Raw genomic sequence first — 144,179 nt, 5'->3', positions numbered from 1 at the left:
GTGAGACATAATCGTATTTTTAATTATCTCAAAGAGATCGGTATTTTAAGCAAAATATGAACGTTTTCTCATCATACATCGTATTAACTCAACATTTCATCGTTTCATCAACATTGTGCATGAGTTTTCTCATGTGTTTTAGCCAAAACTATTTTATCCCATGCAAACCTTTTTTATCAAATAAACGTTTACAATCTGTGCCTTAGTCCTTACTTGCCTTTTCTTACCCTGATCTTTTATCCTGATATTAATGCCTGACTTGTAGTTTGGTCCTAAATGACCTTAGTTGTCGATGGGCCGTAAAACAAACAAACAAACAAACAAATTTATGTCTAATAAATATATGTGTCATACACATTTGCTTTGCCTTTAGTCTTTCTGTCATCGATTGGTATCCTTTTTGGTAAAGCTAACAAATTAAGTCCGGACAGAACCTTGGGCCCCCGAACCTGGGTTGACCTTACACAGGGACGGTGTGTTCGTACACGTGTGGGAAATTCCTCGCGCATGTGACGAAAACTGGTACTTTTACACTACATATTCTACATATTACATATGAAATTTGAGAAAGATCATTTAAGTATTCTTTCTGAGATATTTAACAGTAACAAACTTCAATAATCAAAATCCAAGATGGCTACCTGTCAGCAATTGTATTGCAATATGCACAACAAAGGTCCTAGGGGAACCTACATATAAAATTTGAGAAGTACTTTCTGAGAAATAGCGGTAACAAACATCAATTATCAAAACCCAAGGTGGTAGTCTGTCGGCCATCTTGTTGACCGATCAGTATCAAAATGCTATATCCACAACCAGGGCCCTAGAGAAACCTTCACAGGAAATTTGAGACAGATTTCTTCAGTACTTTCTGAGAAATAACGGTAACAAACTCTTACTATCAAAATCCAAGATGGCTGCCTGTTGCCATCTTGTTGAGCGATCGGTCCCAAAATGCATTATGCACAACTAGGGTCCTATAGGGGAACCTACATGTGGAATTTGAGAGAGATCCCTTCAGTACATTCTGAGAAATAGCGGTAACAAACTTGAATTGTCAAAATCCAAGATGGCGGCCTGTCGGCCATCTTTTTAACCGATCAGTCCCAAAATGCAATATGCACAACTAGGGCCCTAGGGGAACCTACATGTGAAATTTGAGACAGATCCCTTCAGTACTTTCTGAAGTGGTCCTTATTATATATATACGTCACCATTCTAGTGCTCCAATGTAGACAAACATGGCTGCCACCATGATAAACATGGCTGCCCCATTTTAATACTATTTTGTTATTGTTGTGTATTTGTATTTCTATATGTGTCAATATTTGTCTGTTGTTTCCATATAATTAACAGTCTTGTATTACATTTCACATACCAAGGACAGTTCTACCATTTTATTCTGTAGGCCTATCGCTTAATTCTATGTGATAAAGCTAATTCCCCGCTCAGAATTTATTTGTAAATTTACATATCTTAAAGTTCTGTCTTAAATGATTCAGCTAATTATTCCCCATTCTATAACTGTGTAACTTCAATTCTTAACTTAAATTGTAAAGTTTCATACATTTTCTTTGTAAATAATTAATCTCTATTGTAGTTCATTTCTCTGTAAATGGTTCTCATTGTATTCGTAGGATATCTGCTATCCCAATACACTAATATTTAGAGATCTTGTGTTAATGTATATCATGTCATTTAAATTGTACTTGTGAATGTTGTCACTTCTTACCAGGACGCCAAATAAATTACATCAAACTTAGGAGCTGTCTTGCTGTATTTTCAGACCGAAACGCAACATAACAATCTGTCCTAAGTTATGACTAAAAATAACTAAAATTGGTTTTTTTTGTTCAGCACTTTGCTGTTTTCGTTATATACATACACATACAATACTACGGTGGCTGATTGAGGACACACAGATAAATATTTTATCTCGTTATAACGACTTAGTATTTCGTTATAACAACTTAGTATCTCGTTATAACGACTTAGTTATCTTGTTATAACGAATTAATTATCTCGTTATAACGGCTTAGTTATCTCGTTATAACAACTTAGTTATCTCGTTATAACGGCTTAGTTATCTCGTTATAACGACTTAGTTATCTCGTTATAACGACTTAGTATCTCGTTATAACGGCTTAGTTATCTCGTTATAACGACTTAGTATCTCGTTTTAATATACCTCTACTTTATTTACACTATATAAAAGATACTTTGTTAAATTTACTAGCTCCCTGCTTTTTCCAAAAACCTCTCTCAGCTGTGTGTTAGTCATCGAACTAGCACACCCATGGAAGCTAGCACACCCTTGCACTCGGGTATTTCCGTTTAACCAATCACATTTGAGGTGGGCGGGACTTGTTTCCGATCACGCCATCAGTTGCTAGGTGACGTAACAATTGGACGGAGCTAGTTTCCGATCACGCCATCTCCGTTGACGTACTCGGACGACGTTAGTATCGATCGGAAACTGTTACCGATCACGTCGTTATGTTTATCTTGTGAGTGGCTTATGAAAAAATGTAATGGGGTCAGAGGACAATACCTTTTACATGTACGTACAGTTGTTATGTATATATTTAGGCTACCTGTAAGTGGTTAACGTCTCGGAATTGCAACAATATTTATATACAAATTTAGTATTATGCCTACAGTAGTGGTATAAATGTTGAATAGGAGAAATCATAGCGTATGAAAGAAATATATTTTTAGTCTTATCATAGCTTTTGTATGTATCGGTATATTAAAACAGTTAAAGTATGGGATTGAGTGATATATCAAGTTTCCGGTTTCCCTCGAACTTGCCTATTTCCCTCTGTTCCACCTCGGGAAATAGACAAGTCTCGGGAAACCAGAAACTTGCTATATCCCTCAACCACATACTTTAACTGTATAATAACGACTTAGTTATCCCATTATAACGACTTAGTTATCTCGTTATAACGACTTAGTATCTCGTTATAACGGCTTAGTTATCTCGTTATAACGACTTAGTTATCTCGTTATAACAACTTAGTATCTCGTTATAACGACTTAGTATCTCGTTATAACGACTTAGTTATCTCGTAATAACGGCTTAGTTATCTCGTTATAACGGCTTAGTTATCCCGTTATAACGACTTAGTATCTCGTTACAACGACTTAGTATCTCGTTATAACGACTTAGTATCTCGTTATAACGACTTAGTTATCTCGTTATAACGACTTAGTATCTCGTTATAACGACTTAGTTATCTCGTTATAACGACTTAGTATCTCGTTATAACGACTTAGTTATCTCGTTATAACGACTTAGTATCTCGTTATAACGACTTAGTTATCTCGTTATAACGACTTAGTATCTCGTTATAACGACTTAGTTATCTCGTTATAACGGCTTAGTTATCTCGTTATAACGACTTAAAATCTCGTTCACAAGTTGATGTTAACGCACAACTACACACAAAAGACTTGACGATTGGTTAACAAGGTGCAACAAAAGCAATATTCCCTGCGCCCCGCAGTAGCGTATTTTATGTAGAACCTTTAATGATTGCCTATCAAGATCGATTGGTGTTCGGCTGGATCAGATTGGAAATGTTTCTAAAGTAATTATATAAATATAAAAAATGGGGGGTCCCCAATAGTTAAAGGCATAACAAGAACATATCACTTTAGGTCGTCTGACCAACGAAATCATACTTCGTTAGGTACCTATAAACATTATATTGCAGATATCTTATATGAACATTAATAGAGAATGAAAATCACTACTTTATAAGCACGAATACGGTGTAAGCATGTTCGTTATAAACGTATTTTACTGTAGTCATAAATGTTCCACAAACGATTTCTTCTCAATAACCAAGAGGCCTATGTCGTCCTATGGATGGCTGTGTTGGTCGAAATGACGACAAGGAGTAGGGTAGAAGCTTGTTGACGGCTTTTATTCAAAGTGTAGACAAGATTTCTCACTTTCTCTCTCTCATGTGTGTGGTCCTAGAGGAGGCGGTGACGTAGGTGTATGTGAGGCAGAAGTACCCAATCTCAGTCTTATTCCCGTCTGATGTCCGTCTGATGTCAGTCTCATTTCAGTCTAGTTTCCATCTAGTTTCAGTCTGACTGGGGCCTATTGCGGCCCTCTATTTATAATGATTGAGTACGTGACTGGTACACGTGCCGTGGGGACAATGCTTGCCCCAAAGGTTACCCAGCTCATCATAAACTGTCAAAATTTACTAATTTTAATTCAGAATACAGCCTTACCGGCGCCTGATGCAGGCTTAACAAAATATACATGTTTTGATTTTCTGACTGGACTTGGTTGAGGCTGGACAGAACCGCCTGTAATATGCACATTTTTCACAAACTATACTGCGCAGTTAAACAGGTGTGTGGACTACGTGAGGTCCTGTCATTCCTTCCAGAACATTCCACGTAGTCCCTACCATACCCATACCTATTCGGTAACAATTAACTAATAAGTTGGTCACCTAGTTTAACACGTGCATAGACCGTGCGATGTCCTGTCATGCTTTCCAGAACATCCCACGTAGTCGCTACTAAGTAGGTACCGTAACAATTTACTGATATTTCGGTCACCATGCCTTAAAACAACAACCTAACTCTGGCTGCAAACATGAGTAAACAATCCCGCGTTACTGACCTTTAAATATACTACACATCGGTTCTAGGTCTAAGCAACACTATATACACCACAATAATGCACTATGAAATTAAACACAGCCTAATAAATATATACATGGTTGCTATTAAATAACTTATACTTGTACTCTTATAAAATACACTATAATTTAACTCAGCCCCGCGACCCACAATTATACACGGCTAACATAACAACTTCTGTCAAGGTTCAACAGGTACCCCACTTCCTGTTTACCTAGCGGGAATATTCAAATATCATATCTATTATCAAATAGTCACAGAAAACCAGACAATAAACAATTTACCTTTAGATTTTTAATTGGCAAAAATGGTCATGGCTTCACAGACAAATACCCTCATGAGCTCTGGGAACAGAAGCCCATGAATATGGGTAATATTAATAACAAACCAAATTTATTTTGGAAGCTAGGCACTCACGAAAATGATCAAACACTTGTTCATAAATCCGATAAGTCCAAAATCTGTTGGAAGCATTTCCGGTTCATAAAAAATTCCGCAAAGTCCGTAATGCGCAGGGAAGCCATGACGGGTAGTGAATAGACCATTTGCATTTCTCAGTGATGTAAGCGGCATATTTTGTAATGACGTAAGGAACACCTGACAAAAACGGCACTTCCTGTCTATTACCTGACACATTTGTTACCGATGTCAACACGACGAAACGCGTTGTTTTTGGTGTAAATATCGGCGTGACAACTCATGATAAGATAATACGTGCTTGAATAAGGTATTTTTATACTATTTTCTTATTTCTGAAACAGTCACAGATGAAATATAAGGGTAACTCGTCGCTTCAATGCAATGTTATATTTACACACTCTGATCATCCATTTGTCAGCTGCTTGTACGGAACGCAGATTGAAAAATGTTAAAAATCCCTTAAAGTTATACATAATATACATGTCCGGTATATTTAATAACTATTTAACACCAGAAACATTAAGTACATGTTTTGACAACACAGTAAATTTAAATACATTGTATGATGAACATTTCTTTGCAAATAGAAACAGATTGCTAATGCACTAGGTCTACTTTAGTCAGTATAAGTAAAGTGTACTAAGTTTGCTCTGGTGAGTTACACATGAGTTTCACATTAAGGGAATACTGTGTAGAATGAGAGGGAGTATTACTTAAGCAGATATTTAAAGAAATCTACTTGTCTTCCTTTCATTTTATGAAACATTTCCGGTAAATATTTATACATGTACCATGTATATAGAATGTATGTACATGTAAATATACATGAATCTTATTTGGTTTACTTGGGACAATTATGATGACACTTCAAATGTTTTTAAGAAGTGAAATCAGTCTTCTGGTTGTCTATTTGATGATCCATTCAAATGTTTCTTGTGAGCAGCAATGAAACTGAAAACCACAATTATACAAATTGGAGAGGATAAAGCTTTTTCTTGACAGCCATAGGCCAATGTTGGATTTTGATAAGAAAGCAATAGAGTATGATCAAAGCTTTAACATGCTAACATTGAAACAAACAGTCATTCTAGTTACATTCAGGCTTTTCATTTATTTAATATTTTGTGCAATTTCATACTCTCTTTTCAAATATTTTCAGATTTAACAGAGATTAAGAATAAGATGTCAGAACTTGACTTTTGATATCATTGCAGCTGTTTGATAAAATAGTTACCACTAAATCTTAAGATTGCAAAGCAGTCAACCTATAACAAAATTTATTTGTGAATAGCATATTTATTAAATGAGGTAAAAAAGATAGAATTTAACTCTAATATTTAAACAGTGCAATAAAACAAGAATAACTCCAGACTTTTTTTGTATATATACACATGTTACATGTATATACTTTACATTAAATCAGATCTTCACCTGTATAAGGTTTGAATGTCTTGTTACCTGTTCCCATCTGAAGAAACACAAATGCATCATCACTATTCTTTTTATTGTAATAAAATGATTGTATGTTTTTGGATGGTCCAGGTCCAGATCAGTGAACCTTAACTGAGGTGGTAGATGTATTAAGTTCAGCCTCTTACTAGCCATGTATATTTCCCCTTCTACTACAGAACAATGACATATTCATAACATGGGAGACTGCATCCTTGATACTCCAGAGGTTATTTTCACTGTCATTATATCCACTAGAAACTGTTGAACACTTAAAGCTGAATGGAAAATTATGAAAAGAAATTTAAATGATATTTCATTAATCTCAAATTATATTTTTGCATCTAGAGAATATTGAAGAAACTCTTGTGTTTGCAGGTCAGACTGTGAGTGCTTTTTGTACTGCAGTGCTGCACTGTGCAAAATTGAAAACTTTGAGCAAATAAAATTATTAGAATTTCTTATGTGTGTTAAATTTATTTATTAATAATTAATTCTCAAGAAGAGAATAAAGGTAATGGCAGTAATTTTACCATTATAAAAACTGAATAAAAACCCCACTATCAATGGTTGCATGTTCAATATTGCTCTCAAAAGCATGTGTGCCACTTCATAGAAATCTGTTATTAGTTATCTTAAATTATCTTAATATGAAACATATTTTGTAACACCATATTTTAATCTAAGTTTATAAAACTAAATGATCCTGCAGAGGTGTATCCTCAATACTCCAGGGGTTACTATCTACTGACATTATATCCACCCTTAGGCTATGGCATAGCAAAAATGAAGGCAACAGAAGACACAGGTAATTTGATCCTTTGATGATCTTGTACATCAAAATAATCTAATAATGGTACACTGTGGTTGACTGTGGCTTTGAAGTTGGACATCGCTCACTCTCTGAAATCTAAAAGGATTTCTCTGCAGACCTGTGATTGGCCAGTTTTATTCTCATGAACTGCCTCCTGTTTATAATGGGATAGTTCAGGGGTGGATAGGATGTCCGTGTCTTAAACCCTGGAGTATCGAGGGTGGCAGAGTGTAACTTTCAATAGTACCTTTAAAAGATTCATATACATTTGTATAGACTGTCCATATTATTCTTTTGAAAGAAACCCTGAACATTGCATTTCTGTTTAAAGACTGTTCAGTTATTACTGTATACACATCTGATGCAAGGGAACTACATAAGGACAATTATCACTATCAGTGTCAATGGACACTGTTTCCATTTCTTGGGTAGGAAAGGGACAAGGAGCTGGAATCCGGGACATTTCGACTGACTCAAATGAAGGGAATACAGGCTACATGTAGCTCATAAAGTTTGGAATACAAATAAAACAACAAAGTGCTGTCATAACTTGTATTTTTCACTTTAAACACATTTTAATAAAAATACTGGATTACATTTGTAGTGTATCTACAATGCATTTGTATAAAATTTCTCTCTGTCCATAAGTTATGATGTCCATTCTTTTAATCCAGTCCTTTCCTCATATGCATGTATGACCTTTTGATTTAAGAACTGCTATCACATCCATGATTAGCTTCCTGTAATTAAAAATAAGCATGTGATTAATTGTTACACTTTGACTAAGGTAATATGTCATTTATTGACAGAAGATCATTTGTCATTTAATACAAATGATCTTTAGTTCTGTAGTATACATGTAAATATAATATTGTTATTGATAAAAAACTGGACTTGCCAATCTACACAAAATATTTAACTTTAAAAGCTTTAACTTGTCTTATACTCTTGCAGGTGTTTTTATGTTTCATCTGTAACAATATAAAATATTTCTATTACAATTACATGCATATTTTTTAAAAATTTTAAATAATTACTATTGACTACATGTATAATATTGGATACTTCTCATTACTCTAAGAAAAGTTTGGAATTTACACTGGTCAAAGTAATTGTTTGGAGGTGGCAGTATCTTATATTTACCTGGAATTTTTATGATAATTGTTTGAACCTAAATGATAATCAGATGATTTCTAAGAAATAGTTAATGATTTAATAAAATTCTATGCCTAATACAAATTTGACAGTATAGGCTTGCCTACATGCATAATTTACTTCATTTATCATATTTCAAGTCATTTGTGAAACAGCAAACTTTTTCCTATATCTGGTTATAAACGTCTATGCTTGACGCCTTCACCATGTTAGCACTAAATACACAATGTACATGTACACGTATACAGTACAGTAACTTACATGTACATTATATTACGTTTCTTCGTCACTGGTTCTGTATAGCATTCTTCGGATGTGGTCTTACTCAATTCCTTTCAAGTCCTAAAAGCTGAACATGTTGCTGACAAAGGGTTAGTGTAGTTATTCGATGAACCAACAGACAACATGCATGCTGCAGACGTATCAGCTGTACATTGACCTGTTGAACGTGCGATTGTTTACATTGCCAACACTAGTTTTTTCGCCCGTATAAGAGTATCCATGCATAATCTGCATCAATCTTCATATATTTTACACTGAGGAAAATATGTAATATCACGCTTTACATAAAATCCAAATTCTTCAAGCGATTGTCGCTTCGTAAGTTGTCCAAACGACAGTGCTTCGCCATTTTGACAACAGCTGTCAGGCACGCGATTTTGTCAGGTGTTCCTTACGTCATTACAAATTTGCCGCTTATATCATTGAGAAATGCAAATCATCTAAGGAGACTGCCACACTAAAACAGTAAAGAAAAACAACAGCAGTATCTGGATATAAAACACAGGGAGGGAGGGAGGGTATAAAGTTTTATACTCCCTGAATATACTTTCACCTGGTCTGTCCGGCTTAGACTGGTTCCCTTCCCTTAGTTCTCTACTCTCCGCCAGGCTGCGCTCCGCTCACTAGGGACCGGTAGCGGGTAACCATGATGATTTTTTTGATTGGTCAATCTACATATCCGGTTCGCCTGCATCACTTTTTTTAGGCGTGGAAAACCCCTTTACGCACGAAGCGACGGATCTTAAACGTAAAGAATAAATAATTTATTTGAACGATATATAAACAAAAGTAAATAAGATCTTAAGTTTTGAAATCATTTCGTGCTAACAGAGTTTAGAGTGTTCATAGGAACGACGTTAATGACGTTATTTTCTCTTAACGGAAGTAGCCGTCTCCATGATGACATATCATGCGCAGAAATGATGCGCACTACTCTGGAGTTGGAATTCCCACTCAAGATGGCTACCCGCTACCGGTCCTCAGTGAAGCGTACGCAAGGGAGGTAACTGAGGCGGGAACCTAGACTGGTTCCTGCCTCAGTTACCTCCCTTGCGTACGCTTCACTGAGGACCGGTAGCGGGTAGCCATCTTGAGTGGGAATTCCAACTCCAGAGTAGTGCGCATCATTTCTGCGCATGATATGTCATCATGGAGACGGCTACTTCCGTTAAGAGAAAATAACGTCATTAACGTTGTTCCTATGAACACTCTAAACTCTGTTAGCACGAAATGATTTCAAAACTTAAGATATTATTTACTTTTGTTTATATATCGTTCAAATAAATTATTTATTCTTTACGTTAAGATCCGTCGCTTCGTGCGTAAAGGGGTTTCCCACGCCTAAAAAAAGTGATGCAGGCGAACCGGATATGTAGATTGACCAATCAAAAAAATCATCATGGTTACCCGCTACCGGTCCCTAGTGAGCGGAGCGCAGCCTGGCGGAGGGTAGAGAACTAAGGGAAGGGAACCAGTCTAGCGGGAACCAGTCTATGTCCGGCTGAGCAGAGAAAATGGAGAGTTCCATAAAGGGGAACTAACTCTCTTAACCAAAGCTTGGACCTACTAATTAAAGAGCCGGAAAACATTCGGTTTACATTTGATAACCCAATTTAATCTGTAATTCGATTAAATTCATTTAATGATATTCATGGGACTTAAGCAGGGCTACTAGCCTGTCTATCTCTATAGGGTTACAATCATCTATCACCAATAATATCATTGGGGCTTAAGCAAGGCTACCAGCCTGCCTACCTCTATAGGGTTACAATCGCCCCTTTCTTCAAAGAAGACAATATGTAAGGCATTTCTCAGAATGGCTTACATATTTCTTAACGCAAAGTATCAAGTATTATTAATATTTCAATTTACCACCGCCTCCTTTAAAAAAATTCCCTAAATAGTAACTATTGGCCATTTCATTCATTTCTCCTTTCAACCTTCTTTCATTCGCATGCGTCATGCAGTATATTTTTAATTATCGCGAAATTATCCTATTAAACGTTACAACTCTTTACCTTAATGCACAATATGTACATACACATATTGTAATTATCTTGGGCGTTATACTTTAAACATCTTTTGAATATTTTCATGCAATATAAAGTCTTATTACTGTCACAGTTCTATGGTCACAACATCTTAAAATTGGCCAGTAATTATATTTCACAGTTCGTCCATGGTAGTTCAAACATTTTTCACTGTCACTTCCATTGTAGTTCGAACATATTTCACAGTCACACAGTTCCATGGTAACTACGTCGTTGAAAATCAGTAATATTATTTCACAGTCACGTCCATTTTAGTTTGAACCTATTTAACAGTCACACAGTTCCATGGTCACTTCATCGTTAAAAATCATTCGTAATAATATGGCTGCTCATATATAAAAATCCACAGTTTATCTCCACAGTTGCTGCTTATTTAATTATATCCAGAGCTTCTTTATGTTCTTAGGTCCGTCATTCACCACGGTTCTTGAAGAGGTCACATTTTGTCTTATCCGCATTAAGACATTGTGATTTTTTTAATTGATTAACGTTAATATCCAGACAAGAGTTGGTCTTGTTAACACCAAGACGTTTCCGTATTTTCTTGTAATAACCGAGACATTATATGTATATCTTTGTCTCGTAAGTATCTTTAATCATATAGACGTTAAATATCACGGCATAATGTTTAACTGGGTAATTATAATTTCCTTCTTCACATTTAGACATTGTCTTGTTACGACCAAGACGTTACTTTATATCTGTCTATGGAAGACTGAGCTCTTTTCTCAAGTCTGGGTATATTACACTTCCTACTCGGGTTGTAAGGCAGTCTTGTTTACCCGATTCAATTCCTCCACTTCCTGATGGGGCAGTTACATCTGCATCGGCGAGGTGAACGCCTTCAGGGTAATTTCCTGACATCAGTGTAGGTTTTTCTGTGTTTTCTTGTTCCTGGTGGATGAGTTCCTTGATGTATGTTGTCATCAATTCTTCTAAGGCTGTCATGTCTTCTGTGGATTGGTTACTTTTGTGTCTTTGCATGGGTCTTGAGGCTTGCGAGACACTCGACTCTGACTTTCCCCTTTTCACTGACCATTTACCTAACCTACATTTCTGACATTTATCCCTAATTCTCCTACGACATAAATATATCGCTATAACAACACCACACCTACTATCGACAAGTAGGTCGAGAGGGGCAAATCAGATTCCATAGGTTCAAGATCAAATGAATTGTCAAGTTCATTTATCAACTCATCAATGGGGATTTCCTTTATAGGCTTAAGTTTATGGGGTATCTTAATGTTTTTTTTTACATTTGGTAGTCTTTGGGTCATTGGTTTCCAGAGTTCAATAGAGCCTACATAATAATTTGAAATCACCTGTTGAAAATGATCTGTTAGGTTATATTTACTCTCTGAATGATAATATGAGGGCAAGGTCATAAATTCATTTGATGCAGAACAACCTTCCACAAGGGATAAGGTGTCAATAGGGTATCTGGTCACCACAGTACCAGATTGGGTTAGGGCATTTCAGTGTAAAGGTCAAGGATTTATCATGGACAACTATCCATTGGCCATTGGTCAAATACTGGGCCATAGGGGAAGTGTTTGTATTTTGTACTACTGTAGTACAATATTTAACTAAATTACTGGTCCAATTCATAAAAAGATTAACAATACATTTCTTATTTCCCATTATAGTATACATTGGACTACGAAACCTGCAGTAGTTTTTAACGCTATTTACACATTGATTCATCTCCTCAATTGACATTGTAACCAATTGTGTTTTCGCTTCATTGTTTGCAAGAGCTACTGCTTCTAATTTATAAGTCGCCAAAATATTTGTTTGATTCGATCCAAGGTACGGAGAGGAAGGTTATGTGCTCGGTACACAGCAAACTTGCCAATCATGTCTATTAATGGAATGGAAATAACTACAATAAGGCTATCAGAACTAATAAGTGTCGTACACTGTCTTATAAAATTCCCAAAGGTCAGTTTCTGGGTCAAAAGGTACTCTAAGACCTGGGTCAAGTTTGCTTTTTACTTCTATAAGGGGTTCGTAAAAGTATGGGGGTGAAATCCAACTAATTCCTTTGCTTCACTAAGGGCCCTGTCGATCTTAGTGTATGTACTTAAATATTCATCAATATCTTGTATTGCTTCTGTTAAATTTAGAGCTATGCTTCTTAGATTCTCTAAAGTATCAATCACGTCATTTATATTCCTTCTATTATCCGTGATTTGACTTTGTGCAGCATGAATTATTGTTAAGCTTTCCCTTACTGCATGCTGAAGATTGACTTGATTACGTCTTAAGAGGTTTACGTTAGTTTTGATTGTATTAATATCACCTTCATCTAAAGTACCAAACAGGAAATTCAGTGCTTTTCCTATTATAGGAATTAAAGCTCTTTTAGTTCTTGCTTGATGTAGTGTCCTAATGTCGGTATGTTCTGACTGAAGAAAGTCTTGTGTATTTCTTAAATTTTCAACTTCATGGTTCAGTATTATAAGGTTGTTATTAAGACCTAATCTTGTTCTAGATGTTTCGTGGTGTTTTATTGACTCTGCTAGAATGCTTTCGGTAATTTCTGACAGACTATTATTTAACATTCTAAGAACTTCCTCGTAAGGATTTAGATTAAGAACAAAAGCTTATATTTCGTTTTCTGAAACGATAAGAAACGATTCACTAATGAATCTCGTTATTGATCACGAAGAAAATATTTAAGACATTTTTTAAATAGCTCTGAATTGTCCTCAGAGTCTCTTGATATGTCTCTCTTAACTTTCTTTGTCTGATTCTTAGAATCTACATCTTTTCTATTGTGGAGCCTATCATCTTGACATGTTTTATCTACTGCAGTGGAGATTTGGGGCGTAACTTCATTTGCTAATTTATTTATCGCATCAATCTCCTTGTCATCAGCAGTACCACCAGTCTCAGACGCATCTACAAAATCATCATCATCGTCATCTGTCTGAGTGTCAGCGTTATTGTTTTCTTTTAACTTCCTTTTCAATTGTGATAAAGGTATAAGTTCATCATCTGAATCAATAGGACTAGCTTTGTCCAATTCTCTGGTCCGAAGCCTTTGTCTTAGCTCCATTAACGGAATATCATCCCCAGAGTCCGAATCTGACCTTTCTTGTCTTCTATATCTTATGACTCTTTTTAAGGATGTTTCCTCCTCTGACTCCTCTGAACTACTCTCAGGGGGAACTACATATGTCGATTTCCTTAGAGGTCGACCTATATTATCTTTGGGCAACTCCCATTCATCAACATTTGCTATTCGTAAATGCCTCGCGTGTGTCTTCGTGACTTCACCTGTAAGCTGGTTTCTTACCTTAAAACTTACTGGTCCAGTTTGCTCTATAATCCTTTTATACATAACTCAAAACAGGAAAGGATGTTGACTGTTTATTGATGGATTGAATGGTTATCAGAAACCATAAAACAAATCTTTGGCGTAACAGGGGCTACTCACTCACAACTAACAATATACAAAAAACTGCTTGACTCTGTAGGAAAAGAGAAGCAGAACGACATACAAGAACCGCTTGACTCAGTAGGAAAGAGAAGCAGACAAGCCTTAAGAATTTAGTAGCTGGTGGCTAAATTTCGGAGCAAACTTGACTTCTGTAAGTTGCTGAGATGACCCTTGACTCTGAATCGAAGCGAATCATGAGAAGCGACTTGACGCAACATGAAGAAGTTTGACCAGGACAAACTTGACTCCCAAAAGCAGCTAAAGAAAGCCCTTGACTCTGAGTTAAAAAGACGGTCACTCATGAGAAGCGCTTTGACTTGTGCAGGAGAAGTTTAACCTCTTATAAAGCTACATATATATACAAAACAAACTAAAATTTGTTTTTCGGTATAAATCATATAAACAAGTATATATAAGAAAATAAAAATTCTATTGGGGGAAAATTCCGCGAGAATTTAAAGCCTTAAGCCTAGTAATGAGTATACCTAATTAGTAAGTGAGTAGCCCAATTAAACTGAAAAGAAAACAATTATAGCAATTAACACAATATTAAAGCAACATATATACAGATTAAACTAAGACAAACAAAATAATATACTAGTACAAATAAAAACAACAGGTGTAGCTGGGGACGGAGGGTGGGTACGACGATAGATCAGACTGACCACAAGAGCTGGAGGCAAAAATCTGAATGACGTCATCCAATACTCACATCCCCCTCTAGAGCCTAATGCTGATTGGTCAACATAAATACTCTAGACTCATTAGCATATAAATAAATCAAAACAAAAACCTGATCGCTCTTCATACCGAACGTACAAAAACTAATTATAAAAAGAAATACACGTATTGATACATGCACACAAACTTAAAAGATTATATATTGTAGATGACAGAGCTAAACAAACGTTATGTATAAACCAAAATTTAATCTTGCATATTAAATTATCATTTTATACATAACTCAAAACAGGAAAGGATGTTGACTGTTAATTGATGGATTGAATGGTTATCAGAAACCATAAAACAAATCTTTGGCGTAACAGGGGCTACTCACCCACAACTAACAATATACAAAAAACTGCTTGACTCTGTAGGAAAAGAGAAGCAGAACGACATACAAGAACCGCTTGACTCAGTAGGAAAGAGAAGCAGACAAGCCTTAAGAATTTAGTAGCTGGTGGCTAAATTTCGGAGCAAACTTGACTTCTGTAAGTTGCTGAGAAGACCCTTGACTCTGAATCGAAGCGAATCATGAGAAGCGATTTGACTCAACATGAAGAAGTTTGACCAGGACAAACTTGACTCCCAAAAGCAGCTAAAGAAAGCCCTTGACTCTGAGTTAAAATGACAGTCACTCATGAGAAGCGCTTTGACTTGTGCAGGAGAAGTTTAACCTCTTATAAAGCTACATATATATACAAAACAAACTAAAATTTGTTTTTCGGTATAAATCATATAAACAAGTATATATAAAACGGACATGTCTAATTGTGCCGTATGAATGGTTTTAGGATCATTATGTATATATCTAGTAAAACAGTCAGAAGACCATCGACCCAAGGTTTGAATCACATGGTCTTGAACACCAGCAGCCGCTGCTGAAGTCGCTGCTCCAATCCTGAAAGAATGACCATTGTAGTCTAGATTATTCAAACCTATGCGAGACAAGAGGTCTTTAAGAAAACCAATAAAGGTGTGACGCATCAAAGGTTTGTAAGAAACAAAATCATTAACAAATAAGGGGGACATAGAAGTAGCTCCTTGAGAGCGACGCATTTCTAAATATTGAACCATAGTTCTCACAGGGTATAGCAAGTTGTTCGCAAAAATGTTTATATACACACCCTTACCAAATGGATCTGTTTTAGATATACGTAAAAACAACGTAAATTGAGATAAATCTTTGAACACATTAATGTCACACACACGTATAAAATGTGAATCGCTAGTCTGTCTACAGGTGAACTCTCCACATCGCATAAAACCGTAAAAAGCCGTAAGAAAAATAGAACTTAACATTAAATCTAACATGGGAGTAAAGACTCCTAGGGGACTGGTAAGGGTAAAACACATGTGCTGCAGCAGTTTAAAAGTGATAGGTAGTCTCTTAATAGTTACAGTAGCCTGTGTTTTCTTGATCTCTCGCAAAATGTAATGCAATCTAAGCGTATTACCAAGTGGATCACCGAAATTGTTCTTGATATAGTGATACCGAATGCCTGCAAGATAAGCTTTAATAGTGTCAGACTTTAACTGCAAGGCCTGATGACAGTGAGTCACGAATAAGATAAGGAGATCTTCGTTGATAGCAGGTAGGGAATTTGAGGCACACTGAATACCTCGCATCAACACGAATGTTAAAAAACAGTTTAAACCAGACTTATACGTAGCCTGAGTCTTGTCACTAAGAGCAGCCTCCCACAGACAATCCACTGCACCGATTAGTTCATCATCAGGGACGTAGCTGGTAGACATGGAACCGGAAGTATATCTGCCTGAGGAGCCAGCGTCCGGAACCTGGACATCTGGAAGCGAGAGATAGCATCCGCGATATTATTACTTTTACCAGGTATATGAACAGCATGAAGCACAAAGTTATGTAAAGCAGCATGGAAAGTAAGTTTACGAACAAGTCTCATGATGCTACACACTTTAGACCTCCCTTTGGTGATAATTTCTACAGTAGCCTCATTATCACAATGAAAGAGAATGCGCTTTTGACCCCATTGATGACCCCATAACACACATGCCATTACAATAGGGTAAAGTTCGAAAAGGGCCATAGACACGAAATTCTTGTCTGGGTGGAGCTTTAATTCATCCTGCAACGCGTTAATATAGATAGGCGTTGAAACTGAAACTTGTGCTATTTCTTCTTCTTTTGACCTTGGCGACTTTCTAAAGGGCAAATGTATTTTGAGTGGTTCTCCTTACACACTAGACACACGTGACTAAACTGACAGAAGTTGGATGAGCAACCAAAATTCCCGTTGAAATTATTGCATATTTCTTTACCGTCATGCAAAACTCGAGGTCGACCTTTAGAATCGGTTGTAGTGGAAGATTTGGTATTCTTCTGATGACTAGATGGTTGACCATAAGTGCTCTGTTTTCTATCCTAGGCAGATGAGGGGCAGAAATTAGTAGTGTGCAAAGTGCTGCCACACATACCGCAGGCTATTGGCATTTGATTAGCAAATATATTGCAAAATAAAGTATTGTCCCGTACAGACCAGTCAATTTTCTTATTGTTGTATAACAAGTGAGAAGCGGCCCTCAAGGAGAATTGCCGATGATACTCGTAAAAACCAGAGTTGTATTTAGTACCCATGTCAACAATGTCGCGTTCATAAAGGTCCAGCTCGACACGCCTGTGAGGGTGTACAGTACACATCACTTGTTTATAAACACCAAACGCCAGAATAAATTCGTTTAGAGTCAGAGTTCTGCTAAGCCTCGCATCTTGCTTGTCAGGGCTACAATTGTTCATATCGCTCTGGCCATTGTAATAAGGAATAAGTAGAGCTGCGAGATTTACATCCCGACCGATAATGATTTGTTTACGAATGGCTGGAGACACAGTCTCTACCAAAGGCAAGGACTCAGAAACGTAACCGAATCTTGAACGCTTAGCAATCTCACCTGCCGTATTGTTGAGGCTGTCAGCATTCATCTGACGGTATGCTGAATCTAAGCTGTATTCCTCTGCTGATTCTTGACGCGAATGTTCATGCCAATCGCGAGTGACTGTCAAATCAATGCTACCGCTAGGAACAGGTAAGTCCATGTTACGTTCCAAGGAAGCTGGTTGGCTAAAACTAGGTCTGCGATCCATAGTAACATTAGAAAGTTTCTGTTCGATGCGCGTATAAGCATCTTGGAGAGTGGATACACTTTCGGCCAAGGTAGTAGTAGTTTCGAGCATTCTACTCTGTAGTTCATTTCCTGTTTGGCGGCCATCTTGGAGCGAAGCAATGTAGGTTGGCTCCGGGGTATCATGGGATACCGCACCTCTCGGGGCCGCTTGTGTCATTGCAGATTTGATTTTACGTACAAGAGCCATTCGTTTCTCTCCACTTGAGAAAGATATATTGCGTCGCAAAAGCTCTGCCTTCAATCTAGCGATAGTCCAGTTTTCATACAACTCGGGATCATACGGAGTTGGTCTTGATTTTCTCTGTCCACGCTTGGGCGCCATGATGTTCGAAAAACGTAAACACAAAGTCAAAGGTCCTTGAACTAGGAAGTGCGTCAAATCCAGGCATACAAGGCCGATTAGTTTATAGGAGGCAGTTTACGATTCTGAACACAGCACGTTAGTTCGTAAAATCGGAGGATCCAAGCGAACGATCCAGAATAGAATAGGTCTTGAACAAAGTTCGTAGCGAACAAAGGAAATTTACTCCACAGCTAGATGAAGTTCTCTGCCATCGTAATTGTTCATTTAGAACACAATTCAGTCTAAAGAGCAAAGCACATTAAACACAGTTGATAATCACGTAGTAGTTGTAGAAACGATCTTCTATAAATTGAGAGTAATTAATGAGAAATAATACGACGATAGATCAGACTGACCACAAGAGCTGGAGGCAAAAATCTGAATGACGTCATCCAATACTCACATCCCCCTCTAGAGCCTAATGCTGATTGGTCAACATAAATACTCTAGACTCATTAGCATATAAATAAATCAAAACAAAAACCTGATCGCTCTTCATACCGAACGTACAAAAACTAATTATAAAAAGAAATACACGTATTGATACATGCACACAACCTTAAAAGATTATATATTGTAGATGACAGAGCTAAACAAACGTTATGTATAAACCAAAATTTAATCTTACACATTTAATTATCATATAGTAAGGTGTCCATTTATTGTCCAGTTTTGAGGTACGCTTATTGTTTCTTATGTAAACCGGATCTCCTGTCTTAAGATTCTCGTCTTTACAGTTCCCAACAGCGAGTTTCTTCTGTTTCTTCTTCGCTTGCTTCATGTGTCTATGCACTAGAACAAAGGACTTATGTTGCTGCTCTAAGGCGATCTTGTGTAACTCTTCACCGGCATACCGCCGTCTTGGCTTTAAGATTGTGTCCAAGGGGAGTACTACATCGCGGTTATAAAGCAGAAAGAAAGGCGAAGCCTTTGTTACCTCACTGGTATGAAATCTTACTGCGGCCAATACTTGGTTCAAGGAAAGATCCCACGTGTTAACGTTTTCTTTGATCTTCTTGGCCAAAATGTCTACCATCGTTCTATGAAATCTCTCCACCTTTCCATTTGACTGGGGGCAATAATAAGAAGTGGTAACATGGTGGATATTCAATGCTTCTAGTGTCTCCTTTACTGATCTAGCGATATTCTCTGAACCGTTATCTGTAACCAGTTCTAATACGCTACCATATCTTGGGAATAGTTCTTCCAAGATAAGATGTACAATGTTTGCTGCTGATTTGTCAGGTACTGGAAATGCTTCCGGAAAGCCAGAGTAAACATCTATGAACGACACGATGTATTTGTTTCCTGATAATGTCTGGGGATAAGGGCCTGACAAATCCATTGCTACCTTAGCAAATGGATATGTGGCTATCTGGCTGTCTTGAAGAGGAGGATGAGGGTTACTGTGACTTCTTGTCTGACAAGTCACACACTTTTCAATGTGTTGGTGAACCTTCTTGTATAACAAAGGAAAATTATACGTCTTTCTTATCACGTCATATGTTTTGTCAACTGCCATATGACCTAGGAAATCATGATACTGTCTTATCACCATTCCTTCAAGTTCCTTCGGAATGTAAAGTCTCAAGACCGGGTCATCTGATTCCGCGTTCGACAAATAATACACTAAGTTATTTACAACCAAGAAGCGCTCCTCCTCACTCTTGGTTGCTTGTCCATTACAAAGTCTAAGTCTCAGCTATGATATGTCTTCGTCATTGTCTTGAGTTTTTCTCATGTCTATGTCTTTAGGGAGATCCATATGAGGTTTAACAATATCGTCTGGAGTATCAACTGTACTACTGACAAAGTCTCTTGGCTTAAACTTGTTAGAGTTGAGAGCTCCAATCTCTAAGGCTCTGTAATCTACGTCCAAGTACTTCACGTTCATGAATGTCTTTAGTTTCCTGTGTTTCTCCTTGCTTATCCTCAGCTTCTTCTGCTGTATCTGTTGGTAGTCTCGATAGTAAGTCCGCGCAACAATTAAATCTACCTTCAATATATTCTACCATACAATTATAAGACGCTACAGTAAGGGACCATAAGGAGAGTTTCTTATTCAATGTCTTCTTGTCTGAGAATATGTAAGAAAGTGGGCGATGGTCCGTTCTTATTACAAAGGAACTGTTGTGTAAGTAGTTATCAAGCTTCTGAAGAGCATACACCACAGCAAATGCTTCCTTCTCTATTACAGACCACCTACATGTACGCTGTGTTGGGCTAAGTTTATGTGACAAGTAATAAAGTGGCATTTCTTCACCTTCCTTTGTCTTCTGTGTAAGACAAGCTCCTATGCATGTGTCTGATGCATCTGTATAAAGCACATATGGTTGGTTTGGGTCTGGGTATGCTAGTAGAGGTACTACTGTAAGATTTTCTTTAAGATAGTCAAATGACTTCTGACATTCTTCAGTCCATTTGAACCTAGCATACTTCTTGGTTAGTTCTGTAAGATATTCCGCTATTTTTGAGAAGTTGGGGATGTGCTTCCTGTAGTAACCGCACATTCCAATGAATGCTCTTACATCTCTCACGCAAGTAGGGGTTGGTAAGGCCCTAATAGCTTCAACTTTCTTTTGGTCCGGCTTTACACCTTTGTCCGTAATCATAAAGCCAAGATATTCCGTCTCTTTCTTGAAGAAAGTGCATTTCTTAAGCTTTAGTTTGAGTCCATGTTGTCTTAATTTGTTGAAGACTATCTGTAAGTCTTTCAGGTGTTCTTCGGCTGTCTTACTGTAAATTATAACATCATTAAGGTAAGCTGTGGCGAATTGTTCGCATCCTTGTAAGACAATATTCATCAATTCTTGGAAGACAGCAGGGGCGTTACTTAGTCCGAAAGGCATTCTGTTGAACTGGAATAGTCCTTTATGACAGGCAAAAGCTGTCTTTTGTTTACTTTCCTCGTCGAGTTCTACTTGCCAATATCCACTTTTCAAATCTAATGTAGTGAAATGTTTTGAGTGTCCTAGAAGGGTCAAAATGTCATCTATCAAAGGAAGAGGTACTGACATCGGGGTAACAATCTTATTTAAACTCCTAAACTCTACACACATTCTCTTACTTCCATCTTTCTTATCAACTACCACTAAGCCAAAACTCCAGGGACTTCTAGACCTATCTATGACCTTTGCCTTAAAGATCTCGTCAATAGCCTCGTCCACTACTTGACGTTTCTTCAGGGGTGTCCTGTAAGGTCGGTTCTTAATTGGTTTGTGATCTCCTGTTTCTATATGCATCTTAACTGTTTTTGTATGTCCAAGCTGAGAATCTGACATACCGTTGCCGTTTGCGGTCTTAACAATGTCTTGTGGGTGGTCCTTATTATTGAGGCAATATGTATGTTTTCCTCTAATTGAACATAGGTCTTACCTATACGCATACATGCAAGGTCAAAATACATTCTAACGCCATTTTGATTAAGAAAATCTAAACCAAGGATACAGTTTCTGTTCATGCCATCAACAACATCAAATTTATGTCTTAAGGTCAAATGTCTTATTTGAAATGAAATGTCTGCTGAACCTATTACCTTGAGCGGTGTACTGCTGACGGATTGGAGAGTCATGCTTTCTTTTCTTAGTCTTGCTTTATTCGGTAACATCTTAAAAATCCTATTGCTGATTATGGAAACCTCAGCACCTGTGTCTAAGAGAGCTCTTAATTTTTACCTATTTTAATCACAGTTGTACTTGGGTTACCTGATATTTCTATTTTCTTAGACACATGCTTCTTATTTCTTTTCAACCTCACCCCATCGGTTTCCTTATGAAGCGAGGTCTTTAGTTTAACGGCCTACCTTTTCTATTCAATTGGGGACAGTTCTTTCTTATGTGACCTTCTTCATTACATTGAAAACATCTGAATTGTGATCTTTGTTTATTTCGACCTAATGACTGCACTTGTGGGGGGTTCTGAGTTTGCACTCTGTTACCTGTACTATACGACCTATTGTGAGTTTGGTTATGATATCTGCTATTGTCTGAATGCCTATTTCTAGGGGCTTTATTAAGGGGTGTTTGTCTCTGTGTTTCCCTAAAACTATTCCTGTCAGGTATTGGGCGTGGTCTATGTCTTATGATATTGTTTTGTTTACATTTATAACACTGTCTCTGTCTGGTGTGGTCAATGTCCATTGGTACTTCTCGCCTCGTGTTAGTTTCGTTATGTCTAAGGTTAAAGTATGTGTCTTGCGTAGGGGCTACCTGAGGGTCATAAACGTGTTCTTGTCTTGGCCTTAAGACCATGTCATTGTCATTATTCATTTCTTGTCTTAGATTGAACCTTTTCCTAAGGTTGATGTATATATGTACCGCCCTCTCTAATGTGTCTGGGTCCTCGCGCATAACCTTCATCTTAACATAGTCGAAATGTACCCATCACAAAAGGCGTTAACTAATTGTCTTTGAACAATGCCCTTTTCACATTCCTGGCCATCAGGATACGCGTCTTCTGCTACTTGCAGGAGTCGTTCAGCGTATATCTGGACGCTTTCGTCCTGTTTCTGTATCGTTTTACGTAATAAGGCCATAGCTTGATGCGAATCTGTTATGTCAGCGAATCTTTGTTTGAGGAGTTTCTTAAGGTCATCCCAAGACAGATCTCCCTCTAAATCGTCTAAATATCGTTTGATAAAATCCCCTACTGAACCTACACTTGTTTGATACGCTATCTTAGGGATTTCCTTGTCATCTAGCCCTACTAATTTCGCGTATTTTTCTATTTCTTTTATCCAGGTCTTGAATTTAGATGGGTCACCCTCAAATGACCTAACGACCTGGAAAACTCCCTGCGCTGTCATAGCCGCAGAGAAGTTCTTAAAACATTGTGCCATGTTTCTGAACACTACCTCACTATCGTCCTGAGCAATATTCTGATCTGGGGGTATATTTTGATTTTGTTCTGTCTGTGTTAGACCTGCCATACACTCAGTTAATTGGGCCATGTCTACATCTAAATTGAGAGACATATTTTTTTAATATTGCCAAAAATATGTATACTAACAGTACCTGGTTTCTAAGTAACCAAATTATACCACTAAATACCTAAACAACATTAAAAATGGTCAGCTACTAAAGGTACTAATCAAAGTAAAGAAATTTCGCTTACCTTTAGCCGTCTGTTTCTTCGTCTTCAGGTTCTTTGTTTTCTTCTTTATATTGAAGATCCTGGTCACAGCACCAAATAACATAGCCCTTACCCCACCTTGTCGTCCTATGGATGGCTGTGTTGGCCGAAATGACGACAAGGAGTAGGGTAGAAGCTTGTTGACGGCTTTTATTCAAAGTGTAGACAAGATTTCTCACTTTCTCTCTCTCATGTGTGTGGCACTAGAGGAGGCGGTGACGTAGGTATATGTGAGGCAGAAGTACCCAGTCTCAGTCTTATTCCCGTCTGATGTCCGTCTGATGTCAGTCTCATTTCAGTCTAGTTTCCGTCTAGTTTCAGTCTGACTGGGGCCTATTGCGGCCCTCTATTTATAATGATCGAGTACGTGACTGGTACACGTGCCGTGGGGACAATGCTTGCCCCAAAGGTTACCCAGCTCATCATAAACTGTCAAAATTTACTAATTTTAATTCAGAATACAGCCTTACCGGCGCCTGATGCAGGCTTAACAAAATATAAATGTTTTGATTTTCTGACTGGACTTGGTTGAGGCTGGACAGAACCGCCTGTAATATGTACATTTTGCACAAACTATACTGCGCAGTTAAACAGGTGTGTGGACTACGTGAGGTCCTGTCATTCCTTCCAGAACATTCCACGTAGTCCCTACCATACCCATACCTATTCGGTAACAATTAACTAATAAGTTGGTCACCTAGTTTAACACGTGCATAGACCGTGCGATGTCCTGTCATGCTTTCCAGAACATCCCACGTAGTCGCTACTAAGTAGGTACCGTAACAATTTACTGATATTTCGGTCACCTAGTTTGGCCATGCCTTAAAACAACAACCTAACTCTGGCTGCAAACATGAGTAAACAATCCCGCGTTACTGACCTTTAAATATACTACACATCGGTTCTAGGTCTAAGCAACACTATATACACCACAATAATGCACTATGAAATTAAACACAGCCTAATAAATATATACATGGTTGTTATTAAATAACTAATACTTGTACTCTTATAAAATACACTATAATTTAACTCAGCCCCGCGATCCACAATTATACACGGCTAACATAACAACTTCTGTCAAGGTTCAACAGGTACCCCACTTCCTGTTTACCTAGCGGGAATATTCAAATATCATATCTATTAATGATATTCATGGGGACTTAAGCAGGGCTACTAGTCTGTCTATCTCTATAGGGTTACAATCATCTATCACCAATAATATCATTGGGGCTTAAGCAAGGCTACCAGCCTGTCTACCTCTATAGGGTTACACCTAGTACTGGTACCCATATTGGTCATGTAGCATGCTGGGTTGAAGGCCTAACAAGTTTGTTCAAATGAATGAAATTGACCTTCATTCAAGGTTGCAGGGGTCAAATATCCCGTAAGATTAAAATCTTCAAACGACTTCTTGTCAATTATCTTAGGGATAATATACATGATACTGGATCTGTATCATGATACATGTACATGTACATAGAGATGGATCTGTGCCATTATACATGTACATAGAGGTGGATCTGTAGCATGATACATGTACATAGAGGTGGATCTGTAGCATGATACATGTACATAGAGGTGGATCTGTAGCATGATACATGTACATAGAGGTGGATCTGTAGCATGATACATGTACATAGAGGTGGATCTGTAGCATGATACATGTACATAGAGGTGGATCTGTAGCATGATACATGTACATAGAGGTGGATCTGTAGCATGATACATGTACATAGAGGTGGATCTGTAGCATGATACATGTACATAGAGGTGGATCTGTAGTATGATACATGTACATAGAGGTGGATCTGTAGTATGATACATGTACATAGAGGTGGATCTGTAGCATGATACATGTACATAGAGGTGGATCTGTAGCATGATACATGTACATAGAGGTGGATCTGTAATATGATACATGTACATAGAGGTGGATCTGTAGAATGATACATGTACATAGAGGTGGATCTGTAGAATGATACATGTACATAGAGGTGGATCTGTAGCATGATACATGTACATAGAGGTGGATCTGTAGCATGATACATGTACATAGAGGTGGATCTGTAGAATGATACATGTACATAGAGGTAGATCTGTAGCATGATACATGTACATAGAGGTGGATCTGTAGCATGATACATGTACATAGAGGTGGATCTGTAGCATGATACATGTACATAGAGGTGGATCTGTAGCATGATACATGTACATAGAGGTGGATCTGTAGCATGATACATGTACATAGAGGTGGATCTGTAGCATGATACATGTACATAGAGGTGGATCTGTAGCATGATACATGTACATAGAGGTGGATCTGTAGCATGATACATGTACATAGAGGTGGATCTGTAGCATGATACATGTACATAGAGGTGGATCTGTAGCATGATACATGTACATAGAGGTGGATCTGTAGCATGATACATGTACATAGAGGTGGATCTGTAGCATGATACATGTACATAGAGGTGGATCTGTAGCATGATACATGTACATAGAGGTGGATCTGTAGCATGATACATGTACATAGAGGTGGATCTGTAGCATGATACATGTACATAGAGGTGGATCTGTAGCATGATACATGTACATAGAGGTGGATCTGTAGCATGATACATGTACATAGAGGTGGATCTGTAGCATGATACATGTACATAGAGGTAGATCTGTAGAATGATACATGTACATAGAGGTGGATCTGTAGCATGATACATGTACATAGAGGTGGATCTGTAGCATGATACATGTACATAGAGGTGGATCTGTAGCATGATACATGTACATAGAGGTGGATCTGTAGCATGATACATGTACATAGAGGTGGATCTGTAGCATGATACATGTACATAGAGGTGGATCTGTAGCATGATACATGTACATAGAGGTGGATCTGTAGCATGATACATGTACATAGAGGTGGATCTGTAGCATGATACATGTACATAGAGGTGGATCTGTAGCATGATACATGTACATAGAGGTGGATCTGTAGCATGATACATGTACATAGAGGTGGATCTGTAGCATGATACATGTACATAGAGGTGGATCTGTAGCATGATACATGTACATAGAGGTGGATCTGTAACATGATACATGTACATAGAGGTGGATCTGTAACATAATACATGTACATAGAGGTGGATCTGTAGCATGATACATGTACATAGAGGTGGATCTGTAGCATGATACATGTACATAGAGGTGGATCTGTAGCATGATACATGTACATAGAGGTAGATCTGTAGCATGATACATGTACATAGAGGTGGATCTGTAGCATGATACATGTACATAGAGGTGGATCTGTAGCATGATACATGTACATAGAGGTGGATCTGTAGCATGATACATGTACATAGAGGTGGATCTGTAGCATGATACATGTACATAGAGGTGGATCTGTAGCATGATACATGTACATAGAGGTGGATCTGTAGCATGATACATGTACATAGAGGTAGATCTGTAGCATGATACATGTACATAGAGGTAGATCTGTAGCATGATACATGTACATAGAGGTGGATCTGTAGCATGATACATGTACATAGAGGTGGATCTGTAGCATGATACATGTACATAGAGGTGGATCTGTAGCATGATACATGTACATAGAGGTGGATCTGTAGCATGATACATGTACATAGAGGTGGATCTGTAGCATGATACATGTACATAGAGGTGGATCTGTAGCATGATACATGTACATAGAGGTGGATCTGTAGCATGATACATGTACATAGAGGTGGATCTGTAGCATGATACATGTACATAGAGGTGGATCTGTAGCATGATACATGTACATAGAGGTAGATCTGTAGCATGATACATGTACATAGAGGTGGATCTGTAGCATGATACATGTACATAGAGGTGGATCTGTAGCATGATACATGTACATAGAGGTGGATCTGTAGCATGATACATGTACATAGAGGTGGATCTGTAGCATGATACATGTACATAGAGGTGGATCTGTAGCATGATACATGTACATAGAGGTGGATCTGTAACATAATACATGTACATAGAGGTGGATCTGTAGCATGATACATGTACATAGAGGTGGATCTGTAGCATGATACATGTACATAGAGGTGGATCTGTAGCATGATACGTGTACATAGAGGTGGATCTGTAGCATGATACATGTACATAGAGGTGGATCTGTAGCATGATACATGTACATAAGGTGGATCTGTAGCATGATACATGTACATAGAGGTGGATCTGTAGCATGATACATGTACATAGAGGTGGATCTGTAGCATGATACATGTACATAGAGGTGGATCTGTAGCATGATACATGTACATAGAGGTGGATCTGTAGCATGATACATGTACATAGAGGTGGATCTGTAGCATGATACATGTACATAGAGGTGGATCTGTATCATGATACATGTACATGTACATAGAGGTGGATCTGTAGCATGATACGTGTACATAGAGGTGGATCTGTAGTATGATACATGTACATAGAGGTGGATCTGTAGCATGATACGTGTACATAGAGGTGGATCTGTAGCATGATACATGTACATAGAGGTGGATCTGTAGCATGATACATGTACATAGAGGTGGATCTGTAGCATGATACATGTACATAGAGGTGGATCTGTAGCATGATACATGTACATAGAGGTGGATCTGTAGCATGATACATGTACATAGAGGTGGATCTGTAGCATGATACATGTACATAGAGGTGGATCTGTAGCATGATACATGTACATAGAGGTGGATCTGTAGCATGATACATGTACATAGAGGTGGATCTGTAGCATGATACATGTACATAGAGGTGGATCTGTAGCATGATACATGTACATAGAGGTGGATCTGTAGCATGATACATGTACATAGAGGTGGATCTGTAGCATGATACATGTACATAGAGGTGGATCTGTAGCATGATACATGTACATAGAGGTGGATCTGTAGCATGATACATGTACATAGAGGTGGATCTGTAGCATGATACATGTACATAGAGGTGGATCTGTAGCATGATACATGTACATAGAGGTGGATCTGTAGCATGATACATGTACATAGAGGTGGATCTGTAGCATGATACATGTACATAGAGGTGGATCTGTAGCATGATACATGTACATAGAGGTGGATCTGTAGCATGATACATGTACATAGAGGTGGATCTGTAGCATGATACATGTACATAGAGGTGGATCTGTAGCATGATACATGTACATAGAGGTGGATCTGTAGCATGATACATGTACATAGAGGTGGATCTGTAGCATGATACATGTACATAGAGGTGGATCTGTAGCATGATACATGTACATAGAGGTGGATCTGTAGCATGATACATGTACATAGAGGTGGATCTGTAGTATGATACATGTACATAGAGGTGGATCTGTAGCATGATACATGTACATAGAGGTGGATCTGTAGCATGATACATGTACATAGAGGTGGATCTGTAGCATGATACATGTACATAGAGGTGGATCTGTAGCATGATACATGTACATAGAGGTGGATTTGTAGCACGATACATGTAGTAGATCTGTAGCATGATACATGTACATAGAGGTGGATCTGTAGCATGATACATGTACATAGAGGTAGATCTGTAGTATGATACATGTACATAGAGGTGGATCTGTAGCATGATACATGTACATAGAGGTGGATCTGTAGCATGATACATGTACATAGAGGTGGATCTGTAGCATGATACATGTACATAGAGGTGGATCTGTAGCATGATACATGTACATAGAGGTAGATCTGTAGAATGATACATGTACATAGAGGTGGATCTGTAGCATGATACATGTACATAGAGGTGGATCTGTAGCATGATACATGTACATAGAGGTGGATCTGTAGCATGATACATGTACATAGAGGTGGATCTGTAGCATGATACATGTACATAGAGGTGGATCTGTAGCATGATACATGTACATAGAGGTGGATCTGTAGCATGATACATGTACATAGAGGTGGATCTGTAGCATGATACATGTACATAGAGGTGGATCTGTAGCATGATACATGTACATAGAGGTGGATCTGTAGCATGATACATGTACATAGAGGTGGATCTGTAGCATGATACATGTACATAGAGGTGGATCTGTAGCATGATACATGTACATAGAGGTGGATCTGTAGCATGATACATGTACATAGAGGTAGATCTGTAGCATGATACATGTACATGTACATAGAGGTGGATCTGTAGCATGATACATGTACATTGAGGTAGATCTGTAGCATGATACATGTACATAGAGGTGGATCTGTAGCATGATACATGTACATAGAGGTGGATCTGTAGCATGATACATGTACATAGAGGTGGATCTGTAGCATGATACATGTACATAGAGGTGGATCTGTAGCATGATACATGTACATAGAGGTGGATCTGTAGCATGATACATGTACATAGAGGTGGATCTGTAGCATGATACATGTACATAGAGGTAGATCTGTAGCATGATACATGTACATGTACATAGAGGTGGATCTGTAGCATGATACATGTACATAGAGGTGGATCTGTAGCATGATACATGTACATAGAGGTGGATCTGTAGCATGATACATGTACATAGAGGTGGATCTGTAGCATGATACATGTACATAGAGGTGGATCTGTAGCATGATACATGTACATAGAGGTGGATCTGTAGCATGATACATGTACATAGAGGTGGATCTGTAGCATGATACATGTACATAGAGGTGGATCTGTAGCATGATACATGTACATAGAGGTGGATCTGTAGCATGATACATGTACATAGAGGTAGATCTGTAGCATGATACATGTACATAGAGGTGGATCTGTAGCATGATACATGTACATAGAGGTGGATCTGTAGCATGATACATGTACATAGAGGTAGATCTGTAGCATGATACATGTACATAGAGGTGGATCTGTAGCATGATACATGTACATAGAGGTGGATCTGTAGCATGATACATGTACATAGAGGTAGATCTGTAGCATGATACATGTACATAGAGGTAGATCTGTAGCATGATACATGTACATAGAGGTGGATCTGTAGCATGATACATGTACATAGAGGTGGATCTGTAGCATGATACATGTACATAGAGGTGGATCTGTAGCATGATACATGTACATAGAGGTGGATCTGTAGCATGATACATGTACATAGAGGTGGATCTGTAGCATGATACATGTACATAGAGGTGGATCTGTAGCATGATACATGTACATAGAGGTGGATCTGTAGCATGATACATGTACATAGAGGTGGATCTGTAGCATGATACATGTACATAGAGGTAGATCTGTAGAATGATACATGTACATAGAGGTGGATCTGTAGCATGATACATGTACATAGAGGTGGATCTGTAGCATGATACATGTACATAGAGGTGGATCTGTAGCATGATACATGTACATAGAGGTGGATCTGTAGCATGATACATGTACATAGAGGTGGATCTGTAGCATGATACATGTACATAGAGGTGGATCTGTAGCATGATACATGTACATAGAGGTGAATCTGTAGCATGATACATGTACATAGAGGTGAATCTGTAGCATGATACATGTACATAGAGGTGGATCTGTAGCATGATACATGTACATAGAGGTGGATCTGTAGCATGATACATGTACATAGAGGTGGATCTGTAGCATGATACATGTACATAGAGGTGGATCTGTAGCATGATACATGTACATAGAGGTGGATCTGTAGCATGATACATGTACATAGAGGTGGATCTGTAGCATGATACATGTACATAGAGGTGGATCTGTAGCATGATACATGTACATAGAGGTGGATCTGTAGCATGATACATGTACATAGAGGTGGATCTGTAGCATGATACATGTACATAGAGGTGGATCTGTAGCATGATACATGTACATAGAGGTGGATTCTGTAGCATGATACACTGTACATAGAGGTGGATCTGTAGCATGATACATGTACATAGAGGTGGATCTGTAGCATGATACATGTACATAGAGGTGGATCTGTAGCATGATACATGTACATAGAGGTGGATCTGTAGCATGATACATGTACATAGAGGTGGATCTGTAGCATGATACATGTACATAGAGGTGGATCTGTAGCATGATACATGTACATAGAGGTGGATCTGTAGCATGATACATGTACAATAGAGGTGGATCTGTAGCATGATACATGTACATAGAGGTGGATCTGTAGCATGATACATGTACATAGAGGTGGATCTGTAGCATGATACATGTACATAGAGGTGGATCTGTAGCATGATACATGTACATAGAGGTGGATCTGTAGCATGATACATGTACATAGAGGTGGATCTGTAGCATGATACATGTACATAGAGGTGGATCTGTAGCATGATACATGTACATAGAGGTGGATCTGTAGCATGATACATCTACATAGAGGTGGATCTGTAGCATGATACATGTACATAGAGGTGGATCTGTAGCATGATACATGTACATAGAGGTGGATCTGTAGCATGATACATGTACATAGAGGTGGATCTGTAGCATGATACATGTACATAGAGGTGGATCTGTAGCATGATACATGTACATAGAGGTGGATCTGTAGCATGATACATGTACATAGAGGTGGATCTGTAGCATGATACATGTACATAGAGGTGGATCTGTAGCATGATACATGTACATAGAGGTGGATCTGTACATGATACATGTACATAGAGGTGGATCTGTAGCATGATACATGTACATAGAGGTGATCTGTAGCATGATACATGTACATAGAGGTGGATCTGTAGCATGATACATGTACATAGAGGTGGATCTGTAGCATGATACATGTACATAGAGGTGGATCTGTAGCATGATACATGTACATAGAGGTGGATCTGTAGTATGATACATGTGCAAAGAGGTGCATCTGTAGCATGATACATGTACATAGAGGTGGATCTGTAGCATGATACATGTACATTGAGGTAGATCTGTAGCATGATACATGTACATAGAGGTGGATCTGTAGCATGATACATGTACATAGAGGTGGATCTGTAGCATGATACATGTACATTGAGGTAGATCTGTAGCATGATACATGTACATAGAGGTGGATCTGTAGCATGATACATGTACATAGAGGTGGATCTGTAGCATGATACATGTACATAGAGGTGGATCTGTAGCATGATACATGTACATAGAGGTGGATCTGTAGCATGATACATGTACATAGAGGTGGATCTGTAGCATGATACATGTACATAGAGGTGGATCTGTAGCATGATACATGTACATAGAGGTGGATCTGTAGCATGATACATGTACATAGAGGTGGATCTGTAGCATGATACATGTACATAGAGGTGGATCTGTAGTATGATACGTGTACATAGAGGTGGATCTGTAGCATGATACATGTACATAGAGGTGGATCTGTAGCATGATACATGTACATAGAGGTGGATCTGTAGCATGATACATGTACATAGAGGTGGATCTGTAGCATGATACATGTACATAGAGGTGGATCTGTAGCATGATACATGTACATAGAGGTGGATCTGTAGCATGATACATGTACATAGAGGTGGATCTGTAGCATGATACATGTACATAGAGGTGGATCTGTAGCATGATACATGTGTAGAGGAATTCTTCTTGACTCTCCTATGTCTTAAAAATCATAGTCTACACTCTAATTGAAATCTATACTGTCGGTTTGGCCGATATAATATGCATGAGCGAGGCTTCTGCTGCAATCCTATTTGCCGGCTATAAAAAGTCCACAGTTGTATATGTTTTAATAGTAACGGCGAAATCCATATATAAATGCACAACGTGCCGAAAAGATAAGCAAGCTGCAACTTTCATCCTACATCCTCCAGATACAAAGAAGGTCCAGTTTGCTTCAAATTCAAATCAAAGCAAAAAACTTTGTCTTTTCTGTCTTTGAATTAATTTCATGACTTGAACAATTTGATTGATATGTTGTTGGATACCATTGTTATGTTGCATTGGTATTATTGCCGAGGACCCATTATTACACCTGTACTTCTCGACGGACTGGTAATAATAGATAAATATGTGTTTTTTTTGCCATATTTATACAGTAGTTTTAATGCTAGGTTTACACTATGTTCCCGGCGACCACGGTAGCCCCGTTTGCCCGAAACGTGGTACACCGTGGAATTTTGGCTATTTTTGTATCTGTATTCAAGTTGAGCTAGGTCTTGTGAAGTTTTGCCACGGTCTTTTACGGATTACGTGGTGGACCGTGGATAAAGGGGAAAGTGCTGTTCCCGAAGGTTAAAGGAACACTACGACTTTAGCACGGTCTATCAAGGATACCAATACGTTCTCTCCTGACCTGTTACGATCTGATGAGGTCTGTTTTACACGTTTTGATCGAACTCCAATACGTTTTTCACGGTCCGCCAAGGCTTACTAGGATGAAAGTCTGATGCCGGGCTTTTTGGAGCAACTGAAACAATATTTATTGCCGAAAATTTCATTTCAAACACGTTTTAATTGCAAAATTTGTTAAAAGCATATTTGGTATAAATATATAATTATTAAAGCCAAGTGTTTCTACGCAAATATTTTTTTGTGTACTCATTTAATCTGCCTTTTGCAATAATAGCTTTGGTATAATTTGAGGGTTTAAATGTGTTTGATAATGACTATTTCTATTTATTAATACACATAATTCAATGTAGTAGCCAATATGTACCAGGCCAGGCAATGATACTTCATCATATTTTGCTTGAAACGTAAGACCGTAATAAGACGTAACAAGCCGTATCACGTCGGACTTTCAACCGCTACAAGCCTTAAGGTGCCTTGACAGAACGTATCAAAACGGTTTTCATCCACCTTGGCTTGCCGTAAAAACCTTGACAAACCTGGACAAAACGGCCCAAAACGTGCAGCCAATCTGCATCAACCGTGCTAGAACGTGGAAAAACGCAACGGAAAAAACGCAACAGATCTAGAACGTCACAAAACTTGAAATCTCCGTGAGATTCCGCGGAATGTGCTTGCTGCAAGTTCCACCACGGACCGTCTTGGAGTTCTGTTACGGCCTCGTACGCACTATTACGTTTTGTTACGTCAATCCCGTTTTATTACGTCCTGTGGCGTTCACCATCTGTACCGTGACTGTCGTGGCAAATTTTTTGACAGTTTAAAAATCTGGCACGGCATCCACGATAATCACGACCGCTCACGTTTGTCTATCACGTCCTTCTGCGTTGTCTAAAGTTGTCTCGCGGTCACCACGTTTTGTCCACAGTGGCCTGAAACGGGGCTGCCGTGGCCGCCGGGAACATAGTGTAAACCTAGCATTACGCAACACGTTTGTTATACATTCGCAAATTATTCTCAAATCAAATGCAAAACAGACGCAATACAAACGATGAACTCAATATACATTCGCTACAAATTATTTTGATTCGTGATGTCAACGTGATAGGTACGCTATATATTCGTTTTACACACTGTCCCAGTTCGCTATTAAGCCGCAAAACCCTGTCAGTTGCGGATATCAACGAATAACAGCGGATACACAACGCATATAATAAACATGTATTGAGTATATATTGCGAGCGAATAGCGTATCCAATGCGAATGATTCCCGCAATCAAAATTTTGTGCAGTTCAAAAATCCTGGGAACGGAAAAACACGCCATTGCGGATAATTACGGACGCATGCGGATGTTGGGCGACAGATACAAGTACGATTTACGAATATTGCGTATGTTCAGCGAATATCAGCCAATTTTGTGCGCAATGCATTCGCAAATCTCCCTAAACGCCAGTGGGACCGGACCTTAGTTGTACTGTCTGAACAACCGTATATTTTCAATTTCTGTAGTAATATAATGTGATTAACAAGGTCGAAAGCCTTTTTAAAATCAATGTGTAACAGAGATAGTTTCCTTTGACAAACCCAACAGATATCGCCCTAAACGGGATCGAACCCGAAACTGGGTTGCTTCTGACGATTCTTTTTCATTGGAAAGACTGTTGTCCAATCCATTTGTTTATACTTTATTAATTTATTATTTAGGCAAAAAAAAATATACATGATGTATATCTGTTTAGGGTTACCCGACCGACCCTAATTTTCACCCCCGACCCTAACTTTTTTATCACTTTTCTACGAAAAAGTCGGGATTTCGATCTAAGACAATATCAAGACAGTTCAACCTCTTATTTATTTATTTATTTATTTATTTATTTATTATTTATTTATTTATTTACTTATTTATCTATTTATTGTTAAGGCCGTGATTTAAAAAAAGTAAGATAATCCAAACGGCTATCCAATTTCAGTGAGTGTTCATCCAAAGAAATGTGTAACTGAAACCAAGTCCAGGTCCAACAATCAATCAGATTCTCAGCTTTTCTCGTGTGGAAGGAAATGTACAAGATAGAACGGAACCAGGAGCCTTGTGAGGTAGGTCTCAGCAATAACAATACCAGGGGCCTTGTGAGGTAGGTCTCAGCAATAACAATACCAGGGGCCTTGTGAGGTAGGTCTCAGCAATAACAATACCAGGGGCCTTGTGAGGTAGGTCTCAGCAATAACAATACCAGGTCGAGTCATTGCCATCGTGAGTACCACTGAGCTGACAGGATGTGTCTCATTGCTGGAGAGCGACTCACTAGATGTCACTGGTGAGGATAGAAGTGTAACAATCTTAATCGAAATACTGTCTTGTATATCTGCTAGTCTGCTGGACAAGGATCTTAATAAACCAATTTTCCGTTTGGAGCTGTAAATTAGGTTAAATATATTAGTCAATATGACTAAAGTTTCCATCTAACAGATCGATGGACCCTATACATCATTCCGATACATGTACCTCATGGAAATCTCGTCCATATGTAGTCTACGAATCTGGAATATCAACAAGAGGGCCAAGGGCCTTAATGGTCATCTGACTACATTGGCAATAATCATATAGGAAATTAATTATGGTAGCCATATTCGATTTGGGATCAACCATAGATGTAACAACACTCTGTCGTGACCATGTCAGGATCATTTCATGCAGGTTTCAGCCAAAAAGTACTGGTAAAACTTGAAAAGAAGTTCAAGATGTGTTTTCCAGATGGCGGCCATCTTGGATTTTGGATCGACCCGAAAAATAACAACTCTTTGTCGGGACCATGTCAAGATCATTTCATGCAAGTTTCAGCCAAATCGTACCGGTAGAACTTGAAGTTCAAAATGTGTTTTCAAGATGGCGGCTGTGGCGGCCATCTTGGATTTCGGATTGACCTGAAAAATAACAACACTTTGTCGGGACCATGTCAGGAGCATTTCATGCAAGTTTCAGCCAAGTTCGAAAGGTGAAAAGTTATCGCACGGCGGACGACGACGGACGAAACATGACTACCCCTGAAGGGTCAGGATGACCTAAAAATCGCTATCACAATTCATTATTTTAAAATTAAATATAGATTTTATACTAGTTTCTATGTTTATTGAGACCCGCAATGTCACGCCAGTTTGTTAGCTAAAGAATTTGGAGAGCTATGCGCCACATATACAGAGTGGCTTCAAATGAAAATATATGAACACTGGCAGTCAGCCGACCATATGCAATGATACATTACAGTCAAATATGCCATATATGTATATTCTGGCAGCAAGAGGGTTAACAAAATGGAGGAGTGCCTTTTTATGTGAAAACATATATTGTGTGAATGATATGACAGAGATAGCAAAAATGTTATAAATGTATTATGCGTATACTTATTTTCAAGGTCTATGTTATTTTTTTTTATAATAGATGATCTTAATTTGGCATTTAACAACCCGTGATACAAATGTTTTGCCTATAATTTGACAAAATAATTTTTAAATGTAGAAGTTCTCAGCTAGAAAATTTTTGCATGTCTATATCAATTTTCCAGATGAACAAGAGGCCAAAAGGGCCTGTCTCGCTCACCTGGTTTGTAAATGCCAAGTTATGTTCTGAATACATGCAGGTTCATTGTTTCTTTTCTACAGGAATTTAAATATTTACCTCAATTTCCCATATCAAGCCTCATCCCTCCTGTCACCAAGGGGGTCAGAGCCAAAATTTATACAAACTCTATTTCCCTTCCCTAAAGGATGTTTCTGGCCAAATATTGTTATAATCCATGCAAAAATCTATGACTAGTAGCGATCTAAAATGATTTACCTCTATTTCCCCTATTGGGCCCCGCCCCTCGCGCCCGTGGGGGGTCAGAGTCAAAATTTATACAAACTCTGTTCCCATTCCCCAAAGGAAGTTTCTGGCCAAATTTTGTTACGCTCCATGCAGAACTCTATGACTGGTAGCGATTTAAAGGAAATATTGACAGACGGACTACGCCACCTTTGGGGCAGGTGAGCTAAAAATTAATCAACACAAAGAATAAATTCTCAATTTTATTAAACAATCATGACATATTTATAAACAAGAGGCCAAGAAGGCCTGTATCGCTCACCTGATTTGTAATGCAAAGTTATGTTCTGAATACAGATTCATTATTTCTTTTCTAAAGGAATTTAAATAATTACCTCTATTTACCCCACCCTCCCGCCCCAGGGGGTCAGAGCCAAAATTTAAACAAGATCTGTTCCCCTTCCCCAAGGATGTTTCTGGGCAAATTTGGTTACAATCCATGCAGAACTATATCACTAGAAGCGATTTAAAGAATTTACCTCTACTTCCCCCTTTGGGTCCCACCCCTCCTGCCCCCAGGGGGTCAGAGCGAAAATTTATACAAACTCTATTCCCCTTCCCCCAATTTGGTAACAATCCATGTAGACCTCTATTGTAGCAATTTAAAGGATTTACCTCTACTTCCCCTATTGCCCCCCTCCTGCCCCTGCGGGGGTCTGAGGCAAAATTTATACAAACTCTCTTTCTATTCCCCCAATGATGTTTCTGGCCAAATTTGGTTACAATCCATGCAGAACTCTATGACAAGTAGCAATTTAAAGGATTTTCCTCTATTTCCCCTATTGGACCCTACCCCTCCTTCCCCCAGGGAGTCAGAGCCAATATTTATACAAACTCTGTTCTTCTTTCCCCAAGGATGTTTCTGGCCAAATTTGGTTAAAATCCATGCAGAAGCCCATGACAAATAGGGATTTTAAGGATTTACCTATATTTCCCCATTTGGCCACACCCCTCCTGCCCCCGAGGGGTCAGAGCCAAACTTTATACAAATTCCTTTTGCCACAGTATGTTTCTTACCAAATTTAGTTACAATCCATGCAGAACTCTATGACTAGTAGCGATTTATAGGATTAATCTCTATTTCCCCTATTGGACCCCGCCCCACGCGCCACTGGGGGGTCAGAGTCAAAATTTATACAAACTCTGTCACCTTCACCCAAGGATATTTCTGGCCAAATCTGGTTACAATCCATGCAGAACTCTATGACTAGTAGCAATTTAAAGGAAATGTTGATGGATGGACAACGGACGCTATGCCATGACATAAGTTCACTTAGCCTTTGGGCCAAGTGAGCTTATAATGTTAACATAATCAGACATAATAATACTGAACCCACTACAAATCTTTGACAATCTATAATGTATAAAATCACAACAAGATTTTATGATAATTATGACAACTGAGTTAATTATAAGTACAGAGGATAGGGCACACACTAGTAAAAGCTTTTATCATCAAGTATTATAGGTCCAAGGGATAAAGTGATCTTCATTGTTACACTGTGTGTAATACAGATAGTTTTAGTATACTAATGTAATAGGTACAATATAGAAAAGCTTTCCCTGTTATAAATTGACCAAATTATTTATAAGAAGTCTAAGACAAAAGTACGTGTACAATGTCATGTAGTTTTTAAGCAGTAGGTCAAAGTTCAAAATCTGTTATTCTGACATAAAACTGAAAAACTGAAGGAAATGAAGCCTGAAAACAAGCGTAGCACATCTTGGAATTGTGGAAAGAGATCCTATCAGAACACCACTCAGGATCAAAGTTCGCCTGAAACAGTTTACCATTTTATATTCCACTGACACACCATAGTCTTGTAAAACATCTCCGTCGATGATTATTTATAAACACATCATATACTTTCTTCTGCTGCCTGTGACTTAAATACATCACTTTTACCCTTCAGAAGGTTTAGATTCAGATGCTGACTGCTTGGCTTCAGACAAGATCTTCACCATTTCCAGTTTGATTTTGTCTCCATGCGGCGGTGGACCAATCAGATCCCGGACCTGATCATAGGTTAAAGATTCCTTTTCCAGAAGAGTTTTGGCTAGCTGTAACACAAAAAAACCATGAGACAAGACCCCCAAACAGATCGTGGAGCTCACCATGGAAATTGGTGATTATATAAGGGACTACTGGTATATATACTGTGAAATCATTTTTTTTTCGTGGGAGTATAATTTTTGTGGTTTTTGTTTTTTTAACCCAAATCAACAGATTTGTGTCTATTATGAAATTATCAAAGCTGACACAATAATTGTTTCATAGATGAACCTGTAAAACCACTGTTCGAGCACTAACTCTCAGAATAGATTGTGATTGTATCTGTGTTGTATGGTAAAGCTTCATTTCGCTTGACTGATCAAACAAGTACAGGTGACAGTGTCGACTGTGATTTTCAACAGTAATGTATGAGCTAGTCTACTCCAAGACTTTTAAGTGCTAAAGAAATCCATGAAAATTGAGCCCAACAACATTAAATGATTTCATAGTATATATACCAGCATCCTCGATACTCCAGGGGTTCCGATCACTTACAATCTCTACACCCCTGGACTATCTCATAGTGAAATTGAAGGCAGCTCAGCGGAAAACATTTGACCAATCACAGACCAGCAAAGATTTCCTTTGAAGACTACTGAGAGAGCGACGCCCAACTTCAAAGCCACACAGTCAACCACAGTGTACCGTTATACAGCTCTTTTGATGTACATCAAACGACAAAATTACCTGTTCTGTTCTGTTGCCTCCAGGTTTAATATGAGATAGTCCAGGGTTGTAGGGATCGTAAGTGATCGGAACCCCTGGAGTATCGAGGTTGATATACTAGTAAACCAAGATAATAATCATATCAAATTCTGTGAGATATTTTTTATATTTACATTGAAATCAACATAATTGTGGTAAGGAGCTGCAAAGCGTCCCGCAGTTTGCGTTAAAGGTGGTATGAACGCAATGAGATACAGACATATCCAATGTAGTGCATTAACGCTATGCATGTAGAATATGTCTGTATCCCACTGCATTCATACCACCTTTAACGCAATCAAAACGCTGTTCAATCTATATATTTACATAAGTAAGTCTATTCTTACATGTTTGTGATCAAATTTAAAATGATGTTGGTTGCTAAGCTGGGCGTCTACGGTAGTCAGGATGACCATAGATATAATTCCGATTGTTGAATGTTATAGCTGCAGTTTGATTTGAAATATAACAATGGCAGCTTTCAATTATTTTTAAAGTACATTTGTATGTTTTTTCTTCAATTTGATCATAAATCATGAATGTTATAGCTGCAGTTTGATTTGAAATATAACAATGGCAGCTTTCAATTATTTTTAAAGTACATTTGTATGTTTTTTCTTCAATTTGATCATAAATCATGAATGTTATAGCTGCAGTTTGATTTGAAATATAACAATGGCAGCTTTCAATTATTTTTAAAGTACATTTGTATGTTTTTTCTTCAATTTGATCATAAATCAACAATGTCCATTTTGAATAAAAAGTGAGATACCCAAGGCGCAACTTTGCGACTACCGGTATGTATCGTTGTCAGGGTAGTGATGCGGTCCGAAGTGGAGCGAGCCAGCGTATTTTTTATTTTCAACCGAGGAAAGTTATTGTGATATAGCGTTTGATGGTATGACCATTGAGCTGCAGAATATTTGTCATGTATGTAACGGTCTGCAAGCATTTTATAGACTAAATTCTTCATAGTCATGACTTTTATTTTATAGGTAAAGGGTAAAGCTGATGATACTGTTTCGGATAGGCTACCTGTAATGGATTTTTTTTTTCTTCTGGAAATCTGTTCATGACCTGTTTACCAATTGTTTGCTTAGACGCTCCCAGAATTGTTCTCCGACAATCAGATGTTCTTTATATTTAGGTGAGATGAGTGACTGTATATACATACTGACTTAACTATGGAATTTCCCGAACATTCTGAGGAAAGCCCCCCCCCCCCCCCCCCCCCACCCCCCCCCGGTTGCCCCCCCCGGTTGCAGCCCCGACCAGCGATTCATTTTGTTGTTAATAACCGTTACAATGCTTGAACATGTTTTTTGTTTTGACGTCAATACATACATGTATTTAATTGGATCTAAAAAAACCTCTTTATGGTTATTTTGAAATTCATCAACTTATGATGCAAAATCTTATCATAGCGTGAACTTGAGTAGTGTGAACCTGCACTAGGTTTGTATTCATATGTCAATGTGATTCTCCTCCCCTCCCATTGACTATATAGGGGGCATAGTAACCAAAAGAAACTGCAATTTGGTATTTTTTTCACAAAGTTTCCATTATAACAGAAAACAAGAGGCCCAGAGGGCCTGTATCGCTCACCTGGTTTGTAATGCCAAGTAATGTTCTGAATACAGGTTCATTGTTTCTTTTCTGAAGGAATTTTAATATTAACCTCTAAATCCCCTATTGGGCCCCACCCCTCCTGCCCCCAGGGGGTCAGAGCCAAAATTTATACAAGTTCTGTTCCCCTTCCCCCAAGGATGTTTATGGCCAAATTTGGTCACAATCCAAGCAAAACTCTAGGACAAGTAGCGATTTATAGGATTTACCTCTATTTCCCCTATTGGGCCTCACCCGTCCTGCCCCCGGGGGGCAAGAGCCAAAATTTATACAAGTTCTGTTCCCCTTCCAAAAAGGATTTTTGTGGCCAAATTTGGTTACATTCCATGCAGAACTCTATGACTAGTAGCGATTTAAAGGATTTACCTCTATTTCCCCTATTGGGCCCCGCCCCTCCTGCCCCCGGGGGACCAGAGCCAAAATTTATACCAGTTCTGTTCCCCTTCCCCCAAGGATGTTTGTGGCCAAATTTGGTTGCAATTCATGTAGAACTCTATAACTAGTAGCGATTTATAGGATTTACCTCTATTTCCCCTATAGGGGTCCACCTCTCCTGCCCCCGGGGGGTTAGAGCCAAAATTTATACAAGTTCTGTTCCCCTTCCCCCATAGATGTTTGTGGCCAAATTTTCCTCCCCAAGGTTTTGTGGCACATTCCATTCAGAACTCTATGACTAGTAGCGATTTAAAGGATTTACCTCTAATTCCCCTATTGGGCCCCGCCCCTCCTGCCCCCGGGGGACAAGAGCCAAAATTTATACAAGTTCTGTTCCCCTTCCCCCAAGGATGTTTGTGGCCAAATTTGGTTACAATTCATGTACAACTCTATGACTAGTAGCGATTTAAAGGATTTACCTCTATTTCCCTTATTGGGCCCCGCCCCTCCTGCCCCCGGGGAACCAGAGCCAAAATTTATACAAGTTCTGTTCCCCCTCCCCCAAGGATGTTTGTGGCTAATTTTTGTTACAATTCATGCAGAACTCTAGGACAAGTAGTGTTTTAAAGGATTTACCTCTATTTCCCCTATTGGGCCCCGCCCCTCCTGCCCCCGGGGGGTCAGAGCCAAAATTTATACAAGGTCTGTTCCCCCTCCCCCAAGGATGCTTGTGGCCAAATTTGGTTACAATCCATGCAGAACTCTATGACTAGTAGCGATTTAAAGGAAATGTTGACGGACAGACGGACGGACGGACGGACGGACGGACGACGGACGACAGACGCCGCGCCATGACATAAGCTCACCGGCCCTTCGGGCCAGGTGAGCTAAAAACCCACCTACCATGGAAGGTCTATAATAGCAAAAGGCACAACTAGGGCAATTGTCTGATATATTAAGAACATTTCCTGGAGTTGCATTGAATGGTTTTGGAGTTATAGTCCGAATACAAAAGGAAACAATAACTTGGTATTTTTGACTAAGTGTTTCCATGAGAACGGAAAATATTCCAAAAATGGAAGGTCCTCAATAGCAAAAGGCACAAATAGGGCATTTGTCTGATGTATACAGAAAGTGTCAAGGAGCAGCGTTGAACGGTTTTGGAGTTATAATCCGGAAACAAAAGGAAACAGTAATTTGGTATTATTGACTAATTTTCCATGGTAACGGAAAACATTCCCAAAATGGAAGGCCTGAAATAGCAAAAAGCATAACTAAAGCACTTGTCTAATATGTACAGAAAGTTTCAAGGAGCAGCGTTGAACGGTTTTGGAGTTATAATCCGGAAACAAAAGGAAACAGTAATTTGGTATTATTGACTTAGTTTCCATGGTAACGGAAAACATTCCCAAAATGGAAGGCCTGAAATAGCAAAAAGCATAACTAAAGCACTTGTCTAATATGTACAGAAAGTTTCAAGGAGCTGCATTGAACGGTTTTTTAGTTATAGCCCGGAAAAGGATCTCGGGCGGACGGATGGAGTGATTTTATTTTCCAAGAGAAGAGATTGTGTTGCCATGTATGTTTTATCTACCCTGTTCACCAAGTCAAGAATGACCTCAATTTAAAAAAAAATGTTTATGCTTTTGCTACCTTACTCATCAAATCAAGTGTGGCTTTATATTCCAAAAGAGTTTGTGTTGCCATGTATGCTTTGGCTACGCTACTCACCAAGTCAAGAGTGGCTTTATATTCCAAAAGAGTTTGTGTTGCCATGTATGCTTTGGCTACGCTACTCACCAAGTCAAGAGTGGCTTTATATTCCAAAAGAGTTTGTGTTGCCATGTATGCTTTGGCTACGCTACTCACCAAGTCAAGAGTGGCTTTATATTCCAAAAGAGTTTGTGTTGCCATGTATGCTTTGGCTACGCTACTCACCAAGTCAAGAGTGGCTTTATTTTCCAAAAGAAGAGTTTGTGTTGCCATGTATGCTTTGGCTACGCTACTCACCAAGTCAAGAGTGGCTTTATTTTCCAAAAGAAGAGTTTGTGTTGCCATGTATATGCTTTGGCTACGCTACTCACCAAGTCAAGAGTGGCTTTATATTCCAAAAGAGTTTGTGTTGCCATGTATGCTTTGGCTACGCTACTCACCAAGTCAAAAGTGGCTTTATTTTCCAAAAGAAGAGTTTGTGTTGCCATGTATGCTTTGGCTACGCTACTCACCAAGTCAAGAGTGGCTTTATTTTCCAAAAGAAGAGTTTGTGTTGCCATGTATGCTTTGGCTACGCTACTCACCAAGTCAAGAGTGGCTTTATTTTCCAAAAGAAGAGTTTGTGTTGCCATGTATGCTTTAGCTACCAGCTTCTTCACCTCCTGTTTCAAGAAATATGTTTTTCAAATCAAAGCACTGAAATTATGCTTTCAAATAAATATTCATGAACTAGAAAATAAGCATTTAAATTTTTTTTAAATCTATTTTATATATTCATTTGGTCTATTTAAGTATTTATCTACACGAGTTAATAAACATGTACCTATAAGCATTTTCAAAGGTCATTTAAGAAATCATTAAAAAGAGTTAATACATGTATATCTATATAATTTTCAAAGGCAAGAGTGACATATACCTCTAGGTACAAGTATTGTATGAAATTCCGACTTAACTAATAAAGTTTGTGACTAACAACAATACAATCTAATCAGACTCTAATTGAGTCAACAATAATTGCTACTAATATCTCTAAAATGAGTCAGTGCCTTCATTTCAACTATAAATTAAAAGCTGCCAGTTAGGACAGATGAGTTTCTAAGTTGTTTTAAAAGAACCAATTACTTTACCATCACTGAATGCTACAGTATACTGTCGCCCGCTGGGTATTTGATTAGTTGTCGGAGACGGCCTGTGACAAGACGTAACCAAACTAGTCCGCTCTATAAAGTCCATTACCGCGTCCCCCCCCACCACACCCCACACCACTCGCCAAACTCCCCCCCCCCCGCCCCCCCCGCACCGCGTCCTTGCACCGCGCTTCACACCTTTGTTTCACCGGGAATGTCCTGTTCATTGATATCTTGATTAGAATAGTTGACTGCGCTTGTCGTTGGCTAAACTAACAAGGAGGTTGACCGTCACAAAGTGTCGGTGTGTAGGCCGATTTAATTTACGTGTTCTACGACAAGTGTAGCAAATACACACAAATAAAAATTTTTAAAAAATACTTTTGTTTCTCAGACATTAACTACTTTTGGTACATATAACTTGACACTCATTGTTTGATAGTAAGGATCATTTCTATACCTTTCTGCAAGGACTTATATAGTACTAGCTATACAGGTGTATGTGCTACAGGGGGACAGGTACAATATACACTTGTAACACCCGCGGGGCTCGATAAAATTAAAGTGGACTGAAGGATTACAGACAGGTGTGAACTCACACCACAGGACGCCGTACTGCTGGTCATAATAACTGATCACTGGTGCATACATTATAACAACTTATATCCGACTCATCACTGTTAGCATTGGATCACATTTTTTTCTAGTAATACACAGTATTCTAATAATAAAATAACACATTTAATAATATATCACCAATCGCTTAATACAGTATTTAAAACGAATATTTTTTTTACATATTCTATGTAAAATTAAGAACGTACCGAAGTCAATAGATAATAAATCATAATTTACGTTTATATATACATAATCGTCCAACACGAACTGACAGTTGATACATTTAACTGTACATGTGTATTTCTGTATTTACACATATTCGTCATTGATATTGATTGATTGGTATACTGATGTAACAAAACATACGAGGAATAAAATCATCATAGAGCTGGTTTTCTGTAATTACTAGAATAACACAATATTGTTGTTTTTGTTGTATGATTTGGTACATGTACATGTCTATTTAGTCTATTTCTCCTAATGTACGCGGATGACCTGGTAATGTTCTCTGAAACTGTTGAAGGGCTGCAGTGCCTCTTAGATAGTCTTTATAGTTACTCAACTAAGTGGAAATTGTCTGTTAATACTGATAAAACGAAAATAGTCGTATTTAGAAATGGAGGACGTATACTTGAAAAGGAATCGTGGAGATATAATGGCAATGAAGTTGAAATAGTAAACGATTTTTGCTATCTTGGTGTAAAGCTGAAGTATAATAATAAATTTAATCAAATTAAAAACATTTATCTGACCAAGGTCGTAAAGCCATGTTTGCACTTTTTTCTATGTGTTCTAATTTATATTTAAATTTTGAAACCTTGTTACGTTTATTTGACACGTATGTTTCTAGCATCTTGCATTATGCTTGCGAGGTGTGGGGATCATCGAAAGGGTGTGATATAGAAAAAATTCACTTGTCATTTTGTAAGAAGATCCTAAAAGTTAAGAGATCAACGTGTAACGCCATGGTATATTTTGAATTAGGCCGGTATCCATTAGAATGTTTAAGGAAGTACAGAATGATAAAGTATTGGCTTAAATAAATGGTCTCAAATAACTGTATTTTGAATTCCGCTCTTTTATATTTAAGTAATAGCAACACTGGTAATTGTTTCAATTGGATAAACCATGTTAAACATTGTCTTTTTTTCTATTGGTTTTGGTAATGAATGGAATCATCACTATCTGTATAACCATAAACATATATTATGTTTGATAAAGCAACGACTATTTGACCAAAGTCAGCAACATTTGAGAGGCTTATTGGATTCCTCATCAAAATGTATATATTGTGAATCATTTTACTATACAATACTATTTGACCAAATATATACCTCCGAAATACCGAATTGTCTTATCTAAATTTCGTCTATCTGCTCATAATTTGGCCATCGAAACAGGCAGATATACCGATACTTCTAGAGAACAAAGATTGTGCCCTGGTTGCAATTTAGATGTGGAAGACGAATATCATTTTATTTTAATATGTATTAATTATCATGATTTAAGAAAGAAATATGTAAAACCTTTTTATTGGCGTAAACCATCTATGTACAAGTTGATACAATTATTATGTTGCGAAAATATAAGTGATATACGTAAATTAGCAAAATTTATATTTGAGGCCATGAAAATACGATCCCGCCTCCAATAATTTCAGTACAGTTATTTTAATGTTGCATACTTAACCTGTAAGTTATGTAGCCTTTATATAATACACATTTTGATTTCAATGTATAGTACATTTGTAACTCGATTGTATATATATGTATATGTGCGGTTTGCACAATTCCAATAAGTTGTAAACTTAAGGAAAAATAAAGAATTGAATTGAAAACTCATACCACAAATCAGTGCCTGATTATTAACATGTATATCTAGGGGATGTAGCTCAGTGGTAGAGCGTTCGCTTTGCATGTGAAAGGCCCGGGGTTCGATCCCCCGCATCTCCACATTAATTTTATACATTTTATTTTTATTCACTCTTCTATTGCTATTGGTAGGTGTTTGTAAACTGAACATTCTTTGACTGAATGTTATCATTTTCCATTAAATTCCATTTTGTAATTAGTAATTACTTTTTTAATTCTCTTCAGGTAGGTAGTTAGTATTGAAGGTGCTGCCCCATTTCATGATTTTAAAACGCGACTAAATTTGGAGCCATATATTTTCTGTTCTTCCTGAAACGTAAAGTCTCCCTTGACGTTGCATTAATTTTGGCCTTCAATTATTGCCCCGGTGATGAATGTTCTGATAAAGATAATCTTTTGTCTCGGGGAGATTTCCATCTTTTTTACAGTAAATAGTACCATGCAGACCTGAACTTTGTCGTGGACATATTACCTTTGACATATTTCAAATGTCAAATCGAAATGAAGGGGCCCATAGATCCATGAACATTTTACTAATTATAGACATTGAACTCAAGCTATTTCTAAACCTATGTTTGTTCTCAACGCAATCTATACAAATTAGAACGTGATAATCTGTAAATAGTTTTTTTTTTCATTATATGATTTTGCTTTGAAATAAAAACCGAGCGTTGTACCTAAACAAAATGGAACGTTATCACAAGGGGTAAATAATAGTGAGGTTTTTTTTTAAACATGAAAACCTTATTCCACAGAATCAAAGGCTTTTTCAAAATCTAACATAAGTAACATGCCTGGAATATTTTTTTCATCTGCAAACTGCATTATATCATACACTAATCTTGTATTTTCCCCATTGTAACGACCCGAAAGAAATCCTGTTTGATCCTCACAAATTAACTTATCTAACATGTTTTTTAATTACCTGGCCAATTACAATAGCTTCTTCAAATCTTTTAATCCAGTGATAGGTCTCCAATGTTTTAAAAATTGTTTATGCTTATCTCCCTTGGGAATACAGATGATAACACATTGTCTTTGAGCTATAGACAATTTATCATTTTTATAACCATAATTAATAGATCTGACAATAAATTTGCTTCGAAAAACATTTTAAATATTCGGCTGCATAACCATCTATCTCAGGAGTTATTTTTCATTTTTTTATTGTTTTAACTGCCTCTTCTAAAGTGATATTCCCTCTAAATCTATATACTCCGAGTCATTTAATTTTGACATCATATATATATCCAAGTACTCTGTTAGATTAAAATCATGTATGTCATAATAACGTCATGAAGTTTTTCAGAGTAAGAATGAACCTCTTACAGAATAGAATCTTGGTCTGTTAAAATAACATTGTTATTTTTATCAATTCGTGGTATTATCTTTGAATCAAAGTTCCTATTCAAGTTTCATCTTCAGTGCTGAATCTAAATGTACTACAGAGAGCAAATATGTCGGGGATGTAGCTCAGTGGTGTACTTGTAGCGGAGCCCCTAGGTCAAGCTATACTTAAAAATGACATGATTAGCGGTATTTCAATTCCTATGAGTAATACGTCTGCTAAAATTTTCCAGCATGCTGATGATTCTACACTGACTCTGGCTAACAAAACTTCCATTGACCAGGCTTTTAATGTTTTTGAAAAATATGGCCGGGCTTCTGGCGCCAAAATAAATAGGGACAAGTCTGAATTATTGTGTATTGGTTGTGGACAGATGTCAGCTGCAGAATCGGACGCTTTCAATGTCAAATTATTGCAAGAGTCTATTCTAGTACTCGGTGTTTCTTTGGGTCCAAATGGTAACTTATGTGAATCTTTGAATTGGGAACCTAAAGTTGCATCTATACGCAATATTTTAAATATGTGGTCCCAGAGAAAATTAACTATTCAGGGTAGGGCTACTGTAATTTCTTCTCTGTTGCTGTCCAAGTGTTGGTATACATTGACAGTAGCAATTATTCCAGATAGATATCAAATACAACTCAAAACTTTATGTTTTAAATTTTTTATGGAATAATGGAGCTCACTTTGTTGGTTTTAAAACTCTTATAGGGCTCAAGTCTGAAGGTGGACTACAATATCCGGATATAGACCTCAAAATGAAGTCCTTTAGAATTAAATTTGTTTTCAGGCTTTTTTACAATTCTGATTTATCACCATGGAAAGAAACATGCAAGTACTTTCTATCTAAAATAGGTGGTATGAATCTCGGATTGGGAGTTTTTAATTTTGTTCTTAAACTGAAGCAGCTTCAATGTGTTCCGATTTTTTACAGAGATATGCTTTTGGCTTGGTCCGATATCTACTCTTCTTTTATTTTTGAAAACGGAATGTTTATTGTCAACCTATGTTTTGTAATCCACTCATAGTAAATGAAAATGGTAAAACGGTGTTTGAGAAAATATTCATAGACTCAGGTCTGATATATTTGAAGGATCTTACTTACGAAGTTGTAGAGGGTTTTCTTCCTATCCAGGCAGTGGTTGAAATAGTCCAGGAAAAATATCCGGAAATCACAAGGGAGGAAATATCCGTAAAATATCTGAGACTTCTCAGGCAGCTTCCTCTTAATTTTGTAGAAACAGTAATAAACAACTGTTACATGAACACTGGTCTGACACAACCCGTTATATCACTGAAACTGAATGCTTCGGGGTCACGCACTATCCCACGACACACGCGTGACATTTACCGTGTACTCGTCAGCATGCATTTCACGGTACCCGTATCGGTGACGTTCTGGTCAAATAGCTTCCAGGGTCATCAGGTAAATAGTATTTTTCGAGTCATACACGCACCACATTATCCGGTTGAATGCGTTGAAGTTCATTACAAAGTAGCACATAACGCGGTTTTTACTAAAAAGAAACTTCTAAAGTGCGGTATTTCAGATTCAGATGATTGTCCGGTTTGTCAGACACAGTCCGAGGATATTTTTCATATGTTTCTTCATTGTCCGGAATTATCGGACTTCAAGGTTTATTTGGTTGGTTTATTAGAAAATTTATTTTCCAAGGCAAGTCCCGAGAATGTGAACTCGCTGAATTATGACTGTCTTATTATTTTGGGTTTTGGCGAGAAGTGGAAGTATGTAAACGGCTTCTTTGTTAATTTTATACTGAGCGTGGCAAGATTTTGTATTTTTAAGAGGAGGAACATGTTGTTGCTCGGTGAAAGGAATGTACCAATTTTACGTTTTTTCAAATTCACGGTTAAACAATTTATTAAGTATGCATTTCATCAATATAAAGCACAGGATAATGCAAGGCTCTTTATGAAGCATTTTGAAAATGATAATAAAATTGTTTCTGTAGAATTGGATGGAGTGAAAGTAAATTTGTAAATCCGTACGGGTATAGTTTCTACTAGTTTTTCAATGATTTCATTGTTTGTACAATGTCTGTGATATTTAGCTTACTGACATATGATGTCACAACTGTGATATTTTAATATTGATATTTTATCTTGTTGATGCCTGTATTAATTTTATGTTGAATAGATTTAAGTGCTTGCAATGTGAGGAACCCCAGGGGCCCCAACCCCTGCGGCCCTATGTCTGGGAAATTAAAAATCATATTTTTAAGATAAAAAAAGAGCGTTCGCTTTGCATGTGAAAGGCCCGGGGTTCGATCCCTCGCATCTCCACATTAAATTTATACATTTTATTTTAATTCACTCTTCTATTGCTATTGGTAGGTGTTTGTAAACTGAACATTCTTTGACTGAATGTTATCATTTTCCATTAAATTCCATTTTGTAATTAGTAATTACTTTTTTAATTCTCTTCAGGTAGGTGGTTAGTATTGAAGGTGCTGCCCCATTTCATGATTTTAAAAACGCGACTAAATTTGGAGCCATATATTTTCTGTTCTTCCTGAAACGTAAAGTCTCCCTTGACGTTGCATTAATTTTGGCCTTCAATTATTGCCCCGGTGATGAATGTTCTGATAAAGATAATCTTTTGTCTCGGGGAGATTTCCATCTTTTTTACAGTAAATAGTACCATGCAGACCTGAACTTTGTCGTGGACATTTTACCTTTGACATATTTCAAATGTCAAATCGAAATGAAGGGGCCCATAGATCCATGAACATTTTACTAATTATAGACATTGAACTCAAGCTATTTCTAAACCTATGTTTGTTCTCAACGCAATCTATACAAATTAGAACGTGATAATCTGTAAATAGTTTTTTTTTCATTATATGATTTTGCTTTGAAATAAAAACCGAGCGTTGTACCTAAACAAAATGGAACGTTATCACAAGGGGTAAATAATAGTGAGGTTTTTTTTTAAACATGAAAACCTTATTCCACAGAATCAAAGGCTTTTTCAAAATCTAACATAAGTAACATGCCTGGAATATATTTTTCATCTGCAAACTGCATTATATCATACACTAATCTTGTATTTTCCCCATTGTAACGACCCGAAAGAAATCCTGTTTGATCCTCACAAATTAACTTATCTAACACATTGTTAATTACCTGGCCAATTACAATAGCTTCTTCAAATCTTTTAATCCAGTGATAGGTCTCCAATGTTTTAAAAATTGTTTATGCTTATCTCCCTTGGGAATACAGATGATAACACATTGTCTTTGAGCTATAGACAATTTATCATTTTTATAACCATAATTAATAGATCTGACAATAATTTGCTTCGAAAAACATTTTAAATATTCGGCTGCATAACCATCTATCTCAGGAGTTATTTTTCATTTTTTTATTGTTTTAACTGCCTCTTCTAAAGTGATATTCCCTCTAAATCTATATACTCCGAGTCATTTAATTTTGACATCATATATATATCCAAGTACTCTGTTAGATTAAACTTATCTATGTCATAATTAACGTCATGAAGTTTTTCATAGTAAGAATGAACCTCTTTTAGAATAGAATCTTGATCTGTTAAAATAACATCGTTATTTTTATCAATTCGAGGTATTATCTTTGAATCAAAGTTCCGATTCAAGTTTTATCTTCAGTGCTGAATCTAAATGTACTACAGAGAGCAAATATGTCGGGGATGTAGCTCAGTGGTGTACTTGTAGCGGAGCCCCTAGGTCAAGCTATACTTAAAAATGACATGATTAGCGGTATTTCAATTCCTATGAGTAATACGTCTGCTAAAATTTTCCAGCATGCTGATGATTCTACACTGACTCTGGCTAACAAAACTTCCATTGACCAGGCTTTTAATGTTTTTGAAAAAATATGGCCGGGCTTCTGGCGCCAAAATAAATAGGGACAAGTCTGAATTATTGTGTATTGGTTGTGGACAGATGTCAGCTGCAGAATCGGACGCTTTCAATGTCAAATTATTGCAAGAGTCTATTCTAGTACTCGGTGTTTCTTTGGGTCCAAATGGTAACTTATGTGAATCTTTGAATTGGGAACCTAAAGTTGCATCTATACGCAATATTTTAAATATGTGGTCCCAGAGAAAATTAACTATTCAGGGTAGGGCTACTGTAATTTCTTCTCTGTTGCTGTCCAAGTGTTGGTATACATTGACAGTAGCAAATATTCCAGATAGATATCAAATACAACTCAAAACTTTATGTTTAAATTTTTTATGGAATAATGGAGCTCACTTTGTTGGTTTTAAAACTCTTATAGGGCTCAAGTCTGAAGGTGGACTACAATATCCGGATATAGACCTCAAAATGAAGTCCTTTAGAATTAAATTTGTTTTCAGGCTTTTTTACAATTCTGATTTATCACCATGGAAAGAAACATGCAAGTACTTTCTATCTAAAATAGGTGGTATGAATCTCGGATTGGGAGTTTTTAATTTTGTTCTTAAACTGAAGCAGCTTCAATGTGTTCCGATTTTTTACAGAGATATGCTTTTGGCTTGGTCCGATATCTACTCTTCTATTATTTTTGAAAACGGAATGTTTATTGTCAACCTATGTTTTGTAATCCACTCATAGTAAATGAAAATGGTAAAACGGTGTTTGAGAAAAATATTCATAGACTCAGGTCTGATATATTTGAAGGATCTTACTTACGAAGTTGTAGAGGGTTTTCTTCCTATCCAGGCAGTGGTTGAAATAGTCCAGGAAAAATATCCGGAAATCACAAGGGAGGAAATATCCGTAAAATATCTGAGACTTCTCAGGCAGCTTCCTCTTAATTTTGTAGAAACAGTAATAAACAACTGTTACATGAACACTGGTCTGACACAACCCGTTATATCACTGAAACTGAATGCTTCGGGGTCACGCACTATCCCACGACACACGCGCGTGACATTTACCGTGTACTCGTCAGCATGCATTTCACGGTACCCGTATCGGTGACGTTCTGGTCAAATAGCTTCCAGGGTCATCAGGTAAATAGTATTTTTCGAGTCATACACGCACCACATTATCCGGTTGAATGCGTTGAAGTTCATTACAAAGTAGCACATAACGCGGTTTTTACTAAAAAGAAACTTCTAAAGTGCGGTATTTCAGATTCAGATGATTGTCCGGTTTGTCAGACACAGTCCGAGGATATTTTTCATATGTTTCTTCATTGTCCGGAATTATCGGACTTCAAGGTTTATTTGGTTGGTTTATTAGAAAATTTATTTTCCAAGGCAAGTCCCGAGAATGTGAACTCGCTGAATTATGACTGTCTTATTATTTTGGGTTTTGGCGAGAAATGGAAGTATGTAAACGGCTTCTTTGTTAATTTTATACTGAGCGTGGCAAGATTTTGTATTTTTAAGAGGAGGAACATGTTGTTGCTCGGTGAAAAGAATGTACCAATTTTACGTTTTTTCAAATTCACGGTTAAACAATTTATTAAGTATGCATTTCATCAATATAAAGCACAGGATAATGCAAGGCTCTTTATGAAGTATTTTGAAAATGATAATAAAATTGTTTCTGTAGAATTGGATGGAGTGAAAGTAAATTTGTAAAGCCGTACGGGTATAGTTTCTACTAGTTTTTCAATGATTTCATTGTTTGTACAATGTCTGTGATATTTAGCTTACTGACATATGATGTCACAACTGTGATATTTTAATATTGATATTTTATCTTGTTGATGCCTGTATTAATTTTATGTTGAATAGATTTAAGTGCTTGCAATGTGAGGAACCCCAGGGGCCCCAACCCCTGCGGCCCTATGTCTGGGAAATTAAAATCATATTTTTAAGATAAAAAAAAGCGTTCGCTTTGCATGTGAAAGGCCCGGGGTTCGATCCCCCGCATCTCCACATTAATTTTATACATTTTATTTTAATTCACTCTTCTATTGCTATTGGTAGGTGTTTGTAAACTGAACATTCTTTGACTGAATGTTATCATTTTCCATTAAATTCCATTTTGTAATTAGTAATTACTTTTTAATTCTCTTCAGGTAGGTGGTTAGTATTGAAGGTGATGCCTCATTTCATGATTTTAAAACGCGACTAAATTTGGATCCTTATATTTTCTGTTCTTCCTGATACGTAAAATCTCCCTTGACGTTGCATTAATTTTGGCCTTCAATTATTGCCCCGGTGATGAATATATGATTTAGCCGATTTTTTGTCTGGGGGAGATTTCCATCTTTTTTACAGTATATAGTACCATGTAGACCTGAACTTTGTCGTGGACATATTACCTTTGACATATTTCAAATGTCAAATCGAGATGAAGGGGCTCATAGATCCACGAACATTTTACTAATTATAGACATTGATCTAAAGCTATTTATAAACCTATGTTTGTTCTCAACGCAATCTATACAAATTAGAACGTGATAATCTGTAAATAGTTTTTTTTTCATTATATGATTTTGCTTTGAAATAAAAACCGAGCGTTGTACCTAAACAAAATGGAACGTTATCACAAGGGGTAAATAATAGTGAGGTTTTTTTTTAAACATGAAAACCTTATTCCACAGAATCAAAGGCTTTTTTCAAAATCTAACATAAGTAACATGCCTGGAATATTTTTTTCATCTGCAAACTGCATTATATCATACACTAATCTTGTATTTTCCCCATTGTAACGACCCGAAAGAAATCCTGTTTGATCCTCACAAATTAACTTATCTAACACATTGTTAATTACCTGGCCAATTACAATAGCTTCTTCAAATCTTTTAATCCAGTGATAGGTCTCCAATTTTTTAAAAATTGTTTACGCTTATCTCCCTTGGGAATACAGATGATAACACATAGTCTTTGATTTATAGACAATTTATCATTTTTATAACCATAATTAATAGATCTGACAATAATTTGCTTCGAAAAACATTTTAAATATTCGGCTGCATAACCATCTATCTCAGGAGTTATTTTTCATTTTTTTATTGTTTTAACTGCCTCTTCTAAAGTGATATTCCCTCTAAATCTATAGAGTCCGAGTCATTTAATTTTTGACATCATATATATATCCAAGTACTCTGTTAGATTAAACTTATCTATGTCATAATTAACGTCATGAAGTTTTTCAGAGTAAGAATGAACCTCTTACAGAATAGAATCTTGGTCTGTTAAAATAACATTGTTATTTTTATCAATTCGTGGTATTATCTTTGAATCAAAGTTCCTATTCAAGTTTCATCTTCAGTGCTGAATCTAAATGTACTACAGAGAGCAAATATGTCGGGGATGTAGCTCAGTGGTGTACTTGTAGCGGAGCCCCTAGGTCAAGCTATACTTAAAAATGACATGATTAGCGGTATTTCAATTCCTATGAGTAATACGTCTGCTAAAAATTTTCCAGCATGCTGATGATTCTACACTGACTCTGGCTAACAAAACTTCCATTGACCAGGCTTTTAATGTTTTTGAAAAATATGGCCGGGCTTCTGGCGCCAAAATAAATAGGGACAAGTCTGAATTATTGTGTATTGGTTGTGGACAGATGTCAGCTGCAGAATCGGACGCTTTCAATGTCAAATTATTGCAAGAGTCTATTCTAGTACTCGGTGTTTCTTTGGGTCCAAATGGTAACTTATGTGAATCTTTGAATTGGGAACCTAAAGTTGCATCTATACGCAATATTTTAAATATGTGGTCCCAGAGAAAATTAACTATTCAGGGTAGGGCTACTGTAATTTCTTCTCTGTTGCTGTCCAAGTGTTGGTATACATTGACAGTAGCAAGTATTCCAGATAGATATCAAATACAACTCAAAACTTTATGTTTAAATTTTTTATGGAATAATGGAGCTCACTTTGTTGGTTTTAAAACTCTTATAGGGCTCAAGTCTGAAGGTGGACTACAATATCCGGATATAGACCTCAAAATGAAGTCCTTTAGAATTAAATTTGTTTTCAGGCTTTTTTACAATTCTGATTTATCACCATGGAAAGAAACATGCAAGTACTTTCTATCTAAAATAGGTGGTATGAATCTCGGATTGGGATTTTTTAATTTTGTTCTTAAACTGAAGCAGCTTCAATGTGTTCCGATTTTTTACAGAGATATGCTTTTGGCTTGGTCCGATATCTACTCTTCTATTATTTTTGAAAACGGAATGTTTATTGTCAACCTATGTTTTGTAATCCACTCATAGTAAATGAAAATGGTAAAACGGTGTTTGAGAAAATATTCATAGACTCAGGTCTGATATATTTGAAGGATCTTACTTACGAAGTTGTAGAGGGTTTTCTTCCTATCCAGGCAGTGGTTGAAATAGTCCAGGAAAAATATCCGGAAATCACAAGGGAGGAAATATCCGTAAAATATCTGAGACTTCTCAGGCAGCTTCCTCTTAATTTTGTAGAAACAGTAATAAACAACTGTTACATGAACACTGGTCTGACACAACCCGTTATATCACTTGAAACTGAATGCTTCGGGGTCACGCACTATCCCACGACACACGCGTGACATTTACCGTGTACTCGTCAGCATGCATTTCACGGTACCCGTATCGGTGACGTTCTGGTCAAATAGCTTCCAGGGTCATCAGGTAAATAGTATTTTTCGAGTCATACACGCACCACATTATCCGGTTGAATGCGTTGAAGTTCATTACAAAGTAGCACATAACGCGGTTTTTACTAAAAAGAAACTTCTAAAGTGCGGTATTTCAGATTCAGATGATTGTCCGGTTTGTCAGACACAGTCCGAGGATATTTTTCATATGTTTCTTCATTGTCCGGAATTATCGGACTTCAAGGTTTATTTGGTTGGTTTATTAGAAAATTTATTTTCCAAGGCAAGTCCCGAGAATGTGAACTCGCTGAATTATGACTGTCTTATTATTTTGGGTTTTGGCGAGAAGTGGAAGTATGTAAACGGCTTCTTTGTTAATTTTATACTGAGCGTGGCAAGATTTTGTATTTTTAAGAGGGGGAACATGTTGTTGCTCGGTGAAAGGAATGTACCAATTTTACGTTTTTTTCAAATTCACGGTTAAACAATTTATTAAGTATGCATTTCATCAATATAAAGCACAGGATAATGCAAGGCTCTTTATGAAGCATTTTGAAAATGATAATAAAAATTGTTTCTGTAGAATTGGATGGAGTGAAAGTAAATTTGTAAAGCCGTACGGGTATAGTTTCTACTAGTTTTTCAATGATTTCATTGTTTGTACAATGTCTGTGATATTTAGCTTACTGACATATGATGTCACAACTGTGATATTTTAATATTGATATTTTATCTTGTTGATGCCTGTATTAATTTTATGTTGAATAGATTTAAGTGCTTGCAATGTGAGGAACCCCAGGGGCCCCAACCCCTGCGGCCCTATGTCTGGGAAATTAAAATCATATTTTTAAGATAAAAAAAGAGCGTTCGCTTTGCATGTGAAAGGCCCGGGGTTCGATCCCTCGCATCTCCACATTAATTTTATACATTTTATTTTTATTCACTCTTCTATTGCTATTGGTAGGTGTTTGTAAACTGAACATTCTTTGACTGAATGTTATCATTTTCCATTAAATTCCATTTTGTAATTAGTAATTACTTTTTTAATTCTCTTCAGGTAGGTGGTTAGTATTGAAGGTGCTGCCCCATTTCATGATTTTAAAACGCGACTAAATTTGGAGCCATATATTTTCTGTTCTTCCTGAAACGTAAAGTCTCCCTTGACGTTGCATTAATTTTGGCCTTCAATTATTGCCCCGGTGATGAATGTTCTGATAAAGATAATCTTTTGTCTCGGGGAGATTTCCATCTTTTTTACAGTAAATATAGTACCATGTAGACCTGAACTTTGTCGTGGACATATTACCTTTGACATATTTCAAATGTCAAATCGAGATGAAGGGGCCCATAGATCCATGAACATTTTACTAATTATAGACATTGAACTCAAGCTATTTCTAAACCTATGTTTGTTCTCAACGCAATCTATACAAATTAGAACGTGATAATCTGTAAATAGTTTTATCATTTTATGATTTTGCTTTGAAATATAAACTGAACGTATTACCTAAACAAAATGGAACGTTATCACACGGGGTAAATAATAGTGAGGGTTTTTTTTTAAACATGAAAACCTTATTCCACAGAATCAAAGGCTTTTTCAAAATCTAACATAAGTAACATGCCTGGAATATATTTTTCATCTACAAACTGCATTATATCATACACTAATCTTGTATTTTCCCCATTGTAACGCCCCGAAAGAAATCCTGTTTGATCCTCACAAATTAACTTATCTAACACATTTTAATTACCTGGCCAATTACAATAGCTTCTTCAAATCTTTTAATCCAGTGATAGGTCTCCAATTCAAAAAAAAATGTTTATGCTTATCTCCCTTGGGAATACAGATGATAACACATTGTCTTTGAGTTATAGACAATTTATCATTTTTATAACCATAATTAATAGATCTGACAATAATTTGCTTCGAAAAACATTTTAAATATTCGGCTGCATAACCATCTATCTCAGGAGTTATTTTTCATTTTTTTATTGTTTTAACTGCCTCTTCTAAAGTGATATTCCCTCTAAATCTAAAGAGTCCGAGTCATTTAATTTTTGACATCATATATATATCCAAGTACTCTGTTAGATTAAACTTATCTATGTCATAATTAACGTCATGAAGTTTTTCATAGTAAGAATGAACCTCTTTCAGAATAGAATCTTGATCTGTTAAAATAACATCGTTATTTTTATCAATTCGAGGTATTATCTTTGAATCAAAGTTCCTATTCAAGTTTAATCTTCAGTGCTGAATCTAAATGTACTACAGATAGCAAATATGTCGGGGATGTAGCTCAGTGGTGTACTTGTAGCGGAGCCCCTAGGTCAAGCTATACTTAAAAATGACATGATTAGCGGTATTTCAATTCCTATGAGTAATACGTCTGCTAAAATTTTCCAGCATGCTGATGATTCTACACTGACTCTGGCTAACAAAACTTCCATTGACCAGGCTTTTAATGTTTTTGAAAAATATGGCCGGGCTTCTGGCGCCAAAATAAATAGGGACAAGTCTGAATTATTGTGTATTGGTTGTGGACAGATGTCAGCTGCAGAATCGGACGCTTTCAATGTCAAATTATTGCAAGAGTCTATTCTAGTACTCGGTGTTTTCTTTGGGTCCAAATGGTAACTTATGTGAATCTTTGAATTGGGAACCTAAAGTTGCATCTATACGCAATATTTTAAATATGTGGTCCCAGAGAAAATTAACTATTCAGGGTAGGGCTACTGTAATTTCTTCTCTGTTGCTGTCCAAGTGTTGGTATACATTGACAGTAGCAAATATTCCAGATAGATATCAAATACAACTCAAAACTTTATGTTTAAATTTTTTATGGAATAATGGAGCTCACTTTGTTGGTTTTAAAACTCTTATAGGGCTCAAGTCTGAAGGTGGACTACAATATCCGGATATAGACCTCAAAATGAAGTCCTTTAGAATTAAATTTGTTTTCAGGCTTTTTTACAATTCTGATTTATCACCATGGAAAGAAACATGCAAGTACTTTCTATCTAAAATAGGTGGTATGAATCTCGGATTGGGAGTTTTTAATTTTGTTCTTAAACTGAAGCAGCTTCAATGTGTTCCGATTTTTTACAGAGATATGCTTTTGGCTTGGTCCGATATCTACTCTTCTATTATTTTTGAAAACGGAATGTTTATTGTCAACCTATGTTTTGTAATCCACTCATAGTAAATGAAAATGGTAAAACGGTGTTTGAGAAAATATTCATAGACTCAGGTCTGATATATTTGAAGGATCTTACTTACGAAGTTGTAGAGGGTTTTCTTCCTATCCAGGCAGTGGTTGAAATAGTCCAGGAAAAATATCCGGAAATCACAAGGGAGGAAATATCCGTAAAATATCTGAGACTTCTCAGGCAGCTTCCTCTTAATTTTGTAGAAACAGTAATAAACAACTGTTACATGAACACTGGTCTGACACAACCCGTTATATCACTGAAACTGAATGCTTCGGGGTCACGCACTATCCCACGACACACGCGTGACATTTACCGTGTACTCGTCAGCATGCATTTCACGGTACCCGTATCGGTGACGTTCTGGTCAAATAGCTTCCAGGGTCATCAGGTAAATAGTATTTTTCGAGTCATACACGCACCACATTATCCGGTTGAATGCGTTGAAGTTCATTACAAAGTAGCACATAACGCGGTTTTTACTAAAAAGAAACTTCTAAAGTGCGGCATTTCAGATTCAGATGATTGTCCGGTTTGTCAGACACAGTCCGAGGATATTTTTTCATATGTTTCTTCATTGTCCGGAATTATCGGACTTCAAGGTTTATTTGGTTGGTTTATTAGAAAATTTATTTTCCAAGGCAAGTCCCGAGAATGTGAACTCGCTGAATTATGACTGTCTTATTATTTTGGGTTTTGGCGAGAAGTGGAAGTATGTAAACGGCTTCTTTGTTAATTTTATACTGAGCGTGGCAAGATTTTGTATTTTTAAGAGGAGGAACATGTTGTTGCTCGGTGAAAAGAATGTACCAATTTTACGTTTTTTCAAATTCACGGTTAAACAATTTATTAAGTATGCATTTCATCAATATAAAGCACAGGATAATGCAAGGCTCTTTATGAAGTATTTTGAAAATGATAACAAAATTGTTTCTGTAGAATTGGATGGAGTGAAAGTAAATTTGTAAAGCCGTACGGGTATAGTTTCTACTAGTTTTTCAATGATTTCATTGTTTGTACAATGTCTGTGATATTTAGCTTACTGACATATGATGTCACAACTGTGATATTTTAATATTGATATTTTATCTTGTTGATGCCTGTATTAATTTTATGTTGAATAGATTTAAGTGCTTGCAATGTGAGGAACCCCAGGGGCCCCAACCCCTGCGGCCCTATGTCTGGGAAATTAAAATCATATTTTTAAGATAAAAAAAAGCGTTCGCTTTGCATGTGAAAGGCCCGGGGTTCGATCCCCCGCATCTCCACATTAATTTTATACATTTTATTTTAATTCACTCTTCTATTGCTATTGGTAGGTGTTTGTAAACTGAACATTCTTTGACTGAATGTTATCATTTTCCATTAAATTCCATTTTGTAATTAGTAATTACTTTTTTAATTCTCTTCAGGTAGGTGGTTAGTATTGAAGGTGCTGCCCCATTTCATGATTTTAAAACGCGACTAAATTTGGAGCCATATATTTTCTGTTCTTCCTGAAACGTAAAGTCTCCCTTGACGTTGCATTAATTTTGGCCTTCAATTATTGCCCCGGTGATGAATGTTCTGATAAAGATAATCTTTTGTCTCGGGGAGATTTCCATCTTTTTTACAGTAAATAGTACCATGCAGACCTGAACTTTGTCGTGGACATTTTACCTTTGACATATTTCAAATGTCAAATCGAAATGAAGGGGCCCATAGATCCATGAACATTTTACTAATTATAGACATTGAACTCAAGCTATTTCTAAACCTATGTTTGTTCTCAACGCAATCTATACAAATTAGAACGTGATAATCTGTAAATAGTTTTTTTTTTCATTATATGATTTTGCTTTGAAATAAAAACCGAGCGTTGTACCTAAACAAAATGGAACGTTATCACAAGGGGTAAATAATAGTGAGGTTTTTTTTAAACATGAAAACCTTATTCCACAGAATCAAAGGCTTTTTCAAAATCTAACATAAGTAACATGCCTGGAATATTTTTTTCATCTGCAAACTGCATTATATCATACACTAATCTTGTATTTTCCCCATTGTAACGACCCGAAAGAAATCCTGTTTGATCCTCACAAATTAACTTATCTAACATGTTTTTAATTACCTGGCCAATTACAATAGCTTCTTCAAATCTTTTAATCCAGTGATAGGTCTCCAATGTTTTAAAAATTGTTTATGCTTATCTCCCTTGGGAATACAGATGATAACACATTGTCTTTGAGCTATAGACAATTTATCATTTTTATAATCATAATTAATAGATCTGACAATAATTTGCTTCGAAAAACATTTTAAATATTCGGCTGCATAACCATCTATCTCAGGAGTTATTTTTCATTTTTTTATTGTTTTAACTGCCTCTTCTAAAGTGATATTCCCTCTAAATCTATATACTCCGAGTCATTTAATTTTGACATCATATATATATATCCAAGTACTCTGTTAGATTAAAATCATGTATGTCATAATAACGTCATGAAGTTTTTCAGAGTAAGAATGAACCTCTTACAGAATAGAATCTTGGTCTGTTAAAATAACATTGTTATTTTTATCAATTCGTGGTATTATCTTTGAATCAAAGTTCCTATTCAAGTTTCATCTTCAGTGCTGAATCTAAATGTACTACAGAGAGCAAATATGTCGGGGATGTAGCTCAGTGGTGTACTTGTAGCGGAGCCCCTAGGTCAAGCTATACTTAAAAATGACATGATTAGCGGTATTTCAATTCCTATGAGTAATACGTCTGCTAAAATTTTCCAGCATGCTGATGATTCTACACTGACTCTGGCTAACAAAACTTCCATTGACCAGGCTTTTAATGTTTTTGAAAAATATGGCCGGGCTTCTGGCGCCAAAATAAATAGGGACAAGTCTGAATTATTGTGTATTGGTTGTGGACAGATGTCAGCTGCAGAATCGGACGCTTTCAATGTCAAATTATTGCAAGAGTCTATTCTAGTACTCGGTGTTTCTTTGGGTCCAAATGGTAACTTATGTGAATCTTTGAATTGGGAACCTAAAGTTGCATCTATACGCAATATTTTTAAATATGTGGTCCCAGAGAAAATTAACTATTCAGGGTAGGGCTACTGTAATTTCTTCTCTGTTGCTGTCCAAGTGTTGGTATACATTGACAGTAGCAAATATTCCAGATAGATATCAAATACAACTCAAAACTTTATGTTTAAATTTTTTATGGAATAATGGAGCTCACTTTGTTGGTTTTAAAAACTCTTATAGGGCTCAAGTCTGAAGGTGGACTACAATATCCGGATATAGACCTCAAAATGAAGTCCTTTAGAATTAAATTTGTTTTTCAGGCTTTTTTACAATTCTGATTTATCACCATGGAAAGAAACATGCAAGTACTTTCTATCTAAAATAGGTGGTATGAATCTCGGATTGGGAGTTTTTAATTTTGTTCTTAAACAGAAGCAGCTTCAATGTGTTCCGATTTTTTACAGAGATATGCTTTTGGCTTGGTCCGATATCTACTCTTCTATTATTATTTTTGAAAACGGAATGTTTATTGTCAACCTATGTTTTGTAATCCACTCATAGTAAATGAAAATGGTAAAACGGTGTTTGAGAAAATATTCATAGACTCAGGTCTGATATATTTGAAGGATCTTACTTACGAAGTTGTAGAGGGTTTTCTTCCTATCCAGGCAGTGGTTGAAATAGTCCAGGAAAAATATCCGGAAATCACAAGGGAGGAAATATCCGTAAAATATCTGAGACTTCTCAGGCAGCTTCCTCTTAATTTTGTAGAAACAGTAATAAACAACTGTTACATGAACACTGGTCTGACACAACCCGTTATATCACTGAAACTGAATGCTTCGGGGTCACGCACTATCCCACGACACACGCGTGACATTTACCGTGTACTCGTCAGCATGCATTTCACGGTACCCGTATCGGTGACGTTCTGGTCAAATAGCTTCCAGGGTCATCAGGTAAATAGTATTTTTCGAGTCATACACGCACCACATTATCCGGTTGAATGCGTTGAAGTTCATTACAAAGTAGCACATAAAGCGGTTTTTACTAAAAAGAAACTTCTAAAGTGCGGTATTTCAGATTCAGATGATTGTCCGGTTTGTCAGACACAGTCCGAGGATATTTTTCATATGTTTCTTCATTGTCCGGAATTATCGGACTTCAAGGTTTATTTGGTTGGTTTATTAGAAAATTTATTTTCCAAGGCAAGTCCCGAGAATGTGAACTCGCTGAATTATGACTGTCTTATTATTTTGGGTTTTGGCGAGAAGTGGAAGTATGTAAACGGCTTCTTTGTTAATTTTATACTGAGCGTGGCAAGATTTTGTATTTTTAAGAGGAGGAACATGTTGTTTCTCGGTGAAAAGAATGTACCAATTTTACGTTTTTTCAAATTCACGGTTAAACAATTTATTAAGTATGCATTTCATCAATATAAAGCACAGGATAATGCAAGGCTCTTTATGAAGCATTTTGAAAATGATAATAAAATTGTTTCTGTAGAATTGGATGGAGTGAAAGTAAATTTGTAAAGCCGTACGGGTATAGTTTCTACTAGTTTTTCAATGATTTCATTGTTTGTACAATGTCTGTGATATTTAGCTTACTGACATATGATGTCACAACTGTGATATTTTAATATTGATATTTTATCTTGTTGATGCCTGTATTAATTTTATGTTGAATAGATTTAAGTGCTTGCAATGTGAGGAACCCCAGGGGCCCCAACCCCTGCGGCCCTATGTCTGGGAAATTAAAATCATATTTTTAAGATAAAAAAAGAGCGTTCGCTTTGCATGTGAAAGGCCCGGGGTTCGATCCCTCGCATCTCCACATTAATTTTATACATTTTATTTTTATTCACTCTTCTATTGCTATTGGTAGGTGTTTGTAAACTGAACATTCTTTGACTGAATGTTATCATTTTCCATTAAATTCCATTTTGTAATTAGTAATTACTTTTTTAATTCTCTTCAGGTAGGTGGTTAGTATTGAAGGTGCTGCCTCATTTCATGATTTTAAAACGCGACTAAATTTGGAGCCTTATATTTTCTGTTCTTCCTGATACGTAAAGTCTCCCTTGACGTTGCATTAATTTTGGCCTTCAATTATTGCCCCGGTGATGAATGTTCTGAAAAAGATAAACTTACTTAATATACCTGAACTTTGTCGTGGACATATTACCTTTGACATATTTCAAATGTCAAATCGAGATGAAGGGGCCCATAGATCCTCGAACATTTTACTAATTATAGACATTGATCTAAAGCTATTTATAAACCTATGTTTGTTCTCAACGCAATCTATACAAATTAGAACGTGATAATCTGTAAATAGTTTTATCATTTTATGATTTTGCTTTGAAATAAAAACCGAACGTATTACCTAAACAAAATGGAACGTTATCACACGGGGTAAATAATAGTGAGGGTTTTTTTTTAAACATGAAAACCTTATTCCACAGAATCAAAGGCTTTTTCAAAATCTAACATAAGTAACATGCCTGGAATATATTTTTCATCTACAAACTGCATTATATCATACACTAATCTTGTATTTTCCCCATTGTAACGACCCGAAAGAAATCCTGTTTGATCCTCACAAATTAACTTATCTAACATGTTTTTAATTACCTGGCCAATTACAATAGCTTCTTCAAATATTTTAATCCAGTGATAGGTCTCCAATGTTTTAAAAATTGTTTATGCTTATCTCCCTTGGGAATACAGATGATAACACATTGTCTTTGAGCTATAGACAATTTATCATTTTTATAACCATAATTAATAGATCTGACAATAATTTGCTTCGAAAAACATTTTAAATATTCGGCTGCATAACCATCTATCTCAGGAGTTATTTTTCATTTTTTTATTGTTTTAACTGCCTCTTCTAAAGTGATATTCCCCCTAAATCTAAAGAGTCCGAGTCATTTAATTTTTGACATCATATATATATCCAAGTACTCTGTTAGATTAAACTTATCTATGTCATAATAACGTCATGAAGTTTTTCAGAGTAAGAATGAACCTCTTACAGAATAGAATCTTGGTCTGTTAAAATAACATTGTTATTTTTATCAATTCGTGGTATTATCTTTGAATCAAAGTTCCTATTCAAGTTTCATCTTCAGTGCTGAATCTAAATGTACTACAGAGAGCAAATATGTCGGGGATGTAGCTCAGTGGTGTACTTGTAGCGGAGCCCCTAGGTCAAGCTATACTTAAAAATGACATGATTAGCGGTATTTCAATTCCTATGAGTAATACGTCTGCTAAAATTTTCCAGCATGCTGATGATTCTACACTGACTCTGGCTAACAAAACTTCCATTGACCAGGCTTTTAATGTTTTTGAAAAATATGGCCGGGCTTCTGGCGCCAAAATAAATAGGGACAAGTCTGAATTATTGTGTATTGGTTGTGGACAGATGTCAGCTGCAGAATCGGACGCTTTCAATGTCAAATTATTGCAAGAGTCTATTCTAGTACTCGGTGTTTCTTTGGGTCCAAATGGTAACTTATGTGAATCTTTGAATTGGGAACCTAAAGTTGCATCTATACGCAATATTTTAAATATGTGGTCCCAGAGAAAATTAACTATTCAGGGTAGGGCTACTGTAATTTCTTCTCTGTTGCTGTCCAAGTGTTGGTATACATTGACAGTAGCAAATATTCCAGATAGATATCAAATACAACTCAAAACTTTATGTTTAAATTTTTTATGGAATAATGGAGCTCACTTTGTTGGTTTTAAAACTCTTATAGGGCTCAAGTCTGAAGGTGGACTACAATATCCGGATATAGACCTCAAAATGAAGTCCTTTAGAATTAAATTTGTTTTCAGGCTTTTTTACAATTCTGATTTATCACCATGGAAAGAAACATGCAAGTACTTTCTATCTAAAATAGGTGGTATGAATCTCGGATTGGGAGTTTTTAATTTTGTTCTTAAACTGAAGCAGCTTCAATGTGTTCCGATTTTTTACAGAGATATGCTTTTGGCTTGGTCCGATATCTACTCTTCTATTATTTTTGAAAACGGAATGTTTATTGTCAACCTATGTTTTGTAATCCACTCATAGTAAATGAAAATGGTAAAACGGTGTTTGAGAAAATATTCATAGACTCAGGTCTGATATATATTTGAAGGATCTTACTTACGAAGTTGTAGAGGGTTTTCTTCCTATCCAGGCAGTGGTTGAAATAGTCCAGGAAAAATATCCGGAAATCACAAGGGAGGAAATATCCGTAAAATATCTGAGACTTCTCAGGCAGCTTCCTCTTAATTTTGTAGAAACAGTAATAAAACAACTGTTACATGAACACTGGTCTGACACAACCCGTTATATCACTGAAACTGAATGCTTCGGGGTCACGCACTATCCCACGACACACGCGTGACATTTACCGTGTACTCGTCAGCATGCATTTCACGGTACCCGTATCGGTGACGTTCTGGTCAAATAGCTTCCAGGGTCATCAGGTAAATAGTATTTTTCGAGTCATACACGCACCACATTATCCGGTTGAATGCGTTGAAGTTCATTACAAAGTAGCACATAACGCGGTTTTTACTAAAAAGAAACTTCTAAAGTGCGGTATTTCAGATTCAGATGATTGTCCGGTTTGTCAGACACAGTCCGAGGATATTTTTCATATGTTTCTTCATTGTCCGGAATTATCGGACTTCAAGGTTTATTTGGTTGGTTTATTAGAAAATTTATTTTCCAAGGCAAGTCCCGAGAATGTGAACTCGCTGAATTATGACTGTCTTATTATTTTGGGTTTTGGCGAGAAGTGGAAGTATGTAAACGGCTTCTTTGTTAATTTTATACTGAGCGTGGCAAGATTTTGTATTTTTAAGAGGAGGAACATGTTGTTGCTCGGTGAAAAGAATGTACCAATTTTACGTTTTTTCAAATTCACGGTTAAACAATTTATTAAGTATGCATTTCATCAATATAAAGCACAGGATAATGCAAGGCTCTTTATGAAGCATTTTGAAAATGATAATAAAATTGTTTCTGTAGAATTGGATGGAGTGAAAGTAAATTTGTAAAGCCGTACGGGTATAGTTTCTACTAGTTTTTCAATGATTTCATTGTTTGTACAATGTCTGTGATATTTAGCTTACTGACATATGATGTCACAACTGTGATATTTTAATATTGATATTTTATCTTGTTGATGCCTGTATTAATTTTATGTTGAATAGATTTAAGTGCTTGCAATGTGAGGAACCCCAGGGGCCCCAACCCCTGCGGCCCTATGTCTGGGAAATTAAAATCATATTTTTAAGATAAAAAAAGAGCGTTCGCTTTGCATGTGAAAGGCCCGGGGTTCGATCCCTCGCATCTCCACATTAATTTTATACATTTTATTTTAATTCACTCTTCTATTGCTATTGGTAGGTGTTTGTAAACTGAACATTCTTTGACTGAATGTTATCATTTTCCATTAAATTCCATTTTGTAATTAGTAATTACTTTTTTAATTCTCTTCAGGTAGGTGGTTAGTATTGAAGGTGCTGCCCCATTTCATGATTTTAAAACGCGACTAAATTTGGAGCCATATATTTTTCTGTTCTTCCTGAAACGTAAAGTCTCCCTTGACGTTGCATTAATTTTGGCCTTCAATTATTGCCCCGGTGATGAATGTTCTGATAAAGATAATCTTTTGTCTCGGGGAGATTTCCATCTTTTTTACAGTAAATAGTACCATGCAGACCTGAACTTTGTCGTGGACATTTTACCTTTGACATATTTCAAATGTCAAATCGAAATGAAGGGGCCCATAGATCCATGAACATTTTACTAATTATAGACATTGAACTCAAGCTATTTCTAAACCTATGTTTGTTCTCAACGCAATCTATACAAATTAGAACGTGATAATCTGTAAATAGTTTTTTTTTTTCATTATATGATTTTGCTTTGAAATAAAAACCGAGCGTTGTACCTAAACAAAATGGAACGTTATCACAAGGGGTAAATAATAGTGAGGTTTTTTTTAAACATGAAAACCTTATTCCACAGAATCAAAGGCTTTTTCAAAATCTAACATAAGTAACATGCCTGGAATATTTTTTTCATCTGCAAACTGCATTATATCATACACTAATCTTGTATTTTCCCCATTGTAACGACCCGAAAGAAATCCTGTTTGATCCTCACAAATTAACTTATCTAACATGTTTTTAATTACCTGGCCAATTACAATAGCTTCTTCAAATCTTTTAATCCAGTGATAGGTCTCCAATGTTTTAAAAATTGTTTATGCTTATCTCCCTTGGGAATACAGATGATAACACATTGTCTTTGAGCTATAGACAATTTATCATTTTTATAACCATAATTAATAGATCTGACAATAATTTGCTTCGAAAAACATTTTAAATATTCGGCTGCATAACCATCTATCTCAGGAGTTATTTTTCATTTTTTTATTGTTTTAAACTGCCTCTTCTAAAGTGATATTCCCTCTAAATCTATATACTCCGAGTCATTTAATTTTGACATCATATATATATCCAAGTACTCTGTTAGATTAAAATCATGTATGTCATAATAACGTCATGAAGTTTTTCAGAGTAAGAATGAACCTCTTACAGAATAGAATCTTGGTCTGTTAAAATAACATTGTTATTTTTATCAATTCGTGGTATTATCTTTGAATCAAAGTTCCTATTCAAGTTTCATCTTCAGTGCTGAATCTAAATGTACTACAGAGAGCAAATATGTCGGGGATGTAGCTCAGTGGTGTACTTGTAGCGGAGCCCCTAGGTCAAGCTATACTTAAAAATGACATGATTAGCGGTATTTCAATTCCTATGAGAGTAATACGTCTGCTAAAATTTTCCAGCATGCTGATGATTCTACACTGACTCTGGCTAACAAAACTTCCATTGACCAGGCTTTTAATGTTTTTGAAAAATATGGCCGGGCTTCTGGCGCCAAAATAAATAGGGACAAGTCTGAATTATTGTGTATTGGTTGTGGACAGATGTCAGCTGCAGAATCGGACGCTTTCAATGTCAAATTATTGCAAGAGTCTATTCTAGTACTCGGTGTTTCTTTGGGTCCAAATGGTAACTTATGTGAATCTTTGAATTGGGAACCTAAAGTTGCATCTATACGCAATATTTTAAATATGTGGTCCCAGAGAAAATTAACTATTCAGGGTAGGGCTACTGTAATTTCTTCTCTGTTGCTGTCCAAGTGTTGGTATACATTGACAGTAGCAAATATTCCAGATAGATATCAAATACAACTCAAAACTTTATGTTTAAATTTTTTATGGAATAATGGAGCTCACTTTGTTGGTTTTAAAACTCTTATAGGGCTCAAGTCTGAAGGTGGACTACAATATCCGGATATAGACCTCAAAATGAAGTCCTTTAGAATTAAATTTGTTTTCAGGCTTTTTTACAATTCTGATTTATCACCATGGAAAGAAACATGCAAGTACTTTCTATCTAAAATAGGTGGTATGAATCTCGGATTGGGAGTTTTTAATTTTGTTCTTAAACTGAAGCAGCTTCAATGTGTTCCGATTTTTTACAGAGATATGCTTTTGGCTTGGTCCGATATCTACTCTTCTATTATTTTTGAAAACGGAATGTTTATTGTCAACCTATGTTTTGTAATCCACTCATAGTAAATGAAAATGGTAAAACGGTGTTTGAGAAAATATTCATAGACTCAGGTCTGATATATTTGAAGGATCTTACTTACGAAGTTGTAGAGGGTTTTCTTCCTATCCAGGCAGTGGTTGAAATAGTCCAGGAAAAATATCCGGAAATCACAAGGGAGGAAATATCCGTAAAATATCTGAGACTTCTCAGGCAGCTTCCTCTTAATTTTGTAGAAACAGTAATAAACAACTGTTACATGAACACTGGTCTGACACAACCCGTTATATCACTGAAACTGAATGCTTCGGGGTCACGCACTATCCCACGACACACGCGTGACATTTACCGTGTACTCGTCAGCATGCATTTCACGGTACCCGTATCGGTGACGTTCTGGTCAAATAGCTTCCAGGGTCATCAGGTAAATAGTATTTTTCGAGTCATACACGCACCACATTATCCGGTTGAATGCGTTGAAGTTCATTACAAAGTAGCACATAACGCGGTTTTTACTAAAAAGAAACTTCTAAAGTGCGGTATTTCAGATTCAGATGATTGTCCGGTTTGTCAGACACAGTCCGAGGATATTTTTCATATGTTTCTTCATTGTCCGGAATTATCGGACTTCAAGGTTTATTTGGTTGGTTTATTAGAAAATTTATTTTCCAAGGCAAGTCCCGAGAATGTGAACTCGCTGAATTATGACTGTCTTATTATTTTGGGTTTTGGCGAGAAGTGGAAGTATGTAAACGGCTTCTTTGTTAATTTTATACTGAGCGTGGCAAGATTTTGTATTTTTAAGAGGAGGAACATGTTGTTGCTCGGTGAAAAGAATGTACCAATTTTACGTTTTTTCAAATTCACGGTTAAACAATTTATTAAGTATGCATTTCATCAATATAAAGCACAGGATAATGCAAGGCTCTTTATGAAGCATTTTGAAAATGATAATAAAATTGTTTCTGTAGAATTGGATGGGAGTGAAAGTAAATTTGTAAAGCCGTACGGGTATAGTTTCTACTAGTTTTTCAATGATTTCATTGTTTGTACAATGTCTGTGATATTTAGCTTACTGACATATGATGTCACAACTGTGATATTTTAATATTGATATTTTATCTTGTTGATGCCTGTATTAATTTTATGTTGAATAGATTTAAAGGCCCACTACCGTTCCGAAACGGCTTTAAATTTTTAAAATGGGAATGTAAAACAAGATAGATAATTTTGTAGAGCCGCAAAAATTATTAACTTACCGTTAATACTATATTTATCATCACCTTCTGAACGATTTGATTAAAATAAATAAAATGTTTATTTTCATAACGCGGGTCGTATTATGTTTCCCGCCGTCGTCCTAAATACCGGGCGGTAGTTGACTATCACTCATGCGCCAGACGGCAAAACAGCGAATTAACTCTCCACTGTTTTCATATATTACGCAGGAAATCTTGCATATGTTTGGTGTCGTAACCTTATTTTAGGTCATCGGTACGCATTTTCTGATGTTATTAATGGTTTTTTAAGAAACCTTTATATTTTGCTCCGGAAAGGTAATGGGCCTTTAAGTGCTTGCAATGTGAGGAACCCCAGGGGCCCCAACCCCTGCGGCCCTATGTCTGGGAAATTAAAATCATATTTTTAAGATAAAAAAAGAGCGTTCGCTTTGCATGTGAAAGGCCCGGGGTTCGATCCCCCGCATCTTCAAAATATTTTCCTCGTTTTACCTATGTTTGGGTTAGTTTTAAAGATTAATGATTTAATTGCTTCGATATTTTTTCCTCGCAAATAATATCATTTTTCTCAATAAACTATGACTATTATACTGATTTTCCATTCAAAAAGACCGGGATCGACAAGATATATTGGTGAACATTCCTTTTTTTCTAATTAAACTTGATAAAACGAAATATCTGTTGATATAAATGAAGATAATTAATATATTTTAAAATGAAATAAAATTACAATCGATTTTATTAATATTCATTTCTATCTCTCCTACTGTGTATTTTCCAGTTTTAATTCAAAACATTAAAAAAAGCATTGGAGATGCCGGGGATTGAACCCGGGGCCTTTCACATGCGAAGCGAACGCTCTACCACTGAGCTACATCCCCTACTTAATTTTATATCAGAACGCACTCCGAAAACTGACGGACTGCGATTTGTTTCAATTAAATTGAAATTCCTTTTGCATTACCACAAACAGCTCTTATTACTTCCACCTGGTAGTCGTGGATCTTTCACTCTTAACTAAAACGTTGACCGTAAGAACGTCATACATATATGAGAAATAACCTTATTTCAAATGATAAATCGAGATGAAGGGGCCCATAAACTTTCGAACATTTAATAATTTACTAATCATAGGAATTGGACTGAATGTAATTCTAAACGTATTTTTCTTTTCATCTCGATCTGCATACATGAAAACACGAATCTGTAAATAGTTTTTATTTGATGGTTTTGGTATAAAAAAAGTAACAGGGTAGTAACAACACGAAATGGATATTTAATCCACTGGGTGTAATAAATCAGTGGGTTTTTGTCGCGATATGACCCTGGGTTCATCGACTGCATGTCCAACTTGATGGCACTATGGACAACATACGTCACAGTGACGCCGTATGGATTACTGACGTTGCTGGCACTTTCTGTTCAGATGGTTGACGTGCACAATCTGTCTTACCTTAGCTTGGGTAGTGACAGAGAAATGTCTCATGGCTAACTCCGACGACAAATCAGTGCCTGATTATTTACATGTATATCTAGGGGATGTAGCTCAGTGGTAGAGCGTTCGCTTTGCATGTGAAAGGCCCGGGGTTCGATCCCCCGCATCTCCACATTAATTTTATACATTTTATTTTTATTCACTCTTCTATTGCTATTGGTAGGTGTTTGTAAACTGAACATTCTTTGACTGAATGTAATCATTTTCCAATAAATTCCATTTTGTAATTAGTAATTACTTTTTTTAATTCTCTGCAGGTAGGTGGTTAGTATTGAAGGTGCTGCCCCATTTCATGATTTTAAAACGCGACTAAATTTGGAGCCTTATATTTTCTGTTCTTCCTGATACGTAAAGTCTCCCTTGACGTTGCATTAATTTTGCCTTCAATTATTGCCCAGGTGATGAATGTTCTGAAAAAGATAAACTTACTAAATATATGATTTAGCCGATTTTTGGCTGGGGGAGATTTCCATCTTTTTCACGGTATATAGTACCATGTAGACCTGAACACTGTAGTGAACATATTACCTTTGACATATTTCAAATGTCAAATCGAGATGAAGGGGCCCATAGATCCTCGATCATATACTAATTATAGACATTGATCTAAAGCTATTTATAAACCTATGTTTGTTCTCAACGCAATCTATACAAATTAGAACGTGATAATCTGTAAATAGTTTTATCATTTTATGATTTTGCTTTGAAATAAAAACCGAACGTATTACCTAAACAAAATGGAACGTTATCACACTGGGTAAATAATAGTGAGTTTTTTTTAAACATGAATACCTTATTCCACAGAATCAAAGGCTTTTTCAAAATCTAACATAAGTAACATACCTGGAATATATTTTTCATCTGCAAACTGCATTATATCATACACTAATCTTGTATTTTCCCCATTGTAACGACCCGAAAGAAATCCTGTTTGATCCTCACAAATTAACTTATCTAACACATTTTTAATTACCTGGCCAATTACAATAGCTTCTTCAAATCTTTTAATCCAGTGATAGGTCTCCAATTTTTTTAAAAATTGTTTATGCTTATCTCCCTTGGGAATACAGATGATAACACATTGTCTTTGAGTTATAGACAATTTATCATTTATATAACCATAATTAATAGATCTGACAATAAATACTCCTAGTTGCTTCCAAAAACATTTTAAAAATTCGGCAGTGTAACCATCTGTGCCAGGACTTATTTTCATTTTTCTAGTGTTTTAACTGCCTCTTCTAAAGTGATATTCCCCCTAAATCTAAAGAGTCCAAGTCATTTAATTTTTGACATCATATATATATCCAAGTACTCTGTTAGATTAAAATCATCTATGTCATAATTAACGTCATGAAGTTTTTCATAGTAAGAATGAACCTCTTTCAGAATAGAATCTTGATCTGTTAAAATAACATCGTTATTTTTATCAATTCGAGGTATTATCTTTGAATCAAAGTTCCTATTCAAGTTTAATCTTCAGTGCTGAATCTAAATGTACTACAGATAGCAAATATGTCGGGGATGTAGCTCAGTGGTAGAGCGTTCGCTTTGCATGTGAAAGGCCCGGGGTTCGATCCCCCGCATCTCCAAAATATTTTCCTCGTTTTACCAATGTTTGGGTTAGTATTAAAGATTAATGATTTCATTGCTTCGATATTTTTTTCACACAAATAATATCATTTTTCTCAATAAACTATGACTATTATACTGATTTTCCATAAAAAAAGACCGGGATCGACAAGATATATTGGTGAACATTCCTTTTTTTCTAATTAAACTTGATAAAACGAAATATCTGTTGATATAAATGAAGATAATTAATATATTTTAAAATGAAATAAAATTACAATCGATTTTATTAATATTCATTTCTATCTCTCCTACTGTGTATTTTCCAGTTTTAATTCAAAACATTAAAAAAAGCATTGGAGATGCCGGGGATTGAACCCGGGGCCTTTCACATGCGAAGCGAACGCTCTACCACTGAGCTACATCCCCTACTTTAATTTTATATCAGAACGCACTCCGAAAACTGACGGACTGCGATTTGTTTTAATGAAATTGAAATTCCTTTTGCATTACCACAAACAGCTCTTATTACTTCCACCTGGTAGTCGTGGATCTTTCACTCTTAACTAAAACGTTGACCGTAAGAACGTCATACATATATGAGAAATAACATTATTTCAAATGATAAATCGAGATGAAGGGGCCCATAAACTTTCGAACATTTAATAATTTACTAATCATAGGAATTGGACTGAATCTAATTCTAAACGTATTTTTCCAATGGGGACAACCTACGTCACCGGAAGTGATATCGGGCACACAAAAACAATGAAAAAACGCCCGCTTCAGGATGAAAATCGGCTGAAATTATGACATAAAAGCAATGCATCTTCTAAACCTATCGTGCGTCAAAGACAGTGTATTGTTAGAGACTCTGTGAAATTATTAGATGTCGTCAAACTAGCTCAGATAATGCAAACACCTCGACACAATATTTTTTGACAGCAGGGATATCGGTCACATTTTATTTACTAAAACGTTATAAATTGCAAATAAATAAATTTTGCTGCCACAAAACTGTCCCGTTTACTAATATGTAATATATGACTGTTGGAAGAAAATATTTCATTCATTATATCTGCTAGTGGAGAATCATATACGGTGCTTAATTAGAAGTTATGAAAGTGATATCGGTCACACTTAAAACTTTAGGGATGACGGTCACATCCAAAGTTACGAAAACTGTGGATAAGACGCCAAAATACTTTTATTGAATTTATCTGATCTTGAAAGACGACTTTTGAACCCCCTATCAGCAAATGGTTAACGAGCTATTGAAATCGCTTTTCGTCTATTGCTAATCATCCGTCTGTCTTTTTTTCACAGCGTGGCTATTGGTCACATTTTATTCACCGAAAATATGTCAAGTGTAATTTTTTTTAACTTTACTGTTATTTACTGATATAAAATACCTTATATTTCAAATAGTAGCTATAGTTCATTTTAACCGCTACAAAAGTGACATGCATGTATGACCTAGTTGGCGTTTTGTTGTTTTTAAAAAAGGATGTCGTTCACAGGGTAACGGTCACATCCAAAGATTTTGAAATGCTTTGTCGATTCGTTAAGATTGCTGAAATATTGCAGCGTTGGTTTTCCCTAACTAATCATTCAGGTAAAGAGGAAATACTACCGAGATACATGATACATCATGAACTATAATCGTAACTATTTTTTTGCTGAATACTTTGGTATTCATACACTGTATATTGTTTAGTTTTTGTCTATACATGTATTTGTACACACCCTTTGTTCTTGCATTGTCTTTGCGTATATACAAGAAACTACATAAAACTTAAAGACGTAAAGGCATCCGATGTAAACAAAAGGAAAATCACACTGATCTATGAGCTACAGAAATACGTGAATACATGATAGACAGGATCACTGAGGGTTTTTAGCTGATAGCGTTAGTACAGTTCTACATGTCAGTTCACTAATTATTTCTCCACATATTTAACACACAATAACGATTGAAAAGGTACTAAGAATATATCTTAACAACAATAGCACAAATGATCATCAGTTGATAACAGGAGGGCCAAGAGATATCGTGACGTTTACCATTGGATTTACAAATCGGTCAATTTAACATGTTGGTCCAATATCTTTAGCGCTTCATGTTGAATTAGCAGATGTCCAGTTGGCATTCATACTCCCCTAATTATCAACTGAATGCAATTTAATGAATACATTTTCATTTGACAACACTTGTTTGATAACATCCCAAGATATTTGTATCTATAAAGAAAAAAATCAATATAGTCAAGGACGAAACAGCCATTTTCTGTGATTGATGGCACAAAAATTATGACATCGCATAAAAATAACCTAATAACAGATCATGCACCCCTAAATGTCAAATGCGCCTGGTAGGTATACATATCAGGGTTGCAGTGAAAAAGTAAATATATGTATATGAATGCTATAAAGCACTGTGGTAGTAAAATAATTTCAAGATAGCCAAATATTCATTATTTTGTAATCTTATCTGTCTCAAAAATGAGCATTCATAAATACAATCCTATGTTAAAAATGATAATCAAAATATCTATATCGAACAAAATATTTGATAATTGTATGTCTACATGGTAACGAACTTCAAGTTGTCGATTACCGCGTTTTCCCATTGGTGCATTATGCACAACAAGAGTAAAGAGAGATACATGTAGTACTTATAAAATTCCAGAAAGGTTCATTAAGTATTAAGCTCACATGTTGAATTTGAACCATAACAACAAGTCCATCTATTAGAATCAAGAAAGATGACTTTATAAACATCAAATTTAAAAAAGATCCTTAATACTCTCTGGTAAATACATATAGCGGTATCGAAATTAATCGATTTCAGTACCTTCAGAGAAATAACAGAAATTAAAGACGGACGGATGACGAGCAATGGGGGGAAGGCTATTTTCATAGCTCGCCAGCCATTTGCTGATGGTGGGTTAAAAAGATCAATTCAATAAAAGTATTTTGACGGGGTATCCATTGGAGTTGCATGAATGCGTAAATAACGACTACATGTACAATGATGTAATAGTCAGGTTTTGTAACTTTGGATGTGACCGTTACCCATATAGTTCTAAGTGTGACCGATATCACTTTCATAATTTCTAATTAAGCACCGTCTATGTTTCTCCACTAGCAGATATAATGAAGGAAATATTTTCTTTCGACAGTCATATATTATATATTAGTAAACGGGACGGTTTTGTGACAGCAACATTTATTTATTTACAACTTTTAACAGTTTATTGAATAAAATGTGACCGATATCCCTGCTGTCGAAAAATATTTGTGTCGAGGTGTTTGCATTATCTTAGCTAGTTTGACGATATTTGATAGCTTCATAGAATCTCTAACAATACACTGTCTGTGACGCGCGATAGGTTTAGAAGATGCATTGTTGTTATGTCATAATTTCAGCCGATTTTCATCTTGAAGCGGGCGTTTTCTCATTGTTTTTGTGTGCCCGATATCACTTCCGATGACGTAGGTTGTCCCCATTGTTTTTCTTTTCATCTCGATCTGCTTACATGAAAACACGAATCTGTAAATAGTTTTTATTTTATGGTTTTGGTATAAATAAAGTAACAGGGTAGTAACAACACAAAATGGATATTTAATCCACTGGGTGTAATAAATCCGTGGATTTTTGTCGCGATATGACCCTGGGTTCATCGACTGCATGTCCAACTTGATGGCACTATGGACAACATCCGTCACAGTGACGCCATATGGATTACTGACGTTGGTGGCACTTTCTGTTCAGATGGTTGACGTGCACAATCTGTCTTACCTTAGCTTGGGTAGTGACAGAGAAATGTCTCATGGCCAACTCCGACGACAAATCAGTGCCTGATTGCTTACATGTATATCTAGGGGATGTAGCTCAGTGGTAGAGCGTTCGCTTTGCATGTGAAAGGCCCGGGGTTCGATCCCCCGCATCTCCACATTAATTTTATACATTTTATTTTTATTCACTCTTCTATTGCTATTGGTAGGTGTTTGTAAACTGAACATTCTTTGACTGAATGTTATCATTTTCCATTAAATTCCATTTTGTAATTAGTAATTACTTTTTAATTCTCTTCAGGTAGATGGTTAGTATTGAAGGTGATGCCTCATTTCATGATTTTAAAACGCGACTAAATTTGGAGCAGTATATTTTCTGTTTTTACTGATACGTAAAATCTCCCTTGACGTTGCATTAATTTTGGCCTTCAATTATTGCCCCGGTGATGAATGTTCTGAAAAAGATAAACTTACTAAATATATGATTTAGCCGATTTTTTGTCTGGGGGAGATTTCCATCTTTTTTACAGTATATAGTACCATGTAGACCTGAACTTTGTCGTGGACATATTACCTTTGACATATTTCAAATGTCAAATCGAGATGAAGGGGCTCATAGATCCACGAACATTTTACTAATTATAGACATTGATCTAAAGCTATTTATAAACCTATGTTTGTTCTCAACGCAATCTATACAAATTAGAACGTGATAATCTGTAAATAGTTTTATCATTTTATGATTTTGCTTTGAAATATAAACTGAACGTATTACCTAAACAAAATGGAACGTTATCACACGGGGTAAATAATAGTGAGGGTTTTTTTAAACATGAAAACCTTATTCCACAGAATCAAAGGCTTTTTCAAAATCTAACATAAGTAACATACCTGGAATATATTTTTCATCTGCAAACTGCATTATATCATACACTAATCTTGTATTTTCCCCATTGTAACGACCCGAAAGAAATCCTGTCTGATCCTCACAAATTAACTTATCTAACACATTTTTAATTCTATTTGCAATTCATCCTGAAGTTATTTTATAGACTATGTTTAAGAAAGTAATAGGTCTCCATTTGTTTTTATTGTCTAGGCTTTTCTCCTTTGGGAATACATATGATAACACATTGTCTTTGAGTTATAGACAATTTATCATTTTTATAACCATAATTAATAGATCTGACAATAAATACTCCTAGTTGCTTCGAAAAACATTTTTAATATTCGGATGTATAACCATCTGTCTCAATGTAGCGCGTTAGCGCTACATGTAGAATATGTCTGTATCCTATTGCGTTCATACCACCTTTAACGCAATCAAAACACTGTTCAATCTTTATATTTACATAAATAAGTCTACTTTTACGTCAAATTTAAAACGGTGATGGTTGCTAAGTTGGGTAACTACGGTAGTCAGGATGACCGAAGATATAGATCCGATTGTTGAATGTCATAGCTGCAGTTTGATTTGAAATATAACAATGACACCTTTAATTATTTTTAAATTATGTTTTTTTTTTCGATTTGATAATGTAATCAATCAATAATGTCTATTTCGAATAAAAATTGAGAGAGAAGCGAGGCGGAACGGCTACCGGTATCGTTGTCAGGGTAGTGATGCGGTGTGAAGTGAAGCGAGCCGCCATATTTGATTTCAACCGAGGAAAGTAGCCTAACTGTGAAATAGCCTGTTGATCAAATGGTATGACTCTTGAGCTGCTGAATGTTTGTAATGTATGTATCGGTCTACGTACGCGATATAGCCTTAATTCTTCATAGTCACTTTTATTTTATTGTACGGGTGATAGACAAGTGTTTGCATGGTGTGTAACTGACGTAACTCCCCGAACATTCCTGAGGAAAGCCCCCGGTTGTAGCCTCGACCAGCGATTCTTCTTGTTGTTTATTACCGTTACAATGCTTGAACACATATTCTGTTTTGATGTCAAATACATTTTAATTGGATCTAATAACAAATATCGTAAAAATACCAGTATTTTTGATCTAATTATTAACACAATCGGTAATTACATTTTTGTATATTGATGGACTACAAAACAATGTATACAAAACAAATCAAGTTATATACTATCATAATGTTCATAGAAATTGTCATATACAAGTACACACAGGGTAACAAATTCTAATTTATAGACAGATTAAAATCAATTACAATCACAAGTAAGCATTTTTTTAAATTTTCACGGAATATTATGGCCTTAAACAAATATAGATGATTTTTATTTACAAAATGCTTTTATCCGTTACATCAAAAAATGCGGTTAATATTTTCAACTGATCAAGTAAAAAAACAATTAATACCTTCTTTTTAATTTGTTATGTTTATTGTCATTACATATTTTAAATCAATTCCCGTTATATCATGCTGTGAAAAACATTTGATGAAAGTAAAAAATCCTTGGTCTACTATCTCTAGGTTAAAAAATGTGTTTACTATTTTATCGTAAAATAATTTGTACTAGGTCCGTCCATAATAACCAAATGTGTTTATCCTCGGCCCAAATGGCATTCGATGTTTTATCAATAAGTTTGAGAATCCTTGGTCTATGGTTAAAAAATGTGTTTAAAGTAAAATAATTGTAATCCGCCCACTCGGCCCAAATTCGGCCTATGTGGCAAGTCAGTGCCCATATGTACGATCGGGCGGCCCAAATCGTCCCTTTTGGCAGTCATGGGAATAGGTATGATCGGCCCAAAATCGGCCCGTTGGCAGTTAAATGGTTTTAAATGACCTTCAACCAGAATATGATTATCCTGACTCCAGACCTAAATAGGTTATGACAAATTAAAATTGAAACTGCCCAACTGTAACCGGGGTCATAATGAAATATAGAATAAAGAATATTCAGTTTTCACACTGTTCAAGTAAGAGGCATCAAAGTGTAAAGAACTTGCAGCGTTGCGGTCGTACTTGGGAGTGGTAAAGTAGCGTTTTTTAAGTAACACTAAAACGACATAACAGGGAGTATAGGACTACAGGTTTTGAGCCCGTTGTCAGAATGAATGACTCGAGAGGGTGAAGATGCAGGCATTTATTCAGTGAGATAAGCACTAATAAATGTGACAAACAGAGAAGAACCCACAATTGCAAAGAGGACATAGCACGAATAATACCTATAAAGTTTAATACTACACGCAAAAAACCTAATCAATTAACAACTATATGATTGCCGCCCTAGAAATCAATTGGCAACAAATGGGAAATAGGCACTTTTAAAACAACAAACAAAAAAACACAAAAGAGAACTGGCATGTAAATAAATTATAGGCTACGGGGGTTCACGTGCTGAACGGGGCGTAAACAATTAAAAAACGGATTAAAGGTGATTGCCGATTAAACAAATATTATAGTGAGTTGTAAATTAACAATATAATATTTTTCATGAATTTAATATACTTTTTCTATACTGATTTACCGAGAACTTAAGTTAAATACTAGTTTCTTTTCCGGGACAGTAATTGTCTCGCGGGGCACAAGCAGAGGGGCGAAGCTAAACCCGTGTTGGTTATTTTTACGTACTGGCCGCCCGCGACCGCGTCGGGGGGGGGGGGGGGCGTCGTCCAGTGGGGAGACGTAATGAATGGCAACATTCGGGGGGGGGGGGTGGGGGGGGGGGGCCCACGAAATTATTGGATTCTATATACCAGACGGGGGGAGGAATTTTAAGTACATAATGCAACATAAGTAAAATGAGAAAGAAGATGTACTAATCATATAAGGTTTCAAAAAAAAGGACAAAGATCCAAATAACAAATGGGTTGGACTCCACGCGAGGGAAATAGTTATATAGACCCCCAACGCCCCTCTCCCCCATCCCCAATAAGGGGGGTCCTTTAGATAAATTGTTTAACGGGGGGGGGGGGGGGGGGTGAGGGAGGTTACTATAAGGAAAGACAGGTGGGAGGTGATGGTTCAAACTCGCTCGCGTCCGAGATCTTTCTAATGTGTTAGTCCTAGTGTGTGCTTTATAGGTGGTGGTCAAATTAGAGCATGCGGGGCAGTGGGGATGGTGAGGGGCGGGTTGGGGGGAGGCGGTATTCCAGTATAGGGGATAGTGGGGGAAGGGGGTTGGGTGGGTGGGGCCATGAGATGTGAGAAGTGTGGTGAGCGAGTGTGGAAAGGGGGATTGATTTCGAACTTGGTAGTATTGAATTATGATATAATTGGTGGTATTTCTATAATGTGTTAATGGTAGAAAGATCCAAAATTAAATATTAGTGAAAAGGGTCCAAAACTTCCTAATTTAAAGTTGAATAAAGCTGATATATTCATACCTTCGTCCAAGGATTTCCTTCGATGTATAGTTTTAGCAACAACAAAGTTTCAGATTAAGCTCCGTGCATGACTTACTCCCAAGTTATCTGTATAAACAAAGTCCAGTAATAATTATTAGTGCCAAGGAGCAATAACTTTGTAACTTTACAGTCAAATCAAGCTGATTTTCAAACTCATTTATTCCATCTAAGTTGGGATTCAAATTTACTGCAAGATTACCGTTGTTCATCCCACTAGAATGGACAAAAGACTATCACAGGTCATCCATGACCTAATGGTCAGGAGACCTAAAAATGTAAAATTAAGCTGCAAGTCGTACAAATACTGGGGATTTGCAGGTGGTCCAGTAAGGAGTTATATCCAGGTGGTTTCGATTAAGGGGGATATGAAGTAACGCGAGTTTGCCAGTGGATCTCGCCAAGGGGTGATTTGAAAGCGGTCACACAAAGGGGATTTTTAAACGTCTAACAATATGTAAATGGATGACAATACACCAGTAGACTTTGATGTTGTATTCCCTTAGGGGTATTTGAAGGAGTCTCACTTAGAGGAATTAAAGCGTCTAAATACAAGTGGTGCTTAACATGAGTATTTCATTAAAATCAATCTTTGGTAATCTTCTGGCGTTAAAGAAATTTTAAAAAAAAAACTGCTGTAACAGCTGTTTTTTGAATATCAAAGCAAATCTGGAGTCTAGGGGTATTGGTGAAAGATGTTTTAACTGGCATAGCACTTATTTCTGAAAAAATAACAAATTGTGACAACTAAAAAAAAGTGTATATTATATTCCTAAAAATACTAATTTCTTCTTCTTTAAAATACATTCCAAAAATAAACTAATGTAAAGGTATAACACATACAAATTAATAATAAAATGTACCTATAATTACAGTGAACACACAAGCATGTCAATCTACATAAAAAACCCCTAAATGTCACTATTTAAAAAAAAATATGTTGGTAATATTAAGGGCACATGACATTACATTAAATGTAGTATAAATTGACTAATGGATATTCTGTCTTAGCATAATGAAAGTAGTTAACTGCCCTAGCGGGTATATATTGATTGTGAGAAGTTCATGTGGCTTGGCAGGTAAAATATCCTACTTTTAAGAGAGAATCTACCGCGCACAACAAAAAAATGGACATTACAATTGGATACCGTACCTCGCAAGGGAGGCAATTCTGATAATATGCAAAGAAAAAGAGGAGGACACAATAAATATTATTATTATATATTTGAATAGTTTGGTCAAAATCCATGAGTTTTCATGTTTCTTCATTTGGTTTTTTCTTATCTTTGGTTAAGATTAACTTTGAAATAATTCACAACGCTATTTTTAGTTATATTATTTAGTTATCAATTAGGTTTATATTTAGGAAAAGGAGAAGAATATTTACTAATAGGGGTTAACTGAATCATAATTAAAGACATCGAAACCTTTGTAGTATTGGTGATTTCGATATGTTTGGGAAAAATCAATGTGTTATTAAAAAAGTGAAAAATCATTTTTTGCAAAATATACCACCCCAACGTATTAATGATGTTTTTTGTTCAAGAATTTTATAGTGCGTTTAGATGTATCTCCCTAAATTGTTAATTTGTATAAACATATTGATTGATAAAAATAGCATTGTACAAGAGACATGGTCACTTTAAAAAAAAGGACCTAGCCTGTAAATCATAAATTCAAGAAGTTTTTAAGATCCAATTTTGATCCGTAAGTGCAATGTCATAGTCGTAATAATCGAATCCGGACGTTATAAATAAAATTCCTAGAAATCAAAGAGAACTTGTTCAGTTATGTGATAAAAATGACGTCGAAGATGAAGAACATTTTGTTCTTCTCAGTCCGGTGGCATATTCTGAATTAAGAGAAAAATACATTAACAGATATTTTTATCATCAAGACCAAAGCGTGCATAAGATCTATAGAATTATTCTCTAGTAAAGATGTTAAAAAATTTTGAATATGTTGGGTAACTTTTTGTTTCGTGCAACAGAGAAAAGAAAAACTCTGCTCATAATTAATTAAATGATAAAATTGCTTTTTATTTGCCGTCAGCATCAACGAGGGTTCTGTTGTGATCACGTCTTTTATACATATGTAGCTTATTAGTATATTGAAATACTGAAATATTGTCCTCCGCCATCTTATACTTGGTATACATTGTATGTCAGTATTATAATGATAAATAATTGTACTGTTCCCTATATGCTTGTTATGCATTTGGATGAAATAAAAAACTTGAAACTAGTGTCTTTTTGTGAACAGACATATGTCTTTCTGTCATCGCGGTCTACTTCAGTATCTGAAATACATGTAATAAAAATGAAAACATTAATAAGTTTTTGCATGCATGGTGTGAAGAATGATTTATTTTTTATATACCGGTACAAGATGTTAATTCATCACGATAATTTTTTTTTTTTTTTCAATTGAGATTTTCTTATTAACAATCCTAATAATAAATTTTCCATATTCAAATGACTGTAATTCATAAAACTTTGATCTTAAAATTAATAAACTCATATATGGTCCTCGCCATTCCTCTGACAAAAGGGATGTAGGGAGGCAGTATAGAAAGGTATCTATTTTTTATTCATTTACGGACCTTCCAGGTCAAGGAGATGGAAAGAGAGGTGAAGGAAAGTCAAGAGTATTCAGAAAAAAAACATCGATCTGCTATTTGTACATGCAGGCAACCTGCCCAACGCAGGTTTTGAACTTGTAACACAGGTGGTAGTAATTTGACGACTCAATTTACATAGCCATAAGGCCACTGCTTCCCAAGAGGGGGTTTAAATCAATTACAAAAAAGAAGTGCCGGTATAGCTGTAATAAGTACTGACCATTTTTTTTATTAATTAAAAAACATCTTACATAACAGCTAAGTATATACCCAGTATAATTAAGGATTTGGATCACACAACACTAACATTTGTACCCCGCAGTAAGGTCGGCATTGATGACAGTCTCCATTATACTAGGCCGGCGATAACAGATTCAATCATTTCTTGTACATTTCTTTAGCAAAAATAATAAAAACATACATTATAGGAAGCTCTAGCTCATTTCTTCTACTAGAATAAAACCATTAAGAATATAATGATCGATGACTAGAAGAATACAAAAAAAATTAGATTCTAAGTACAACAGGCAAATATATTTTTTTTTTAAATGCAAATCTCTGAACTTACACTGTAAAATTACACAGAATAATTTCCAGATAAAAAAATCAAATGTCACTTGAAAAAAATTATAGTTTTTTTAAACAAAATTTTAAATAACATTTTTTGTCATCATATACATTTATCATGACTTTTTGTTATTTTCACATGGATCAATTGAGAATCACACTACAATCATAACCTGTTAATTAATGACTTCATAAAAGAGGACAATCATCAGCCAAAATCTGGAATGAATATTATTTTCATTCTGCATGATGACATAATTATGTAGTTTAATAATTAGGATATATACTATATTATCAAATTGGATATATCACACTAAGATTAACATGGTAAATTAATCTTATTAATATACAAATATTTCAAAATCAAGAATAAAAAATTAATTTTGATGTAGTCTACTTTAGTAAGAAGGCCTTATTGTTTTTTATCTCTACATTTTCCCAGTTTTAATTTGCTGGTTAAAAAATTAAAAAAAAAGAATGCAATAAGTGTCGTTTAAATACATCAAAATACCAAGTACTCAAACTTCAATTTCCAGATTTTATTTTTACGTTACATTATTTCTTTTGGAAATTGACACAATCATTAACACAAAAATGTACGACAACTTTGTACTATTGTATCAAGAACATTTTCCAGCATGACGTGAAAACTGTAACGATCGAGATTCTAAAAGATTACAGAGAACTTCCTTCCCACTTCATCCTGTGCATATGTCTGATGAATATGTCTAGGAGTAAAAGAAGAATATATCTGTAGGATTCTTTTCGTAAGAAGAAGTCATTCACGGAATATAGGAACACGTTTTCTGAAGTCTGTCTAGTTATGTCGAGGATCAGAATGTCAAAGAATGGGTCCAAGAGATGCGTCTGAAACTGTAATATAGAATCGTACACCATCTAGACTACCCCTCCATCGTCGGTTATCCACGTTAAATCAGCCTACAGAGCGTATAAGTATAGACACTGGGTTTCCGATGGCTACTATCCCCCCGCCACAAACACATATAACTGCACTATATGGTCAATGCATATACATAATTACATATACATAACAGAATACATGTATTTCCACTGCCTATATCTACATGTAAAGCAAAAATAGATCCGTTAAAAAACAGCACAGAAGCTCCAAAAGCATATGTCGTTAGCCACATACAATGTATACATTAGTCAGGGCAGTCTCAATAAAGATGACCTATATACAAATCTGGTCGTTATAACACAGGTGGTCGTTATACACAGGTAGTCATATACGCAGGTTTGACTGTTGTGCGTCTCAGATCTCAACAAATAACGCCGACAATTCAAGTTCATCGATGAACAGAACAGATTGGCTGTAAATTACAGACAAAAAACACAAATGTTACACATATGAAGAGCTATTGTAAAAAACTCCTATATAGACGCAAACCTAACAGCTACAGCAGCCAGCCAACTCACCTAGTCCGCGTTTGCGGCAGGTCGTGGGCAAGTTGATGTCATCGCTGTACGGCTAACGTAGTCGTATGAAAAGGGTTCCAAATCCCGGCTTGTAGGGTGTTTCGTATTACATGTCCTCTCAGGTCGGAGTCTAGCTCTGGAACTGGGGCTCTAGCAGGAGCCCCGACGTCACGTCCGGCTAGAGTTCGGCCAGGGGTCTCCGGGACGCTTGACATCCCTGGGCAATTTCACACACATTCCTCCCTCAACTATTTTTGGGAGTCAGGGGTATAGCCCAGGGATCAAAGGAGTCCTCGGGGGTCTGATGTCCGTACCCATGAACCGGCTCCGGCTCACGGGTCTTTCATTGTGTTGAGGGTCCACCGTCTCCGGGGGCCAGGTGTGTCGGGGGCACTCTAGTGGAACAGACGGAAGGAAAGCGTTCTCGTCTGTTAACTGCAGCACGGCTGTCATATCCAGGTCTTCAAGGATCTCCGCTACGCGCTAAGCGGTATACCCCAATAGGTGAGAAGCCCCATGTGGAAATCCCGGCGCCGGGAAATAGGGACAACCGTCTCCAGGATGAGGCGATCCCTTGGAATGGCTCGGAGAGCTCGTTGCTGTGCCGCCTGGAAATGATGGACCATTCCGGACACGCGAGGCGCTGAAGTAGGTGTTCGGGAATGTGTCCAGCCAGGAGTGTACCACGTCTTGGCTCCCCCCGAAGCAGTGGAGTTGAATCCGCTGGTCCTCATGGCCTAGCAACTCCGCAGCTACAAGGCGTAGAACATAATTGTATGCAAAAAGGGCAGTAGGGTCATCTCTCAGGCTGCGTATATGTCGGACCAGGACCTGGTGAGGCTTGATCTGATGGAATAGCCTCCGAATCTGACGTTCCTGCTCCACCCAATGGTCAGGGGAAGGGACGGATAGGTCGAGACCGACCTCGCCCAAACCCCTTGACGTCGGGTCTCTCTGGACTCGTTCTAAGAACGCAAACTCCTCCTCGGGTGTCTAAATGAAGGGCCTTGGGGTGGGCTCCGACTGCCCACGTGGGTAACTGTCTCCGGTCAACTCCGGCGAATTTCGTCGTCCGAGGGGTAAGTTGCAGGTCTTAATAAACGGCGACAAACCGCCGGTTATCCCAACCCTCCTCTGCTCCTCAACCAGGGGTGACGCTGCCTCCACGTCGTGCGCCGACGCGGTGTCTCCTAAACCCGGCCATTTGCGGGTCCTATCTAAATGGAAGTGGGCGTCAAAGGCTGGGGGGAAACATATAGCTTCTGGTTCATCGGGAACTTGAACCTCCTCTCCCTCTACCACGAGCACCTCGTAGGGGGCGGACCCGTCTCCGGATCTGGGGACTGGAACCATGGGTTGAGGGATGGTCAGAGCAAACGTCTCCCGTAGCTCTGCCATAGTGGATTCCGGAATAGCGGACGCGAGGATCGTCAGGCTCCTCCAGTGCAACAATCCCGCCGGGCTATTCATGGGATCCAGGGAGAAGTTATGGGGTATTGGCCAACCCATAACCCTGCACATCTCTTCCATAAGGTCGCTCTGCCCCGGGGTGATTTGCCATCCTTCTGCCATCAACCGATACCGGTTGATGTGCTGGACCAGATCTTGGAGGGTCGCCTTCGGTCCCAGGATACTCTTGGCCTTCAACTCAAGACAATTCCACCGGATGTTGGCCAGGTCTCGATCGCGACTCCTTCCAGGACCTCTTGGGCGATCCCTGGGGGCTCCCCGACTTCGGGGCCCGGATAGGATTGGCCTTGAAGGAACCCTTCTTCGGAGCCTGTTTTCGGGTCGGGGTACCAACGGAAGGGGCCTCAGACTCCAGAGATGCAGGGTCTCCTGGGAGTAGGGCTGCTAGGATGGGGAAACCATCTCCACATCGGCCGGTAGGTAGGGTCCCAAATCCACCTCGGCCTCGAGGCGATTTAGGGGTTCCCCGGCCACCTCAAAGCCGGATAGGGCCTCGAGGTCCAAACAGTCTGGGTCATCAGGTCCTCACGGGAGCAACAGGAGGGAGTCGAGTAGAAGCTCTCCTGAAGGTGATCCTCCTGGGGCGGTCCTGGAACCGTTTCCGGCTCAGGGCCCAACGTTGGCAGAGGAGGAAGCTCCGAGTGCTGCGGAGGGCTGGTTACCTGCCCCTCGGACGTCTTCCGTCACGAGGGTAGGCAGTGTGGGGTCCAGTGCCAACCGGTAATCACGAACGGGGGCCAGGGGGTCCCAGGAACTCGCCGTCGACTCCCGAGACTGTCTCCGGGTAGCTGGGGCTCTGGGTGGGGTCGGCTGATAAATATTCGGCCCGGATCCACTGGTCTGAGAACAGGGGTCCCGGGCTGCTTGGGACGCGCGGCGTAGCCAGCCCCGTTTACCGGTGCGTCGAGCTATGGCGACCTGCCCCTGCACGATCTCCCCATCTCCTGGAGACTCAGGTGGTTTGTGAGGAACAACTCACCGGAACAACTCTTCGGCATCGAAAAGCCGTCCCTCTCTCTTGTTGCCTGGCGAATCAGGTTCAAGGCCCGTTCCCGGGCAGCAATCCTGTCAAGGTACTGCAGCAGTGACGATTGACCACTGAACATACGAAACATGCAAACTTAAAGGACTCCTGCGACGACACATCGCCCAAATTTGTATTTGTCAAGGCCCAGAGCGTCTGAAGGAGCCTTATTGACATTGACATGATCAGGGATCCATGGTACCATTCGTTGGCAAATTCAGTAATCACACACTGGATCATAAAGCCTACCCCCCCCCCCTGCGCCCACCCCCCCCCCCACGCCACGAAGACGTACAATATTCCTCCACCACCACTCCCCCCTCTTCCGTAATGTTTGGGGCTGGTAATTACCAATCCAATCTGAAACTTTGTCGATCGCCCGACAAGTGTTTCAGTTTGTCATGGTTTAGGACCATAACTGTGTTCCGGAGTTTGACCCGGAACAGGTACGGAGTTATCTTCTCTGTGATGAACCCCAGGACCTTTCCATGGTGATGAAAGCTCTTGCACCGGCCCTTCGGAGAGCTATTGGTCAAGGACGTAAACTACTATCTCCCTCCCACTCGTCAGGATCTCCTCAAACGAATAGCCGCAAGTCCATAGTTTTTCTTCATGACCCTTTTGGCATTCGCCTAGTGATTGCCTGGCAATGTGGTGAGTTTTCTGGTGGGAGAGAATTTCCTGAGCTTGCCCTGATATGGAACTATTTCTTGAGTCTGGTAGGGCTTTAGGGTTACTTACTTACCCTTTCCCGCAAAGGCTCGTCAAAGTTCCACTATATGGGAAAAAAATGAGGATACCGGCAACAACTCGAGGGCCGGAGGTGTCAACGTAAACGACGACCAGAGCACATCCGCCCCATCCAGCGCAGGCAAGCCATGGTCACCTACCCATTGACAACATCAATACCAAGTACATATTTAAAATTTGGGGGGAAACTATAGCCCCTGACCATGTTAGGCTCACACGACAAAAGAAAAAAAGTAACACTGGGTCAAAAAAAAACAAAAAAACAACCCAATCCGTCCCAAGCAAGGATGAGGGCTGGGCATCTCCGATGATTCTAGAAGACAGAACAATTCTCACTTGATCTAGGGAAGGAAGGATTCCCATCTCACGTATGCTGCTTCCCACAAAAGCCAACGGTAAATAAAAACGCCGAACAAAGACCACAATCCCACTAGAATATCCCGACCAACAAGCTTACACATTTCCAAAAAGTCACCCATACCTCCGCCCGCGCTTAGGTCAACTCAATCCCCACGTGTCAACGCTCCGCGGTGGGGGGGCTCGGTAAAACAAGTCGCTACCGTGAGCAGGCCTTTCCCGCAATAGCGGCCTAGAATGCGGCCGCAAGGGGGGAACGGTACGTGTAGTTAAACTGCGCGAGCGTGCACAACTCGTCCCCAGCGATCCACAAGGTACGTAATCACCCAAGTAAATCACAACACACCAGCAAACACTCACATCTGCACCGTTGCCGTTTACAGCACACAGAACAGACATCGTAGGTATACCACACAAGCACCAATCGAAACACACAAAACGAACCCAACACGTGCCGCCGCAATCCAACACAATCATGAAAACCCAACCAACATCAACACAGCCGATGTGAAGGGGGGACGTCGCAAAGGGCACTGTAAATAGTTTGTGAATACGTCACAAAGTCTGTAAAGTTTCTCTTAAAGCGCCTTTGGACCGAAAATAGTTGTATTGGGACCCCGAACCTTGAAAAGAAGCTATTCACGGGCAGCCTTTGCCCGTGATCTCAGCAGTCTGTGAGGGCAAGGGTATCGCCTCCATCCATTTTAAGTGCATTGATCCACCATGACAAAGATGAGCTCGTTCCCGCTCTCTCTGTATTGGTAAGGGCCCCAAGAAATCGATATGGACTCGTTCCATGGGGACTCCAGCGTGGTAACCTACTAGGGCGTGACGACTGATTCCGATTTGGTTTCTTAATAACGTTTACATACGTTTCACCATAGAACATGATTCCGGACTTCCGGTGCTCATGCCATGACAAAAGGAACTTTTTCTTTTCACCCTACTTATTGGGGAGCGACTAAACCCCTTTATGACCCGCCACAAGGGAGGTTCCATTAGATGCAGCCTCCAAAGCTTCCTCCCCGGAAGGCTTTGGGGCAGTAACAACAAACAATGTCTGGACTACCTCCTCGTTTCTCTTTGGAGATAACCCCCGACAAAAAATAACCGGGGGAGTCCTATATCCCGGAGGACAGCTTCTTAGATTATCCAGTAATATTTGAGGTCGCTATCACTGGACAAGAAACGAGGGCCACTATCATTGGTTCCAGACCGTAGGTCCCACCATCTTACGATTACGGGTTAGGTACAAGATCCAATTTTTTTATCTGCACCTACTTTAAGGTTTCTAAGGAGAAACCGGACCCTACAGCTTGGGAACGAATCCGTACCCATCTGTTCCAAATTAATTTCCTCTCTGGCCTCGGAGAAGGATAGAGACCCGCGCTGTGTCTCGTAGCGTATCTCAACCGTCAAGGGATACTCCTCGGTTTCTTTGTCCTTGACAAGGTACCTGTGATAATAGAGCACTAACATCATCCACTTCCTCCAGGAACGCGGCCCATTGGTCGTGTCGCCCTTTGAACAGTAATTACAAGTGCCTCCACATGGAAAATCAGATATACGCGATCCATGGATGTAATGGCTTGGTTTACTGGTAGACCGGGACAGTGGGTCAGCGTTGCCATGGACCTTAAACCCTTCCGATTACGAACTACCATATTATACTCCAGCTCCTACCATCCACCGAGCTAACTGGCCCTGTGGTTCACGAAACCGTAATAACCAAGTCAGGCTACTGTGATCTGTCCGGATCAGGAAAAGGTCTACCCCATGGAGATAGTGTCGAAACTGTCGAGTTAGTCGTAGGGACCACTGCCAGGACTCTTTGCGAATAGTAATTGTAACCGTTTCGCTGCTCCGGCGTCAGAGCATAACTAGCACATACGCGATTACCACCTCTCCTGTCCCTCTTGTAATCTGGAATTAACTCCCCTCCAATGGTCCTCATATCGGATGCATTCCGTGTCCAAAAACAAACTCAGTGCCTCAGTGTTGGAAAGGGCTTTATAATAGGAAGAGTTAGTTTAGCTATAAGGTCGTAAGATGCTTCAAAAGCCTTCTGTTAAAATCCTCCCCCCATACAAACGTTATTGTTTGCCCCGTAACTTTAAAAATAAAAAAAGGGAGTAGAGCCAAGGCAGCAAAAGTTCTTATAAAAAGCTATGCGGTGGTAATTGGCCATTCCAGTAACCCCCGAGGAATCTCTCAACATCCTTTTTGAAGTCTGAGGAGTCGTCCACTGGCTTACTGCTTTAAAAATATCGTCCCCGACATTTTCCAAGGACTCGGGGCCTACAATCCGTCCCAGGAACTGCTACTTTCTGCTTACAGAATTTTCATTTTTCTTAGGTTTCAAGATTGATCCCATACTGGCGGAAACGGAGCAAGGCTTCCCTGAGATTGTTCACGTGCTCCGTGAAATCCGTTCCCAACACCAAGATATCGTCAAGGAAGGCCAATACCGTTCGCCATGCCATACCTCTCAGCACCAAGTTGATCGCGCGCGAGAAGGTCGCGGGGGGATTGCAGAGCCCAAACGACATCTTTACATACTCGAACAGCCCATATTTGGTGATGAACGCCGTTTTCTCTTTATCCTCTTCCCGGATCGGAATCTGCCAGTAAGCGGAGTTAGCGTCCAATTTGGAGAACCACTTGTTCCCGACCAAGGTGTCGACGCATTCCTCCACTAATGGCAGGGGGTAGACATCCTTCACCGTCACGTTGTTAAGAGCCCGGTAATCTATACAAAAACAGACGGAACCGTCCTTTTTTCCTATCAATACCGGGCCGAGGCCCAAGCGGAAATGGAGGGTTGGATGACTCCTGCTTCCAACATTTTGTTTACTTCCTTCTCCTCCTCCCCTGCAAATTTAATGGGTGTACGTCGTATGCCCTGCTTTATTGGTGTCGCCTCCTTGGTATTGATTTCATGTTGGAGTGCTGTGAATGTCCCCAAATCAAAGGTACTTTTAGCGAAAACGTCCTGGAATTCCACTATGAGTTATGACAATGTTCTAAATTGTGATGAACTTAATTCCGATCGAGAGGACTCCAGCATGGACACCAGGTGTTCCGGTATTGTGGGTTCCGAGTTATCCGGAGATTCGGAGGTGTTGTTCTGACCTGGCTCCATGATCACAGCCTCCCTAGCTCGTCCTACCACTTTGCCTTTCTTCAGGACCAGGAAGTTGTCCGTGGGGTTCAGCACACAAATACCTGGGTCTGTACCCTCGTCGTGTAATGACCTGGGTATCCAAAAACGACGATCCACATCGGCATCGATGTAGTAAGTCGGCATACATCCGTCCACATTACAGTTTACCCTCACTATTGAATTGGGGGAAATTACCCGTCGTCGGGCAATCGTTACTTTACATACCTTGGGTTCTCGGTTGCCTATTTGAAGTGACACTTTATTTTGCCCCAACGACAACGTCTGACTTTCCATATCCAATACGGCACCGTATTTATATAGGAAATCAAACCCTAATAGCATGTCATCCTCAATAGGAGGGATCAACCAACCAAATAAATAAAAAAAGACCTTCGAAATGGCCCCTGTGTATACAAGATTGAGCCCAGGATAGAATTTTAACCCGGCCGCTGATTGGCTGGCTAATTATGAATTTCAAAAGTAAAAATGTTTTCTGACAGGTAATTATTCCTAGATAACCATAATATCAATTTGGAAATTCATATTGAGATTTAGGTTCAAAATATCAATTTTGATAATGAATAGGTAAAAACATTAGAATTTCCGGATATTTTAGTGCAAAATGCGCCTGATTTCAATAAAGCTACCCTGGTTGGAGTTTGAGAGCAGAAGGACCCAAACTTTTTTTTCTATCTAGTGTTATATGAGAACCTAGACTTTAATTATAGAACACAATACCTAACTAATATTTCTTTGTTTTAATAATACAGTACAAAACTTTAACAAAGTTTAACACTGTGGTCTATGTAAAATCATTTAGTTGGTTGCTCTCTATAGCGAACGCAACCGGAAGTATAAGAGTCAGTCACTGGAGCCGAGTGAGTCCATGGATACAAAGGTAAGTCGCCAAGTTTTAGAATAATATGTGTCACTGTGACTATGCATGCAGTTTATTTAGAATTGGCCAGTATGTTAATGGTACATATAACGTAGATTCAGGTAATTAGCACGTCTGTAAACGTGTGACATGTGCGTTTAACATCAGATGGGTACGATGACATGGGTGCGCGGTGCATGGTCTCCTCAGTTGTCAGAATTTAGTTCACAGAACTGTATGCATGTTCCAGTTTAGGTGAACCAGGAATTAGCGGTCAAATCAAGAAATTGGGGGGTCAGTCATCTCTGCCATATTGGAGTGCCGAGAGCCATAAAGGTATAAAACATAAGTTACAGCTTATACATTTGAAATTGGTAACATTAAGGGGAGAAATTACATTGTATTACATAACGTCTAGTTTGGGGTGTGGTATTTAGACCTGCCAGGTATCATTGGTGGGAGGGGGGGGGGGGGTGTGTGGTGGTGGTGGGTGGCGGGGGGAGTCATCTCAGGTAAGCTAAATTTAACTAATTGTACTGATTAATTGTAATATTAGGGCTAATTAGTTTATTAAAAGTATGCATTTTATGTTATAATGATGTAAAATACCATTTTGTGAATATTTTTTTCCTTTAATGATAAATATTAATGGTGTTTCAGGGTCATTCAAGATTTCCGGAAATATGTGTTGGTTGCACAGATTCCAGTCATGGACAAAGACATGCATCTTTTGTGCTCATTACAGGTTTGATCTTTGTTTAATTTGTTTATTTTAAACAGAAAGGCTCTGGAACCATGTTCCTGGTAAATTTGAATATGTAAAAGGTTTGGTATATCTGGTTTTTTCTTCCAAAATCTTGACATTTTCTATATTATAGGGGTACCTGATTATGTAATGGATTATCTCCCCTTGGCTGGGGACTTTTCCTATTTTTTCATTATATTCAGAAAGTTTAATGATGTAACTAATAATTAACTTAAACAACATTAATACTATTTCAATATTTAATACATAATTTGCAATTAATCAAACAGTGTGTAAGTTCAACATTTCATGTTTTCAGAATTACTCCGCGGGTGACTGTCCGAAGGTGAAGCCCTGTCCTGGACAAACCACTTGACCGATTAAATTCATATTACAGATTTGACACACAGCCGAAATACACTTTACATCATAGGTGAGTATTAGAATTTTAATTTCTGCTATAGGGATCAACCAACTAAATAAAAAAAGACCTTCGAAATGGCCCCCTGTGTATACAAGATTGAGCCCAGGATAGAATTTTAACCCGGCCGCTGATTGGCTGGCTAATTATGAATTTCAAAAGTAAAAATGTTTTCTGACAGGTAATTATTCCTAGATAACCATAATATCAATTTGGAAATTCATATTGAGATTTAGGTTCAAAATATCAATTTTGATAATGAATAGGTAAAAACATTAGAATTTCCGGATATTTTAGTGCAAAATGCGCCTGATTTCAATAAAGCTACCCTGGTTGGAGTTTGAGCAGAAGGACCCAAACTTTTTTTTCTATCTAGTGTTATATGAGAACCTAGACTTTAATTATAGAACACAATACCTAACTAATATTTCTTTGTTTTAATAATACCAGTACAAAACTTTAAAAAACAAAGTTTAACACTGTGGTCTATGTAAAATCATTTAGTTGGTTGCTATCTCTATAGAGGAATCAGCCACAAGATAACCACAAAAGCCCATCGGCTTTGAACCAAGTTTTTAGGGGAATTAAAGCCTATGGTATTATTTTTGATATTAGGCCGGGTGAACCTATTTATAATGTTTAGGGGATGTATCAGAAATGTCTACGATAATGGCAAAAATCTTATGGTGTCTCAAATTACCTGTAATATTATGAAAAACCTTCCGCTACTTTATTATATAAATAGTACTAGCAACACTGGTCAAATGTTCCATATTGGATCAAACAATGTAAAACATAGAATCTTTAAATTCGCTAGGTTAATAGGTTATGGAATTATGGAAGAAACATCCCTATTCTTAGAAATAAACCATTTAAACAATATAAAAATAGATTCATGTGCAACTACAGCAACGTACATATTAGACCAAAGTCCAGCAAACATATGAGAGGCTTAAATTGGATTCCTAATCAAAATGTAAAATTAAATTAATCATATTGATGTAATCATTATAGTATACAAAACTAGTTGACCAAATATATACCTCGCGAAATACCCGAAATGTTCGCTTATATAAAATTCGTTTTAAACTGCTCATGAAAATTATGGCAACTCGTATAACATGCAGATGATATACCGATACTCGTCTAGAGCACACAAAGAACTAGTGCCCTTGGTGTATGCCATTTAGATGTGTGAAGCAAGAAAATCTTTGTATTACTTTCACAATGAGGTATTAATTATCTTATGAATTTGAAAAAGATATCAGTACAACCTTTTTATTATGAGCGTTAAAAACCTATCCTATGTACCAAGTTGATGTTTACAATATAATTATGTTGCTTAGATAATCTTATGTGTATATACGAGTTAATTAGCTCATTTTATTTTTGAAGGGCAGGTCATGAAAATCCCGATCCCTACTCCAATAAATTTCAGTTACAGTATATTTTAATGTTGAAAAATTAATACACATATTTGAATTTAAATGTAAAAGTAATTACTGTAACTTGACTAAGAATAATTGGGGTTACTAATTAATTTGTAATGAGTATATACCCTGTATATTATATAGTTCGTAAATTGCATACTATTTCAACACAGAATTGTAAAAACTGCTATAGGAAAAACATATAAGGAAATATTAAGAACTTCGACCACGGTAGTGTCCCACGTTATATATCACTTAGACAGTTCTGTAAGGCTTACACAAAACATGTGAGTCGGCTGTGGCGCCCACAGTCTGAGGCTATCAGTGAGATATTTTCGTCGAGGTGTTGGATTGCACCTTGACTAATATAGTGGACTTCTTTTAGATTGCCTGCTGTCCACATTAAACAATATCACGGATATAATATGACAGCCAGAGTAAAATCTAAGATGGGGGGAAGTGGGTGATTTGAGAGGTGTGTGTAGTTTTTAAAGGGTAGTAGGGTCTTGGGACCCACCGTTGATATTCATTAAATGACAATAATAACAATGACTCTATGTTACACCCCAAATGGGGTCAGGTAAATGCTACAGGTGAGTATCCACATTGATATCTATATAACGGGTACGAGGACCTCCTCTGGAGTCATATGTATACATGTAATACATAACAACCTAACCGCTAGACCTAGGGTTTATACTTGCAGTAGTCAAATGTACATGTACACAATATATACCTACACTAAAACAAGAAATTCTTCTGAAGTGTTTTCTTTTCTGAAAACTGATAATTTCTATAACACAGTATGTGTGACGAATTCAGAGCAGACTTATAGAAAATAGCATTGATTGAAGACTATTTGTACACATGCATGTTTTTATAATTATTTTTAAAATCTCCCTTTACAAGTTAAAATGTATTAATGCTTGAATATATATATACGTAATCACATACGTATTGGTTTATATATTTATAACATTAAAAAACAATTACATATTTTCTAAGACAAGATATATTTTTCATAATGATAACTTATTGCGAACGTAATAATAATTATAGACATCGCTTTCAGAATCCGGATCACTATAAGCTACAGGAGTCCCGATCGACATTTATAATTGAATTCTGTCGTTCCGGTCACGCTTTCACTTCGTTTACGTTTTTCGTTTTTCGTTTGCGTTTTTCGTTTAGCGCTTGACGAAACGCGTTTTTCGTTTTACGCTCTTCGTTTTTCGTTTGCGTTTTTCGTTTTTCGTTTGCGTTTTCGTTCGTTTTCGTTTAACATTTCGTTTGCGTTTTGCGTTTCGCGCTCGTTTCGAGGGAACGTTACACGCATTAAGTACTGTAAGGGTAGATATTTCCAATGATAGTAGCAGATTTATCTAACGTCTGTCTCCATGTTTTGATACTAGATTTAAGCAAAAAACAGAAAGTTCTGACCATGTTCTGACTGAAGTTATCGCATACATGAGGTATTCTGAGAAGTAAAATATTTGTACATATAATATTTAAAAAAAAAAAAAAAAAAAAAAAAAAAACTTAAGTAACTAACTTCATCCATAACATTTGACAGGGATTTGCTGTAAGGTAAAAGAGGGGAGCCTTCAGAGAAATCGTACGATACACATCCTACACGATCATTCATCCCCCAGCTCCGTATCTGTGTGTACGCTTGCTTTGTCACCTTGTCAAGGTCATCATGTGCACCTATATTCACAAAAAAAAACAAAAATTGTAACTTAATCAAAACCCCAAAAGTAATAAATCCATCAAGATCATCATATCTCTTGGTAATTAAATTATTAAAGATCCTACATCGCCGACAGAGTATAACCGATACTCATCAGTTTAACAATAATTGGTGTTTAATCGTGTATATATAATGTATGTATAATTAACACAAAAATAATGTAAAATAATTTGTTTTGCTTTTGGTGCATGTGCAATCAATACTTCATTCCATATAGGACATAGTGCCAAGGTTTTTTTCAGGATACAATTAATCATTTTTAATATTTCTATCTTTGAAGTAAAATTAGAAGCTTACATTTTTCAATGGTGGTAATGGTGTGAAGTAAGTAACTGTTGTTACTGAAGAAAAACACTGAATTATCTGTTTCTGTTTTTGATAGAGAAAAAATACCATTTGTCAGCAGTGGAGCATCTTTAAGAAGCCTTACATCACATTTGAACCCTTTGACCTTAGATTAAGGCTAGAAGACATTCGTTTGGACAAAGTTCAGTACAACATGATACAGACCTAAAATCAGGTGTCTAATTCACTCGGTATGTGAGAAAAGGGCATTTTAAAGATTCCAGCACATTTAAACCTTATGACCTTATGAATGAAGTTTCGGGGCATTTATTCATTGAACAAATTTGTTAATATGTCATTCATCAACCTGCTACATGACTCAAGCCTCAAGGTACCAGTAATTATAAATCAGATATTTTAATTACAACTTTAGCACATTAGACTATTATTACCTAATAAGTATGCTAATATGGTTATATCAGATCTCTAGACTCCTAGATAACTAAAATGGCTTTTTGGTAATTAAGAAGAAGTGGTTTATAGATTTAAAGATGCTCCACAGCTGACAAATAGTATTTTTTCACTATCAAAAACAGCAACAGACGACTTAGTATTTTTCTTCAGTGACAAAAGTTACTTACTTTACACCATTACCACCATTGAAAAGTTTGAGCTTCTAATTTTACTTCTAGCTAAAAATATAAAAACAATGATTAATTGCATAACGAAAAAATTCTGTGGCACTATTTCCTATATGGAAATAATTACTGATTGCACCAAAGGCAAAATGAGTTATTTTATATCATTTTTTGTGTAAATTAGACACATATATACACGATTAAACACCAATTATTGTTCAAATGATGAATATCATTTATGCTCTGTCGGCGGTGCAGCATCTTTAAGCACATGCATTTATTTAATAAAAGTCAAAGTCAACCATTTGAACTGTCTTTCGTAGTCCTAAAAGTAAAATTGCTACAGACTCTGAATCAGATCTCTTGGTCTCTTATTCAAATAGAGGCTGTGTACAAATCTAGCATATTTGCCTTATGTAACCTTGAATGAAGATCAAGGTCACAAATCACTTTCAACAACCTAGATATATATCTTTAAGTAAGCTGAAAACAAAATGACAATGGCCCTACAGTTATTCAGGGATGTCAACCTTGTACAGGAAGCAAGACACAAAACTATACAAAAAATAAATGGATTAACGTCCTCTTAGACTTCAACACGGACAAACTATGAAAAACAACCCAAAAGATATCACTCAATTGAATTTAATTTGAATTTGAACTAAAATAAAATATTTCTGAATAATAATTGAGAACAAAACTCAGCTGAAAATGTTAATCAAGAAGTTGAAAAGGTCAAATGTTTAAATCGACAAAATGAGAAAAAACTACACTGTGCTGAAAATCTAGTATTCAACTATGTATCCTACCTGTGGTGACATGGTTACAGTGGGTAATATTGAGATCTAGTGTATCCTACCTGTGGTGATATGGTTACAGTGGGTAATATTGAGATCTAGTGTATCCTACCTGTGGTGATATGGTTACAGTGGGTAATATTGAGATCTAGTGTATCCTACCTGTGGTGATATGGTTACAGTGGGTAATATTGAGATCTAGTGTATCCTACCTGTGGTGATATGGTTACAGTGGGTAATATTGAGATCTAGTGTATCCTACCTGTGGTGATATGTTACAGTGGGTAATATTGAGATCTAGTGTATCCTACCTGTGGTGATATGGTTACAGTGGGTAATATTGAGATCTAGTGTATCCTACCTGTGGTGATATGGTTACAGTGGGTAATATTGAGATCTAGTGTATCCTACCTGTGGTGATATGGTTACAGTGGGTAATATTGAGATCTAGTGTATCCTACCTGTGGTGATATGATTACAGTGGGTAATATTGAGATCTAGTGTATCCTACCTGTGGTGATATTGATACAGTGGGTAATATTGAGATCTAGTGTATCCTACCTGTGGTGATATGATTACAGTGGGTAATATTGAGATCTAGTGTATCCTACCTGTGGTGATATGATTACAGTGGGTAATATTGAGATCTAGTGTATCCTACCTGTGGTGATATGTTACAGTGGGTAATATTGAGATCTAGTGTATCCTACCTGTGGTGATATGATTACAGTGGGTAATATTGAGATCTAGTGTATCCTACCTGTGGTGATATGATTACAGTGGGTAATATTGAGATCTAGTGTATCCTACCTGTGGTGATATGATTACAGTGGGTAATATTGAGATCTAGTGTATCCTACCTGTGGTGATATGATTACAGTGGGTAATATTGAGATCTAGTGTATCCTACCTGTGGTGATATGGTTACAGTGGGTAATATTGAGATCTAGTGTATCCTACCTGTGGTGATATTATTACAGTGGGTAATATTGAGATCTAGTGTATCCTACCTGTGGTGATATGGTTACAGTGGGTAATATTGAGATCTAGTGTATCCTACCTGTGGTGATATGATTACAGTGGGTAATATTGAGATCTAGTGTATCCTACCTGTGGTGATATGGTTACAGTGGGTAATATTGAGATCTAGTGTATCCTACCTGTGGTGATATGGTTACAGTGGGTAATATTGAGATCTAGTGTATCCTACCTGTGGTGATATGGTTACAGTGGGTAATATTGAGATCTAGTGTATCCTACCTGTGGTGATATGGTTACAGTGGGTAATATTGAGATCTAGTGTATCCTACCTGTGGTGATATGTTACAGTGGGTAATATTGAGATCTAGTGTATCCTACCTGTGGTGATATGGTTACAGTGGGTAATATTGAGATCTAGTGTATCCTACCTGTGGTGATATGGTTACAGTGGGTAATATTGAGATCTAGTGTATCCTACCTGTGGTGATATGGTTACAGTGGGTAATATTGAGATCTAGTGTATCCTACCTGTGGTGATATGATTACAGTGGGTAATATTGAGATCTAGTGTATCCTACCTGTGGTGATATTGTTACAGTGGGTAATATTGAGATCTAGTGTATCCTACCTGTGGTGATATTGTTACAGTGGGTAATATTGAGATCTAGTGTATCCTACCTGTGGTGATATGGTTACAGTGGGTAATATTGAGATCTAGTGTATCCTACCTGTGGTGATATTGTTACAGTGGGTTATATATTGAGATCTAGTGTATCCTACCTGTGGTGATATGATTACAGTGGGTAATATTGAGATCTAGTGTATCCTACCTGTGGTGATATGATTACAGTGGGTAATATTGAGATCTAGTGTATCCTACCTGTGGTGATATGGTTACAGTGGGTAATATTGAGATCTAGTGTATCCTACCTGTGGTGATATGGTTACAGTGGGTAATATTGAGATCTAGTGTATCCTACCTGTGGTGATATGGTTACAGTGGGTAATATTGAGATCTAGTGTATCCTACCTGTGGTGATATGATTACAGTGGGTAATATTGAGATCTAGTGTATCCTACCTGTGGTGATATGATTACAGTGGGTAATATTGAGATCTAGTGTATCCTACCTGTGGTGGTGATATGGTTACAGTGGGTAATATTGAGATCTAGTGTATCCTACCTGTGGTGATATGGTTACAGTGGGTAATATTGAGATCTAGTGTATCCTACCTGTGGTGATATGTTACAGTGGGTAATATTGAGATCTAGTGTATCCTACCTGTGGTGATATGGTTACAGTGGGTAATATTGAGATTCTAGTGTATCCTACCTGTGGTGATATGGTTACAGTGGGTAATATTGAGATCTAGTGTATCCTACCTGTGGTGATATGGTTACAGTGGGTAATATTGAGATCTAGTGTATCCTACCTGTGGTGATATGGTTACAGTGGGTAATATTGAGATCTAGTGTATCCTACCTGTGGTGATATGGTTACAGTGGGTAATATTGAGATCTAGTGTATCCTACCTGTGGTGATATGATTACAGTGGGTAATATTGAGATCTAGTGTATCCCACCTGTGGTGATATTGTTACAGTGGGTAATATTGAGATCTAGTGTATCCTACCTGTGGTGATATGGTTACAGTGGGTAATATTGAGATCTAGTGTATCCTACCTGTGGTGATATGATTACAGTGGGTAATATTGAGATCTAGTGTATCCTACCTGTGGTGATATGATTACAGTGGGTAATATTGAGATCTAGTGTATCCTACCTGTGGTGATATGGTTACAGTGGGTAATATTGAGATCTAGTGTATCCTACCTGTGGTGATATGATTACAGTGGGTAATATTGAGATCTAGTGTATCCTACCTGTGGTGATATGGTTACAGTGGGTAATATTGAGATCTAGTGTATCCTACCTGTGGTGATATGATTACAGTGGGTAATATTGAGATCTAGTGTATCCTACCTGTGGTGATATGGTTACAGTGGGTAATATTGAGATCTAGTGTATCCTACCTGTGGTGATATGATTACAGTGGGTAATATTGAGATCTAGTGTATCCTACCTGTGGTGATATGGTTACAGTGGGTAATATTGAGATCTAGTGTATCCTACCTGTGGTGATATGATTACAGTGGGTAATATTGAGATCTAGTGTATCCTACCTGTGGTGATATGATTACAGTGGGTAATATTGAGATCTAGTGTATCCTACCTGTGGTGATATGGTTACAGTGGGTAATATTGAGATCTAGTGTATCCTACCTGTGGTGATATGGTTACAGTGGGTAATATTGAGATCTAGTGTATCCTACCTGTGGTGATATGGTTACAGTGGGTAATATTGAGATCTAGTGTATCCTACCTGTGGTGATATGTTACGTGGGTAATATTGAGATCTAGTGTATCCTACCTGTGTGAATGTGGGTAATATTGAGATCTAGTGTATCCTACCTGTGGTGATATGGTTACAGTGGGTAATATTGAGATCTAGTGTATCCTACCTGTGGTGATATGTTACAGTGGGTAATATTGAGATCTAGTGTATCCTACCTGTGTGAGTTACAGTGGGATATTGAGATCTAGTGTATCCTACTGTGGTGATATGGTTACAGTGGGTAATATTGAGATCTAGTGTATCCTACCTGTGGTGATATGATTACAGTGGGTAATATTGAGATCTAGTGTATCCTACCTGTGGTGATATGATTACAGTGGGTAATATTGAGATCTAGTGTATCCTACCTGTGGTGATATGATTACAGTGGGTAATATTGAGATCTAGTGTATCCTACCTGTGGTGATATGGTTACAGTGGGTAATATTGAGATCTAGTGTATCCTACCTGTGGTGATATGGTTACAGTGGGTAATATTGAGATCTAGTGTATCCTACCTGTGGTGATATGTTACAGTGGGTAATATTGAGATCTAGTGTATCCTACCTGTGGTGATAATGGTTACAGTGGGTAATATTGAGATCTAGTGTATCCTACCTGTGGTGATATGATTACAGTGGGTAATATTGAGATCTAGTGTATTCTACCTGTGGTGATATGATTACAGTGGGTAATATTGAGATCTAGTGTATCCTACCTGTGGTGATATGGTTACAGTGGGTAATATTGAGATCTAGTGTATCCTACCTGTGGTGATATGATTACAGTGGGTAATATTGAGATCTAGTGTATCCTACCTGTGGTGATATGATTACAGTGGGTAATATTGAGATCTAGTGTATCCTACCTGTGGTGATATGATTACAGTGGGTAATATTGAGATCTAGTGTATCCTACCTGTGGTGATATGGTTACAGTGGGTAATATTGAGATCTAGTGTATCCTACCTGTGGTGATATGGTTACAGTGGGTAATATTGAGATCTAGTGTATCCTACCTGTGGTGATATGGTTACAGTGGGTAATATTGAGATCTAGTGTATCCTACCTGTGGTGATATGGTTACAGTGGGTAATATTGAGATCTAGTGTATCCTATCTGTGGGTAATATTGAGATCTAGTGTATCCTACCTGTGGTGATATGATTACAGTGGGTAATATTGAGATCTAGTGTATCCTACCTGTGGTGATATGATTACAGTGGGTAATATTGAGATCTAGTGTATCCTACCTGTGGTGACATGGTTACAGTGGGTAATATTGAGATCTAGTGTATCCTACCTGTGGTGATATTATTACAGTGGGTAATATTGAGATCTAGTGTATCCTACCTGTGGTGATATGGTTACAGTGGGTAATATTGAGATCTAGTGTATCCTACCTGTGGTGATATGGTTACAGTGGGTAATATTGAGATCTAGTGTATCCTACCTGTGGTGATATGGTTACAGTGGGTAATATTGAGATCTAGTGTATCCTACCTGTGGTGATATGGTTACAGTGGGTAATATTGAGATCTAGTGTATCCTACCTGTGGTGATATGGTTACAGTGGGTAATATTGAGATCTAGTGTATCCTACCTGTGGTGATATGGTTACAGTGGGTAATATTGAGATCTAGTGTATCCTACCTGTGGTGATATGGTTACAGTGGGTAATATTGAGATCTAGTGTATCCTACCTGTGGTGATATGGTTACAGTGGGTAATATTGAGATCTAGTGTATCCTACCTGTGGTGATATGATTACAGTGGGTAATATTGAGATCTAGTGTATACTACCTGTGGTGATATGGTTACAGTGGGTAATATTGAGATCTAGTGTATCCTACCTGTGGTGATATGGTTACAGTGGGTAATATTGAGATCTAGTGTATCCTACCTGTGGTGATATGGTTACAGTGGGTAATATTGAGATCTAGTGTATCCTACCTGTGGTGATATGATTACAGTGGGTAATATTGAGATCTAGTGTATCCTACCTGTGGTGATATGGTTACAGTGGGTAATATTGAGATCTAGTGTATCCTACCTGTGGTGATATGGTTACAGTGGGTAATATTGAGATCTAGTGTATCCTACCTGTGGTGATATGGTTACAGTGGGTAATATTGAGATCTAGTGTATTCTACCTGTGGTGATATGGTTACAGTGGGTAATATTGAGATCTAGTGTATCCTACCTGTGGTGATATGATTACAGTGGGTAATATTGAGATCTAGTGTATCCTACCTGTGGTGATATGATTACAGTGGGTAATATTGAGATCTAGTGTATCCTACCTGTGGTGATATGGTTACAGTGGGTAATATTGAGATCTAGTGTATCCTACCTGTGGTGATATTGTTACAGTGGGTAATATTGAGATCTAGTGTATCCTACCTGTGGTGATATGGTTACAGTGGGTAATATTGAGATCTAGTGTATCCTACCTGTGGTGATATGATTACAGTGGGTAATATTGAGATCTAGTGTATCCTACCTGTGGTGATATGATTACAGTGGGTAATATTGAGATCTAGTGTATCCTACCTGTGGTGATATGGTTACAGTGGGTAATATTGAGATCTAGTGTATCCTACCTGTGGTGATATGATTACAGTGGGTAATATTGAGATCTAGTGTATCCTACCTGTGGTGATATGTTACAGTGGGTAATATTGAGATCTAGTGTATCCTACCTGTGGTGATATGATTACAGTGGGTAATATTGAGATCTAGTGTATCCTACCTGTGGTGATATGGTTACAGTGGGTAATATTGAGATCTAGTGTATCCTACCTGTGGTGATATTGTTACAGTGGGTAATATTGAGATCTAGTGTATCCTACCTGTGGTGATATGGTTACAGTGGGTAATATTGAGATCTAGTGTATCCTACCTGTGGTGATATGGTTACAGTGGGTAATATTGAGATCTAGTGTATCCTACCTGTGGTGATATGGTTACAGTGGGTAATATTGAGATCTAGTGTATCCTACCTGTGGTGATATGATTACAGTGGGTAATATTGAGATCTAGTGTATCCTACCTGTGGTGATATGTTACAGTGGGTAATATTGAGATCTAGTGTATCCTACCTGTGTGATATGGTTACAGTGGGTAATATTGAGATCTAGTGTATCCTACCTGTGGTGATATGATTACAGTGGGTAATATTGAGATCTAGTGTATCCTACCTGTGGTGATATGGTTACAGTGGGTAATATTGAGATCTAGTGTATCCTACCTGTGGTGATATGGTTACAGTGGGTAATATTGAGATCTAGTGTATCCTACCTGTGGTGATATGATTACAGTGGGTAATATTGAGATCTAGTGTATCCTACCTGTGGTGATATGGTTACAGTGGGTAATATTGAGATCTAGTGTATCCTACCTGTGGTGATATGATTGTACAGTGGGATAATATTGAGATATTCTAGTGTATCCTACCTGTGGTGATATGGTTACAGTGGGTAATATTGAGATCTAGTGTATCCTACCTGTGGTGACATGGTTACAGTGGGTAATATTGAGATCTAGTGTATCCTACCTGTGGTGATATGATTACAGTGGGTAATATTGAGATCTAGTGTATCCTACCTGTGGTGATATGGTTACAGTGGGTAATATTGAGATCTAGTGTATCCTACCTGTGGTGATATGGTTACAGTGGGTAATATTGAGATCTAGTGTATCCTACCTGTGGTGATATGATTACAGTGGGTAATATTGAGATCTAGTGTATCCTACCTGTGGTGATATGGTTACAGTGGGTAATATTGAGATCTAGTGTATCCTACCTGTGGTGACATGATTACAGTGGGTAATATTGAGATCTAGTGTATCCTACCTGTGGTGATATGGTTACAGTGGGTAATATTGAGATCTAGTGTATCCTACCTGTGGTGATATGGTTACAGTGGGTAATATTGAGATCTAGTGTATCCTACCTGTGGTGATATGATTACAGTGGGTAATATTGAGATCTAGTGTATCCTACCTGTGGTGATATGGTTACAGTGGGTAATATTGAGATCTAGTGTATCCTACCTGTGGTGATATGATTACAGTGGGTAATATTGAGATCTAGTGTATCCTACCTGTGGTGATATGGTTACAGTGGGTAATATTGAGATCTAGTGTATCCTACCTGTGGTGATATGATTACAGTGGGTAATATTGAGATCTAGTGTATCCTACCTGTGGTGATATGGTTACAGTGGGTAATATTGAGATCTAGTGTATCCTACCTGTGGTGATATGGTTACAGTGGGTAATATTGAGATCTAGTGTATCCTACCTGTGGTGATATGATTACAGTGGGTAATATTGAGATCTAGTGTATCCTACCTGTGGTGATATGGTTACAGTGGGTAATATTGAGATCTAGTGTATCCTACCTGTGGTGACATGATTACAGTGGGTAATATTGAGATCTAGTGTATCCTACCTGTGGTGATATGGTTACAGTGGGTAATATTGAGATCTAGTGTATCCTACCTGTGGTGATATGATTACAGTGGGTAATATTGAGATCTAGTGTATCCTACCTGTGGTGATATGATTACAGTGGGTAATATTGAGATCTAGTGTATCCTACCTGTGGTGATATGGTTACAGTGGGTAATATTGAGATCTAGTGTATCCTACCTGTGGTGATATGATTACAGTGGGTAATATTGAGATCTAGTGTATCCTACCTGTGGTGATATGTTACAGTGGGTAATATTGAGATCTAGTGTATCCTACCTGTGGTGATATGGTTACAGTGGGTAATATTGAGATCTAGTGTATCCTACCTGTGGTGATATGATTTACAGTGGGTAATATTGAGATCTAGTGTATCCTACCTGTGGTGATATGTTACAGTGGGTAATATTGAGATCTAGTGTATCCTACCTGTGGTGATATGATTACAGTGGGTAATATTGAGATCTAGTGTATCCTACCTGTGGTGATATGGTTACAGTGGGTAATATTGAGATCTAGTGTATCCTACCTGTGGTGACATGGTTTACAGTGGGTAATATTGAGATCTAGTGTATCCTACCTGTGGTGATATGGTTACAGTGGGTAATATTGAGATCTAGTGTATCCTACCTGTGGTGATATGGTTACAGTGGGTAATATTGAGATCTAGTGTATCCTACCTGTGGTGATATGGTTACAGTGGGTAATATTGAGATCTAGTGTATCCTACCTGTGGTGATATGATTACAGTGGGTAATATTGAGATCTAGTGTATCCTACCTGTGGTGATATGGTTACAGTGGGTAATATTGAGATCTAGTGTATCCTACCTGTGGTGATATGGTTACAGTGGGTAATATTGAGATCTAGTGTATCCTACCTGTGGTGATATGTTACAGTGGGTAATATTGAGATCTAGTGTATCCTACCTGTGGTGATATGATTACAGTGGGTAATATTGAGATCTAGTGTATCCTACCTGTGGTGATATGGTTACAGTGGGTAATATTGAGATCTAGTGTATCCTACCTGTGGTGATATGATTACAGTGGGTAATATTGAGATCTAGTGTATCCTACCTGTGGTGATATGGTTACAGTGGGTAATATTGAGATCTAGTGTATCCTACCTGTGGTGATATGGTTACAGTGGGTAATATTGAGATCTAGTGTATCCTACCTGTGGTGATATGGTTACAGTGGGTAATATTGAGATCTAGTGTATCCTACCTGTGGTGATATGGTTACAGTGGGTAATATTGAGATCTAGTGTATCCTACCTGTGGTGATATGGTTACAGTGGGTAATATTGAGATCTAGTGTATCCTACCTGTGGTGATATGGTTACAGTGGGTAATATTGAGATCTAGTGTATCCTACCTGTGGTGATATGTTTACAGTGGGTAATATTGAGATCTAGTGTATCCTACCTGTGGTGATATGATTACAGTGGGTAATATTGAGATCTAGTGTATCCTACCTGTGGTGATATGGTTACAGTGGGTAATATTGAGATCTAGTGTATCCTACCTGTGGTGATATGGTTACAGTGGGTAATATTGAGATCTAGTGTATCCTACCTGTGGTGACATGGTTACAGTGGGTAATATTGAGATCTAGTGTATCCTACCTGTGGTGATATGGTTACAGTGGGTAATATTGAGATCTAGTGTATCCTACCTGTGGTGATATGATTACAGTGGGTAATATTGAGATCTAGTGTATCCTACCTGTGGTGATATGATTACAGTGGGTAATATTGAGATCTAGTGTATCCTACCTGTGGTGATATGGTTACAGTGGGTAATATTGAGATCTAGTGTATCCTACCTGTGGTGATATGGTTACAGTGGGTAATATTGAGATCTAGTGTATCCTACCTGTGGTGATATGATTACAGTGGGTAATATTGAGATCTAGTGTATACTACCTGTGGTGATATGATAACAGTGGGTAATATTGAGATCTAGTGTATCCTACCTGTGGTGACATGATTACAGTGGGTAATATTGAGATCTAGTGTATCCTACCTGTGGTGATATGATTACAGTGGGTAATATTGAGATCTAGTGTATCCTACCTGTGGTGATATGATTACAGTGGGTAATATTGAGATCTAGTGTATCCTACCTGTGGTGATATGGTTACAGTGGGTAATATTGAGATCTAGTGTATCCTACCTGTGGTGATATGGTTACAGTGGGTAATATTGAGATCTAGTGTATCCTACCTGTGGTGATATGATTACAGTGGGTAATATTGAGATCTAGTGTATCCTACCTGTGGTGATATGGTTACAGTGGGTAATATTGAGATCTAGTGTATCCTACCTGTGGTGATATGATTACAGTGGGTAATATTGAGATCTAGTGTATCCTACCTGTGGTGACATGATTACAGTGGGTAATATTGAGATCTAGTGTATCCTACCTGTGGTGATATGATTACAGTGGGTAATATTGAGATCTAGTGTATCCTACCTGTGGTGATATGGTTACAGTGGGTAATATTGAGATCTAGTGTATCCTACCTGTGGTGATATGATTACAGTGGGTAATATTGAGATCTAGTGTATCCTACCTGTGGTGACATGGTTACAGTGGGTAATATTGAGATCTAGTGTATCCTACCTGTGGTGATATTGTTACAGTGGGTAATATTGAGATCTAGTGTATCCTACCTGTGGTGATATGATTACAGTGGGTAATATTGAGATCTAGTGTATCCTACCTGTGGTGATATGGTTACAGTGGGTAATATTGAGATCTAGTGTATCCTACCTGTGGTGAATGTTACAGGGGTTATTGAGATCTAGTGTATCCTACTGTGGTATTGTTACAGTGGGTAATATTGAGATCTAGTGTATCCTACCTGTATGAATCTAGTGTATCTACTGTGGTGATATGGTTACAGTGGGTAATATTGAGATCTAGTGTATCCTACCTGTGGTGATATGATTACAGTGGGTAATATTGAGATCTAGTGTATCCTACCTGTGGTGATATGATTACAGTGGGTAATATTGAGATCTAGTGTATCCTACCTGTGGTGATATGATTACAGTGGGTAATATTGAGATCTAGTGTATCCTACCTGTGGTGATATGGTTACAGTGGGTAATATTGAGATCTAGTGTATCCTACCTGTGGTGATATGGTTACAGTGGGTAATATTGAGATCTAGTGTATCCTACCTGTGGTGATATGGTTACAGTGGGTAATATTGAGATCTAGTGTATCCTACCTGTGGTGATATGATTACAGTGGGTAATATTGAGATCTAGTGTATCCTACCTGTGGTGATATGATTACAGTGGGTAATATTGAGATCTAGTGTATCCTACCTGTGGTGATATGATTACAGTGGGTAATATTGAGATCTAGTGTATCCTACCTGTGGTGATATGTTACAGTGGGTAATATTGAGATCTAGTGTATCCTACCTGTGGTGATATGATTACAGTGGGTAATATTGAGATCTAGTGTATCCTACCTGTGGTGATATGGTTACAGTGGGTAATATTGAGATCTAGTGTATCCTACCTGTGGTGATATGGTTACAGTGGGTAATATTGAGATCTAGTGTATCCTACCTGTGGTGATATGATTACAGTGGGTAATATTGAGATCTAGTGTATCCTACCTGTGGTGATATGGTTACAGTGGGTAATATTGAGATCTAGTGTATCCTACCTGTGGTGACATGATTACAGTGGGTAATATTGAGATCTAGTGTATCCTACCTGTGGTGATATGGTTACAGTGGGTAATATTGAGATCTAGTGTATCCTACCTGTGGTGATATGGTTACAGTGGGTAATATTGAGATCTAGTGTATCCTACCTGTGGTGATATGATTACAGTGGGTAATATTGAGATCTAGTGTATCCTACCTGTGGTGATATGGTTACAGTGGGTAATATTGAGATCTAGTGTATCCTACCTGTGGTGATATGGTTACAGTGGGTAATATTGAGATCTAGTGTATCCTACCTGTGGTGATATGGTTACAGTGGGTAATATTGAGATCTAGTGTATCCTACCTGTGGTGATATGATTACAGTGGGTAATATTGAGATCTAGTGTATCCTACCTGTGGTGATATGGTTACAGTGGGTAATATTGAGATCTAGTGTATCCTACCTGTGGTGATATTGTTACAGTGGGTTATATATTGAGATCTAGTGTATCCTACCTGTGGTGATATTGTTACAGTGGGTAATATTGAGATCTAGTGTATCCTACCTGTGGTGATATGATTACAGTGGGTAATATTGAGATCTAGTGTATCCTACCTGTGGTGATATGGTTACAGTGGGTAATATTGAGATCTAGTGTATCCTACCTGTGGTGATATGGTTACAGTGGGTAATATTGAGATCTAGTGTATCCTACCTGTGGTGATATGGTTACAGTGGGTAATATTGAGATCTAGTGTATCCTACCTGTGGTGATATGATTACAGTGGGTAATATTGAGATCTAGTGTATCCTACCTGTGGTGACATGATTACAGTGGGTAATATTGAGATCTAGTGTATCCTACCTGTGGTGATATGTGTTACAGTGGGTAATATTGAGATCTAGTGTATCCTACCTGTGGTGATATGGTTACAGTGGGTAATATTGAGATCTAGTGTATCCTACCTGTGGTGATATGATTACAGTGGGTAATATTGAGATCTAGTGTATCCTACCTGTGGTGATATGGTTACAGTGGGTAATATTGAGATCTAGTGTATCCTACCTGTGGTGATATGATTACAGAATATTGAGATCTAGTGTATCCTACCTGTGGTGACATGGTTACAGTGGGTAATATTGAGATCTAGTGTATCCTACCTGTGGTGATATGGTTACAGTGGGTAATATTGAGATCTAGTGTATCCTACCTGTGGTGATATGTTACAGTGGGTAATATTGAGATCTAGTGTATCCTACCTGTGGTGATATGATTACAGTGGGTAATATTGAGATCTAGTGTATCCTACCTGTGGTGATATGATTACAGTGGGTAATATTGAGATCTAGTGTATCCTACCTGTGGTGACATAATTACAGTGGGTAATATTGAGATCTAGTGTATCCTACCAGTGTGTGTATCTACCTGTGGTGATATTACAGTGGGTATATTATTGAGATTAGTGTATTACATATGTTACAGGGTAATATTGAGATCTAGTGTATCCTACCTGTGGTGATATGATTACAGTGGGTAATATTGAGATCTAGTAACCTATTGAGTGGGTAATATTGAGATCTAGTGTATCCTACCTGTGGTGATATGGTTACAGTGGGTAATATTGAGATCTAGTGTATCCTACCTGTGGTGATATGGTTACAGTGGGTAATATTGAGATCTAGTGTATCCTACCTGTGGTGATATGGTTACAGTGGGTAATATTGAGATCTAGTGTATCCTACCTGTGGTGACATGGTTACAGTGGGTAATATTGAGATCTAGTGTATCCTACCTGTGGTGATATGATTACAGTGGGTAATATTGAGATCTAGTGTATCCTACCTGTGGTGATATGATGGGTAATATTGAGATCTAGTGTATCCTACCTATGTGGTGATATGTACAGTGGGTATAGTGAGATCTAGTGTATCCTAATCCCCCATTTGAAATGATTAGTGGGTCATAGAGATTAGTGTATTCTATGGTTGATCATGATTACAGGGTAATATTGGATTAGTGTATCTACCTGTGGTGAACCCCCCCCCTAATTACAGTGGGTAATATTGGATCTAGTGTATCCTATGTGGTGAGTATTTTAAAGTGGGTAATAGTTGAGATCTTAGTGTATTCCTACCTGTGGTGATATTGTTAAGTATGGACACTAAAGACATGTAGCGATTGAGATAGGGAGATGAGAGTCTCCTTTCGCTTTTTTTATCTAATACATCTATAAGGTCATTATCATTAATCTAGGTTATAGAACTTTCTAGTATTATCAGTATAATCAAATTGTTTGTAAGACATGTTGATTTTAAGTAGAGATCTAGAGATGATTCTATTTCCAGAAAGTTTTGGGGGTTACTATTGGTTTACTGCTTTTAGTTAGAGATTTCTAAGAAGTAGAAAGGTTCTCCAATATTCTGAATTAGGATTTAGCTATATATACTCCAGGCTGTCCAAGGCAAATCAGTATGAATGAGACCTGTAATAAGACATTATAAAGAATTGTACAGCGCCATATAAGATTTCTATTGGGAGAGCTATTGTGACTTTATCTGTGGATTATTACAACACTTTGTGTGGATTTATTCATATTGCCTGGAACTTCACAAATCATCGGTGGACATTCAATTTCCTTGTGGATTTGTGATTATTGTTAATTTGAAACCTGGAAGGATCAAGGATTATACCAGGACATTCGCATACAGATAAGTAACACTTTAAATCATCGTACTAGTCTTGTACCACCACCAATTACTTTAGATATATGTAAACCATCTCTGAATAATATTGGTATATATAATTAAATTGTGTTTTTGAATTTAGCTGCTGGTTTCTCATTTCTGTTATTCTGGGTCATAACAATATTGTTACAGTGGGTAATATTGAGATCTAGTGTATCCTACCTGGTGGTGATATGATTACAATGTAATATTGAGATCTTAGTGTATCCTACCTGTGGTGATATGGTTACAGTGGGTAGTATTGAGATCTAGTGTATCCTACCTGTGGTGATATGATTACAGTGGGTAATATTGAGATCTAGTGTATCCTACCTGTGGTGATATGATTACAGTGGGTAATATTGAGATCTAGTGTATCCTACCTGTGGTGACATGGTTACAGTGGGTAATATTGAGATCTAGTGTATCCTACCTGTGGTGATATGGTTACAGTGGGTAATATTGAGATCTAGTGTATCCTACCTGTGGTGATATGATTACAGTGGGTAATTAATATTGAGATCTAGTGTATCCTACCTGTGGTGATATGATTACAGTGGGTAATATTGAGATCTAGTGTATCCTACCTGTGGTGATATGATTACAGTGGGTAATATTGAGATCTAGTGTATCCTACCTGTGGTGACATGGTTACAGTGGGTAATATTGAGATCTAGTGTATCCTACCTGTGGTGATATGATTACAGTGGGTAATATTGAGATCTAGTGTATCCTACCTGTGGTGATATGGTTACAGTGGGTAATATTGAGATCTAGTGTATCCTACCTGTGGTGATATGATTACAGTGGGTAATATTGAGATCTAGTGTATCCTACCTGTGGTGATATTGTTACAGTGGGTAATATTGAGATCTAGTGTATCCTACCTGTGGTGATATTAAGTTACAGTGGGTAATATTGAGATCTAGTGTATCCTACCTGTGGTGATATGTTACAGTGGGTAATATTGAGATCTAGTGTATCCTACCTGTGGTGATATGGTTACAGTGGGTAATATTGAGATCTAGTGTATCCTACCTGTGGTGATATGATTACAGTGGGTAATATTGAGATCTAGTGTATCCTACCTGTGGTGATATTGTTACAGTGGGTAATATTGAGATCTAGTGTATCCTACCTGTGGTGATATGGTTACAGTCGGTAATATTGAGATCTAGTGTATCCTACCTGTAGTGATATGGTAACAGTGGGAAATATTGAGATCTAGTGTATTCTTCCTGTGGTGACATGGTTACAGTGGGTAATATTGAGTTCTAGTGTCTCCTACATATGTTTATAGTGGGTAATTTTGAGATCTAGTGTATCCTACCTATGTATACGGTGGGTAATATTGAGATCTAATGTATCCATTCTAAGGTCATATGGTTTCAGTAGGTAATATTGAGATCTAGTGTACCTGTGGTAACGTGGTTAAAAGTGATGGTTTCTGCCGCTCGTCCACCCAGCATCATACACATCCTGTCAAACAGCTGAAGAATCCATTTTTTTATTAATTAATTTAATCCACAATCAATTATTATTTATGATGGCATATAAATGGGTTAAAATAGGCCTGATAAACTTGTAAATAAATCATGCATTTATCACAGAATTGAGATATATAATACAATGTAATTTGTTTTTTCTGGTAAGTTAAGGAGAGAAAAAAATCAAGATAATAAATCCATAAATCAAAATGACACAGAATATTCTGTATTTCTCACATTTTTGATTGACTATAACAAAATATCTTTCGACAGGAACAGATCCTTGTACAAAATGTATTGTGGTATTTACCTGTTGGTCAGAATAAAGATAGTTGTCCTGTGGAGCAAGCTGTGCAAATCCCAAGGCATTATTTGTCCTGGGAACAATCGAAACCTGCAAAGGCAAAATAAGTTTTTTCATTTTCATTGAATTCTAATCCCCAAACAAGAGGCCCATGGGCCTTAATGGTCAACTGATATTTGATACAAATTAGTTATGTAATTTACTAGCAACCTGATGCCTTTTGTTCACGAAATAGGAACATGTACATTTAATAGGTCTACATACAAAGTTTCATAAAGCTTGATGCATATTTACTGACATTACCGTGTTCACAAGGTTCAATAATTATTATTGCAAAGGGCAATAACCCTGTAAATAAGTTAGAGTCGAATTAAGCTTATTTTCAAACTTGTTTATATTTCCAATACTTCATTAAGCTCAGATCTTATTTAATCAAGTTATCATATCATGTTCACAAGATTCAATAATTATAAGTCCAAAGGGCAATAACTCTGTAAGTTACAATTGAATCAAACTGATTTTCAACCTCGTCGGAGATCTTTAGAATGTTAGTCTACATACAAGGTTTCATTAAGCCCGGTGCATATTTACTCAAGTTATCACGGTCACAACGAAATGTTAACGGATGTCGTACGACAGACAACACACGACAGATGAGGCCAGACAGACGACGAACAACGGACGACGACGGACAAAAGACTATCCCAAAAAACCTAAAAACCATAACTGCATATTAAGTTAAATTCTACATTTCAGGGGCAATCAGGAGCCATCTCAGACATCTTAAATTTCTAGATTGAGCAAAAAAGTGTTGTTGCACAGCCAGGTCAGTGTGTCTGAACAGTTTCTTTGGTACCAGGTAAGCTGGTTTAGTAGTAACTATCTGTTCTTTGGTACCAGGTAAGCTGGTTTAGTAGTAACTATCTGTTCTTTGGTACCAGGTAAGCTGGTTTAGTAGTAACTATCTGTTCTTTGGTACCAGGTAAGCTGGTTTAGTAGTAACTATCTGTTCTTTGGTACCAGGTAAGCTGGTTTAGTAGTAACTATCTGTTCTTTGGTACCAGGTAAGCTGGTTTAGTAGTAACTATCTGTTCTTTGGTACCAGGTAAGCTGGTTTAGTAGTAACTATCTGTTCTTTGGTACCAGGTAAGCTGGTTTAGTAGTAACTATCTGTTCTTTGGTACCAGGTAAGCTGGTTTAGTAGTAACTATCTGTTCTTTGGTACCAGGTAAGCTGGTTTAGTAGTAACTATCTGTTCTTTGGTACCAGGTAAGCTGGTTTAGTAGTAACTATCTGTTCTTTGGTACCAGGTAAGCTGGTTTAGTAGTAACTATCTGTTCTTTGGTACCAGGTAAGTGGTTTAGTAGTAACTATCTGTTCTTTGGTACCAGGTAAGCTGGTTTAGTAGTAACTATCTGTTCTTTGGTACCAGGTAAGCTGGTTTAGTAGTAACTATCTGTTCTTTGGTACCAGGTAAGCTGGTTTAGTAGTAACTATCTGTTCTTTGGTACCAGGTAAGCTGGTTTAGTAGTAACTATCTGTTCTTTGGTACCAGGTAAGCTGGTTTTAGTAGTAAACTATCTGTTCTTTTTGGTACCAGGTAAGCTGGTTTAGTAGTAACTATCTGTTCTTTGGTACCAGGTAAGCTGGTTTAGTAGTAACTATCTGTTCTTTGGTACCAGGTAAGCTGGTTTAGTAGTAACTATCTGTTCTTTGGTACCAGGTAAGCTGGTTTAGTAGTAACTATCTGTTCTTTGGTACCAGGTAAGCTGGTTTAGTAGTAACTATCTGTTCTTTGGTACCAGGTAAGCTGGTTTAGTAGTAACTATCTGTTCTTTGGTACCAGGTAAGCTGGTTTAGTAGTAACTATCTGTTCTTTGGTACCAGGTAAGCTGGTTTAGTAGTAACACTATCTGTTCTTTGGTACCAGGTAAGCTGGTTTAGTAGTAACTATCTGTTCTTTGGTACCAGGTAAGCTGGTTTAGTAGTAACTATCTGTTCTTTGGTACCAGGTAAGCTGGTTTAGTAGTAACTATCTGTTCTTTGGTACCAGGTAAGCTGGTTTAGTAGTAACTATCTGTGCAAAATATGAGAGATATAGAGTGGCTATGTGATGTGAAATTTATCAAACGAGTTCAACAATTTGATATGTCACAAGCCTTTAGGCGAGTGGCATATCAAATTATTTAACGAGTTTGATAAATTTTATACATGTATCACATAGTCACAAGTGTAAGATTCTATTTATCACATAACTTTTGTTAAAAGAAATATAAGCAAAACTTTTTTTTGTCTCTATATAAAACAGTAGAAATCCGGCATGGCTATGATGTTTCCTTCTACTGAAACAATCATTCGACATTATATATATTATGGCGTCAAAACTACATGTTATGTCATAATAGTGTTATTATACATGTGTCTTACGCTATTTATGACATGGCCATATGTCATGGCTGGACAAGTTAAGCCCACCACCCTCTGAAATCTCTAGGATTATGAATCAAACCAATCCAGTACCTGGAGTAGAGCGTCGGTATGCTTGAGTAGCCAGCCCACTAAGGCATGTCCAGCTTCATGGTAAGCCACAACCTTTCGGTCCTCCTGTGTGATCACACTTCGTTTTTTCTCAGCACCTGAAACAGTTTCATTCAATGTTAGCATTTACCTCTAACAACATACATGTTTCTTTCTGATCTAAGAGTAAAGTACAAAGTTTGTACTTATTAATTTTACACTGCCACCTTCATCAGCCAAATGACCTAAGCAGCAACAAATAAAAAGTGTCTGTATGTTGTCTTCAATATCTAATGTTTAATTTCAGCTATTATACCAAATGTATCAATATTTGCAGATTGGAGAAACACTTATAATTGGACCTTAATGACTTGATTCTGTTTCCCTTTGCCTAAGTATCCAGTTAATATATTAAGCTAGAGCGTTGTAAAAATTTACCTGCAACGATCCTCTCTATGGCAAAGTAGAAATCACCCACACTGATGCTGTCATTGGCATGCCGCGCAGCATGGAGAGCTGCTTCATTACAAATGTTGGCAATATCTGCACCTATAAAATCATACAGAATTAAATAGTAATCAGTTAAATTAGTAACACTGATATTTATCTATAGCATTAAATCCTGTGACTGTAATAAGACAACTCTATTAGATAGAAATCCTAAAATTCTAATGTACCAGAATACTGTCTGACCAAATTGTGTACTAATTTTAGCGGTATATTCTAATTTTAGCGCATTTCGCGCTCAAGTCATTGCGCTAATTCAAGCACAGCGTTAAAATTTGTCCCAGGATTTCGACAATTCCACCGTACCTCCATTTCCACGTAGAAACTGTCTGTTTTTGTTATTTATAATTTCTTTTCACCGCTCCAATAATAATGGGAATATTAACAATGCCGCTCATGATTCTCCAATTTTTAATGTAATTTTGCACATTGATGTCCAGCTTTCCCAACAGCACTGGCTTACCGCGATCACACTTTTCTAATACCTCTGGTTCAATGTCATCATTCCTTTTCTTTTCCATGAATTTCTTTTTCAAATTTCTCACAGTACTTTCACGAACTAAGAATTTTCTTGACGCATTCATAACACCATTCTCCACAGTGTATTTAGCTATCTTGGCCCTTTTCTCGCTGTCATAACTGTTATAATTTCCCCTTTTTCACTTTCTATCAGGAGTTTTCTTTATTTCTTCATTAGCAGAAACAATGTTTTCTTTTTCCTCTGACATGTCCGGGTTATGAGGATCACGTAGAATCGGACTATAGGTAGTGGCGAATCAATAGCTCTTTTAAGCCACTGTTTCAGAGTTCATGCCATTTCGAGCTTCAACTCATTTATGACGATATCAAGAAATCAACACGTATAATAGGTTTTGAATACTGTTTACAAACACAATACGAGTACCTTTGATTTGTCGTAATGAATGCTAGCCTTACCTGTATAGTCTGTATCAACACTACGCTGTGGTAATCTTACCTGTACCTGGCAAACTATAGTGTGTTTCACAAAAGTCTAACAGCGCTAATATAAAACATTTCTTGTAACAGCGCTAATTTTAAAAAAAAAAATTGTTACGATTGCGCAAATTCAAGATTGCGCCAATTAGTCTATACCCCCTTGGAGCACTAACATTTAAGTGCGTGAATATAAGTACACGTACAGTATCAGAGTGACAGACTTACTTTTTTTTGGTATGTAAACAAGAGGCCCAGAGGGCCTGTATCACTCACCTGGTTTGTTATGTCAAGAAATGTTCAATGTTTATTTCCTTAAGATTTACTTTTAATTTCCAACCAGACTGAAAGATACCGCACCATGACATAAGATTACCAGGCCCTTTGGTTCAAGTGAGCTAAAATAACCTCTTCTCTCACCCAGCCAGCCAGACCCAACCTCGTCCAGTATACAGAAAACCCATGTCAACTAAGGAAGTAATACTAAGAATATCTGATCAGTCAGACATAACTCATAAATACAATCAATAACCCCTACCCCTCCAATACCCCAAATTCCCCATCCCTACTTCTAACTACCCCATTAGTGTCTGATATATCACTCACCACTCATGCCGGTTGTCAGCTGAGCCAAACGAGGTGCCAAAGTCTTGTAATCCATCATCAATTTTAATTTCTTCATATACACATGGAAGATTTCCTCTCTCTCATCCACTGTAGGCATGTCAATTTGTATTTGTCTGTCGAATCGTCCAGGTCTCAGCAGTGCCTGTAAATATATACCATCAAGGTGGTGACATTTCAGAAATATGATAATTTTCTCATATTTACCATTCTACATTGGAGGGAAACATTTTCATAAGGAACTAGGCAGTTCCTCCACCATCCCCTATTTATATAGACTTTTTCTAAACCAGAAGCCTAGCTGTATTTACTTTGTCTAAGACATCTGAGCAGTCAGTTGAGCCTAGCTGTACTTACTTTGTCGAAGACATCTGAGCGGTCGGTTGAGCCTAGCTGTACTTACTTTGTCTGAGACATCTGAGCGGTCAGTTGAGCCTAGCTTTACTTACTTTTTCAAAGACATCTGAGTAGCCAGTCGGTTGAGCCTAGCTGTACTTACTTTGTCTAAGACATCTGAGCAGTCAGTTGAGCCTAGCTGTACTTACTTTATCAAAGACATCTGAGCAGTCAGTCGAGCATAGCTGTACTTACTTTGTCTAAAACATCTGAGTGGTTAGTTGAGGCTAGCTCTATTTACTTTGTCTAAAACATCTGAGCAATTAGTTGAGACTAGCTCTATTTAGACTAGCTCTATTTACTTTCTCTAAAACATCTGAGAAGTCAGTTCAGGCTAACTGTACTTACCTTGTTTAAAACATTTGAGTGTTTAGTTGAGGCTAGCTCTATTTACTTTGTTTAAAACATCTGAGAAGTCAGCTGAGGCTAGCTCTATTTACTTTGTTTAAAACATCTGAGCGGTTAGTTGAGGCTAGCTCTATTTACTTTGTTTAAAACATCTGAGCGATCAGTTGAGGCTTGCTCTATTGACTTTGTCTAAAACATCTAAGCGGTCAGTTGAGCCTTGCTGTACTTACTTTGTTTAAGACATCTGAGGGGTCAGTTAAGCCTAGCTGTACTTACTTTGTCTAAAATATCTGAGCGGTCAGTTGAGCCTAGCTGTACTTACTTTGTCAAAGACATCTGAGCAGTCAGTCGAGCATAGCTGTACTTACTTTGTCTAAAACATCTGAGGGGTTAGTTGAGGCTAGCTCTACTTACTTTGTCTAAACATCTGAGCGGTCAGCTGAGGCTAGCTATACTTACTTTGTCTAAAACAACTTTGTCTAAATCATCTGAGCGGTCAGTTGAGGCTAGCTCTATTTACTTTCTCTAAAACATCTGAAAAGTCAGTTCAGGCTTACTGTACTTACCTTGTCTAAAACATCTAAGTGGTTAGTTGAGGCTAGCTCTATTTACTTTGTCTAAAACATCTGAGCAGTTAGTTGAGGCTAGCTCTATTTACTTTCTCTAAAACATCTGAGAAGTCAGTTCAGGCTAACTGTACTTACCTTGTCTAAAACATTTGAGTGTTTAGTTGAGGCTAGCTCTATTTACTTTGTTTAAAACATCTGAGCGGTCAGTTGAGGCTAGCTCTATTTACTTTGTTTAAAACATCTGAGCGATCAGTTGAGGCTTGCTCTATTGACTTTGTCTAAAATATCTGAGCGGTCAGTTGAGCCTAGCTGTACTTACTTTGTCTAAGACATCTGAGGGGTCAGTTAAGCCTAGCTGTTCTTACTTTGTCTAAAATATCTGAGCGGTCAGTTGAGCCTAGCTGTACTTACTTTGTCAAAGACATCTGAGCAGTCAGTCGAGCATAGCTGTACTTACTTTGTCTAAAACATCTGAGGGGTTAGTTGAGGCTAGCTCTATTTACTTTGTCTAAAACATCTGAGAAGTCAGTTCAGGCTAACTGTACTTACCTTGTCTAAAACATCTGAGTGGTTAGTTGAGGCTAGCTCTATTTACTTTGTCTAAAACATCTGAGCAGTTAGTTGAGGCTAGCTCTATTTACTTTCTCTAAAACATCTGAGAAGTCAGTTCAGGCTAACTGTACTTACCTTGTCTAAAACATTTGAGTGTTTAGTTGAGGCTAGCTCTATTTACTTTGTTTAAAACATCTGAGCGGTCAGCTGAGGCTAGCTCTATTTACTTTGTTTAAAACATCTGAGCGGTCAGTTGAGGCTAGCTCTATTGACTTTGTCTAAAACATCTAAGCGGTCAGTTGAGCCTTGCTGTACTTACTTTGTCTAAGACATCTGAGGGGTCAGTTAAGCCTAGCTGTTCTTACTTTGTCTAAAATATCTGAGCGGTCAGTTGAGCCTAGCTGTACTTACTTTGTCAAAGACATCTGAGCAGTCAGTCGAGCATAGCTGTACTTACTTTGTCTAAAACATCTGAGGGGTTAGTTGAGGCTAGCTCTACTTACTTTGTCTAAACATCTGAGCGGTCAGCTGAGGCTAGCTATACTTACTTTGTCTAAAACAACTTTGTCTAAATCATCTGAGCGGTCAGTTGAGGCTAGCTCTATTTACTTTCTCTAAAACATCTGAGAAGTCAGTTCAGGCTAACTGTACTTACCTTGTCTAAAACATCTGAGCGGTTAGTTGAGGCTAGCTCTATTTACTTTGTCTAAAACATCTGAGAAGTCAGTTCAGGCTAACTGTACTTACCTTGTCTAAAACATTTAAGTGTTTAGTTGAGGCTAGCTCTATTTACTTTGTCTAAAACATCTGAGCGGTTAGTTGAGGCTAGCTCTATTTACTTTGTCTAAAACATCTGAGCGGTTAGTTGAGGCTAGCTCTATTTACTTTCTCTAAAACATCTGAGAAGTCAGTTCAGGCTAACTGTACTTACCTTGTCTAAAACATCTGAGCGGTTAGTTGAAGCGATCATAATGATTCCTTCAGTTGTTCCCATACCATCTAACTCGACCAGCAGCTGGTTTAGTGTGTGTTCCTCTTCAGAAGCTTGTTCTGACCTTCAATACATTTAATAAAGCAATTAGTACAAAATGAGCACATATATATATGTATCTACTATATTAATTGGTATATTTTGGATGTGGTCATATTTTGGCTTAATTGGCATTTGGCACGAAAGCGCCAAAATTTAATATGGCAAAATTTGACTTACCGTACAAATCTATCTGTTTGTATATTAGGATCAATACATCTACACACTATTGATCACTTATGTGAACATATACTCTAGGGTAAATTAGTACTCAATCACGTTACATAAACATACATTAAGGTATGTTCTGTTAAAAAACAAGAGGCCCAGAGGACATGTATAACTCACCTTATTTTTATCACGAACAGTCTGAAAACTAGATATAGCAACAAGAGCCCCATGGGCCTTAACGGTCCCCTGAGTTTTGATATAGAATAAAACAAAGACCTATAAACACTATATACTTGGCCTTGGAAGTTGGTCAATGATTTTATAAATTTGGTTTTTTAGTCTATGATGAGTATTTTGCTTCCATCAAACCTGTTTGGTCCCGCCCCTCTGGTCCCCCAGGGTGGCAGTGAGGACAGATATGGATGTTAAAATGCTATATCTCAGGCTAATAATTCTAATCAAGTTTGACTAATTTCCTATGAAAATTGAGCAAATAATGTTCATAAATGTGTTTTTCCTATATAAACTAAAGTAAGCTTAAACCCCCATCCCAAGGGGAAAATGTGAGACCACAGGGTCATATAACTTGTAATCTTTATAAAACACCTTAATACCTCTTCTTCTATAAAGAGTATTTGATTCTACCATTTCGAGAATTTTAGAAGAAGATTTTTGAAATTTTAGCCTATGTAACGCTTTTTTGGCCCTGCTCTTCTGACCCTAGGGGGTCAGCCAGGACCGATATGGATATGATATTAAAATGCTATCTCAGGCTAATAATTCTAATCAAGTTTGACTCATTTCATATCAAAAATTGAGCAAAAAATGCTCATAAATGTGTTTTCCCTATATAAACTAAAGTAAACTTGATCCCCTCCCCAGGGGGAAACGTAAGACCCAAAGGTCATATAATTCCCCAATGAAAAGTTTTTGATTCTACCATTTCTAGAATTTCAGAAGAAGATTTTTGAAGTTTTAGCTTATTTGACCTTTTTGGACCTGCCCCACTGCCCCCAGGGGGTCGGCCATGGCCAATATGGATATAATGTTAAAATGCTTTCTCAGGCTAATAATTCTAATCAAGTTTGACTGTAATTCACAATTTTGATTGGACTTATGTCTTAGAAGGTTTGTGCAAAATATCATTGAAACTGCTTTAGCAGTTTTGGAGAAGAAGTCAAAAATGTAAATTGTTTATGACATATGTTTTGTTTGTTTGATTAATTAACGTCCTATTAACAGCCAGGGTCATGTAAGGACGACCTCCCATGTATGCAGTGTGTTGTGTGTGATGTGCGTGTTTTGGGAACAGCGGTATGTTCATGTTGAGTCTTCTTGTATAGTGGAACTGTTGCCCTTTTCATATTGCTATATCACTGAAGCACGGCGACGGACAAAAGGAGATTAGAATAGGTCACTTGAGACTTTATCTCAGGTGACTTAAAAACTGACACCTCAATTTGAATAATTATGAATACCTAATGCTAAGTTTCAAAGAAGTTGTTTACATGAAAATAGGGGGTTCAGCCGGCCATCTGTACAATTTTGTGTCCCAGACCCATAATAATGAGGTTAATGCAATATGAGTGTTATCAAATGTTTACTGTAAACCAACTTTCTTTGACGTGCTATTAACTTTTGCAAATTTTCCGATCAAAGTATTTTCACGAAAGTTTATATCCTCTAATTAATTTCTACAGCGTTTATTTTGATATGAATTTCAATTAAATTCCAAAGCCACAAATGTTACTAATATTTGCTAACTTATTTTGGAATGGAAATCACAAATTTGTAGTAGTTGTGAAAGAATGTTCTTTTGAATTTGAAGTTGAGAATGTTTGTAGGATTAAAATGAATTCCTTTGCTAGGTTGACTTACCCATGTCTCTTCTTACCAATGGCATCAATCTCGTCTACATAGATAATACATGGGGCCTTTTCCCGGGCTTCTTTAAAAAGATTTCTCATTCTGGAGGCACCAAGTCCTAAAATTAATCACACACCACTTTGTTTACAAATACAACCGCTAATGAGTGATACATACTAACATATAGAATAAGTGATTGGGATATCAGGAGATGCCTTTCAGCATGTACTGTTTATAGTATCCCGTGGTGTAATTACTCATTAAATGGTGGTTTTGACTTGTGTCAGAAATAAACACAAAAATTGATGGACTTAAGTTTCAATCTATTTGACCTCCAAAATCACACCGTTTCCCCGCCCTTGAACATCTATGCAAAACAGACAATATAAGATTGTCTCTGGACTTACCTCCAAACATCTCCACAAACTGAGAGCCTGCTAGGGCGAAAAAAGGAACTCCAGCTTCTGTGGCAACAGCTTTCGCTAACAGTGTTTTCCCACACCCGGGTGGTCCCAATAACAGCACTCCACGTGGATGTTTTCCTCCAAGTTTCTGTTTAATTCAGACAGTAAATACATCTAACTAAGGGGATGTTTACCTCCAACCCTTGTGTTAATCTTTGATGAACCCTTGTGCTAATCTTTGATGAACACTTGTGCTAATCTTTGATGAACCCTTGTGCTAATCTTTGAACCCTTGTGTTTATTTATGAACCCTTGTACTAATCTTTGATGAACCCTTGTGCTAATCTTTGATGAACCCTTGTGCTAATCTTTGATGAACACTTGTGCTAATCTTTGATGAACCCATGTGCTAATCTTTGATGAACACTTGTGCTAATCTTTGATGAACCCATGTGCTAATCTTTGATGAACCCTTGTACTAATCTTTGATGAACCCTTGTGTTTATTTATGAACCCTTGTACAAATCTTTGATGAACCCCTGTGCTAATCTTTGATGAACCCTTGTGCTAATCTTTGATGAACCCTTGTGCTAATCTTTGATGAACACTTGTGCTAATCTTTGATGAACCCTTGTGCTAATCTTTGAACCCTTGTGTTTATTTATGAACCCTTGTACTAATCTTTGATGAACCCTTGTGCTAATCTTTGATGAACCCTTGTGCTAATCTTTGATGAACACTTGTGCTAATCTTTGATGAACCCATGTGCTAATCTTTGATGAACACTTGTGCTAATCTTTGATGAACCCATGTGCTAATCTTTGATGAACCCTTGTACTAATCTTTGATGAACCCTTGTGTTTATTTATGAACCCTTGTACAAATCTTTGATGAACCCCTGTGCTAATCTTTGATGAACCCTTGTGCTAATCTTTGATGAACCCTTGTGCTAATCTTTGATGAAACCTTGTACAAATCTTTGATGAACCCTTGTACAAATCTTTGATGAACCCATGTGCTGTAAACTTTGAATGATCCTTTTGCTAACCAATGATGAGCCCTTGTGGTAGCCATTGGCAAATCGTTGTGCTAACCATTGATGGACCATTTAAAGCTCTATGCTAGCCAAATATGGGTTGTGCTAATCTGTGGTGTAAACTAATAATCAACATTATAATTACACAGCTACTCAAAAACTATAAAGTACCTTCACATTGTCCGAACTCTTAAGGTAGTCCACAAACTCCATCACTTCATATTTGGCTTCCTTGAGACCTGCAACTTCTTTAAAGGTTACACCATTTCCTTGTTTAGAAAGAATGTCCCCTCGTATGTATCTTGCGTTTGCCTAAAACGGCACACAACATGCTGTGTTAATTCAACAAGCAAACAGAGGTTTACTGAAGAAGCAATACTGTCTCCTGCTGGCCACCATAACAACATGTCATGAGACTGACAATTCTCCTAGAGTTACATTGACCATGACTTGGACAAAATAACCTAGACACTTGTCTCAGACACTGTACCACAAATCTGGTGATTTCCTGTCGTCAAAATTACATCATTTTCAAATAAACTAATTAAAAACTTCAAATAATTACATGAATTTGCTTATGAATGCAATGGTTTATCTATTCACCCTTCTACACTGTAGTTTATAGTTCTTAATATTTTACCAAGCAAATTTGTGTGCCCTCTATTATACAATGGCTCATTGTGGAAATTGTGACAATATCTGTGCGAAAATGATAGTTTATAGAATATTTGGTGAACCCATGACATTGTTTCATAATGTATCTCCCATAGTCTATAGAGTATTTGATGAACCCATCACAATGTTTCATACCCTATCTCATATATTCTATACAGTATCTGATGAACCTGTCACAATATTTTACACCCTATTTCCTATAGGCTATAGAGTATCTGATGAACCCATCACAATGTTTCATACCCTATCTCATATATTCTATACAGTATCTGATGAACCTGTCACAATATTTTACACCCTATTTCCTATAGGCTATAGAGTATCTGATGAACCCATCACAATGTTTCATACCCTATCTCATATATTCTATACAGTATCTGATGAACAATATTTACACCCATTCTATGTTGAACGATACCATCACAATGTTATACCTACTCATATTCCTGTCACAATATTTTACACCCTATTTCCTATAGGCTATAGAGTATCTGATGAACCCATCACAATGTTTCATACCCTATCTCCTATATTCTATACAGTATCTGATGAACCTGTCACAATATTTTACACCCTATTTCCTATAGTCTATAGAGTATTTGATGAACCCATCACAATGTTTCATACCCTGAATCTGTCACAATATTTTATACCCTATCTCCTATAGGCTATAGAGTATTGGATGAATCTGTCACAATATTTTATACCCTATCTCCTATAGACTATAGAGTATTTGATGAACCTGTCACAATATTTTACACCCTATTTCCTATAGGCTATAGAGTATTTGATGAAGCCATCACATTGTTCCATACCCTATCTCCTATAGGCTATAGAGTATTTGATGAAGCCATCATAATGTTCCATACCCTATCTCCCAATAACATGTCCATCATTGAAACCTTCTCCTTGTTTGGCTCATTCATTGTTGCCTGAGGTTTCCTCGGAATGTTCTTTTTCCCGATATCAGCTCGATGATGTAATCTGACATTACTACGACCAGATCTCCTTAGTGTACTCAACATTAATAGGCCCATCAATAGCATCCCAGCTACATTTCTGCAAAATACCATCAAATGAAGGCTTCAAAACTTTAAAAGTTTGACAAAACAAAACACCTTAACAATTATCTAACAAAAGTATTGGATTAAAGACTAAATGACAACTCTCTATTTCTAAATAGTTATCAAAATATCATTTTAAAGATGCTCCACCGCCGACAGAGCATTAATGATATTCATCATTTGAACAATAATTGGTGTTTAATCGTGTATATATATGTCTAATTAACACAAAAAATAATATAAAATAATTTATTTCGCCATTGGTGCATGCGCAATTAGTACTTCATTCCATATAAGATATAGTGACACGGAATTTTTTCGGGATGCAATTAATTATTTTTCATATTTTTAACTTAAAGTAAAATTAGAAGCTCAAACTTTTCAATGGTGGTAATGGTGTAAAGTAAGTAACTTTTGCAACTGAAGAAAAATACTAAATCGTCTGCTCCTGTTTTTGATAGCGAAAAAATATCATTTGTCAGCGGTGGAGCATCTTTAAAATAATACCCCAATTTCTGCTCAAGAGCTCTTTCCAAAAAAAAGCTGTCAAAACCCCTGGTACCTGTTCTCAAACACAAACTATCTTCCCTTCTGAAACCAATGAATTAGAAGCTTCTAAATGAAATCCATGTAGTATCATACTAACCCCCTGCTGTCCATATAGCCTGGCCTCAGCTGTTCAGAGGGATCAATGCCTAAATCCTGATAAACTGTCATCAAATCATGTGCAAAGGCTTCTCGGCTGTTTATCCGGAATTCTAAACGCTTAACAAAAACAAAATATACATATTACATAGATAGATGGCAGGGATGTTTTTTTAAAAAAAACACTTTTTATCTTATATCCATATGATATCTGTATATACAATGTAAGCAAACCTCTGAAAAACTACATTTTAAAGCTTTAAATTTCTTTTGTATATGGTGATGAACCTTTGGTAAAAATGAGAGGCCCATGGCCCTTAATGGTTACCCGAGTTCGGATACAGAATGATACAAAATAACGATAGACTATTGCAGATCTGACCCCCTCCCCAGGGGAAAATCTCCTGGGGGTCAGTCATGTAAAATATAGAATTCAAAGGCCATCTCATTAGGATAATTCAGACAACATTTGACTAATTTCCTATTACAAGGATAATTCAGACAACATTTGACTAATTTCCTATTACAAATGACCAAATAATGTTCAAAATATGTCTTTTCCTTACATAAACTACTGTAACAGTAAACTTAACCCCCTTCCCAGGGAGAACCGTGATACCCAGGGTTATATAATTCACACTTTGAAAAGGACCTTAGACCTTTGTATCTATGAAGATTATTCAAATTTATCACATCTGTGAGTGGAGAAGCAGATTTTTGAAATTTTGGTCAATTTTACCTCTTTTGGCCCCTCTCACAGCCCCTGGGGGATTTTGATTGACCTTATGCCTTAGAAGGTTTGTGCAAAGTTTCTTTGAAATTGCTTCAGTGGTTTTGGAGAAGAAGGCGAAAATTTAAATTGTTTAAGGACACACGAAGGACGACGACGGATAAAAGGCGATTAGAATAGGTCACTTGAGACTTCGTCTCAGGTGACCTAAAAGTCCCATCGCAAGAAAGCCTTAATGGATAGAAGAGATGTTTAACCTTACAACAGAGATACCATGACATTAAAGTACTTAAATGACACCCAAAACAAGAGGCCCAAATGGCCTATATCTCTCACCTGGTTAATTTAGTAAATATCACAATAATTCAAGCTTACAATTTTAATCCCCCCTCCCATAGTATAGGTATATTACCAGTCAAATAGGAATGATATCCATTGCTTAGTATCAGACACAATGTTGTTGTTTTGAATCTCAACCTAGCTCATAGGCATGATATTAGCCAATTATAAAGATGTATCATACATACCTTTTATATACATTTAGAGTAAAATGTCCCCTTTTGGCCCCATCCCTCGGGCTCCCAGGGTGTCAGCCAAACCATTTGTACAATTTTGAATCCCCATCCCATAGTTATGATACAATGCCATTTTGAGTGCTAAACAATGCTTTGTTTCAGAGAAGAAGTTTATATAGAAACAGTGAATCAGAGTGGATCTGAGTGAGTCAGGGTGGATATGACTGAGTCAATGTGGATCTGAGTGAATCACGATGGATCTGGTGAGTGAGGGTGGATATGAGGGAATCAGGGTAGATCTGAGTGAATCAATGTGAATCTGAGTGAATCAAAGTGGATCTGAGTGAGTCAGGGTGGATATGAGTGAATCAATGTGAATCTGAGTGAATCAAAGTGGATCTGAGTGAATCAGAGTGGATATGACTGAGTCAATGTGGATCTGAGTGAATCACGATGGATCTGGTGAGAGAGGGTGGATATGAGGGAATCAGGGTAGATCTAAGTTAATCAATGTGAATCTGAGTGAATCAATGTGAATCTGAGTGAATCAAAGTGGATCTGAGTGAGTCAGGGTGGATATGACTGAGTCAATGTGGATCTGAGTGAATCACGATGGATCTGGTGTGTGAGAGTGGATATGAGGGAATCAGGGTAGATCTGAGTGAATCAATGTGAATCTGAGTGAATCAAAGTGGATCTGAGTGAGTCAGGGTGGATATGACTGAGTTAATGTGGATCTGAGTGAATCACGATGGATCTGATGAGTGAGGGTGGATATGAGGGAATCAGGGTAGATCTGAGTGAATTAATGTGAATCTGAGTGAATCAAAGTGGATCTGAGTGAGTCAGGGTGGATATGACAGAGTCAATGTGGATCCGAGTGAATCACAATGGATCTGGTGAGTGAGGGTGGATATGAGGGAATCAGGGTAGATCTGAGTGAATTAATGTGAATCTGAGTGAATCAAAGTGGATCTGAGTGAGTCAGGGTGGATATGACTGAGTCAATGTGGATCTGAGTGAATCACGATGGATCTGGTGAGTGAGAGTGGATATGAGGGAATCAGGGTAGATCTGAGTGAATCAATGCGAATCTGAGTGAATCAAAGTGGATCTGAGTGAGTCATGATGGATATGACTGAGTCAATGTGGATCCGAGTGAATCACGATGGATCTGGTGAGTGAGGGTGGATATGTGGGAATCAGGGTAGATCTGAGTGAATCAGGGTAGATCTGAGTGAATCAGGGCAGATCTGAGTTAAACAGGGTGGATCTGAGTGAATCAGAGTGGATCTGAGTTAGTTTTCAATCCTCAGACAGAGTATTTCCAGTCAGCAGATAATTTTACAATATCTCACTTATGATATACATTGATCTTACTTTTAATGATAAACATGTACTTGTACAAATGTGCAAACATGGTCTTGGAAACTGAAATATAATAAACAGCCTTAAAATATTATTAATATGGAGTGAATTAGGAAATAAAATGTCCACATACCTTAGAAACCAGTTCTTTTCCTGTCATAAAATTCACCACCAATCCTGTATAAAAATGCCTGGATACTATAATACGATGAACCTGGAATAGACAAATAAACTTTTTATGGATTTTATTTGAAGATGAATTAGATTTAAAGATTAAACACCAAGGCTCGCAAAAATAAAACCTTCTTAGACTCGTTTAATAAAATCTCATATGAAATGAACACTCATGTAAGATCCTATATATCGTCAACAACGGTATTAATTGGATATGCAATATATAAAAGGTTCTGAATTTACATATATTAATAAAATCTGTTACCTGTAAATGATCGAGATCGGGTTATCTTAGTCGAGGGCTAAGATTTTGTAACATAATCCCAACCGAGGCGTTAGCCGAGGTTGGGATGTTACAAAATCTTAGCCCGAGACTGAGATAACCCGATCTCGATCAATTATAGGTAATAGATTTTTTTTCTCGCGCCTCTAAGATATAACGAAACCCATCTATACGAGTTCAGAACTAAAATTATCCCGTCTTGGGCCTCCTGGTTCAAAGCCGATTAACCATTTCATCTGCGCTTCAATTTCAGTCATTCCACGTAAAACTATAGTTCGGTTATATCAAAGAAAAACGATGATCAATCGGTACATAGTGTTTTCATGATTAAAAACAACAACCAAACAATGCATGGTAAATGACTGAATGCACATATTTCTAATAATATTGATTATCTGAAGCATGTGACGTCATCGATTCGATAGTATGACGTCACATGCGCGGAATGTTACATGAATGGCGTAAAATTCCGCCAAAAATCACGTAAAGGTACCAGACAGATCGGACGAGATAGAAAAATCTAGCACCGGGTATCATGTGAGATTTCCCTGTCCGAGGTGCGAGAAATATATATATATATTAAAATTTGAAGATAAATTCCCAGTGTCCGGTAAAATAGATCAGAATAACATTGAACAACATGTCTACAGACAAGCATTAGCGCTTTCATTTTAAATTCTTCAAGATGTTTATGATGCCTAGATGCACATGTACTTATTTCTATATTCGATTCATAAAGGAAAAGACATGTATCAGTGTTACTAGTTTGTATTAACATTCATGATTTCCCAAGTCTCGGTGCCAAGCTAGTCCCATCATAATACATGATACAGCAAAGGCGAAAGTAGGAGGATATATAGTATATATGCAGTTTAATTAAAATGTACCTGGTATATATTAATTTTACTTAAAAGTCATTAATAGCTTTAAACTCTACCCACTGATCGAATGATTTTTTTATGCACGCACACATTGCAGAATTTAGATCATGACTAATACAAGGTGATTACTTCCCCTTAGCAAGTTAATATTGTTTATCAGATGTAGAAAAATGTTCAGGTTAAGATTCAACTTAAGATTTAGTGGGATATCTACTTGTAGATAAGATAGAGAGTCAATTTAATTTAACATCTTGATCGGCTAAAGATAGACTGAATGCATATTTTAATGTCGACTTAAACTGATATCTGTATCTAGATTGGACTTAACAAACATTGGCGATTTCTTCCACGTGTTTCCACCAGGTACAGCAATTTGAAATATACATTGTCGGGCCTAAGATTAAATAATTTGGCCTTGCTGTTTTTGTGTACGATATACATGTATCGGCATAAACAATTTTATCTATGACTTAAAATGTTCATGTTAATTCCTTATCTGTCGTATGGTCATTATAATGATCATTTATACAATCTTTATTCCAAACATTTTTGTTGCAATATGCAAAATATATCACCATTTTTGGGGACCCCATTGCACGGATTTGCCGACAACAATTTTACTGTTACGTTCATATTTTGACGTGTTTGAACTATTTGAAATAGAATTGATTATAAAAAATAAGTGTTCAAGCCATCACTAGCTAAAAAATTACTGTTTTTTTCGAGAGAAAAAATGCGTTTTCGAACTATCCGGCGGTTCCAATTAACCGGAGGTTTACCATATATCCTTACTTCGTTGTTGAGTAGAACTTCCCGCAACTCTTTTGAAGAATCAAGTAATGGCAAGTTTTCATACTTAATAAGGGAAAAAGCAAGGAAGCCAGCCGCTATTGCTGCAAATATTCCTGCATTTTTTAGATCTGAAAACAAATTTTTGATATGTAAAATATTGTGTGAATTCTATGTCATTGGACATTCTTAATTTCCATGCATTTGCATTGTTTCATACATAGTTACAGATTTGTGGACTAAGGCCTTCCAACAATATCAAGTTGTAAAAGATCCATCATTGAAAACTTTTGAAAATATCAATATATGCCTCAAGAAAGGTCCATTCTATTAATGATGTACACATGTCTGTTCTAGTTTGTCTGTCAAATCCTTGTATAGACTTTATAATAAAATGTTGAGCCCTTTCCCGCATTACTAAATCATTTTGGACAACACCCAAAGCTAGCAACCATATAGAGTCGAAAGATAAACTTTTATTTTGATAGTTTTTGAAATAGTAAAAGGGTTCAGGGCACACTGGCCTATCATCTGGAGTTAAATGACTAGAGATAACTGAATTTCAGATACTTAAATTGAACCATTAGATTCTTGAACTGACTTGTTAGTATTGATCAATGTATTACCACTTGGACCTCCTTTCTGTTTCTTTTCACTGTCCTCTTTCATTTTGTCATCTTCTTCTGTCTGCCGTTCACTTCCCTTTTCAGTAGTACATCTACATGATGATGTGCTTATATTCTGAACACTGCAAACATTGACTGAAAATTGATAAGAAAATAACAGGTGAAAATGATAAAATGTCTATCAGTTGAAAAAGACATGGTTCATATAAATACAGAGCCTGTATCTACAATAAAAGAGAAAAAGCTACATAGTATACAAAGTTTTGTTGGTATGATGGGGTGGCCATTGATATATCAGAACTGATCAGAACACCCCATTAAGTGTATATATAGTATACTTTAAAATGTGAAGCATATAATTGCAACAATGCATATCTACGAGTACTCCCATAAAATGAGAGGTCATATCACTAGTCAGCCTATTTTTTTAATTTTATAAATTTCATTTACCTGTAAACATGTAAATCATTTATCTAAACAAAGATATAATTATTTCACACAAAAAAGTATCCAGGTTGTTAGATAGCCATATGGAAAGTTTGGTGGACTGTATGTACTAACATTTTACTTTACTGAATGAATCACCTAGCCTGTGGGTGAAAATATTCTTCAAATTACTTCATATATAGAATATATATTTCAAAATCTTATAAAATACCTCCTTTGGTTCTTATGTCAGTCTTTTGCATGTATTGGGTGAAAAGGGCTGAAAGTGTCCGTAGTTCTTTTCTGGGATTAGCGCTAGTGTGTATCTGCAACAAAGACTAAATGAATAAAACTATTGTTTGCCTGTGACTTTGTAGACGCATTCCAATATGATAATTAAATAAAGACATGGCATACAGCAGTCAACTATTTGAAAGCAAGCAACTGTGGCCTGCAGGTAGGGAGTAAGAATTGTACCTGCTGCCCCTATTGCATGATCGTAAAAGGCGACTAAATTTAGGATCTTATCTTTTCTTTCTCCCTAAATTACTTTGTTCTTCCTAGAGTCTCCCTTGACACCACCTCACTTTTGGCCTTTGGATGAGCGCTCGCCCCTGTGAGGAAGGCTCTGGGTTCTGACCCCTGGCCGAGACACATCAAAGTCTATAAAAGTGGTAGTTTCTGCTCCTGCTTAGCGCTCAGCATAACGGGAGTGGGACGACTGGTTTGCCCGTTGTCAGTATAATGTGACCGGGTGGGGTGTGTTGCCTGGTGTCTTCGGCGGCATGCTTCAGTGATATAGCACTATAAAAAGGGCAACAGTTCCACTATACAAGAAGACATAACACGAATATACCGCAGTCTCCCAAAACACGCACCTCGCCCAACATACAAGCAACATACCGCATACATAGGAAGCCGTCCTTACATGACCATAGCTGTTAATAGGACGTTAATTAATCAAACAAACAAACAAACTATACAGTTGAAATGCATGCATTCACGAGTAATCAAATTATTTTGGAAGTGTAGCGGGACTGTACTAGGTTGATAATTAGAGACCAGGTAGATCCATGCTTTGCATAGGTACAACTGTACATGCGACTCTATATAGTGATTGTATTCGAAGGTCCTAGGTTCTATAGCCCATGGCCAGTCTCGCCAATTTCTCCTCTACTGTTGCAAACTTGCAAGTGGTGTCCAGCATATGCATATGATAATATACATGTAGCAATTAAGACTCTCAGCCTACAATAGAAGAGAAAATAGTGGCCAGAACAGGGTTCAAATACAGAACCTCCGAACATTAGCCAGATGCTCTACCACCAATTGAGCTACGGGTACCTGGTCATTGATGATTAACCCAGTCAAATTCCATTACAGAAGAACAGTGAAAAACTGCAAGCATGTCAAGTGCCTCAACAGCTTAACATCTTAAAAACAAATGATACATCTTTCAAGTTTAAAGAGGAATGTACAACTTACATGTATATAAGGGCTCTAGATAATGTTACTTTTATAAAATACATTTTTTTTCACATTGCATACTAATGGGACTCATTCACGTACCATGTGATACCCAATAACGTTTGTGCGGGACTATTGTTTGAACTTTCTATTGGTGATGGAATGACGTCAAATGACAATATCGCAGGATAACATAATTTCAGCAGAGGATTACAAAGAGTTACGTTCCATCACCACTGGAGATACTAGTCCTGCACAAATGTTATCGGGTATCATGTGGTACATGAATTAGTCTCATTGTTACTAAACATGCGGCTGTCCTTGCCTTCAGCAGATGCATGTACATGTACATTGAGATTTCTCCTCGAGACTCTTCTTATCAGGCCCGGTAGCACCGCTAAATATGGCTATATAGCTAGATATGACTATATAGCCAAATCTGACTACACGTATAGTGGACAAATGTAAACAAAAGTGACATCTATATCTGGTCACAAAGTCAGCGTACACATCGAAAATTGAATGACGAATCTTGAGAGATATAAGTCACATTCTACCATATATATCGATATTTGCATCAATTTATCAAATTTCTCATTCTTTTAATCAGTATAAATGGTGATAATTAATAGCTCAAGTTCTACCAGGCTATAACACATTACTTACATAATGTCCTTGTACATGGCTGAAGTTGCGTAAGCCATTCAACTTTAAAGAGCCTAGTGTTCGAAATGACATGCATACATTTTGTCTTCTGGAGAATCTTAGTGCTCCTAGTAAGGTTCCAGACATACACAATCTCTCCATTTTAACAAATTTATGAAGTCCTTAAATCGAATCATATGCCATTTGTTGAAGCTTCATCTCGGACGATTCGATGTTTTCATTTTCCATTACAAAATACCGGAAGCTCATGTCCGGTGAATAATATCGGAAACGGAAATAGGGTTTTTTAATCCGGAATGTAGTCGATAATAGTCGATTCTTGTGGGGAAAAAACCCATAAAGGCCTATATGTTTCTGGTTTAGAAATCACTTGTAACAATATAGGTGTAGATCCTATATTTAGAAAAGATCTCAACAAAATCGAATTGCCAAAGGACACCCATGTTAAGGATGTATTCTTCTGAGGTTTCAGTCCCGTTGAAGTCTCGTTTCGACATAGATCAAAGAAGTTATAAGATTTTCAAATAAAATTTATCAATATCTGTAACACGTTGCCAGTTGCAAATTTTGTCAAAAAATTACATTTCTATTTTTAGTAGATTCCAGATTTTTTTATACGCGGATTTTAAGAAATGACCCGTTTGGCGGCCATTTTGAAATTGTGTCTTTTTTTCGCTCTGAGTAGAGCCACAGTTTTACCATTTTTCACTGAAATTGGTTTTACTTAAATCATCACTGCGCCAGTATTTTTAGCGGTGTCGATCTTATTTTTGCTGTAAATCTTGACTGGGTTCGTGGTTATTAAAATATTGAGCATTTATTTGTAAAATGATACACTTTTGTCACTTTATTTTTACATTTAATGGTAATTTGAGCACTTTTATTTTTACTCTAAAATACTGAAAAATGACAAATATTCAAATGGGACAAAAAAGTAAGCACACGGACCCCCCATTTTTCTGCCTGATTTCGAAAGAACAGCCCTTTCCCTGTTAATATGCAAAATATTAACAAAAGTTTAATACCAGAACTTTTTCTATAAAGGGTTAAATTTGGCAAAAATGGCTGGAAATGGTGCATTTTGTAGCTCAAAATTAAGGGGTAGGGGTAGCATATGTTGTTATTCTGAGAAAAAATATTAGTCTTATTATATCAAAACTGGTATATTTTTAAAGAAGACTACTAGAAAATAAATTCTACAGACATTTATACATATCAAACAGATCATTAGGAAATTATGGCTTTAATCTCTTGTGTAGATGGTCAAAACGGCAAAATTCCAATAAAATCCAACATTTTATCAACTAGGTATCTTTAAGTGACAATAGCTCAAAAACGAGCACACGGACATATGTATTTTCTTCCATTTTCTTTTATGGTATGAACTCCTATTTCCAAAAATCTATATGAGAAAAAAAAGTTTAATACAAGAAAATTTTGGCTTCTCAGAGGAGTATATCCTTAATGACGATGGTTGGGTTAAATTATTAGAACACCATCTTGTCGGGGTAACTGTCTGTCGACCTTCCACTTAGTTGGGTTAACTGTCTGTCGACCTTCCACTTAGTTGGGTTAACTGTCTGTCGACCTTCCACTTAGTTGGGTTAACTGTCTGTCGACCTTCCACTTAGTTGGGTTAACTGTCTGTCGACCTTCCACTTAGTTGGGTTAACGTATGTCGACCTTCCACTTAGTTGGGTTAACTGTCTGTCGACCTTCCACTTAGTTGGGTTAACTGTCTGTCGACCTTCCACTTAGTTGGGTTAACTGTCTGTCGACCACCACCTGGTTGGAGTAACTGTGGGTCGACCCGCCACCTGGTTAAAGTAACTGTCTGTCGACCCGCCACCTGGTCGGGGTAACTGATGTCTGTTGACCTTCCATAGTGGGTAACTGTCTGTCGACCTTCCACTTAGTTGGGTTAACTGTCTGTCGACCTTCCACTTAGTTGGGTTAACTGTCTGTCGACTTCCACTTAGTTGGGTTAACTGTCTGTCGACCTCCACTGGTTAACTGTTGTGACCGTAACTCTTCGACCCCACCTGGTGGGTAACTGTCTGTCGACCGCCACCTGTTGGAGTAACTGTCTGTCGACCCGCCACTGGTTGTTAACTGTCTGTCGACCTGTCTGCCACCTGGTTGGAGTAACTGTCGTCGACCCCACTGTGGGTAACTGTCTGTCGACCGCCACCTGGTTGGAGTAACTGTCTGTCGACCCACCTGGTTGGAGTAACTGTCTGTCGACCCGCCACTGGTTGAGTTGTAACTGTCTGTGTCTGTCGACCTTCCACTTAGTTGGGGTAACTGTCTGTCGACCTTCCACTTAGTTGGGTTAACTGTCTGTCGACCTTCCACTTAGTTGGGTTAACTGTCTGTCGACCTTCCACTTAGTTGGGTTAACTGTCTGTCGCACTTGGACTGTCTCGACCTTCCACTAGTTGGGTTAACTGTCTGTCGACCTTCCACTTAGTTGGGTTAACTGTCTGTCGACCTTCCACTTAGTTGGGTTAACTGTCTGTCGACCCACCTGTGGGTAACTGTCTGTCGACCCCACTGTTGGAGTAACTGTCTGTCGACCGCCACCTGGTTGGGTAACTGTCTGTCGACCCGCCACCTGGTTGTAACTGTTGTGACCTCACTGTTGGGTAACTGTCTGTCGACCTCCACTTAGTTGGGTAACTGTTGTCGACTCCACTGTTGGGTAACTGTCTGTCGACCTTCCACTTAGTTGGGTTAACTGTCTGTCGACCTTCCCATTAGTTGGTTAACTGTCTGTCGACCTTCCACTTTGTTGTCTGTCGACTTCACTGTTGGGTTACTGTCTGTCGACCTTCCACTTAGTTGGGTTAATGTCTGTCGACTTCCACTTAGTTGGGTTAACTGTCTGTCGACCTTCGTTGGGTTAACTGTATGTCGACCCGCCACTGGTTGGAGTAACTGTTTGTCGACCCGCCACCTGGTCGGGGTAACTGTCTGTCGACCCGCCACCTGGTTGGAGTAACTGTCTGTCGACCCGCCACCTGGTTGGAGTAACTGTCTGTCGACCCGCCACCTGGTCGGGGTAACTGTCTGTAGACCTTCCACTTAGTTTAGTTAACTGTCTGTCGACCTACCACCTGGTTGGAGTAACTGTCTGTCGACCCGCCACCTGGTCGGGGTAACTGTCTGTCGACCCGCCACCTGGTTGGAGTAACTGTCTGTCGACCCGCCACCTGGTTGGAGTAACTGTGGGTCGACCCGCCACCTGGTTGGAGTAACTGTCTGTCGACCCGCCACCTGGTCGGGGTAACTGCATGTCTGTCGACCTTCCACTTAGTTGGGGTAACTGTCTGTCGACCTTCCACTTAGTTGGATTAACTGTCTGTCGACCTTCCACTTAGTTGGGTTAACTGTCTGTCGACCTTCCACTTAGTTGGGTTAACTGTCTGTCGACCTTCCACTTAGTTGGGTTAACTGTCTGTCGACCTTCCACTTAGTTGGGTTAACTGTCTGTCGACCCACCACCTGGTTGGAGTAACTGTCTGTCGACCCGCCACCTGGTCGGGGTAACTGTCTGTCGACCCGCCACCTGGTTGGAGTAACTGTCTGTCGACCCGCCACCTGGTTGGAGTAACTGTCTGTCGACCCGCCACCTGGTTGGAGTAACTGTGGGTCGACCCGCCACCTGGTTGGAGTAACTGTCTGTCGACCCGCCACCTGGTCGGGGTAACTGCATGTCTGTCGACCTTCCACTTAGTTGGGGTAACTGTCTGTCGACCTTCCACTTAGTTGGATTAACTGTCTGTCGACCTTCCACTTAGTTGGGTTAACTGTCTGTCGACCTTCCACTTAGTTGGGTTAACTGTCTGTCGACCTTCCACTTAGTTGGGTTAACTGTCGGTCGACCTTCCACTTAGTTGGGTTAACTGTCTGTCGACCTTCCACTTAGTTGGGTTAACTGTCTGTCGACCCGCCACCTGGTTGGAGTAACTGTCTGTCGACCTTCCACTTAGTTGGTTTAACTGTCTGTCGACCCGCCACCTGGTTGGAGTAACTGTCTGTCGACCCGCCACCTGGTCGGGGTAACTGTCTGTCGACCCGCCACCTGGTTGGAGTAACTGTGGGTCGACCTGCCACCTGGTTGGAGTAACTGTCTGTCGACCCGTCACCTGGTCGGGGTAACTGCATGTCTGTCGACGCGCCACCTGGTCGCCTCGCCATCTGGTCGGGGTAATATTGTCTGTCGAACCGTCACATGCATGGTCGAGGTAACTGTCTGTCGACCCGTCATCTGGTCGGGGTAACTGTCTGTCTTTTTTTTCAAATATTTTAAAGTTCACAAGTCTTTTGTCATTTGTATCATGTGTTCACCAGATAAACAGCTATGTAAATATGACATTTTTAGCACAACATCAGCAGATGGTG

The 144,179-nt window shown here is 37.6% G+C and overlaps 2 protein-coding genes, 2 long non-coding RNA genes and 6 other non-coding genes across 11 annotated transcripts; 5 read left to right on the top strand and 5 right to left on the bottom strand.

Moving 5' to 3' along the window:
• Positions 1 to 7,895: 7,895 nt before the first annotated feature.
• LOC138316021 (uncharacterized) lies at positions 7,896 to 9,228 on the bottom strand. Its single transcript, XR_011207581.1, has 2 exons — positions 8,771 to 9,228; positions 7,896 to 8,094 (listed from the first exon to the last, which is right to left on the bottom strand). It is a non-coding gene; the product is annotated as an uncharacterized lncRNA (long non-coding RNA).
• A 4,273-nt stretch (positions 9,229 to 13,501) lies between these two features.
• On the bottom strand, positions 13,502 to 14,191 carry LOC138316735 (uncharacterized). The gene has a single exon (XM_069258395.1). The coding sequence runs from the start codon at positions 14,189 to 14,191 to the stop codon at positions 13,502 to 13,504; it is 690 nt and encodes a 229-aa protein (XP_069114496.1).
• A 23,869-nt stretch (positions 14,192 to 38,060) lies between these two features.
• On the bottom strand, positions 38,061 to 140,038 carry LOC138316019 (mitochondrial inner membrane m-AAA protease component paraplegin-like). Its single transcript, XM_069257493.1, has 19 exons — positions 139,776 to 140,038; positions 137,875 to 137,968; positions 137,217 to 137,351; positions 136,594 to 136,721; positions 134,597 to 134,677; positions 131,852 to 131,970; positions 131,011 to 131,200; positions 129,638 to 129,778; positions 128,434 to 128,578; positions 128,039 to 128,144; positions 125,891 to 126,014; positions 123,077 to 123,239; positions 121,448 to 121,558; positions 121,013 to 121,128; positions 118,499 to 118,582; positions 118,119 to 118,191; positions 100,532 to 100,686; positions 44,927 to 45,004; positions 38,061 to 39,931 (listed from the first exon to the last, which is right to left on the bottom strand). The coding sequence occupies exons 1-19, from the start codon at positions 139,914 to 139,916 to the stop codon at positions 39,773 to 39,775; spliced, it is 2,343 nt and encodes a 780-aa protein (XP_069113594.1). The 5' UTR covers positions 139,917 to 140,038; the 3' UTR covers positions 38,061 to 39,772.
• On the top strand, positions 47,968 to 48,039 carry Trnaa-ugc (transfer RNA alanine (anticodon UGC)). The gene has a single exon. It is a non-coding gene; the product is annotated as a tRNA-Ala (tRNA).
• Trnaa-cgc (transfer RNA alanine (anticodon CGC)) lies at positions 73,740 to 73,811 on the bottom strand. Its single transcript has one exon. It is a non-coding gene; the product is annotated as a tRNA-Ala (tRNA).
• On the top strand, positions 74,466 to 74,537 carry Trnaa-ugc (transfer RNA alanine (anticodon UGC)). The gene has a single exon. It is a non-coding gene; the product is annotated as a tRNA-Ala (tRNA).
• On the top strand, positions 75,946 to 76,017 carry Trnaa-ugc (transfer RNA alanine (anticodon UGC)). The gene has a single exon. It is a non-coding gene; the product is annotated as a tRNA-Ala (tRNA).
• Positions 76,355 to 76,426, bottom strand: Trnaa-cgc (transfer RNA alanine (anticodon CGC)). Its single transcript has one exon. It is a non-coding gene; the product is annotated as a tRNA-Ala (tRNA).
• Positions 79,882 to 79,953, top strand: Trnaa-ugc (transfer RNA alanine (anticodon UGC)). Its single transcript has one exon. It is a non-coding gene; the product is annotated as a tRNA-Ala (tRNA).
• On the top strand, positions 96,182 to 97,628 carry LOC138316020 (uncharacterized). 2 transcript variants are annotated; one of them, XR_011207580.1, is made up of 3 exons: positions 96,182 to 96,404; positions 97,044 to 97,128; positions 97,448 to 97,628. It is a non-coding gene; the product is annotated as an uncharacterized lncRNA (long non-coding RNA). The 2 variants fall into 2 exon arrangements; XR_011207579.1 differs by having other exon boundaries at positions 96,182 to 96,719.
• Positions 140,039 to 144,179: the final 4,141 nt, after the last annotated feature.

Source organism: Argopecten irradians, chromosome 2 (genome assembly GCF_041381155.1).
Source record: "Argopecten irradians isolate NY chromosome 2, Ai_NY, whole genome shotgun sequence".
NCBI lineage: Eukaryota > Metazoa > Mollusca > Bivalvia > Pectinida > Pectinidae > Argopecten > Argopecten irradians.
Note: the sequence above shows the minus strand (reverse complement) of the source record. Positions and strands in the feature narration are given on the sequence as shown.

Bases quoted from the DNA above. Each gene is read 5' to 3' on its own strand.
- LOC138316735 (XM_069258395.1), bottom strand. From the start codon at position 14,191: ATGTATAAAAGGATTATAGAGCAAACTGGACCAGTAAGTTTTAAGGTA.
- LOC138316019 (XM_069257493.1), bottom strand. From the start codon at position 139,916: ATGGAGAGATTGTGTATGTCTGGAACCTTACTAGGAGCACTAAGATTC. The intron at 121,559-123,076 runs GTGAGTGATATA...ATGATTTTATAG, and splicing joins GCTGACAACCGGCATGAGTG to GTGCAGATATTGCCAACATT. The intron at 118,583-121,012 runs GTACTGGATTGG...TTGCCTTTGCAG, and splicing joins ATACCGACGCTCTACTCCAG to GTTTCGATTGTTCCCAGGAC.